This window comes from Neodiprion fabricii, chromosome 5 (genome assembly GCF_021155785.1).
Source record: "Neodiprion fabricii isolate iyNeoFabr1 chromosome 5, iyNeoFabr1.1, whole genome shotgun sequence".
NCBI lineage: Eukaryota > Metazoa > Arthropoda > Insecta > Hymenoptera > Diprionidae > Neodiprion > Neodiprion fabricii.
In genome coordinates this window covers 15,678,958-15,823,136 of record NC_060243.1, presented here as the reverse complement: position 1 = coordinate 15,823,136, position 144,179 = coordinate 15,678,958, and the positions used below count along the sequence as shown (strand labels likewise).

Here is a 144,179-nt window from a genome sequence, read left to right as displayed (position 1 = left end):
CAAGTTTCCGAGTTGAAAGCAAATGCTTTTGCAAAGCTGTATATGTTTTTCGCGATGCCAAATACAATGGGCACTCTACCTTACGATCCTGCCTGATGATGAATTTTTGTGGCAGAAGCTAATCCCTTCGTGAAACAAATCTACTCATCCTTGTCGCACAAAATTCCAATTACACTGTACATTCAGCAAATAAGTATAAGATGAAATTGCGACGACAGTTGGACATGTGCAAAACCCTTGGGGCGTTAACAATGACTAGTTGCGATTGAAAAGTGATCGATCATTCATCGTGGTTGCAACCATGCTTAGTGATATTGTAAAATTGCAATGGAAGATTGATCGAGCGCGCCCCACCGAAAATGCGCTTCCAAAAGTAGCAGTACAAACGTGGCTCAATAAATTCAGTACGTAGTTCGCTCAATGTAGTATACTTACGAAAGAAACTTCAGAGAAAATGTTGCCGAGTATTTCGCTGTAAGTTTCATGTGGCTGTAATAAAAAAGAAGTTCTACGGAACAAACATTTCCATTTGCTGGATTTAATTTAAAAATAATTTGTTCGGATATTATACGATCATCACGAATCTAAGAAATTCATTTTAACCACTGCTATTGTAGTTTGATATTCAAACTCAAGTTGTAGGTACGGCAATGAAAGAACGTAACAAGAGTTTCGTTTGAAACTTCTATCTAGACCAGGGCCCTTCGGCTCTGGCTTGCTAGGGACTACCTTTGGGGACGTAAACTGCCAGGGGGCGCTAGTAGACCCACTCACGATTAACAAAATGGCGCCGACTGTCAGTGGATGAGATATGGAGACTAGAGTAAACGAGCCCGATCTTCGTACATTTGATCCGGCATCAAAAATCCGTACAATAAGGGTTGCGCTGGACGGCGCTGATATCGCAAAGATCCGTCAAGTGGTGGGGAGACTAGACCCAAGGATATTCCCTTTCAGATGAGGTGCAATTTCATTTCGGTCACGATCGATTTTCATATACATTTTTACCAACTTCACTTAGGAACTTTACAATGACAAATTTTCGAGGACGGTTTTTTCGTATGCTCGCCAATAGAGATCGGACTCCTGTACTCTAGTCTCCATGGGATGAGATCCCCCAGTATCCCCTAGCGCCCGAGGAATCAGCTTGTTCCCAGCGCTCCTAGCGGATTCATGTTTCGCTGCGTCACTTTAGGTGCCACTTTATTCACAGGTATTCAGCAGATAGGAGTCGGAGGAGGCTGATCTAGATGAAAAATTGAGAGGTTATGTGCATCTCGAAAAACAAACTCATTTGAACTCTTGGTGTGTTGCAATAAAGTACTTTATGAGGCACCCATAAGGAAAGTACCCCAGGTGCATCCACCTACAGAAAAAAAATCTAGTCGAATTTACGAAATATGACGATGAAATACGGCGAAAGAAATGTTTTCTTGACCCAGATAAATGTGGTACACTTGATAACACAAATTACTGTTCCAGCCACTTTTTTGTTGAATAAAATAAAATTATTTTTTTTGTCATATTTTATGGCCATACTTAGTAAATTCGACAAATCCCCTTTCTGTGTAATAAAAACAAACTAACCGAGACGTAAAAGTAGTATTTTTTACGATACTTTTTGTCACTTTACAAACCAATTCATTTCCGGTCGAACCATCAAGTATGATCAAGTTTTGTTATTAAAATTCACTTTTTTTCATAAAAAGGCTACTATATTTTCTACGAAATACTCTTTTACTGCATTATTTTATTCGTTTCGTAGCAATTTGTAAAAACCTTCCACGAACGTTGTATGGACCGTGTTGGAGTTCTTTGGTTGTTACGAATTTTTTTCAGCAGAAACTGATGGTCAAAGACAAAATGACGGGTCAATTTTGAATACCTATCATTTGACTGTAAAGTCGTGTTCATTTAAGATTTTTTCATCAAAACTTTTGAGGTCATCGCAGTAGTTTATCAGGACAAACTAACAAACAGATCGACATTTTTCGAAAAACCAATTTTTCAAAAATATCAAGGTACGAAAACGTAAAGATTTGTTGAAATCAGAAAACGTAATTTTCTACCGAAACCGATACTTTTCTTATATCACCGTAGGCAACGAAAAGTTCAGACACTCATTTTTTTTACCAGTGCTAGTTCAACCATTTAAGAGGTGAATCGACATCTCAAGTTTACCCCTGAAAATCGATTTCTTAGGATTACTCACAATCAGTGATGATCGAAAATTTCATAACAAAACCAGTTTGACAGTATTCACTATCAACAAACGACATAATGAGTTTTTGGGAGTAAGTTTAAGGGATAGCTTTTTCGCCTTAAACGGCCAAATCAACGTGTAGAAAAAAAAATACCTGTCTAATATTTTTAATACACTACAACACAGAATGAAAAAAATAAGTGAAGTCCACCTTGGATACTTTTCTTGTCAATTTCATGTTTGAAACCTATTGTCAGGAAATTAGATAAAGTTTGAGATTCCGGTAACTTGGAAATTTGTAACCGAAGTTTTTCAATAGTGTAAATATTCGACGACTGTGTAATAATTAAGGTACATACCAATTATTGAACTCATGTTATTTTTTATACAGTGACCACGGGCTGTGAAGGGAATACATTTCTCAGAATCTCGGTTCCCTACTCTGACTGTAAACGCTCGTTCTCAAGAATTAGTTCTCAAACCTCTCAATAGTACCGCGCAAAAATGTGTACCTTTCGTGCCTTTGCATTCCATTTACGTACACACTACTGAATTATGGAAGTATGTATGTATTTCACCAGCGGCATTGTCGAAAGAGAATGTGAAAAACTGTGGAGTGGGGATTAAGGGAAGAACGGGTTAGGAGAAGTGGCATTATTGAGAGGTTCTACTGTAATCCTAAAATAAATAAATTTATTTAAACTAATTTTATGGTCTGTTTTTCATGGTATACTTAAAATTCCGTGTGAACATGTCAGTTGTAATTTTCTGGTTTTTGAATTATTGATCACCGCAAATGTGCAGCTGTACTTCGTAGGTAATCTAACTATTGAAAGCAGTTCACGTTGCAAATGGGCATAATGCGATCTGGTACGTAAAAAAAAGAAATATGTATCATTAGTATCCTTAAGTTTCACGATTTGCCGAGTGTCATTTTCGCACTCGAGAAATGTACGAATATTAACAGTATCGAGCTATCGATTTTTTTTATAAATAAAAAAATGGGTGCGTGTACTTATGTACGCGCGTGAGAAGTTATACATCTTTGGCATCATTAAAAAATACACAACATGTCAAAATCTTCTGTCACACAATGATAAAGAAAAGAAGTATGTAATAAAAAACAATAAAACAAATAACGGATGTCTTACATTATATTTAAGTAATCTATTAAATTTTTGTCACGAACTTTTTATTAAATGTTCTATTAAATTTATTTCTTTATTTTGTAAATATTAAAAAACCAATAATAAATATTCAACATTGATAATTTAATAATATTTAGTATTAATTATATTAAATAATGATATTTTAATTTATATCAATAAATAATACATACGGATAACTAACCTCAATTATATTGGAGCACTTGAAAAAGTATTTTAGCACAATTTTTTCACTAATATTCACAAATTTTTCGAGACTTAATGAATTCGGTTGAGTGGGCAACTTCATGCTGTTAATTTTGTGTTACAATTTTGTGTTACAGTGATGCGCGCGCATCTTGAAATTTCACTCTCATCAGTTTTTCATAACGCGCTTAAAGAAGTATAACTTCAAAAATTGAAACAGCTCCAGCTGATCATCATTTCGGTCTCTTACACCTATAGAGATTACCTATCAGCGATTTAAAAAACATTAGCTGCATGAGACAACAGTTGTGACATTCGAGTAGATTACGATTTCTTAGGAGAGTAATGGTTTTTTGAACAGATCTGTACAATTTTTTTGAATTTTACATTTTTTTCATAGAGCTCGTAAGGATTTATGTAAATAATGTTCTACGTACAAATTTAGTTCGTTAGTCACCAGTTTGCGAGATAAGACATGCAAATGATGCAAAAGAAATGTGACGTTTCGGATTTCTTATAACAAGCATAAAAGCAGGTATTGAGAATAATTCTGTTCAGTGTTTTTCAACGCTATACTACGCCTTCATATTATTCAATTTCTCATAAATCGATGGAGTTTTAATAACTACCCCATGTAAAGTTATGTGTACAGAATTTGTGTTATGAAAATCGATGATTTTTGCCGAATTTCATGAACATTTAATCTCCTCAGCTTTTCTTTAGAATATCTACACTTTTTTTAAAATAATATTTTCGGCATGAAATTGTTATAGTAGGTAATACAATTCAATTGAAACCACACCGAAGGGTTGGCCATTCTTGAAACCTGATGTAGACTACTTATGAAATTTTGTAAAATGCTGTGAAATCCCTGAAATATTTTAAAATCGTACAAGATCTCTTAAATTTTGTGAAAATATCTTGTGTGGTTTGTTGAAAATCCGTTGAAGTCTTTTGAAATCCTTAGAAATCTTATAAAATTATTTGGATTCTGTGAAATAATTGAGATAACGTGAATCTGTGGAATCGTGGAATCTTGAAATCTAATGTAAATGCAAACTGATGTGCGGTCAACCCCTTCAAAATACCCTTTTCTCCGTTAAATCATAATAGACCATAACTCGTGCTTCAAGAATCTTTGTGAAACGTAGGTACAGCGCATTGCATACGGTATGCAATTTTGAGGTTTTATTATATCGCAGTAAAAAATATATCACGCCAGGGTAAGTTTGGGAGGGTTCGGAGGCGCGGGAACAAAATTAATGAATCTTGATTAGAGTGAAACGAGTTCTAAAGCATGTCGACTCACAGAATCGTCGAAACGAACGTATGTCCTGGTTTCGGTCTGTCAAGCACCGTTGACATCTGTCAGTTTAAAATCACGAGCCTAAAAAATTGCATAATAAGCGACTCTGGGGTTGCGTAACAAATGTATCGCCGTACCGCAACACTTGTCTTAATTCCAATTTCAAATGCTGACCGTGCCGAATCCCAGTTCACACGATTGGGGTGTGCCGTTCGAACCAGCATCTAATCCCGAGGGTGAAATGGCTAGGGGATTTCCCCAAACTGAAGCTATAGGCAAGGAAAGTATTTCGGCCTTCTGGGATTCTCTCGCCGAGATAATTGTAATTCAACAAATCGAGAGATCAGAAAATAAGTGGATTTTCTGTGTCTTTTCATCATGAGAATACAAGACGATACTTTACAAAATCCAATGTAGTTTTCACCATACAAAGTAAAGGATTGAGTCAGGGAGCTGAAATCAGCTGTAATTTATCACGACGAAAGACGAGGGCTTACCCATTCATCAATTGGTGTGTACACTAGGTTTCATGATTCCACAATTTGGAGACTTCACATTTCAAACTTTAAAATATTTTACATGATCTATATGATTTACGTAGGATTTCTATGGCTTTAAATGTATTTATTAGCATTTCATAAGATAACGTGAGCAGGGTGGACCAAATTTGAAGGGTGGTCAATTCTTCCGCTAACAATAATAAGTTGTTTGTTTAACTTTAAAGCGTGTGGTGACATTTCGCATGGAATAGGGAAACGATTGCTCGATAATTTCAAAAAAGAACCACGAGGCACAGTTCAATGATTAAACAAATTTGCCGGCCCCCAACTTCATGCCAAATGGAGCCACAAGCTGCAAAGTTAGACAAATGAACCGATAGATTTTTTTCTGTTACAATTAATTATATCTGTCATGCGCTCCTTGATTAGTGTATTATTTCTTCAAAGTCTTGCCATAACCATGCTGCAGGTATACAGGTGAGTTCGTTTCAGAGAGTACAGACGAGTAGACTGTTGAAAAATAAGGTGAATTTTGGGAAGTTATAACGCGACGACCAATTATTATTTAACTCCATTGGGGATCGATTCACTCAAAATTACGTGCATCAAGCTTCATTGGCCTAATTTTTTTCAAATTGGAATTAATCAATAGGAAGCTTATTTTGTTAATAATAATGTCAACCATTTGAAAATTTAACGATGAAATTCAAATTTAGAGAAAGTATTCTTGGATAGTTAACTCTCTTTGCAACCATCCCACTTTTTCCCATTACCATGTTTTACTGAGGTAAATTCGAATATTTGTATATTTTGGATGAAGAGTCGAGTTTTAACTTCAAATGCTCAGCATTTAAAAATAACAATCGAAAATAAAAAATTCACATCTTGGCAAAAGTGATGGAGTATCTAAGAATACTGTTTTCAGATTTCTGTTCATTGATTCCATTTAAACAAAACGTAAAAGGAGTTTATCTACATACTTTTTAAGAAACAAAATTCCAGTAGAATTGAATAATTGGTTGGCGACTTATGAATTCCCAAATTTCACCCACCTTTACAGGCGTCCGCTGGTATACATACACTCCCTTAAAATAAATGAAATAGTGCATTTTTTTAGGATTTGGTAAAGTTTTGCCTAAATCGTTTTAATTCTGAAAGACTCGGACAGTTTTCGAAAAATTTTGGGATCCTCACAGTCCAAAATCAGTGGTAACCCTAATTAAGAAAAAAAAAGTAAGCTGAAGATGAAAAATCTCCAGTGTGAAAATTTAGGGATCAAATGCCGATAACGGACTTTTTCCTACTAATCTTTTTTGCTCTTTTTCCTATTTTAGTAGAATTTCTTATTTGTAATTGATATGCCTCTATGTCGTAAACTAAATGCACAACCATCTTCACTGTACCATCACGGGATAAAAACCTCAACTTGAGTGTAAATTCGTGCCCCCAAGTCATAGACAATGCTAAATTCCCGTAAGAAAAAAGTTGAGGGTGCGAATTTACACCCAAGTTGAGGTTTTTTTTTGCGTGAGGATAGACTCAAAATGTTTGAAGCTACTATTTCAATACAATTTACTTCTAAAATTTTGCAGATCACGTTTTTCCTCGTACTAATTGTAAGAGTATCATGAAATTGAAAATGGTGAATCATGGTCAAATTGAGATGGTCTGGAATACCCCATATATTTATGGTATTTTGAATACATATTTTAACCCTAATTTGGCGACAGTTGCATCTACAGCAGCAGTACCTACCCATAATTTTATCTGATGCAATATACGTTTATTTTAATACACGAGTGCGCTAGATTTAGGTACAAGGTAGTACAGAAAGAATTAGCGTTGACTGAAGATATATCTATAAAGACTCACGGCCTTGTAGGGCATTTCGGAGTCAAAAATGGATGAGATCAGGAAAGAAGAGGGAAGGAGAATTAACTCCGTACTCTTTCCGGTGGCAAAAGTGGGACACATTCTGGTCGGAACTTTGTAGTGCCGATAGCGTCCCTCGTAGCGCTGGTTTCGTCTGTTGCATCGGAAATTTAAACGACTATACGTGTGCCTGACGCGCGCGCAATTTTTAAATGATACCCAAATTCAGCAATATTAATCTAACTGCATCTCACAATCAGTCACATAGACAAAAATTTTATTTGAATACGTGCTTGATACGAATAATAGGAAAATGGCTGAAGGAATTACAATGAAGGGATGAAATTATATAGCGGTACTTATATGTAACTTATGTACTTATAACCCTAAGATACATGACTTATATTTTCATCGGCAGCAAAAAAGGGGGTGATACAAAAAGTTAATTTTGCACGCTTTGATTTATATTGAATTTTCGAGGCTTATTTAAAACCACTGCATTTTTATCGGCAAACTGAGACTTTTTCACATAAAATTAGTATGTGGACATATTTATTTGAAATTAAAAAATGCACGATTGTTATTAATACTTGAATCCATGCTGCAACAAAATCCCTTTAACTTTAGGAAATCATTATCACAAAAATAATGGTTTCGAAAGTTCCGGCGATGTTACATTCCACTTGAAATATTCCTGACATATATTTCTTATATCGAAAATATTATATTGCACTTGCAATATGAATTTCTGAACCGTTTCAGAAATTACGAAGAAAATCTTTCGTTTTTGGTTCAAAACGTTTCTCTCGCAAAATAACATCGACTAGTGCGTTACAGAACTAATTCCAGCATCGTAGAAAATTGTTAACAAGTTCACTAAAAATCCAAAGGGGTTAGCCTTAATTTTCTGAGCAAAAAAATTTTAGTCTAATTCTCTATGCAGGGAATGGACGGTCAAAAAATGAATTAGTTGCAAAGATAAAAGCTAGTTTAAATTAAATCAATAATTTATCTTTAACATTCAAGAATGTTATAAAAAAATTTACACTGTTGAGTGTGAAATTGTTATTAGTAGAAAGTATGATTAATCTTGGAAACGAAACTTCCTGAGTAATTAGCAAATAAGAGGAGTTGAAGCTGATGAAGATTGAGTTATAAATTGGCTTGTTGGAATATGGAATAAAAGTATATTTGTGAGAGGTGGAATCGACCTACATACTTGTAGAAAATGTTAAAAAAAATATATGTCTTCAGTCAGCGATTAATATCCATCGTGGAAATAAATACCTTGTATGTCAAGACAGTGTGATGCGAAGTGATGCGCCCGCCCGTCTTTAATAGATTGATAGAGCAAATTGAGCCTGCTGCAACGGCTGCCGATGATCTCACAAGGACCTCCGTAAAAGTGGCCCACCGCTTGCTCAAAAAAATTGGAAAAAATCACAGACTAAAGAGTTATTTATGAGCTCTGCAGTGCCGCAAACCGCGATTTTTGAGCTCGCTTCTGTTACAAGAAAAACAATTTCGAAAAGTGGGGGGAGGGGGGCAACTTACCGGAAAGCTGACCCGCCGAAGTGAAAAATAAAATTTTTATTTATTTTGACTACCTGAGAATTAGGAGTGAAATAGGAGCTCCTGATAAACTACAGACAATGTCGTGAAAGCAACCCCTATGGATATATCCACGCCCAATCACGATATAAGAAAAAAAAAATTCAAAATGGTAACTTCTGGCATGTTAAGTGATTTAAGAGCTTTTAAATACCGACAATGGCAATTTTTGATGTTCAACCCTTAGCGAAAAAAGACGACCCTTCAAATTCATCGCAGCGAATTATTTCTTACGGCAAAATGTTCAGCGATTTAAGAGCTGACAGGATATGCTAAATTCGATTTTTGAGCCACATTCACTTCAGCTGCCTTACCGATTAAAGAGTCCTTAGAGTACGTTAGGTCTGATGTCTTCTACGCCTTACTTAATCTTTTACCTCCAGCTCACATTCGTTGCCAATGAATATGGAAACCAGATTTTCCTCTGGATTTGCATAAATCATCTACCTCGTGAGCGTATGTAGAAATTGATTGAATGTTCGTTCGTATTGTGTTCAAATACCAATGAAATGCTCGTTTTATTTTCAAGGACTACACATACGCGTATATTCACTCGTCATTATACTAACCTTACGTTTTAAATAATTGACAGTTTAATTTCAACTGAGCATCGGATACGGTGTGCTTAATATTTTCGCGGTTCCGCGGTAAAACTTTTACCGAGTTTGTTCACTTATCTTTAAACATACGTAAACCAATATTCAGATATTTTTATTCCTTCAAGAGTATATACAAGTCGACTGGTGAACAAATGGGCGAACAAATTTTCAATCATTTAATTCGAGTGGAGTTTGTGCCATTCTGAATAATTATTTTAAATTATTAGGAGGTTTACATCAAAATAATATACAACAATTTGCTGCAGTGGTTTTACAATTTCGTTATTAACATTTTTAAAGTGATGGAAAATACAGTTTTTGAGCTCCATAAAGGAAATTTACGATGTGATAGAATGTTGTTGTTATATTGTCATCGTTCGTGCTTCTAGTTGCTATTCTGATTGTTGTTTCGTTTTTCGTTATGTTTATTCTTGTTATAGTTATCACTGTTTCTTGACGCTGTTCCTTATTATTGTTACAAGTTCTTATTCGTAATCTCTTTCTTTACTACCGTTTCGTTCACTATCATTAGTTTTGGTTAGTGTTTAAGGTGGTATATACGAGTTAACGGCTAAAAAAGTCGGTGAATTTCAGGATCTTACATCTCGACAACGAATTATTCAATTCGATTGGGTTTTTTTTAATTTAAAAGTGAGTAGGTCGAGCGTCATTTATACATTTTTATATTCTAATCAATTGGTAGGAAGGATTGTTATAGACAATAAAGTCATCCATTTCGCACGGTGACATGTTTTGCGTTGCCCATAATTCCAAGTTGTCAGTCGAACTAAACCAAAAAATCCAAATGGATTCTTCAAATCCAATACATAATGCTCGTTGCAACGATCCGACTTTTTAGAAAATTATTTCCGAAGCCACAAGTCTGTGCTTCATGGGTTGACACGGTATTCACTCAAGAATAATAATATCTATCAGACGCAGTTGTAACACAAATATTACGAAATAGTACATTATGTAACAAGGGAATAAAGATGACTTTTATTCCTGTGTTGCATATAAGACTTTATTTCCGACTCAATTGTGGCCACATTATTGACTTGAAAACAGGGACTCGACATATCTTGCGCAATATTGGGTGTAAAATTGAGAACGTAGATTAATAATGAAAAAATAAGTTCTCAAAAATGCATATAATTAGTGTATGAGCGTGAGTCGGCGGGAGGTGGGGCGAGGGAGTGGGTCGACGGCTGCAGGCCCCGGTGGGGGTGTAGGGGGCAAGGCCTTCACCGGGGGATCAGGGAGGCAGAGCTCTACTTCGTAAAAAAATGCATATATCTGATATCTTATTAAACAGAGAGAATGTGCCAATGAATACTGCACAATCACGTAATATAAATATTTATTCTCATAAGTAAATCCATTTTAACTTTATTCCCGGAAATGTTACGAGTTTGTTGAGTACTTTCAAAATTTCGGATTAAAAAGCATGATAATTTATTTATTCGTGCGTAAGTGTGATCATTTTACCTGTTTGAAAGCTATAGTGTTATTGAAAGTCTATAACAATTCGTGTGACCGGTTTTGCCAAATTTTAGAATTTTCATCACTGACCCTCCCCCCTAAATGCGGAAGAAAACTTAAGAGGGAATAATATGCTACTTTCATCCCGCTTTTCAGGTCAAAAAAGTTAACATTATGGTTGAGTCGGGAATAAAAGATAAATTCATACGGTAAGAATGATTATAGTTTGTAATAAAGAGATCTCTACGTTCAATTACAGCCCCGCAGGATTTCTATCCATTAGAGCGGTCCTTATTTAGAGTGTTGACGATTTTTTTTCGTGCCACTCCGCAAATAAACTTTAAATAATTCAAAAACAATTCCCTGATTCTTTCACAGTTTTATTTCAACTGTAACCCATGCCCCTGTAAGAGGGTGAATTTCCCCATTTAAACAACTCATGTTTTGGACACATTCTTGGCATGTATTTTATTGTAAGAGTAATAGGGTTTTAAAAAAAATTGTATCTGCGAGGTTTTAGTGGGCATCAGTGCTATTAACTGAGAAAAAAGTCACACCGTCATACCATGCTATCTCAACTAATCGCAGGTCCTGGAAATATAACTTTTTTTCCATTTAAAGGAAGTGCAATTTCTCTAGTATACCTAGCGTGATGATGTAAATTTTATCTCACAAGTAGTATTAATGCCCACTAAAACCTCACAGTTATAAATTTTTCAGAACATTATTACTCTTACAGTAAAATGTCTGAGGATGTACCCAACACACGTGTATATTAAATGGGGAAATCCTCCATCTTACAGGGGCACGGGTTAAAGTTGAAATAAAATTGTGAAAAAATTTGCGGATTGTTTCTGAATTATTTGACGTTGACATGGGAGGTGATCTGGAAAAAATTAGTCACCACCCTAAATAAGGACCACCCTACTATCCATAAAAGGCAAGCAATACGTTTACTGCAATTAGGCAAACCTTTATAGATTAAGAGATTATACAAACTAAAAGGATATTCAATTTTGTGGATATGGATCGAATCAACCGACGTCTAATTTTTCCTTTAATAAAATAAATGAATAATATCTTCTCGGTCTCGTCTCACGTGCGTTGTTAATTGTTGGCTCTTTCCCTTAAATTCCGGGGACTCTCGAGTGGTGAGTTGGCGGAGAATTAAATTTTTGGACTCGTCACGTGGTCGAATCGATCGGGATATGCCGAAGGTATACAGTCCACGTTCCCCTCCCTTCATCTCCTCTCATATGACATTTTAGTGGCCTAATAAGGCCGCGAATATTCAAATTCCGTATCGCCACTTACAAGATACGTGCAAAGAAATTCTCGGTATCTTCCTGCTCTACTACTTTCGATTGCCGTTTTCGGTACTCTTTTTATTGCAGGTGGCTACAAACCAGATACCTCTTTTTGATCAGCCTGTTCAACTCGTTCAGCTCCAGTTTTCGAATACGTAACAATATAGTCAATTCTTACTTTTTGAAGTTGAATAAATGCGCAACAGTGCAAGGTGTAACTATACTTGCTTCATCTTCCTTTGATGCTCAATCTCGATTCACTCACTCCCTGTCCTCTATTCGCGGATCCCACGCCATTGATCTAGTATCTATCGCTTCTCTCAAAACATTATGAGTATCTTTTATTAACGGTAGTACGTACAGCCGACAGAATAAAAATTGACTTCACAGATAATGTTGCATTCGAAACAGAAATTAATGAATGATTTGAAAGTCAACGGATTATTCCCCTTGAAAATCAGTTATTGAAAAACAACTGTTGATTTATCAATAATGTTATTTATGTAATTCTGAACGTTTCAAAATTTGACCTGTGACAATAATCAATGTTTACGATTTCAATAATTGAGAAAAAAAATATGGTTTGATGAATACGTCAATATTATACAGAATTGTTATTTATTTTTGTATTCATTCAAGCACTTGCGTAATATTTCTCAATTAAAACCCAACTACCGCTTCCAAATCTTTGGAAAAACTCAGAAAATAGTTTCAGCCTTCTACATATCTTCAACGTGCTTCTAGGAAAGAGAAAAGTGTGCCAGAATTTTTCAGATATGTTCAAAACTTGAGACACTGAATTTTTTCCATTCATGATACTGAAAGTGTCCAACAAATCAAAGCAAAATTCTGCTTACGAACATTCTAGAAACGATTGAAACCAAAATTGAAGTTGACAATTTTTCCAAAATATTTACAACTCCAGGTTGACTTTGTAAAAAACTTGGAAAAAAATTAATTGAGCATCTTAGAGATGCTACTGTCACCTATACAAGATTTTATATATTCATGTAAATATAAGCGATACACGCTTATGCATTTGATTGACATTTATTTTTCGCGTAATTTCGGCGTACATATTCCAAGTGCGAGATTTTCTCAACTTTTTAATTTCACAATACCGATGGTATGTTACCAACGCCGGTGACTAAGGTTTATATATCTTCAGTCAACGCCATCGCATTGCACACGATAGTTGTTGGTTATGAACAACTTCTTTTACCGACGTGGTCACTTACTCGGTTGGTAGTACGTGAAACTGTTAATATCCTAAAACCCACCCAGACCCGCCGAACTGTTACGAAAAATAACACAGGGCTGTAAGTCTTTACATATTTTCGATCAACATTATAGCTCTTTATAAGAGGTTAATAATGTGTATATTATTACGTTTCTTTTCCAAAACTGGTGTTGGTGCCATTGGCCTAAAGGGTTTAATGCTATAACAATGACCTATTATTATACTGTTTATATTGATGTTCAGCTGTTTTACCCTACAGAGTCATCTTGTATGTAGGCTTACCTTCGGTGATTTCGTTATCAAGTTCCTAATATACTCTTCAGGTGGTGCTATATATGGTTCTGCAAGTCCCAAACGTTTATGTGTGTTGCCTATAATACGGCCCTTCAGAAAAAATTACACGATTCATACTGGATAATTTGTGTTCACGGTTTGGAGGTTCCGCAGTCACTAGTTTTGTAGTTTATTGCAGCAATTCATCGAACTATGTTGTATTGATTAAACATCTATTATATTTCAGTCTTGTTCATCTCCAAGGCTATGTAGTGTAATGTAGATTGCCTATAATACGGCTATGAACTCCTTGGTCGAAAGTAGCGTTATTAAGTATTTCATGTAATGTTTGGATATACGGACTGAGTCACTTGAAACTCCGAGAATGAGAAGAGCTTAATTGATGAATTAAGCCATACATCTCACAATCAGCTAATCTACTAGGAGTTCCGGCAGCTGTGCCACCGCCATTTTGAAATATTTTGATCTAAAAAAATTTATCAATGTACTTTACATCATATATTTTGAGATATGCTTTATGTTACTTCAATAAACAATTCGATTTCTTGGCAAAGGAATCTTCAAAAACGTGCTTTCATATGAGTAGCCCCCTTAAGGGATGATACACATAGTTTGGACTACAATTTTATCTGATTTGTATACTTATAGTGATGAAATGTCCGTTACCAGTATAATTTTCGGCTTTTATGCCGCAATAACAGCCGTTCGTAACCATTTTCATGGCATTTGAACTCTTCTTCTTATCGTCTTATTCCTCGCTGGCTATCATTCAAACTCTTACGCACGTCGTAACAACGGTTGTCTAACCTATATTGTAGTCAGTATCCAGCGTATAGTAGAGATCACGGTCTTCTACACAGGTCTGGGCATTCCTATCCCTTTGCCATAGACCGCGGCGTAACCGTGTCACGTGCGGGGCGGTCTCGCACGCGACGACTTAACCCTCTAGGTAACCGTAGAGGTTTATTCTTATTTTTTTGGTGGGTTGGGAGGTGATCGTCTGCTACAGGACGATCCTTGTGAAATGGTTTGGAGGATTTCAATATTAAATTTAGGAATGTTTTGTATGGAATCAAAATGTTTAATGAAAAAGATAGCAAGAGAAATGGGAGACGGGGAAGCTTACAATGTTCTTTATCTTAATGTTTACTCTCTCTCTCTCGCACTTACTCTTCGGTGGTTCAGCTCCGAATTCGCAGAACGGCTCACGCTTTCACACTCACATTCAATTAAGACTACACAACTTGATTAAGTTCGTGGCACAGCTTCCTACACTTAAAGTCAAACTTCGAAGGCTAACGTCGCGACGCGAGACGCTTGGATCACCGCGTGTAGATTTAAAGGACTGCTTTCTCTAATCGTCGGAGACCCAAGACTTATAACTCTATACTCGACAGCTTTGAAGGAGCCTGTTTCCGTTGACGTTGGTTTGATCCTGTCTCTAACGGGACTGACTTCGCTCGCTCGTCCGACACACCTTGGAGCGTCGGGCAGCGAGCGAGGTTTTTGCTGAATTTACAATTTTGGAACAAAGGCTCGCCTCGCGACGGTCATCCTCGAAGCGCGTGATCTCGCGCTCGCCTCATCCCGGTGTTGATTACACCCGGGATCTGGCGGGCGCGGAGACGCTGACGTTGCTGACGGTCAACTACGCCGTTGCGCTTTGGTCGTGCCACGAACTGTTTTATAATTGAATAATTATGAATTTACTAATGAATTTAAAGCTATGCTTCCTCGTCTTTAAAGCGATATTAATAATTATTGACATGGTTATGATGATATATTCGGGTGTGAATATGCGGCGTTCGTGACATCTCTCCCCCCTTGGGTGTCGATGCCCCCCTCGACTCGGTGCGCCGGGCCGACGGTGACACCGGCACTCGAGGGTTGGCTCACCCCTGACCGCATATTTTGATTAATTGGTATTTACATGGTTTATACATCGCACATGCGCTCTTTCATAACCCACTCACACATACGACACTTTTTGGTTTTGGTCACTTCACTCACTTCGTTGTCACTTCGCCGCTGGCTCGTCGCTCGGTTGTCCTTGCGCCTCGCCAGCTGCGTCGTCCTCGTGAGCCTGGTCCTTTTTGGGTTGCCGTGGCGTCCTCGGTGTCCTCAGATGGCCTCGGCGTCCTCGTCTTCATTAGGCTCGGCTAACGGGGGGGTCGCGGGTGGAGTTCCGCCCGGCGATTCCTCCCACCGGATCAGGTCTTCCACGACCTCCGGTTCACCTTGCAGAGCATCTGCGAAGTTCACCGGAGAGTCTGGTGTCGCGGGCGGTGTTTCGCCCAGCGACTCTTCCCAGGCGATCAAATCGCCTTCCTCCGTTGCGTTCTCCTCCGCGGGTCCGAGGAGCTGGTCCATTTCTCGCTGGAGCGAGAGCCAGCGCCCCAGGATGCGTGATCGCACCGCGGGAATCATGATCTTGCTCAGCCTACGGAAGTCTATCAAGAAGGGAGCTTCCTCTCCCTCCTGGATCATGATCAGGTCGGTCTGGGTCCCCTTTTCCTTGGTGTCCCGCTTGGTCCGGACACCCCTCTCCTTGGTACTGACAGTTAGACTGTGTCGGGACGTCGTCGTCTGCATCGCGCCGTCCCGTGGGATTGTCTGCATGGGCGCATCGTTCTACCGGGTCGTTGGGCCAGCCTCGCGGATGGTTCTCGAAGCTGCAGGGGCGACGGGGGCTTCCTTTGCGCCGAGGAGGCGCTCGAAAGCCTCCACACAGTGGCCCGCGTGGAGTCCCGGTCGGTCGCCCACGCTCTGGCCGCAGAGGGTGCAGTTACTGCTCCCCGGCCTCCGGTGTGAGAGGTAGCGCTCCAGGTAGCACTTCTCCCAGTGCTGGTCGCTCACCTTCTTCCCGCAGGTTGGGCAGACCCCGCACCTCACCTTTTCCACCGCGAGTGTCATCGTCGCTGATGTCATCCTCGCCGGCGGAGGCACCTTCATCAACTTCGGCAAGGCGGTTGAGGTCGCCGCCTCAGCTGGTGCTGGTGCTGGTGCTGGTGCTGGTGGTTCGTCTTTGGCGTCTTTTGCCACTCTATCGTATTCCCGCGCCATTCTCCGAACATATGGAGAACACGCGCTTAATTTATATATGCTCTCACACTCATACTTGCGCACTCTCATACACATATTTGCTATTGCTCACGGCAATTACCGCGTAGCTCAGCTGTGCATTACGATATATTTTTATGGAACAATTTCAGTAAACTGGCTAGCGGCTTATACCACCGCCAGTTTTACCTTGTCAACATGCTTCCTTATCCTTTTCCCATTTTTTGCTTCCAGTATTACATTGCTATGGTCAGTTACCTGGACAATTTTATAGGGACCATGATATTGGGAGTCGAACTTACCCTCACGAGGTTCCTTAAGGACATAGGCAAGGTCGCTCACTTTACCTGGGAAAGGACGGATTTTCTTGTCATAATATTTTTTGGTTGTTTCTTTCGCGCGATTCTGATTTTCACCGGCCATTTCGCGTATCTCGGAGAGACGTTTTATTAACTCGATAGTATACGAATTGTACGTTGATAGTTTATCGTCCACGGGGAACTGACTCGGGAGCCGAGACAGCCTCCCGTACACGATTTCGTAAGGGGTGAAATTTGTCGCCTCGTGCACGCTAGTGTTGCATGATAATTCCGCGTAAGGCAACAAGAGATCCCAATCATCGTACGTATCTGCACACTGCTTTATGTATTCCGCTAACAGTATGTGACTTCGTTCGAGCGCTCCGTTCGTCTGTGGTCGATAGCCGGAAGTCGTTACTTGTTTTATATGAAAGATTTTAGATATTTCGCGTAATAGATTTCCGGTAAAGGCTGCTCCGCGATCAGTAAGGATCGCACGGGGAGCACCAAATTGCGCAATTAATCGCCTCGCCATAGCTTCGGCGATCGTAGTCGCTTTTAAATCGGGTATCGATTCTGCTAAACAATACTTCGATAGGTGGTCTTGCATGGTTAGTATGTGTTTATTGCCATGTGGTGTTGTAGGCAACGGACCCACCATATCGAGCGATACCTTATCAAAGACGTCAGCCGGCGTATCAGTAATGAGCATCGGCTCGCGCGTCTTTGCTCGAACCAATTTACGTTCCTGACAGCCTTTGCAACGACGGATGTAATTTCCCACTTCGTTTCTCAGCGAAGGCCAATAAAAACGTTCTCGGATTTTGCGATAGGTCTGGGTTACCCCTCGATGGCCTCCGACAAGACTCGCGTGAAATTCTTCAATTATTTGCGAGTGTTGTTTATCCGGTGGCCGTCGAATTGTACCGTAGCATATTGTGGTGACTATGTTAGACTTACCGAGTAACCTGTTCAACCAGTCGAGGAATTTCGTGTGCGGTAATTCGTCCGTATAATCTCCCGAGCGTGAAATACGAACCGACTTCACGGCCGCTCGTTGAAGGGCGAATTTAAGATTCTCGAGTCCCTTGAATATGTGCTCGGCTTTGGTTTCGTTGTAGTACCGCTTTTTAATAACAATACTATAAATTTTATTGGACCCATATGAAGTCACCGCTATTTATCCGATTTTTAATTTCCGGTCTATAATTGTTTGTCCATCTACCCTTCCTAGGTCGGCGAATACTTTTCCTACTGAAGTTGATAGTTCTCCATCCGCAGAGATGAAATGGACTAGATTATCCGGTTTATACGTTAGGCATTCTCGCGAGCCTATTATCGTACTTGTTTTTCCTATAGATTTTTCCCGCTCAGGTTCCTCTTCACTGGATAAGTTCAGTGAGGACGACGTGATCGAGGACGAAGTCGTGTCCTTTGATCCTATTATGATGGGATCATCGGGAAAAGTTATGAGTTTGCTTTTATTCCCGCTAGAATTATAGGGAAGTGAAGCACGTGGTAACGCACGTGGTCGGTACGGTGTAGATCTTGCAGCCGGGGCCGCATCGTTGCTGGGTAATGACCATCTCACTGTGTGGCGGGGTGCGGGCAGTAGAGAGGTCCGAGCGGGCTGTGTCGGGTTCGCGCTCGAGTCCCGCGGCCATACTTATCTTGGGCCTCTCTCTCGCACTCACTCGCGGCATACTCTCTCTATCAGCTGGTGGCTCATCGCTCTCGTCGTCCGCCTCCGTTCCTTCTTCTACCGTGAGTGATGATGTCTTCTCTTCCGCACTCAGCTGCCGTACTAATTCCTGGTCCGATGGTGACTTGAACCTATTTTCTAACGCTTTTGAGCGGCTGGCGAGCTCGGCATCTCCGGCGATGTCATCGATGTCATCGATTTGGTGTGATATCGCTCTTCCAAACGCCTTAATGATTCGTTAAATTTGTTAATTGAGTCTTCAAGGGTTGCGTTACCGTCTTCGTGCTATCTGCTTCCGATTCCCCCGTGCTTCCATCAGAATCGTTGCTAGGGGTGGTGAGCGTGACCGTGATTGCAGCAGACCTCTGGTCAGACGTCGCGCTTGCGGACTCCGATGTAGACGCTGGTTCTTGGCGACCTCCGAGGGGCTTGACCTCTACGGGGGGGTGGAGGCTTCAGCCTTTTCGGAGGGAGTAACGGTGAGGGTAACATACTGCGATGCAAGCGCTGTATGGGTGGCCCTGAGCTCTCCGATTCGGATCCGGAAGGTTTCGCGACGGTGGGAGGTGGGCGCCTCGCGGGTCTTGTAACGACCTTCCCGCGTGTACGTCTCGCCACCGCTGCACCGGGCCGAAGCTCTCCGAGCCCCCTCTCCTCTTTCAGGTACCGTTGGCACTGTAGGCACGCTGCGTAGACGCGATCGTGTGCGCGCTGCTACGATTGATGCATCGGCCTTGGACGGGCCAGCTGATGTCTCAGATGTCGACACTTCTGTGCTAGACGTCAGGCCTTTACGAGTACCGAAAGGTTTTGAAGATAAAGACAAAACTTGAGCTTCCTGAGTGACGTTCGGCTCTACGTCCGAATCACTTGAAGACGAGATTATCATCGTGTTTACGGGATTACGGGAGAGTGCATCGGCATTTACATTTTCGCGCCCTGGCTTATATTGGAATTCATAATCGTATTTACACAATCTAATTTTCCATCGATTGAGCTTCTTGTCTGGATCGAGCGTAGAACGCATCCATTTGAGAGGCTCGTGATCGCTTACGAGCTTAAATTTCCTTCCATACAGATATGTGGAGAAATGTTCTATTGAATCGATTATAGCCAGACACTCTTGTTCCGTAGTTCCGTAATTCTTTTCAGCATTAGAGAAAATTCTAGAATGATAAGCGACTGGTAGATCATGGCCATCGTGAATTTGCGACAACACTGCTCCGAGTGCAAATTCCGAGGCATCGGCCGTCAAGATGAACTGTTTGGACAAATCGGGATACTGTAAAATCGGTTCTTGACGCAGTGCTTTGCGAAGCTTGCGAAAGCTGTTTTTTTGCTCCCGCTCCCATACGAAAGTTTTTCCCTTTTTGAGCAAGTCTGACAAGGGCTTCGATCTGGCAGCGAAATCCGGAATAAATCGACGGTAATAACCGGCAAGTCCCAGAAATTGGCGCACGTTTTTCTGCGTTCTCGGGCGCGGAAATTTACGCACTGCCTCTAGTTTCTTCGGGTCCATTCGCAACCCATCGCGGCTAACGATATGCCCGAGATACGCGACTTCGCTACGCAAGAACTCGCATTTGTCCGGTTCGAGGACGAGGTTAGCATCCTCGAGACGTTGCATAAGACGACGGATTTTAATCTTATGTTCCTCGAGAGTTTCCGCAAACACAACAATATCGTCGAGATACACAAACAGCTGTGTCCCCTGCAACCCGATCAGCACCCGATCCATCAGGCATTGAAAGGTCGCGGGCGCGTTTTTGAGACCTTCAGGCATGCGAGCGTACTCGTAATGCCCGTTTATCGTGGAAAACGCTGTCTTTGGAGCGTCGCTCCGATCCATCGGGATCTGCTGGAAACCGCTCGCTAAATCGAAGTCGAAATGCTCGAAGACTTTGCCCTCTTCGAGTTCCTGAGGCTCGATTTCTAATTCGATGTCGTCGAATAGCGTGTTTATTGCTAAGACGTAGCACGATCCTCCCGCAGGAGCAACGATACTTTCTCCGATAAAAACACCCGGTTGAGTCTCGACTTGTGGTAAGTATCCCTCCTTTAAATTCGCGTTTTTCAAAGGGATGCTTATTTGTTCACTCGTACGCGCGCGCAATTTATAACTTCGTTTATCCGAGGTGATTTTTGCTGCTAACACGCGCCTTGTTGGTTCCGCGTCGGAAGGAGGTAAGCCTACGAAAGACTTGCGTCGGATAGGATCACTTGAGGTGACTGTGGTGTTGTGATGAAACGAAATTTCGGCTTTCTCCGCGAAAAAATACGGTTTACCGATTAACGCGTCGCTTTTCAGTGGCAGGTTTCATAACACATAAAATTTAGCCGGTTTTTCGGAAATGTGAAGGACAACTGAGTCGAGTGTCGGAATATCCGATTCCTCTAAGCCTGTTACCCATATTTTATCGTCAGTATTTACAATTAAGTCTTGATTGAGGGCACTAAGTTTGATTGAGCTAGTTGAGGAACCCGTGTCAAGAAAGAATTTTCCCTTCTTGTTACGAAGTTCGGGGGCAGTCAGTTCGACTACTGGGCTCTCCTCGTCGCTGAGGGTCCAGAGGACGAGGCATCGTTCTCCAGGAACCTCACTGACTGTTGGTGTTCTCGGGGTCGACTCGACTCGCTTGCTCCAGTCGGGCCCGCAGGGGGATTTGCCCGGCGAGCCCCAGGGCAGTTTAAAGGCTCCCTTTGCGGGGAACGCCCCGGAGACGACCGACGCTTTAACGGGCAGCACGGGCAACCCCTGTTTTCTTTATAGTAGGGGAGCCCACGATGCTAAATGGGGATTTACTCGAGCGTCGTAAAGATCTATTGGGTTGCAAAGCTCAGATGATAAGAAGAAAAAAATGTTATATGATATATACCTTTACATCGGTGGGGGAAGCGGATATAGATTTTTAAATATGTAAAAAAAAACTGTTGCATGGACATCCTCGAGCGCGTCAGATATTGATAGCATCAATGCCCTACGTATTTTTAATAATGTACGTATGTTGATCTGATCGTTTGCATGATGCGGGTGGTTGTATGTAAGGGTTGAAAATGAAAAAAAAAAAAATTTAATCGAGCGCGTCAGATTTTCTAAGGGAGTGTTAAGTGCACCAAAAAAAAGCTCTCATTCACTAATTTGACGATTTCGATGGGACGCAAACTCGCGGCCATTTTCATAATGTGCAAAAAAAACTCGCCATTTTGAAATACTCAAGTGCGTCAGATTAAGATATATATGGTTCATCTTTATGTTCTAAACGTACTGTCTCATAATCTGACGATTATCTAGAGGGATTCGACTGATCTGACAAAAAAAAATTAGAAAAACGGTTCACCTTAAAGGCCATCCCTGCAACTTCCCGCTAGTTCCATTCTTGGGCGCTTAAAATTGTACTTATGACATTTTTGAGCTCAAAATATAATTTATGTGATATTTTGAGCTCGCTGAGTTCAAAGAAATAATATTTCTATACATTTGAGCTCTCTCAGCTCGAAAGTCTGATAGAAGTTTCATAGAACACTATTTTTGGAATTTTCAAACCGCAATAACTTTTGAATGGATCAACCAATTTTCACGCGGTTGGCACCATTCGACGCAGTTTTATCATCCTCATAAATGATTTTCAGGTTTTCATTGATCGAACCGAATATAAATCATTTAATGATGATTCCATCGACAATTCGAGGTCATCATATGTTCCTCGAGACTGTCGGAAAACCGGCTTGCTCCGACGATATTCCAAAATATTTACACATTTTTTTAATGTTTTTACCGTAAATTTTATTGTTTTTTGTAAGGTACTTTCACCACAAAATACACATTTCAAATTAATATTACTCATATTAAATATTTATAAACTTTAATTCACACAAATAATATTAAAATAGCCAAAAAAGCCAAAACGTTGGAAACACGTTGTAAACAGTATGCCACGAACGAGTCTTTATGATCAGCTGTGATGGCGTCATGGCAGCAGAAACCAGAGTGGGGACGGAGTGAGAGAGTAATAGATAGAGAAAGAGTGAGAGAGGAATAGAAACGCGGAGAAGGAAATGTAGGCATCACGCAGCTGCATGCATTTAACTTTATCGACGAATTTTTGTTATTTCGGCTTGCGGAAATCGTCAGATTATATATTTTTCATTATTCTTGAATTATTTCCTTCAAAATAAAAAAAAATTTAGCTACGCTCAAGAATGTCGAGATAACGTTTTTTTTTTACAACTTTGTTGCCCTCCCCTTTCTTTACGTCACTCTCAAATTGTCAGATTAGTGGAATATATACTTTTTAGGATGTAATTAACTCACCCTACCTCAATCTGACGCGCTCGAGAATTTCTGATGGTCAATTTTTTTTTACTAATCTGATCCTGTATCCTTCACGGGCGGCCTTATAGGTATATGGGCCTCATGTTTCGTGAAGGTACTTAACCGGGTACAAGGTATCCCCCTGTATATTAATCTGCCGCGCTTTAGTAAATCCCGAAATCCCCCCTTGGGCTCCCCTACTATTACAGCAATATTTATATCCGCAAGCTGTTGACGGACGAGAATATGACATTCCCGCGGCACCCTCGCGGTTATCAGGCATTTGCGCGGGTTTCAAAGTTCCGGGAGCCGGTTGTGGTGACTGGCTTCGATAAGTAGATGACTGTCTATTTTCTCAAGCCGTCGGCGACGGAGTTCGAGAGTCATAGCGAGCGTAAATTACACGCGCCGATTCGTCCTGACTCAAGTCATTTGCTTTCCGTCGGCTACCTCGAAGCGCGAGTTTTTCAGCGATTTTAAAGGCTGCTTCGAGTGTTTCCGGCTCGCGCAAATCTACCGCGGTTTTGATATAGGTAGGCAACCCGTTTATGAATGAATCTAACGCGATGTGATGTAGCGGGTCCCGCTTCAACTCTGGCGGATCGACGCCAAAATATGATTTGAACGCGCTTCTTCCCCCGCTTAGCAAAATTCGTACTTTGTCGTAGAATTGCCCGACGGATTCATCGCGTTTCATACGGATCGTTGAAAGCGCTTCCGTGTAGTAGTCGTAGGTCTTTCCGCGGGCGAGTCGATTCTTCAGCAGTTTCACCAGCCCGGCCACGGTCTCGACTTTCTCGCCGTAGACGCAGTTTCGCGCGTCGCCGCGTAATCGCGATATTACTGCGCCGAGGTACTGCGCTTCTGCCGCGGCCGGCACGAACGTGGACGCGTTTTGGATGTCTTGCAAAAAATTCCTCAACGGCATATTTTTTCCGTCGAATTCGGGAATATTCGCGAAATTGTTTTGGATGGCTAAGTTTTCCACCATAGTGGTAACACTGGCGACCAGTTCGGCCGTCATATCGGCGGCCTCTCTGGCTGAAGCGTGATTAGACATTTTGACGAGTCCGGGGGTTGGGAAGGGAGAACGAAAAGGATAAGTGGTTCTTTCACGTATAGTTCAACTCCCTCGTTCGGCGCAATGAGCAAGATTCAGAAAAATTATATGATTTAAATTCCAAAAATGAAATTCGAGATTCCAATTTGCAAGGAAAAATCACCTCGGTATCCCACTTCTGACACCAGTTTTTGACTGTCACCTGCGGAGCGGTCTCGCACGCGACGACTTAACCCTCTAGGTAACCGTAGAAGTTTATTCTTATTTTTTTGGTGGGTTGGGAGGTGATCGTCTGCTACAGGACGATCCTTGTGAAATGGTTTGGAGGATTTCAATATTAAATTTAGGAATGTTTTGTATGGAATCAAAATGTTTAATGAAAAAGATAGCAAGAGAAATGGGAGACGGGGAAGCTTACAATGTTCTTTATCTTAATGTTTACTCTCTCTCTCTCGCACTTACTCTTCGGTGGTTCAGCTCCGAATTCGCAGAACGGCTCACGCTTTCACACTCACATTCAATTAAGACTACACAACTTGATTAAGTTCGTGGCACAGCTTCCTACACTTAAAGTCAAACTTCGAAGGCTAACGTTGCGACGCGAGACGCTTGGATCACGGCGTGTAGATTTAAAGGAATGCTATCTCTAATCGTCGGAGACCCAAGACTTATAACTCTATACTCGACAGCTTTGAAGGAGCCTGTTTCCGTTGACGTTGGTTTGATTCTGTCTCTAACGGGACTGACTTCGCTCGCTCGTCCGACACCCCTTGGAGCGTCGGGCAGCGAGAGAGGTTTTTGCTGAATTTACAATTTTGGAACAAAGGCTCGCCTCGCGACGGTCATCCTCGAAGCGCGTGATCTCGCGCTCGCCTCATCCCGGTGTTGATTACACCCGGGATCTGGCGGGCGCGGAGACGCTGACGTTGCTGACGGTCAACTACGCTGTTGCGCTTTGGTCGTGCCACGAACTGTTTTATAATTGAATAATTATGAATTTACTAATGAATTTAAAACTATGCTTCCTCGTCTCTAAAGCGATATTAATAATTATTCACATGGTTATGATGATATATTCGGGTGTGAATATGCGGCGTTCGTGACAACCGTATTGAAAGCGCTACAATCTCAGAGCTCTTTGTGGAGGCTGTGTGCAACAAAGAACTACAATCTCGGAGGCCGGGGTATGCAGAGTGTGCAGCAAAGAGGAATATACCGGGACAATCTCTAGAAACTATACAGTCAATGCGCATGCGCGAGTTTTATCGGCTGCTCGGGCAGGCTTGCCACTCCGAGTTTCAGCTGTCAAACTCTGTTTCTGGCAATTCTTTATTGCGTCGGTTGAATATTTTCCGATATCGACCACGGTATTGCTGAACGATACTATTCTTCTTAGCAATTCACGCTACGTAAAAATAAACCGCAACATAACCTCAATCCGCGGTTTTATGCGCGAGAGATTTACAGGTCTTGAGTCTTGCCTCATTTTGTGTACGTTAGCCCCCTGCTCAGCAGACAAAAGATCGCCACGGGGCGATTTGACCGACCAATGAGATTGAATTATTTGGCGCAAGCGCATTGATTGTATAGTTTCTAGAGATTGTCCCGGTATAAAAGCTTTCCCCTCACTAGTGCCACTTTCCACATTTTCAGGTCACGGTTTTAGAGACGATGCGCCCAGACCTGTGGTAGAGATCAGTGGATGCCACCAGCGGGCTAACACAAGTTTTCCCTTCCATTTTTTTATTTCAGAACTTACCACATTCTATTAGCAAGAATAAACTCTATATCATATAGTCCAGTTATTACTTTGGCAACAAAAATAAATTTTGCCAAGGAAATTAAATAGTAAGAGGGATAGCATTGATTATAATAATAACAAACAATGGAAATTTGTTTTCTCTTCTATCTCGAGAGTGCGCTGCGATAAAATAGTGTTACCAATAAACGTGCGGGGAAACTCAAAGTTCTACTAACCTTTGGTTACTTCATCAACGAGCTCGAGTCAGGTGGTATTATGACGATGTTTTGCAATAGGTTGTCGAATAAGGGTGCGTTTCAAAAGTAGGTGACAGTACTAAAACTCTCTAGGACAGAGGCCGAGCTACTCACGATTTCGGCAACGCAAAAGAAATAAAAGATTACTGACAGTACTGGGAGCTAATTGCGAAACGCACGGAGCGGATATGTAGAATTGGATATAAATACTACTATCCATAGTGAGGCATGCGCACTAATCAATTACCTGTTACCTATATTACTATTTAAAAAATAGGTACAGATGTATTGTAAGTTTTCTGATATTACCTTAAGATTATTCGATTTTGGGTTGAATAAGCTGTAAAATCAAAATTGGTAAATTTTGGACTCGTTTTTGGTATTTTCCCAATTTTGTGTAAAGAATGGTAATGAAATCTCAAAGTTTAATTGTATTTTAGAAGGAAATTTCAAATTCACCTTTCTACTCTCTACTTGTTTTCAGATTCTCCATAGCAATCATTACGTCTTGTTCGTTGGGTTCCGCTACTCTGTTGTTATCGATATCATGCGGATTGCGCTACTCTGGGCGCTCTACATTCTGGTTACCCTTGATTTATAAATGAATTTTTAATGAAGTGTGGTTACAATATAAACTGTGATTACATTTATAACTAAGGTTATGTATTTAGTATCGTCTAATACTATCTAGTGTTTTGTTAATTATATTTAATTGCTCCATCGACCAATGGTGATTTGGATCTTGTGCACGTATACTAGTCGTTGTTTCAATTAGAATATAGAACTTATCAAATTTGAATTTATGAGTATATTTGAGTTACATTTGAACCTATGAGTTATGTATTATTTGGTTGATTAGAGTTATTACGAGGAAGATTTTCTTAGTCGTTAAGAGATTGGTATTCATTTATCCGTTTTAAAGGGGTAGCTTTCGCTGTTCATAAAGATTGAACAGCTCTGTATTTTAAAGTAGCCGAGTTTGTGACTAGCTCTGCCTCTGCTTAGGGAGGTCTCCGCACTGCGAGCTAGTTTTGGCACATACCCTATATACTCATCATTACTTATCCCATGGTCAAATGAAAATAATTTTTCCATTTTTTCTATGGTGCATGTATACCAGCTGTCGCTTTGCATTACCGACGAAGAAATGTTATTGTACCACCTGCTGAGGGGCACTGCTGATGCGTCAGACAGGTTATCTTGCACCCGTCGTTTAGAGGCATGTTGTCTATCTACGGGCGTCTACACTTGTAACTATCCTGGACTCACAATAAGTAAATGTTACTATACAATATTACATTACAAGTTTTATTAGTTCTTTTTCTGATTTGGGTAATCAGTCTGAATGAAAGAGCGGAACAATGTTAACTACCCTCTAATTATCGTTTATGTAATCTTCAGGGTTCAATGAAGGTAACGTCGCGGAACGTTGTATCCAACATTCTAATATTCTAAATTCATTCCATTCGAGCTACTATTCTCTAACATAATTTCAAGTATTATTTTGAATAATATTAATACTTAACTAAGAATTTGGTTCTTTACACCGAAGTTAATCTTTACCATTCCATTTATACCGTTATATTATTTTGATGTTTGAATAAACTAAGAGCATCAAGTTCAAGTCTAAATCTTTCAAGGAGCTTTTTCTCATTTCAGTATTTAATTTTTTTTTTCTTTTTATTTATTAAATAATTCGACGTCTTCACCTTCAGTTCCTCGCCGCTCCACAAGACTCGCTTGTCTTCGGATTGCTGATTTTACAACCCAACGTCCAGATAGAAAGTCGTATATCGAATTATTATATTTTGATTCATCAAATTCCTTCTGTGTAAAATCCGCGTATTACATAGATTATCATTCCTGTAATAGAAAACCATTTATTGTGCACCCGTGAAGCGGTTGTTTTCTGTTTGTCAGTTGTATATAATACATCAGTACTGTCTACTAATTTGTCAAGACAAAACACCGTAACCCGCCATGCCTATCCATAGACATACCTATAAGAATAGACCGCAAGAGTGAGCAAAAAATGTGACAGTCGCGTAGAAACAAAGAGCCGCAATGGAGCCACTGAAATTATATTATAGAGTTCAGTGATTGGAGCCATTGGGAGCTTTCCAACAACGACACAGAACAACACAGTCAGACACAGCTGCGGAGCATGGTTGGACACTGTGTCGGATTCATTGCTGCGAATTTTTTAGTTAGAGATTGTATTTTCGACGCATGGTATTGTTTATATTTATTTATTAAATGCAATGATAATCTACACGCGTTTCACAAATGTTTTTTTTTCCTGGAGCGCTCAATGATCCTAGATTTTTCATATAATGCATGAGCGGGCTCTAGTGACTGAATTAAGAACTTCAAAGCGTTCCACAAGCACCAAGGCACAGTGTTCAACCGTGTAACACAGAGTGAACACAGTGTCACACCGTGTCTCCTTGCTGGAAAGCTCCCATATGCATCCTTGTCCGGCACGCGGGATTAGACAAGGATGCCTATGGCTTCAATGTAGCTCTCTTTCTACGCGACTATCGCAGCCGCTTACTAGCCACTGATATATATATACACTGGATTGGATTTAAGCGTGGTGCCGTCACGCCAATTGAACGGTAGCCATTTTGTACAGATTCTTGTCACTTCAGATATATATAAATATATACGTGATATATGCATGTGTATATAATCGATTGTGTTGGAAAATTACAGTAACAATTATTGAGGTAACAATGAGTACCTGCGTTTTTTGCAAAACAAAGCAATCAAAATATTGTGGGCGATCATTTCACAAGTGAGTATACAACGCTGAAGCGTTCTGCAAATGATAACTTGCAGAGGTTATGTCAGCATACGAAGTATTTACTAATTATATTTAACGAGTATTATAACGTACGAATCGTGTCAGTAAAAATTCACAATATTTGAATTATGAACCGATCTTATTATAATTGAAATTGAAAACTCGGATATTATTGACTCAGGGATTAAATTATAATTCGATGTGTAGATTTCCCGTGAAAGATGTGTTCCGCCTTGCCGTACCGAGCGAATCAGTGATCAACATTGCTTCTGTTGCTGAAAAAATGTTCAGGCATGCTGTAAATTGCAATCAAGGTCTCCCTCCAGTAGAGCCTCAGTTTCCAGGTATTTTGTGTTTGCAGATTTTAAAAAGTCTTTTACAGAATCCGTTGGAAAATTTAATATTCAGTGAGCTAGATGCTCATATTTTCGACGATGCGCCAGATGAGCTTTCTAATCACGTATATCAACTCACAAAATCTGTCATCAAAGAGTATATCGAATTACGAATGTTTGCTTTAACCAAGATTGCTACTTTGCGACAAACAGGATTGAATATACGGCATTACACAAATCGGCAACTCGTATGGGCCAATCAGTAACCATTTATATCCCCTGACGAGATCCAATATGTCACCTACACATTTGTACCTGATTTGCATGCTCAGATATGTATATCTTTTTTATTTTCTTTTGATTGTGCTTGTAACTTTTTCTTCGTGTGAATGGATTGTGGATTGATACTACTAATTATATTACGGTTGTGGTTTATCGCACGCTACTCTATAAAAATCCCTTAACATTTGCAAGGAATGTTTTATTCTCCATATTTTTGAACAAAGTTTTTACTCACCCAATTCGATATAATTTAATTCAAAACTTTTTTTTACATGTCTTAAGCTCCACTTTGATGCCAATGGATGGTAAATGGATTCCCTAACGGTTGAATTAGTGTTATACAAATTTTTGAATAATCCGTATGGAATTCAGCCCACCATCGGATAAAGGATAATGGACGGAAACTTCTTAGAATTGAGGACTTCTTTTGAACATAAAGAAAAATCACGCTTAAATACAAGTTTTTCGTCATATTATTTAATGATCTTTTACATCATATAATTGTAAATAATAATATACTTTCGAAAAAATGATTTGTTCTCCATTTAATGTATCAAACATTATTTTACTCGTCAAAAACTTTTTTGTGTGACGAATATATCGTTAGATTTAAATAGCATATTTTACGCAGTTCAAATCTAGCGCGCATTCTGTGACAACTTTCTGTACAAGATGGCGGAAATTCAAGTGTTCAATTGGACACGCGAGCTTACACGTAGAGTATACGGTAATATCCAATCCAGTGTATATATATATCAGTGTTACTAGCTCGCATATGACTCACGCGGTCTATTCTTATATTCCTATGTGGCTATCCCTAACTTCAACGGTTAGCTGTCGAATTTTGGTAATTTTGACAGCTAATAATTGAGGTTTGAGTTGAGTGTGGCGGGATATTTCAGTGAGTAGAATAGGATGCTCAACTTCAACATCAGCTGTAACATTGGTTGCTTGAATAAGGCGAACGCATCGTTCCGCGTCTAGACCGTAGAGCAAAAGGAGGAAATCAGTAGTTTTCAGATGACTGTACTGTGTGTTCTGACGATGATAACTATATTTATTATAGAGGTTTGGAAAGTTTGAAGAATCAGCTTCTAGAATCTATGCGTGGATTTAAAGAATATTGAATAGCTTACGATTAATTCAACTTTTAACGAAATGGGAAATAAAAATTAAAATAACGACTTGTTAGACTTGAGCTAGAGAGCTCATCTTTTGGAAGGATCTTTTTTCTATCAAAAACTAACATTTGGGGGGGGGGGTGGAAATGAAAAAAATTATTTTTGAAGCATCCTAATACAGGTATGCTTTTTCGTGCACGTAAAGTGATCGAAAGTGCCTTTTTCCGGCTCGGAAATAAAAAGGCGGGCCCAAAATATCGTAAGCAAGCGCATAAACGTACTTTGCGCCCTTGGACTACTGAGAATCACACTCGCGTCGAACTTTCGCATTTCGTTCTTGATACACGATGTATTATTCACGGTTTGGACTGGGCCGAGATTCGAACTTGGGTCCGTTCGCTTTCCAAGCGACTACTCCGACCACTGAGCTGCTCAGGCCGTTGCTGAATACTGTAATAAAAAAACATGTGTGCAGTTTACACGTGATAGAAGTGAAACCTTCATAAACTAAACTGTGAAAGAATGAGGAGAATGCAGTGTCAGGAGTGGAATAATTATTCGTTTCATTTCGTCACATCGATAGTCGCTTCAAATCACTACCATGCTGAAGAAGTTAAGTTTACGTTACATCGATAGTCGTTTTATTTCGTTTCATCGAGTTTCAAATCACTCCCATACTGAAGAAGTTTTCACCAACGGCGCTAAAGAAGTTTTCATTTCAAAAGGAAAGAAACTTGAAATATAAAGGAAAAGGAGATATGGAAATGAAAGAGTATTGCACAGTCGGATTTGTTCCACCTGTTCACCTATGCCTCTGTATCGTAATAGGGTAGAACCTCGATTAACCGAATTAATAGGGACAGAGCCTAGTTCAGATAATCAAAACTTTGGATAACCGCAATGCAATTTTTATCATAAGGTATAATAACACCGGCACACAAAAAAAAGAAGTTGTTTGTACATTTGACTTGACCCACCTACGAACATGTAATTCGACCCGCTGAATCCGAATTTGAAGTTCGTTTGGCCCGGTCACCCTCCAGATTTGAGTAAAATGCAAAAAACCCCCCCCCAAAAAAGGCAAAAAATTGCGAAAAACTGCAATCACAGCGATGAAAAAATTTTTGTGGACTCGGATCAGGTATGATTTTCATGTATTTCAATTCGCTGAATCTAAATCTGAACGTTAATTAGCCCGTTGAGCCGTCAAAGTTTGAAAGAATTGCGAAATACCGAAAAAAATTGCAAACTCAAGTGGACAACAAATCTTTTTCAGGATTCGTATCGATAACAAAGGATAAAGAAATTATTGATCTGGCAGGTGTGACATTCGAAAATTTTGAATTTTTAATGAAAAGAATGTCAATGCCTCAAAAGTACATAGTATCTAAGAAAGATAGACTGTTGATATTTTTAATGAAAATGAAAACAGGGTTAACGTTTGCAGCACTAGGTGTATTATTCAGTGTTCACAGAACAACAATTTCAAGGATTTTTTTTTAAATTTTACAATATTTGGCTGGTGCAACAAGAAATTTGGTATTTTGGCCAGATATTGACGCCGTGCAGGAAACAATGCCTGATTGTTTCCGTCCTGAATACAGTAACACCAGAGTGATTATTGATTGCACAGAATTCAGGATAGAAATTCCTTCAAGTGTCGACAATCGTGTATTTTCATACTCACAATATAAAAAAAACTTCACCGCCAAAGTTCTTGTGGGCATTACTCCTGGAGGCTTCATTTGTTTAAAATCAAAAGTAGCTGGAGGGCGAAAATCAGATTCTCAACTAACAATAGAGTCAGGATTGGTGGATTTATTAGAAGATGGTGATATTGTTTTGGCCGACAAAGGTTTTCCAGAAATTAAAACAGTTATAGATACAAGTGGCAAAAAAGTGCAAATGGTAATGCCACCGTTTTTAGAAAAAAAAAAATGAATTTTCAAGAGAAGAAACACAACAAACATACAGTGTAGCAAGAGTTAGAATCCATGTAGAAAAAATTATGCAGCGATTAAGGACTTATCAAATACATATTATTAATATCGTTCCCTGTAATACATCTTTCAGCGAGGATTGTTTCATTTTCGTTGTTACTATCAATAGATAGATAAGAAAATTTATTTGATTCTAGAGCCAAGGCTCCCTCAGAACCATCATAAAAAAAATACAATGTAATAAGTGTAATGTGTACAGAGGTCGTAATACATTATATGTAGTAACGATAATAATAACAGTGATGCAATTAATAATAATAAAAAAAAATGGGTGCGTGTACTTGTGTACGCGCGTGAGAAGTTATACTTCTTTGGCATCATTAAAAATACACAACATGTCAAAATCTTCTGTCACACAATGATAAAGAAAAGAAGTATGTAATAAAAAACAATAAAACAAATAACGGATGTCTTACATTATATTTAAATAATCTATTAAATTTTTGTCACGAACTTTTTATTAAATGTTCTATTAAATTTATTTCTTTATTTTGTAAATATTAAAAAACCAATAATAAATATTCAACATTGATAATTTAATAATATTTAGTATTAATTATATTAAATAATGATATGATCATTTATATCAATAAATAATACATACGGATAACTAACCTCAATTATATTGGAGCACTTGAAAAAGTATTTTAGCACAATTTTTTCACTAATATTCACAAATAGTAAATAATATTAATCCAAATATTCAATTTGAATCACTACTGAATATATTTTATTGCCACATATATAATTCGCACTTGTATGAAAATGAAACACGTGTTGTGACTGTAAAAACTAAAACCATGTGGATAAATATTTAGCTTTTTTTCGAGACTTAATGAATTCGGTTGAGTGGGCAACTTCGTCCTGTTAATTTTGTGTTACAGTGATGCGCGCGCATGAATTCGGTTGAGTGGGCAACTTCATCCTGTTAATTTTGTGTTACAGTGATGCGCGCGCATCTTGAAATTTCAATCTCATCAGTTTTTCATAACGCGCCTAAAGAAGTATAACTTCAAAAAATAAAGATCAAAAGGAATAATAAAGCAGTAAAATAGTTTCACAGTGTTAGCATCATATGAGGCACAGCAACATTTGATAACAGTAATCAAAGATTCGCATGGCAAATTAGCAATTCTGCAAGTAATAATTATAGCACGCGCTACGGAACAGTTCAAGATTTTCGGCTGCAGTAACTTCAGCAGGAAACGCATTCCAAATGCGTATGCCACGAAAAAAAAAAAGAGTTTTCATAGATACAACAATTCGATCTAGGCAGACGTAAATAATCTTGTCTTAAATCGCCCCTACGCAACGCAACAGGCAAAAATTCTAAGTTACATCCGAACAGCTGATGATAATTTAATCGTATTTCTTTATAAGAGGCATGCTATGGAATAATTTCTTCTGTCACTCAATTTTAACCATCCTAATCTCTCAAAATACGGCGTAACGTGCTCAGCCCTTGCAATTTTAAAAATATAGCGAACACAGGAGTTCATTTTGCGCTGAAGTCGCATCTGCAAACTATTGGTAATATTTCAGTAAGCCGCACAACAATAATCAAATACTGGGCATATCAACGTGGTGACTAGCTTTATACGTAAATTCTCGTTAAAGATTTCATTATTAATCTTTAACTGTGCGAGAACTCTCATTGCACGACTAAACACACTCATAACCTGGCTGTCCCAAGAAAGAATATTGTCAATTAAAACACCAAGATACTTAACAATTTTGTCATAGTGAATGATACAATCATTTCCGAGAATGCAATCAGTGTACTTACAGCTATTACAATTAACCTTAACCCTCCTACCGAAAATAGCAGCTTTTGTCTTCGATGCGTTTAGCTTAAGGTAATTAATATTGCACCACTCAATGATCTTAACTATTTCTGCATTCAGCGCAGCAACACAATCATTCACTAGGTACGAACAGCAGGATAAATATATCACTAAATCATCTGCATAAAACAAATATTGACAACTCAGCCGCTGAGATAAATCGGAAATATAAAACGAGAACAACAAAGGGCCAAGTACGCTGCCTTGAGGCAGACCGTTCACTACATCCCTCCAAGAAATATCAACATCATTCAATTCATTTGCAATATTATCTTCAGTATTTTTAGTATTCTCAGTTATTAATGTTGAATATAAAGCAGGTACATAGTGATGAAAATAAAAATTTTCACTTTTTAAAATAACTGTTTTTAAAAAATTTTCATCTCGGTGAACTTGAATTAAGCAGCTACCATTTTCCACTAACGAGTACACAAATAAGTCACATACAGTCATTCCAGTAACATACATTTGAACTTGATTTTGCGTATAATAGGATTCTTTTTTTTCCAATATTAATTCATCGCCAATAAACTGTAAATACTTTACGTTGCATGAATTATCAGCGAAATTTACTATTGCTTTTTTTTCACATGAACTGGAACATTCCAATTCGACAATGTTTGTAATAGAGCCATCTTCTGTAACAACACCATCAAGACTAGCACACAGCCAAGGCTGGAATTTACTAATAATTACACCCACACATTTCACCATACAATTTTGCAGTTCCTCATATTTTTCTTTGGCGTGTCGTTCTTGTCTTAATCCGTATCTTGTTGAAGCACAATCTATCTTACTAGGGTATAACATTTCTGATACTAGTTTTTCCACTGGCTTCCGAGATAATGTTTTAATGTTGTGCACATTAGTACTAGTCGCAATTCGAAGACGTCTTGCTTTGAACCACTCACCACATGACGATTGCTGTAAAGTTTCACAGCACAATTCAATAATCTTCTCTTCTGATAGTTATACATTCTTAATAAAAAAGTCTTCAATATTAAATTCTAGTTTAAATTTATTTTCATAAATAGGATGTTCTTCGGCAAAAATTAAAAAGTTATTAACACACTCTGTGCAGACTTCTTTTTCAAGATTGATTTCTACTTGTGTCAGTAAAGAATTCATGACATTTTTAATGGTGTGAATATTATTTTTAGTTGATTGCGCTATTAAAATCTTTTTCAATGGAGAGTCAGACAGCAATTCAGAGACTTGAACTTCCTGAGCATTATGTAATTGAGTATATTTATGGGGAACCATAGTTTCAAAGTATGTCTCTTTAGCATATTTTCTTTTTGCAAACTGTCGAGCACTTGGTTTCCCCCATAGCTGTTCTTTACTTGTTTTTGAGACACTCCCCTCATGATTTACAAAATAAATTAAAGCTGCTATGTGTTTACATTTCTTGCTTTGGTTGTAAACGCAATTACAGATAACATCAGTAACAAATCGAGCAGCATTAATCTAAGAAACCTAAAAAATACACTTTTGTTAATCTACTATCACTCATTAATAGCACATACATCCAATAAAGTTTTACTTACATTTAACGAAGTTATGTAAGGTGTTGCATGAACAGATGCCTGTCTAATTACTCGGGATTTTATTAAATAACTCTCGTTACTTCGTCGGTGTTCCTCGACATCTCTTACATGTTCTGCAGTAAATAAGTTTTTACCTTTGATTATAGTTTGTGGTTGGAACTCAATTTGATGAGTTACTGCTTGAAACCCTGTTTTTATTATTACATCCATGTTTTCTTTTAAACTTAAATTAAAAAAGAAAGGCAAGTTAATAAAATAAATATTTTACGGTATGTTCACGATACAGCTATCAAATTATCTTGTCATTTTTATTCCTTGATTTAAATTCATTTTTTGTTTCTGTTATAAGCATATACGAGTATGCTTTAAAATTGACTTGACCTATTATGTACTGAGTATTAAATAATTTGTTTATTGATTATACTTACGTTTTTTGCGATGTTTAGGTTAATATAAAATAGCAACTAATTATGTCACTGACATTTTTTTTTACATCAGATTTATTTTTTTTTTAACAATTAAAAATTTGTTATTGTTAAGTCCCCTAAATGTATTGCGATCAAGGCCGTGTTCGTAAATTGACTGACGGTACTAGAAATTCCCTACGACAGAGTCAGAGCTATTCATGAACTTGAGTGCGCAAAAGAGATGAAAGATTGCTGACAGTACTGTCAGTCAATTTCCGAACACGGCCGAAATAGCGTCCTTTAGTTCATACCTCTGATGGCGCTACCGTCACGCACCTAGCGATATTGTGGCCCAGGACCCGCTCCCGCCGACCGACATCCATATACTCCTTGTAAAGATATGGAGTCCCACTTTTCAAGTCAATAATGGGGTCAGAGTTGAATGGGAAACAAACGCCTATATGCGTCACATGAATGAAAGACAATTATTCCCTTGTTACATGAGGACTCACATAATGTACTATATCTGATACAAACTAGCTGCGAAAAACCGTTGTACAGTAAGTATGATCTTGCTTCAGCTTCGTTTGAAAACCGATGTAAGAGCGCCTGGCAAGTGGCACCCCGCTGTTTTGTGCTCTTTTATTCTGGATAAGAAAATTGGAAGTTTGCACTGTAGGATAAGGAATTGTCAGCTTTATTGTAGAAAGAAAGAAATTTTTTATCATTTTCATAATTATATATTTATATACTGTAACGTGGCGTTTCAGAGTCGCCCGTCACAAGGGCACACAACCGTTATTATTTCTAGTTTACGCGTCCTCAGCAGGGTACTCCAACCGAACTCGATACAAAATAGGCAATAAATACCTTTAACTAATTCTTTCTTTGTAAATTCTTTATTTCGCGCTTCGGCGCAAGCTAATAAGGTACTTGAACGACAACGATCCCGACCACCGAGGGACCGATATCTACCGTTTCCAGCTCTCGACGACTTCGCCTACCGACGGTCTATTCGGACTATACTGGCTACCTTGGTGCACTTCTATACACCTGGGGTAGCATCCACCCGAACCTTCCGTATCGCCTCGACTGCCGGTGAACAGGGAGATAAAAATCCTCCCGACGGCCGGGGGGACCGCTCCTCAAGGAGGAACCAGCCGCCCGCTCTATCGGATGCCGCAAGGATGGCGTGAAGGGCAGACCGTAGCCTGCCATCTTCCGACTTACCGGCCTGGTGCCGGACCGACCCCAAACCACTACGTCCAGATTGATAAAGCCATCGTTCCGAGGATCGGCGCAGTCTTCCTGTCGGCACGGACTAATTGTGTGGGTCGTGGTCCACGGTTTCGGCCAACCGTCTGACGGCACGACCTCGGGTACAGGCAGCCGGCTACTGCCTGTACAAAAGCCGGTGGAAGTGAACAGTGAGTCGTCACTCTCCACTCGGTAACTTTGACCGAAAGGCATCTTGTGTATGCCTTTGTCAAAGAAGTCCCCGATGATAGGCAACCTGGACAGTAAACTGAAGCAGCTACTAAATCGTACGAGTTGGTGTCAATGACGAAATCACGAGCAGCACATTACGCCACATCTAGCGGTAATTTTCGAAAACGCATGACCACGCCGTAACCAATATTCGCCACAGGGGGATGGCCTATTTGCGGTGGGGGTCAACCAACCAATGAAAGGGAAGAAGAATCACCTCACGACACCGCGAGATCGGCGAGCCGAACTTCGACCTTCTACTATTCTACGCTTGACCTGCTGAGCGACAGTTGTGTCTATTCGTATTCTCCCGATTATTCTCTCGATTTGAGCTACCGATCCTTTTTCCTCTCGTTCTATCGTTACTTTATCTACCGTTTCTCCACACCCTCTATCGTTGCACTATCGTTAACTTCTACCTATAAATTCAAGTCCTTTCCTTCCTTCTTATTTTCTTTTGACTATTCTAAGTTTTATTTGAAATAAATTCAGTGTTGTGTGCCTGAAGTCACCAACTAAGGTAAGGCTTCTGCCTCTGTATTGTATCGTTACGAAGTTGCTCATAATTTCTATTCTTTCTTATGGTACCCATCGACTTTGTGTTAATCATGGTCCACGGCTTAGAGTTGCAGTAAGCCGCCGTGCGACTGCATGATTTCAGTAATTAATTATTTTCGTGTCTGAGCGACCTCGTAACTGCAGAATAATTATTTCTTTTGTATTTATGCTTCTGTATTTTCTATCGTATTTTGAGCCCTATTGGCCTTACGTTTCATTCCCTACTTTTTTGTAATAGTAGTGTGCCTTATATTATATTTCTGTTACTGCTTATTATATTTTAATTTATTTTTGTGCCTATTGTATCGTATATCGAGTTCCTTGGAGTACAACCGAGCGTAGAATCAGCGCCTCTAAATATTACCGCACCTTTTTTTTTCTATTGCTATTGGCAATTTTATATTATTTTTGCCTGTTATTCTTTTCTCTGTATCTCGTTAAGTTAAGTTCTGCGAATTATTCTTGATTCTTTTGTACTGCGGTGTATTTAGTGTATTTCTTTATTTTGTAAACTCTCCGAAATTCTCACTCTCTCATAATTTTGTATTTCGTATTCTCTCAAAAGTTATGTTCAGGAATTCATTGTTTAATTCCTCAGGTCCGTAATCATTATAAATTATCGATTCCATCGTTTATGAATAATTCTACCGAAAGTTATCTAGTCGAACATTTGCGCTACCGATTTTGTAAATCGTTAATGAATATCAATCTCTCGTACTGGTCACAGTCTATGGTGAACTTGTCGTATTATCTACCGTGCTATCGTTACCTTGTTTTCTACCGATTGCAGTAAAGTTCTCTCGTTTCTAATTGACAGAATAATAACTTTCTATATTGTAGAAATAATAAGAACCTGGTTAATTTTTCACCTTAATGTACATGAATCTGCTGTTCGTTTTCATCGTTTTTCATATATACACAGATAAGCTGAAATGCTTGTCAGTCAATGCTATAATGTGATTTAACTGTCATGTTTATTAATATACCAAGGACTTTCTACATTACAAAATGGTATAATATAATATCGTTATCTTTCTCAGCGCCTTGTTGAGATTATTCAGAACTAGAAATCACATTCAGATTCAAACGAAATACAATTGACATGAATATGCCTATATGCTAAAAAATACATAACTGATGGTGCTAATATTTTTACCATACAGTAGCCTTAATACTCGTATATTTCTCATAGTTACAGATTTTTTTCAAATATCAAATCCTGCTATGGAATATATAGCCAGTGCAGATACCGTAAAAACATGTACTTTTAAACAACGCGATTCACCCTTCACTAGCGCAGTAGTTTACGGTTAATTGTAAGACAAAGAATTGTGCTTGGATAGAGATTGTGCATTTAGTTCTTGAGAGCTAATTTGGAGAACAGCTCAGTTCAAATTTTTACAGGCCTATTTTAAGGACCTTTCTCGTGTACATTACGTCAATTGTGAGTGGAGTTAAATGTGCTTGGTCAATGAACCAGCATTCTCTGCGTCCTACACGCATCACATGAACTAGTTTTATCATAAAATTAGAATACACTGAAGTAAATTGTACGAAGTCTGTCACCATACCTTTATGCGTATGTATTATTATTATTAGAGGAACTGTACAAAAAAGTATAAAACGTACTTTCGCCCACCGAAAATTGAAAACTTATGCGATTTATAGCAATATTCTCAGCATTAATCCATACGGATTATACAATATTTAATTTGATTTTATTAGATTATACAATATAAGCAGTTTGGTACAACTAAGTACGAAAAGTAATCTGGGTTACTTTGATCGTGTAATTTCAGCAACCAACCGCAATACAACAGTATTCAAAGGGCCTGAGTCGACAATATATTCTATAATAGTTTAATAGGAAGACCAACTTTTTGTTCAGTGTGTGTACACATACACGTACAATTTCAGTTAATAATTCAGTTAAAAACTTGAGAGAGAATAAGAGAGAGAGAGAGAGAGAAAGAAAGAAATTATTATTAACAAAAGAAACCTCTTCCCGCTTTTACTCAGTCAGTTACTAACACAAAGATTCAAGTAGATCTTGAAAAACAGTTGATATTGAGTGACCAATCGACCCAAAATATTTAAATATTCAGCGGACTGAACATCCCGGATTACAGATATTATTATGACGACACTATAATCCCTCGCGAGTCTTACTTCTAGCCGACGCATTGTTCGCGGAGAGCAGAGCGCGGCCCAAAACAATTTTTTTCTATCGCCCGCTATAGTTGTTGACAACTCACGAGTGAGACCGTATTTCTTGCTCGTGACCGCTTATTGACACACAGGATCAGCCGTGTGTATGCGCCCGCCCATCCGTGTTCATTACAAGCAGTATTGTAAATCGCAAACAATAATACATGCCTTCGTTGCCGTCTGTCAAAGACTCGTGGATATATTTCTTAACTGCAGCGGAATTACGTTACGAGCTAAGACAGCGTGCATTATCAGCAGAAGGAACTCTACCGACTTTACGAGATCGTTTAATCCGATTCTACCGAATTTCTCGCGGAGAAATGACTGATCCCGCTACTCCCGATAAAACGACGCTTGATGCCGAAGCCGGCACATCGGTTTTACAAATACCGACGAACGAAAGACAAAGCCCACAATCGACGCGTGAAATCGGAATAAGCGCGGAAAATAATATGTCGTTAAATAATACTTCTCCCGATAATACGCCTGATTTATCGTCAAACCAAAACAACGCTCCGGCTATCGACATCAGAGGTCCTCTGGAAAACCGGATGCAAAATGTAAACACTGCGCGAGAACACCTCCCGATACCGCCTAGCTTTACCCCGCGTCGCGAAGCTCCCCCGTTCCGTCATAGCACGCCGCGACAACCTTTCGACTCATTCCCGACAGCTCAACCGCCGCGTTTCAATAACAATACCTCAAATACACTCGCCGCATACGAGGTTATGCGAAAACTGAATTTAAAATTTGCAGGAACGCGTAATGAAGATTCGGAAGCCTTCTTAACGCGGATAGAGGAGGTTAGAACCTTATTTAATCTACGCGATAATGACACCCTGAACAGTCTCCCGTTTTTTCTTTCTGGAGTAGCTTTGTACTGGTTCCGAAACAAACGACCCCAATGGCACAGTTTCTCCGATTTCGAACACGCTTGGCGTTATAGGTTCGGTGATCCAAATTTACAGTTTACATTGCGTGAAAAGATCCGTAAACGTACGCAGGGCGAAAACGAACCAGTCGCCGATTACCTCAAATATATGCGTGCGTATTTTGATCGATTAAGTCCCGGATTCTCCCACGACGAGGAGATGGACTATGCCTATCGAAACCTGCTACCGCGTTTTCAAGTGTTAATAAGACGGAGAGATCTCGAAGATCTTGATGATTTAGAGGATACCGCCCGACAATTGGAGATGAGTTTTGGGGCAAGTAATAAATACCAAGCACGACCGACTCCCGAAAACTCACTGCTACCGGATCTAGCATATCGCGGAACACGCGCTAACTCCCGTCAATCGCGATCCGCGTTAGCCAACCTAAATCTAGAGGATGAACCAAAGGATAACGTTAATGCTGCGTATCAAACGTCTATTCAAGAAAACCGATCAAACTCGAACGTTAATAGAAAACCCTCGGATGCTAGACCTGACACCCGTAATAACCAACGACCACCTAGGAATAATACCAGCAACCGGAATAAGTACCGTCAGAATAAAAACCCGAGTAACGTTAACTCGCCTGTAACTTCTACCGCTCCGCCTACCGACTCCAATTCATTTCTACCGAATACAGAACAAACAACTGCACGCACACGTCCTAGATTTGCATGTTACAATTGCCAGCAACCCGGACATCATCAGCGACAGTGCACCGCGCCGCGCACGAAATTTTGCTTCACGTGCGGGTTGACAGGATACACCCGAGCCACATGTATCCGGTGTGCGGAAAACTATCAGAGGAACCGCGCGCAAAGGCAACCTCGGAACCCAGACCGACAATAGAGCCCGAAACCTCGCTCGAACAAATTGTCAGACCTTGTTCTTTACCTACCGAAATTAATAATACTACCGAAATTATTAATACTACCGAAATTATTAATACTACCGAACTTATTGGTATTTCCGAAATTAATACTACTACCGGTCCACCTACTGAACAAACTGACTTCTACAGTCCAGTCTACCCGCTTCACGGGAAACCACTGTTATTTTTGATTCTCAAAATATGCGACTTACGGGTAACGGCTTTATTTGACTGCGGTTCATCACGAACCTTTGTAAATTTAAAAACTTCGGTATTGATCGAATCGAGAGGTTTCCTAGTTCAAAAATCTGATATCGGAGCAGTCGTAACGGCCGTCGGCCGAAAGGCTGACGTCACGGGTGAAGTAATCGTGCCGATAGAATTAGAAGGGACTATCTGCGATATTCAAGTTCGCGTTATACCTTCCCTTAGCTTCGATTGTATTATAGGTTTAGATTTCATCCACACATTTGATATAATAGTAGATTTTACAGAACCTAACTGATCATTCAAATATAACTCTCCCGTAACTTACAAGTTTCAAACACACTCCCGATTTACTCCCGAAACACAATGTAACGGAATTGTAGCTCTGAACGACGAGCAAACCGTCGAATTATGGAACTTACTAAAAACAGAGGTAGCCCCAGCGTCCGACAAAATAGGTACAACTAATTTGGCCACCCACCACATAGACGTAGGTGATCATCCCGCGATTAGACAACGAGCGTATCGAGTATCGCCAAAAATACAAGAAGCTATCGACGAGGAAGTTGAGAAAATGCTTGCTAACGGAATTATCGAACCCTCACATAGCGAATGGGCAAGTCCGATCGTAATGGTTAAAAAACCAATTGGCTCCTACCGTTTTTGTATCGACTTCCGGCAAGTAAATCAGGCATCCAAAAAGGACGCGTATTCGCTACCGCGAATGGACAGCATTCTGGACAAACTCCGATCCGCCCGATATATTTCAACTATCGACCTAAGTCAGGCGTATTTCCAGATTCCTTTAACTCAGGCGATTCGCGAAGTAACCGCCTTCATTGTTCCCGGTAAAGGACTTTTTCATTTTACGCGGATGCCGTACGGATTAACTGGAGCACCGGCTACGTTTCAAAGGTTGTTAGATCGCCTAATTGGACCAGACATGGATCCATACGCTTTCGCCTATTTGGATGATATTATCATCGCCACAAAAACATTTGACGAACACCTCGAGTGGCTACGACGCGTTCTACGAACTATCCGACACGCAAACCTCACGTTCAACCCCGATAAATGCGAATTTTGTTGCTCTGAAGTTAAATATCTCGGCTTTCTAGTTAACGAATATGGATTACAAATAGATCCAGATAAAATAGCTCCCGTTGTAAATTATCCGGTCCCACGTACAGTAAAACAACTACGTCGATTTTTAGGAATGGCTTCCTGGTACCGAAGGTTTATTCCAAATCTTGCCTCGATAACCGAACCACTGACGCGGCTCTTGCGAAGAACCCAATCATGGACTTGGGCTGAATCGCAATCTCTCGCTTTCGAAAAAAATTAAAAATCGACTAACTACCGCTCCAACGCTATCCTGCCCTGATTTTAATAATCCTTTCGTAGTACAAACTGACGCTAGTAATTGCGGACTAGGCTCTGTCCTAACTCAAGCTGACCAAGACGGAGAACACGTAATCGCATACGCAAGTAGAACCCTATCGGATGCCGAAAGGAAGTACTCCGCTACCGAACTAGAATGCCTCGCCGTTATCTGGGCAATCGGAAAATTCCGCCCCTACATCGAAGGGTACCATTTCACGGTCGTGACAGACCATAGCAGCCTCCAATGGCTTCACAAGCGAAAGAATCCTACCGGTCGATTAGCTAGATGGTCACTTGAATTTCTTGGCTATGATTTCACTACCGTTTTTAGCTATCGTTTATCTACCGTTCGTTTAAATTCCCTACCGTTTTCAGCTACCGTCAACCTACCGTAATGATCTAACTTCATTTCCGCAACGCTAAGTTATCGGAAAACTTAACTCTACCTTCACCGTTCGAGTCATTGTCTAAATTCTACCTTGTTTCTACCGTCTGATTTATCCTCAAACACGTAACTTCATTTCTACCGTTTCAAGCTATCGTCAAAACTTTACTTCAGTTCTACCGTTCCGAGCTGTCGTGGAAATTTAACGTCCTTTCCTACCGATTTAAGCTACCGTGAAAAAAACTCCGATTCTTACTTATTCCGTTAACGTTAACTGTCTCGTAATCACTCCAAACCACCCTCTGTATCAACTGATTTTTCGCAAAAACCGTCACTGACTGAGGTAAGGGCAAAAACTCCTGAACCAAAAACAAAAACTAACAATCAACGCTCGGATATACAAGCCTAAATTACCTGACTCGCCTTTTGTGTGATCTTTTACCATACTTTTCTTATTTTATTAACTAGCGCACACTATCATACGACAAAAACTACCGAGGCTTACGCGTTTTCCGTCTCTACCGTCTCTTACGTAATTTCCGTTAATTCTTTTGGCTAGTGTTGTCAATGGACAACGAAACCACTTATTCGTCAGTTTACGGGTCAGCCTCCATAATTTCTAATAAGAGCCTTCGTGACATTACCTAGGTAGAAGACCTGCCCGGTCTCCCCCTGGGGGGAGGGAGTTGTAACGTGGCGTTTCAGAGACGCCCGTCAAAAGGGCACACGACCGTTATTATTTCTAGTTTACGCGTCCTCAGCAGGGTACTCCAACCGAACTCGATACAGAATAGGCAGTAACTACCTTTAACTAATTCTTTCTTTGTAAATTCTTTATTTCGCGCTTCGGCGCAAGCTAATAAGGTACTTGGACGACAACGATCCCGACCACCGAGGGACCGATATCTACCGTTTCCAGCTCTCGACGACTTCGCCTACCGACGGTCTAATCGGACTATTACCTTGGTGCACTTCTATACACCTGGGGTAGCATCCACCCGAACCTTCCGTATCGCCTCGACTGCCGGTGAACAGGGAGATAAAAATCCTCCCGATGGCCGAGGGCACCGCTCCTCAAGGAGGAACCAGCCGCCCGCTCTATCGGATGCCGTGAGGATGGCGTGAAGGGCAGACCGTAGCCTGCCATCTTCCGACTTACCGGCCTGGTGCCGGACCGACCCCAAACCACTACGTCCAGATTGATGAAGCCATCGTTCCGAGGATCGACGCAGCCTTCTTGTCGGCAAGGACTAATTGTGTGGGTCGTGGTCCACGGTTTAGCCAACCGTCTGACGGCACGACCTCGGGTACAGGAAGCCGGCTACTGCCTGTACAAAAGCCGGTGGAAGGGAACAGTGAGACGTCACTCTCCACTCGGTAACTTTGACCGAGAGGCATCCTGTGTATGCCTTTGTCAAAGAAGTCCCCGATGATAGGCAACCTGGACAGTAAACTGAAGCAGCTACTAAATCGTACGAGTTGGTGTCAATGACGAAATCACGAGCAGCACATTACGCCACATCTAGCGGTAATTTTCGAAAACGCATGACCACGCCGTAACCAATATTCGCCACAGGGGGATGGCCTATTTGCGGTGGGGGTCAACCAACCAATGAAAGGGAAGAAGAATCACCTCACAACAACCGCGAGATCGGCGAGCCGAGCTTCGACCTCCTACTATTCGACGCTTGACCTGCTGAGCGATAGTTGTGTCTATTCGTATTCTCCCGATTATTCTCTCGATTTGAGCTACCGATCCTTTTTCCTCTCGTTCTATCGTTACTTTATCTACCGTTTCTCCACACCCTCTATCGTTGCACTATTGTTAACTTCTACCTATAAATTCAAGTCCTTTCCTTCCTTCTTATTTTCTTTTGACTATTCTAAGTTTCATTTGAAATAAATTCAGTGTTGTGTGCCTGAAGTCACCAACTAAGGTAAGGCTTCTGCCTCTGTATTGTATCGTTACGAAGTTGCTCATAATTTCTATTCTTTCTTATGGTACCCATCGACTTTGTGTTAATCATGGTCCACGGCTTAGAGTTGCAGTAAGCCGCCGTGTGACTGCATGATATCGGTCATTAATATTGTAATTATCGTTTCTTGGTTGCATCGTGTGATGCCAGTTTTGTGTGGATCATGGTCCACGGCTTAGAGTTGCAGTAAGCCGCCGTGCGACTGCATGATTTCAGTAATTAATTATTTTCGTGTCTGAGCGACCTCGTAACTGCCGAATAATTATTTCTTTTGTATTTATGACTTTTCTGACTATTTGTGAATCTCTATTAGCCTGCTTCTGTATTTTCTATCGTATTTTGAGCCCTATTGGCCTTACGTTTCATTCCCTACTTTTTTGTAATAGTGGTGTGCCTTATATTTTATTTCTATTACTGCTTATTATATTTTTATTTATTTTTGTGCCTATTGTATCGTATATCGAGTTCCTTGGAGTACAACCGAGCGTAGAATCAGCGCCTCTAAATATTACCGCACCTTTTTTTTTCTATTGCTATTGGCAATTTTATATTATTTTTGCCTGTTATTCTTTTCTCTGTATCTCGTTGAGTTAAGTTCTGCGAATTATTCTTGATTCTTTTGTACTGCGGTGTATTTAGTGTATTTCTTTATTTTGTAAACTCTCCGAAATTCTCACTCTCTCATAATTTTGTATTTCGTATTCTCTCAAAAGTTATGTTCAGGAATTCATTGTTTAATTCCTCAGGTCCGTAATCATTATAAATTATCGATTCTATCGTTTATGAATAATTCTACCGAAAGTTATCTAGTCGATCGTTTGCGCTACCGATTTTGTAAATCGTTAATGAATATCAATCTCTCGTACTGGTTATAGTTTATGGTAAACTTGTCGTATATCTACCGAGCTATCGTTACCTTGTTTTCTACCGATTGCAGTAAAGTTCTCTCGTTTCTAATTGACAGAATAATAATTTTCTACATTGTAGAAATAATAAGAACCTGGTTAATTTTTCACCTTAATGTACATGAATCTGCTGTTCGTTTTCATCATTTTTCATATATACAGATAAGCTGAAATGCTTGTCAGTCAAAGCTATAATGTGATTTAACTGTTATGTTTATTAATATACCAAGGACTTTCCAGATTACAAAATGGTATAATATAATATCGTTATCTTTCTCAGCGCCTTGTTGAGATTATTCAGAACTAGAAATCACATTCTTATACATTACGTCGGAAGTTTTTAATCAATAAACAATTATAAAAGTTACTATTCCGTCAAAAGACTGCTGTAATTCTTCGATTATAAGTGTTTTAATAAATGTATGATTTTCTGATAAACATTCGGAGTATATTTTTAAAAAATCTCTTATTTGTATGGCTTACATGTTTTTTTTATCATCTACATGAGAATAACAAGATTTTTATAGAGATGACCGTATAGAAATCTATCTGTCATTCTATCTAGATAAATATGGAGAGAAATAATCTGACCTCTGAATACTTATTATCTTGTCCAACACTGCCGAGGACATGCAAGCACTGGGATTTTCCAGCATAACTACACAAAAATGAGATTTCTGTTCTATTCACCTTAAATAAAGAAGAAAAATTGGTATTACGAGTCTGTAAATTACTACTTAAAAAAGGTAAGAAACTGGAGCTACCTGTATACCTGTTTTACGTTTACGTAAATACGTTTATGGTATTTAATATCACTTGAACTTGTGTTTCATGTTTTTGGTAGACATATCACACTCGTGCGCATAAAATATCCAATGGTAGACTCGCAATTATACAGCTAGTTATATTCAGGTATAATATGTATTATATATGGGTGTGCATTAGGATGACCCTTGAAATAAATAATTAAAAATTTCTCCTAAAGCACATATCTCAACCTCAATCCTAAGCCCTCGTGCAAAGGGGGAATAGATTTTGCCACTTGAAAAAACTCGGTTTTACCGTGTTTTCAGTTCATATTTTATCGCATAATCATTTACAAAAACATTTGTATCTGAAACAAGAAATTAATGCGCATCGATTTTATTACTTAGTAAAAATATGAGCATTGTCTATGGAGTATTCTATGCTAATTGTACATTATTTGAATCTAATTTTTTTCTTAACCTGACAAAATATTCCATGGATCAAAATATTGTAAAAAAATTTGTAAACTTTGCGCGAGTGATTTTAACACGTCCCATATCATACCGAGAAATTCATATGAATCGATGATTGATTTTGAATTGAGTATCAAATGAAAATACACGTTGGTTCTTGATTTTTAACTACGTTATTGTTACATAGGGCTGTAACACAGGATATATTCCATCTTAATTTTGAGTTATTTGAAAGAACGTCAGATTCAAACGAAATACAATTGACATGAACATGCCTATATGCTAAAGAATACATCATTGATGATGCTAATATTTTCACCATACAGTAGCCTTAATACTCGTATATTTCTCATAGTTACAGATTTTTTTCAAATATCAAATCCTGCTATGGAATATATAGCCAGTGCAGAAAGCGTAAAAACATGTACTTTTAAACAACGCCATTCACCCTTCATTAGCGCAATAGTTTACGGTTAATTGTAAGACAAAGAATTGTGCTTGGATAGAGATTGTGCATTTAGTTCTTGAGAGCTAATTTGGAGAACAGCTCAGTTCAAATTTTTACAGGCCTATTTTAAGGACCTTCCTCGTGTACATTACGTCAATTGTGAATGGAGTTAAATGTGCTTGGTCAATGAACCAGCATTCTCTGCGTCCTACACGCATCACATGAACTGGTTTTATCATAAAATTAGAGTACACTGAAGTAAATTGTACGAAGTCTGTCACCATACCTTCATGCGTATTACATGTATTATTATTATTAGAGGAACTGTACAAAAAAGTATAAAACGTACTTTCGCCCACCGAAAATTGAAAACTTATGCGATTGTTTCAATCATGTGATAATACCGTAAGAAAATACAGTTATTTATAGCAACATTCTCAACATTAATCCATACGGATTATACAATATTTTGTTTTATTTTATTAGATTATACAATATAAGCAGTTTGGTACAACTAGGTACGAAAAGTAATCTGGGTTACTTCGATCGTGTAATTTCAGCAACCAATCGTAATACAACAGTATTCAAAGGGCCTGAGTCGACAATATATTCTATAATTGTTTAATAGGAAGACTGACTTTTTGTTCAGTGTGTGTACACGGTAAAAGTTGCAGTGGTAGACAGCGAATATAATAATTTTCAGATCCAAGTTTCTTCACCATTTCTTTTTCTGCTTGAATTATCGTAGAAGTAATTCGCAACTTCTAGCCCAATTCACCAGCCTTACTCTGACCTTCGAAGTACATGAAATCCTGTGAAAGCAATGATCACTTGTTAGTTCATAATATATCAAACGAAATATTTATTACAAAATAGCGTTGATAAAAAATTTCACTCCCAAGTTCCTCATGTTTTCCACTTATGCATAATCCAAAGAATTCTGACAAAATTGAATTGCACATTCTTATCCTTTGGAGACTATGATAACAAGAGTTTTTCGTCGCTTGCACTCAATGTTTTTACTTACGGCACACCGTACAGTCAGTACGCCAAATTTTTAGCTCCTATATAGCAGCACTGGATAGCTTTATTGAGGCACGCAATAGATGGTAAAAATTGATATGAAAAGAATGTTTCTTTTACCTAGAAATTTCTCTTTAATAGAGAATTCAATCTTCAACAAATCCATGTAATGCAATTGAAATCTCCAAATACAAATATGATGTATACATATATATATATTTTTGGTGGAGATTGAATTTTCTATTAATTAATAATGTATATATAGTCACGTACCAAAACTCCGAGATGGGACATTCTACAGGTTAGCGAACAAGATATTTCAGGATTTTTGTTTATGTTGTTTCGAGTATATTGACACCAGGCATGCAATCGGCGGCAAATTCGAAAGCATTTTGTGACAACGGTAGCGGAGAATTTCGACGAGGGAACACAATAGCGAGGCTACACCGCGAGCGGAGAGCCTCACGCGAGGCTACGAAGAGAGCGCCAACGTATACATATACACTTGTGGACAATGAATCTGAGACGGCTAATTTTTCACACTAGACAGTTAAGTTGGCCACTTAAGTTGGCAGCACAGGAAACGTACAGCGCCATAGTTGGCCGAGCGCGAAACAAACTTAATCTCAATAAACGTAACATAACCCATGACCGTGGAAATTAACCATAGAATATGTGTCAATCCAATAAGTCATTATCCCCGCGATATTCTAAGGTTAGATTCGACGGTCATGAGTTATGTTATGTTTATTGAGATTGAGTTTGTTTCGCGCTCGACCGACTGTGGCGCTGTATGTTTCCTGTGCTGCCAACTTAAGTGGCCAACTTAACTGTCTAGTGTGAAAAATTAGCCGTCTCAGATTCATTGTCCACAAGTGTACATGGTATAAGGATTAAGGTGTGCTCGATAAAGGACTAGATTTCGTACAAGGTCGCACGTTCGGCCAGTTGACGTCACAGTAAGTCATAGTAAGCCTACAGCGCATGCGCACGTTCAAATTACAACATAACCTCAACTATAACTTCAATAAACGTATAAACAAACATGGTGGGTCACACATCGCGTTGACGCGCATCGTTTCACGAATTCAATCAAATGTTCAGCTGTTCGGTTAAGGGCTGTAAGAATCGAGGTAGGACCTGCAGAGGTAATGGTACATTACGTGACAAGTGCGGGAAGTAGGCGATATCTGCCCAAACGAGTTATGTATACTATTGTTGTACACAAGTTGTGGTAAGTTCGCGATAAGATCTGATAAAAATGGCATTGGTATACAAAGAAAAGCTAATATGACCTTTTGTAATCAATGTTAGTAATCCGAGCATCGCCTTCGCTCCTTAGCGCCGCGTTTGTTTACATCGATTATATTCTGGTAAATACACAGTGCGCAGGAGTATGTTATTACAATCCTAGAGATCGCTGTAAAGGTAATATTCACTCACCGCACGTTCCGCAGGCACGGTAAAACGAATTTACCGCACGCTGTGTAAAAAAAAGTATTCACATTTCCACTATGCGTGAACTGAAGAATTCTTTTTGAATTGACCGCTTGTTGCGATGTCAACTGGCGGAACGTTTCTATTGGTTCGTCCGAAAAGCTGCTCTGTAGTACATCCACGGTCGTGTATACAGGTCTGGGTACTCGGTCTAAAAACCTGTGCCTCTAACTGCGGCCGATATTTCCAAATTTCGCCACGTCGCTAGTGACGGAGGGGCATGCGCGCAGTTATTGCGTAGTTGCATTACCCGAGTACACCGGAGCAAAACTTAATTTGGCCTATCCATCTCAAGGACGGTTAGTATAATTAATTACTGGCTCATCGCTCATATGTTCGACTTACGGTTTTAATTTTTGTGTTCGACGAATTATTCAAGATATGGATTAACTTTTCATTACAGCCCTGCTAATACATGCGCGCGTATATCGCTCTGTCTCTGTCACACATGTGCCCCCGAGATTGCAGCGCTCCGCGCTTTTGCGGCCAATGTGGGACACATGTGCCTCAGATAGAGGCACACTGTGGGGTATACGAAATATATGGGAGTGCCCAGAACAGACCCCTGACACCCACCACTGCTCGTATACTGAAAAATTGTACGCGTTTTGTCCCCGTTTTTTAGTTCCTCTACGTGGCGCTAGTAGACTTCTGACACGCACACTGCCCTCGCTGAGTTCCGTATAGTTAGCAGATAAATATAACAATTATTATTTTTTATTGTTACCCGAGTAACTATACGGAACTCCCTCGCTGACCGCGCGCAAGCTTGACAGACAACTACTAGCGCCACTAGTGGTCGAAATTGGCGGCAAAATCGAGGGACATTTTGCGAACCACTTTTAGCAGCGTGTGTCAGGGGGCTGCCCCAGACCTGTATACACGACCGTGAATACACCTTACTCCATACACCATGGCCAACGTAGACCTCTGCCACGAGGGAAACCGAGGCGGACGAGATTTCCGTTGTTGGCCAGCGAGCCGTAACCTCTCCTTAAAGCGCCAACATCGTACAGCCTCGCGAAGCCGTCTCCACGCCACTGCCGAACGATGGAGTACCGTCGATCGCGACAGCCAATCAGCGTTCCGTGACAGGAGAAATCGACGTTAGCGATAAGCTAGCCTTTAAAAATGTTGTAATCCGAGAAGCAAAAATTCTGGGGAATCTTTCGCGGGTAATTACGCCTATGTTCGAAGCATGTGGAATTTCGGCTCCGCGTAGCGAAGCTGAACATACAGAGTCCTGGCGATGCTGGGAAACGTGCGAAACAGTTGCAAAGTATCGTTAGAGAGACGTGTAGCGAGCGGTAGCTTAGAGGTGTTCTTTGTACTGTTTGTTTTCTTCGCGAAGAAGAGACTTGGGTTGTCCGACTACGGGGTTGGGAGCTTTTTGATGTGGTTTCGTCGCGGTACGCGCTATTAATTCCCTAGCGAACCAATTTCGAGATTGATTTAGATCGGCGGACCGGTTGACGGTTGGCCATTTTGTAATTGCGTTACGACGATACTCCAAATTCGTTTGCTGATCTCCTTGTTTGATGGCCGTAGCTTGAGTTTTCGCAATAACTCGTAGAGTCCACTTTGTTGAAAATCTAGAGTTATTAAATTGCGTGCAGTCAAATGTCGCTGCACGGGGTCTAGTCGCACTAGCGGTCACGTCTCGTGTAGATCGCGTATCGCCGCGTGTGAGCGCTCAGTTTAGCGGTACGATTATTTAATTTTGGGTTTTGCTCGAGTACTAATCGGAGTTCGGATGCATCGCGATTAGTCGTCTTAAGTTATAGTTATTAAATTGAAACTTATTTTTGATTTCCGATACTAAATAATTTTGCGATTAGCGCCTTATTTTAGTAAAGGACGATCGCAGTTAGTGCGTTCGAATAATCCCTAGTTTTTGGGTTTCGGCAATTTTATTTATTATTGAGAGTACGACTAGCGCAATTAGGATTAACATTTCTTTGATATTTGTTTGGTCTTAACTTTGTTTCGTTTATTTATTTTTTTGTTATTTTCGATATCACGGGAGCGAATTTTAAATTATTAGACTTTTTTTTTATATCGCCAATATCACCGAATATATTATTTTATTTTATTTGTGTTAAATAGTGTGTTGTTGTCGAGTGTCGCTCTCTCTCTCCAAAATCACCCCTCCGTTCTCCGTGGTACTGAACTACCACCAAGTATGTCAGCCGAGGTTTAGCGGAACTAAGGATTTCGAGACGTGTGCACGCCAGGCGCCTAACAGAATCTCGCGATATCTTTTATAAGATCAATTTTTCCAGCTTACATCGCGGTTCACCAAATTATTGCGTACATGGTAGTTCTCGGTTACTTCTCCAGGTGGCAGTGTTCCAGCAAAAATCCGCATCACACATATATAAATTTTTAACATCTACAGTGTACCTCAATAAAGCTCTCCAGTACTACTATGCGCAGTTTCATGAAGCTTTATACCTATATATATAGTTTTTTCTCTTCTCCTGTAGTTTTAAGTAGAATCTACTTTTTTATTCTCTTCTTACACGTCGCGCACCGTTTACCACGCTATAGCTCTTAAAGTATCAATTTTACGGGGAAAAAATGTGAAATAAAGTTTATTAGAAATTTTATATTCTACTAAATTGGGCGTAACCATTTTTACTGTTCCATCAACAGTTGACGATATATTTAGCAATACCCATGATTGGAAACCTTGAAGCGCTATAAGTAAAAAACTACACTACACAGAAAAAAGTCCCGTTTTTTATCACCTACAGAAAAATTTTCGCTGTTTTTTTTTGTGCGATGCACGGTTCAAGAGGTATTTGATTAAACGTGTTTTCCGAGATGACGGATCAGTAATTCGAAATTTTTATTAACGGTAATTCAAAGTATGGAAAGGCATTGTCAACAAAGAACTATGAAAAAGACATAAAAGAATTGAAAATGTACAATTGCGAAAATAAATTTTAATCGAAAATAAAAGTTGAAATATGCATCATAGCGAGGGGCGAAATGTTGAATCCAAGGAATATCAAACGTCCAATAATACGCGCACTTCCGACCGACCAACCGACCGACCCCCCTCCCCCGAATCTAACTTGAATAATTTACACTCAGGGGACACCCACAAACATTGTGCAAGAAGAATATAAATTCTGAAGAAAATTGCAGAAAAGAAGTACCTGGCTAACCTGGTTAGCGCGCTGTACTTTCACCTCTTTGGAAGACAGTTTTCGTTATAAATAATAATTGGAAGACGATTATTATTCATTCGTACGTGACCAGAACTGAATTAGATCAAAACTTCAGCTTTGAAAAAATGATTTCATTATGGTAACTTTGTGCGGGCTTCATGCGAGTGGAAGACACACTACGTTGTACACGCGAGTTGGTAGACTGGTTTAATTTCAATCTTGACCTTGTCAATAGCTCATAAACAAAGTTTGTTTGGGAAAATGATTTGAAAATCTTTGTTTTTTGCGACTTTCGAGATCGCCCTCAGACTTGCCATTGTGGTGATGCGTTGGAAGACTATGACTACAATGGTGCGTATGGGGTATTCCACTAGGTATGGATCAAGATCGGAAATTGATTTCTCTGATTTACTTCAAACTTTTTTCTGTGAAAGTAATGATCGAAAAACAAAGCCATGATTTTTTAAAGATTTTTTCGTTCATGCATATCTGAGATATTACCATTTCAGAAGCGACCATTTATAAAATCTGAAAAAATTCAGGAAATCCTAGAAAAGTATTATATGACAAAATTTTCTGGCCCTATTCGAAGCTGGAGATTTGATCACAGCAAAAGATCGATTTCGAAAATAGTGAAAATTTCAAAAATCATTTTTGGAATGCCTTTTTCATATGAAAATAAACAAAAAAGTTTCCTATAACATGGGTCGAAAAAAATATATTAACAGGTTTACGGTATGAAATATTTATGTTCCAGATACATATTACAATGTTTTATATATCATAGTTATTTGATTATCTTATGAGTAATATGAATACTTGATGCAGAATAGCGACGAGCAATAATTTTATTTTCGGTTAGTAATGGAATGACGCAATGCATTTGTTGCGTGTGTGGAATTCTACGCGCGTTATTATACTTTGGTGTTACGTACTAGACTGTGTTTGCGTTCTAGTCTCTCTATCTAATAAAAAAGTTTAAAACAAATGAACAGGTAGAAAAAGATTATAATAACAATAGTAAAAAAAAAGACTAGAATAACAATAGTATAAAAAATATTATAATAACAATAGTATACGCATGAAGTTGGCGGTGGGGTGAGATCCCGAAAACAAAACAAAAAGCATCTAGCAAACCCTTTGACAGCTGTCATCGGCTGTTTATGGCAGTCTTTGACAAATATCTTTATGAGCATCTTTTTCTGACGCGCAAAAAATGACCATGCAAACGAAAATTATCAAGATGATTCCCGACGGGAATTGTCTTTTTCGCGCGTTGGCGTATCGTGTATACGGCACTCAAGATCGACACGCAGAGGTGAGACTGAGTGTCGTTTCAAATATAGTGGATAATTGGTCTACATTTGCGGGTTTTATTACAGGTAATGAGTCAAACGGTGCTGTGATTAGGTCACCTGGTGATTACAAATCACATATGAATGAAAATGGAATATACGGGGGAGAAGCAGAATTAGCTGCAGCTGCGGACATTTTTAATATATGTTTAATCGTGTATCGCGAAGAACAAATTCATCCACACCGGATCGGATTACAAAATGAAACACAATTCTCGCTACTCTTCACCGGCGACGGAGACAGTGGACACTTTGATGTCTTGCAGAACCAAAATAAAATTCAGATAGTGAGTAATAAGTACGAAAAGTAACAACCAAATAATAGTAAATCTAAATATATCACCAAACAATCAAAAGGACAGCCAGGATTTACGATGACGGTGGAGAAAGGAGGAGTTTCAAGCAGCAGACAAGGCGATAAAGATAGTGGATGGTCGGAAGTATCACAAAAGAAAGAGGAAAATAAAATTGTAAGTGCGAAGAACCAAAGAAGCCATAGAATAATATCCATCAAATATTCGTATAACCAGGTAAGAGGACGACCAGGATCGATGTTGACCACAAGAGAAAGAGGTGTTTTGCGGGATGAACAGCAACGCAAATATAGAGTAAAAAATAATATAAAGAAGGTGATTTTGGAGAATAACCGGCAGAGCGGTAGTAAAAATAATTCAACGAAGGGTGTCGAAGAATTAGAAGAATCGATTGTGATTATTGATTTGGAAAATAAATCAAGAGGACGACCAACCAATGTGATGGACATAGAAGAGCGAAAAATTAGGGAAGCGAAGAAAAAATATCATACTGGCTTTTCAACCAACGAATAGAAAGGAGGAGTTTCAACCAGCAGACAAGGCGATGGAGACGGTGGATGGTCGGACGTATCACAAAAGAAAAAGGAAAATAAAATTGTAAGTGCGAATAACCAAATAAGCCAGAGAATAATAATAAACAAATATTCCTATAACCAGGCAAGAGGACGACCAGGATCTATGTTAACCACAAGAGAAAGAGGTGTTTTGCGGAGTGAACAGCAACACAAATATAGAGAAAAAAATAAAACAAAGAAGGTGATTTTGGAGAATAACGGACAGAGCGGTAGCAAAAATAATTCAGCAAGTCAAGGAGATAAATCGATATCAATAGAGAAGGAACAACAATTTTTAACCAACGAATGGAAGCTTAGATTGATGAAAAAAAGAAAAGTAAGCACAGAAGGAATTGAAGTGGACAGCAAGTGCAGACCTGTCATCAAATCAACATGAAGGAATTCGCCTGTCTACTAGACAATGCGTAAGGAAATAGTGAGGCGCGAAGCCCCTAGTGTTGTATAAAAAAATTCTACATTGCGAATGTTCACCTTGCACTATTCGTATAATGTTGTTGCGCTACCTAGCTAAGACTTAGGTAGTTACTATTTTTCGAGTTTAACTCTGTAAATATATATTTTTTTCGACCCATGTTGTAGGAAACTTTTTTGTTAATTTTCATATAAAAACGAATTTCATGAATAATTTTCGAAATTTTCATTATTTTCGAAATCCAACTTTTGCTGTGATGAAATCTCCATCTTCGAATAGGGCTACAAAATTTTGTCATGTTTTTCTAGGATTTCTTGAATTTTTTCAGGTTTTAGAAAATAGTCGCTTTTGAGATGGTAAAATCTCAAATACGCATGATTGAAAAAATGAAAAAAAAAACTTAGCTTTGCTTTTCGACCAGTACTTTCACAGAAAAAAGTTTGAAATAAATCGGAGAGATCAATTTCCGATCTTGATCCACACTTCGCAGAATATCCCATATGTATAGCACATACAAAAAAAAATATCAAGCTTACGGATATTAGTCACAAAAATCAGTCCCCAGCTCTCGGACTATTACATCGTTTCATAAATCTTTTCGGCGTTACGTCCGTCAACAACCCGACTATTTTATAATTTTTAACAGGAGGTCGTACAGAAAGTAGGATATGTGGCATGTGCGCGCATAGGCGTACACGCCTTTGGCTCTTGCAGCACTTTACACACGACAAGAAATCCCCATTTTATGCAAACTTGCCACAAAAATAACTTGTGCAACTCACAGACAAAAAGCAGTGAAATAGAATTTCTTTCGGGGCAACACTTTAATACGATCTTGGAATGTATTTGATGGGGATTTTTCATCAATGCAACTTCAAAACGAACGAAGTAAAGCATAAGTAATATTGAACAAAATTTTTCTTACAATCAGGAAACATGCACCAAGGAGAACTGCCTTTATTTTGACATCCAGATCGGCAGGGAAACTGATCCCAAACATATCCGAGTCCGTGAATAATTCTCGTGCAAATCCAGACCACTTTTTGGAAATTCGACCAACTTTGTGCTCGCCGTCAACTGAAAGTACCTGCAAATAACGATTAAAGATGACGTTTTAGAGATGCCGTCAGTGAGTCACTAAAACCACCTTTAGTTCATTTCTATAAGATCACTTATAGTATTTTATTGGGATTTTGTCATTTTTGCTACTCTTTTGCCCTTTAAGTTCAGAAAATCTCATCAGAGCTTCGAATTATTTTTAGCGAATATTGGCAATCACAGAAACTTCTTTTCTTCTGAATCTCAGTTTTGTCGCTGTAACATCAAGTTGGACCGAAATAGTTTCTTCAAATAAAATAAACCCCTCTAAAGTTGAACGTGATGGGAGAATTTTTCAAGGTCGCTTAAGAGTTCGATTCTTATCCGAAAAACTTTTTCAACTTATCCATTTTACAGCTCACACCACAAATTTTTTTTTTTACAGTTCAAACTTATAAAGAGCGTCCAAATTTCACTGGAATAATGAATATTCAGCGGTCGCTCAATATCGACAAACAAAATTATATTAATAATACATAATTATACTCATCCCGACAGTCACCGTTTATATTTGTGTCTACTCAATATGGTTGAACAAAACCCCTAAAAATATGAATAGATTCCACTCAAATCTCGTGCGGATTCAGAGATATCGAGTAAGAGGAAATATAGGGGGTGAGAGTCGGAAGTAGTAGACATATTTTTGCATTTGAACGAAATGATTCCCTTTAAACAATATTTTATAATGGAATTTGAACCGCTTTCACGAATTTGGAAGATGGAAAACTCAGAGGTTGAGAGTCGCGAAATTTACAAAAGTTAGAATATAGTTTTTTTGGTAAAGGTTCTATTTTCCAGCGTCTTGGAAAATATTTCTTCAATAAAATTAATTCCAGAGGTCTTTTTAACCCCAAAAAATATAATTCTCACTCCAAATCGAAATATTGCTAACCTAAAATTGCATAACGTTTCAGTTCGCTGTCGTGCGGTGCTGAGCTGCACCGTGTAGGGCGTTATATTAACTCTTTCTCACGGTCCAATTTTATTTTTTTCAATAAAATATCGGCCGTTTGAAGTAGAACTTGGGGTTTTCGTTTAAAAAATTTTTTTTCGTGGCAAAATTTAAACTATCCAAGAATATTGTCCCTAGGTTTGAAGTAAATCGGTTGAACCGTTTTTGAGGTAGGTATTGTGGACACGGCAAAACATGTTAACGAATGAAATGGCTGACATTATGGTCATTAAAAGTGATTTCTATTAATTCATTTTCTATTTTATTCATAAAAATATATGTAACCGAAAACTTCGGCAGATTCACCAATTCCGTATAAATTCTTTGGAATACGTTTTAGATCGTTTTCATTTGCTAGGTCTATACTCTGTCCAGCGAGAGATCGACCCACTTACAAAGCTAAACGCGTCCACTTCGGTCAGATCCCGCCCAATGCGCCGCCCATTTTACCCACTCCAGGTTACCGAACGGGTCTCGCAGCTGGCCAGACCCAGCTACAGCCGACACAGGTACCCAGCTACTCAACCTAACAGTTAATTTCAAACTTAGCGGTTGATTTCAAACCGTCGAGGGTCAGTTGTTACAAAATAGCGAGTGAGTTCACAGACTTGTGAAATTTCAAGTAATAGTCCAAGAGCTGATGACAAATTTAGAGAGGTTGTTTTGCCCACGTTAAAATAATAAAAAACAACACTATTACTATGGGTGCATCTGGAATGGTGGGTCTGGTAGAGGTATTGCAGTTATTTTGCTACTGCGCAACCTATTAAGTTTGAAAAAAGAATAAACTCAAAAAATATCTATTGGGCAAGTTGAAATTTTTTTACCTATTGTTTTAGTAGCTGTATAATATATAAATAATAATCCCAGACTAGTTTTTGAGTTTTGAAGTATGACCTGACCCCCCCGAATTTATTTAATTAATATAGCCAAAAAATATACTTTAGGCATCCTATAATTTTTACGGCATATTCAATAAACAATTTAAAAAATACATGTCAATTGCCAGACGATTTGAACGGTTTTTAACAATCCCCTAACGTGAATAAAGATTAAAATTTAAATAAGTGCGACAAAAAAGTCTCACTTCTAGTTACTAGTGCGAGAAAGGTATTTTATTCACGCCTGCTGGTAGCTGACGGGGCTCCTGGCTCCTCGGCCTGTGATTGGTCGCCTCAAGACCACGTGACCATGTGACCACTGCTTACCGTGAAACTTGTACTCAGCACACACAGCAGAGTATTTTAGAGTATTTTTCATAACGAGTTTATACAACCACGTGGAAGATTAGTTTGATATTGTTAAGCTTCTATCATAGTTTTTACTGCAGTTTTTGTCGTTCTGGGTACCAAGATTTATCAATATGTATATATATATATGGACCAAATATCTGTGGATATAGTTAAAATAATTTAGTATTTTTGTAGTGATGTCAATTATTTTAATAATCTTCAAAAAGTTAATAAATTATTCAAGGTAATACCACACATACCTCACATAATACTCCGTTTAGCAACTCTACGAGTGCAAGGAATTTAATGACACGTTGGTATCAAAGAAAAAAAACTTGTGAGCTTATATATTTGTTATTTATTATTGAAAAATTAATAACTCTAAAATACTCTGCGGTGTGTGTGAGAGCGAGTTTCATAGTAAATAGTGGTCACGTGGTCTTGAGGCGACCAATCACAGGCCGAAGAGCCAGGGGCCCCGTCAGCTGCCAGAAGGCGTGGATAAACTATCTCTCTCGCACTTGTAACTACAAGTGAAACTTTTTTGTCGCACTTATTTAAAATCTTTATTCACGTCAGGGGGTTGTTAAAAATCGTTCAAATCGTCTGGCAATTGACATGTATTTTTTAAATTGTTTATTGAATATGCCATAAAAATTTTAGGATGCCTAAAGTATATTTTTTGTGATTATATTTTTTCAAATCTATTAGGTTGCGCAGTAGCAAAATAACCGCAAGACCTCTACCAGACCCACCATTCCAGATGCACTCATAGCAATAGTGTTGTAATGAATTTTAGTTTATTGATTACAAGTCAAATATAAAAGAAAGGGAAATAAATAGACAATTACGGGCAATAGTTGTTGACGATCACAGAGCAAATTATGCATGTATTTGGGTCATTTTGGTTTAAAAGTCAACTGTAATTTAATAGTACAACATCCCTAATTTCTAGTCCCTGCACGTCGCAACCCAACAAACTTGGTTTGATAGTTTAAAAGAAAAAAATATAAGTGGACGGCACAGGTGTATAAGCTAAAGGATATATGAGACAATAGTCGAGTAAGAATAAAACAAAATAGTAACAATAACATTAAAACAGACGGTAAAAGTGTATATAGATAAAATCGAGCGGAACAATTATTCGAAATATTTGAAGGGAGAGTGTGTGATGTGTCGTATCTATAATTTGAGAATGGTGTGACTTTCTTTCTTGTTTCCGTTCGTCGTTACTTATTGAATTCGTTACCTGATCAGGATTTGAGCTAATTTCACACTTTATGATTTCCTGACACCTCCATACGCAACTCTCTCCTTCTAAAGTCGTAGGCCTACTAATTTGCCGATCGGCTGATCCGCTGATCCGCTGATTCGTCCGAACTTCGGTTCTTACTTTCGTCGATCAAAATATATACATCGTCACAGTGTTGTTTTTTTATTATTTTAACGTGGGCAAAACACCTTCTCTAAATTTGTCATGAACTCTTGGACTATACGATATAATGAGCCCGCGATGTTCATATTATGTCACCTATTAGTTCTGTTACACAGCGTAGACTATTGGTGCAGGACACAAATGTAGGAAATTATAGGTACAATACTTGAATAGCGAGCTCCGCTATCCCCACCCGATTCCCACTCTATTACGCGACGTTGTGTCGATCTCTCGCCGGACAGAGTATAGAATTAAATTGAGGAGTATTATTCGATATTTTTCAATTTTTAAAAATTAACTATTCCAAATAACATTTGGTTTAGCCAAGGCACGTACAAATTTCACTCCTGGATGACTACTTTGTGTCAGAACATACACAGAGCGAGAAAACGCTCGGTTGCAAACCTTAGTCGTTTTATCAAAAGATTCGAGATTATTTTAAGTCCACTTTTAATAATCGTAGTTCTCTCAATAGGGGCGTGTGTTAATGATATTTTTAATATGATGATATTTTTAACATTTTGATATTTTTAACATTCTGATACAATAGCCATTTTTCATCTGATCGTGAACAAAATATCCTTGCGCGTGCTTATTAATCATGATTGATATACGTAGACTGCCAGCTAGCATCTATGAATAACCTTGGCAAAAAATTTTTTGCCCTCTTTTCTCTACCCTCAATTGTCACGGAAAAACCCGAATTGACGAATGGGGCATGTAAGATAATTTTTCGGTAGATACAATCCTGCGAAATTTTCTAATAGAACTGATTTCGGAGAAGTAAGCCCACTCCCTTTCAGGCCAGTCGACTTTTCCCTTACAGTTTTATTTATTTATTTTTTTTCCTAGCGAACATACAAAGATGCGGTTGACGAGATATTATTTTACAAGAAGTAAACTGTTTAAAACAATGAAAAATAACAGTTAATAAATTTCTTTATTCCCGAACGGACAATATTATCTCTATGTACGAATTATTCAAACTAACTGTTAAACTATTATTTATACCTAGATATAATATACTTACGTCGAAGTCAATATCAAAACATGAGCACATGCATATGGGGCCTTTGATACTTAGAACGCTGTCTCCACTGGCATCGCAGATCGAGAAAGAAGGGCGGATGGGATTCCAGTTCTGTACAATGGAGCCGATTTGAACACCGTTAGAAGATACCTCCAGTTCCTGATAAACAACAAGAGACCCCATGAATAATGAATATATGAAACGTTTAGAAACAAGCAACTTTAGGCTGGCCATGACTCGGCCCTCGAACTTTCCATTCTCACACTGCAAGCCCGAAGTACACAAAAGAAATTAAAAAAAAAACGATAATATTGAATTCGAATTTTGAACTACAAATTCAGATTCATGATTAACGATTTGAAAAACCTCATATGCCATATTACATAAGACATGACGATTTTTTTTATTTTATTTTAAACCACCATTACAAATTTTGGAAGTCTGATCTTGGATTCGCTATCGGTGACCCAAAGGATTTCCGCCCACTGATTCCAACGAAAATCCGAATTTATTCAGATTTTTCCCATCAAACTTGATTCGCTATTTTGGTTTTCGAAAATCTCACCTCAGATTCGTGATCAGCCACCCAGCAAACCCGTGGGGACCAATTTTCATAAAGATCCAAATGTTATTAGTTTTTTTTTCAGCATATTGCATACGCCAAATTTAAATTTTGTAATTCTGACTTAAATTAGACTTGTCATTAGCGACCCAAAAAACCTTGCGGTACCAATTTTCATTAGAATCCATTTATGTATTCTCAAGATATCATTGTTTTTATTTTATTCTTTGGAATTTAGTTATTTAAATAATTCAAAAAGTCCTGAATCTATCAAAGCCAGAATCTAATCAGTTCTAAGTTTGGAAAACCCGCGTCGATAGAGAAGAAAATCATTGAAATTCGGTAACTCGTTCTCGAGGTATCGTCGGACGAAAAAGTTGATCACACACACACACATACATACATACATACATACATGCGTACATACACACAGCCGTCCATCCGAAAATGGTTGGAGGTGATTCTCTATATCTCGAAACGTCGAGATCTAGTGAAAAGTCAACTTTTCATTTTCGAGGTGATTACAGTAATTTCCTTTTTTCTCTGAAAACAGAGAAAAAAGAGAAGTTAAAAATGTGTACACATTTTAATATATGTAATATTAATTAAGACAGAGGGTATAGATAACTAGTAAGGCCATAGGGAGATAAGCAGGGTAAAATGGCTTTTGCGAATATCTCAATACCATTTTATGGATAAGTAGCTATTCAAATACTGAAATCCTGAAAATATCAGACCTCAATGTCAATTTGTTTTTGGAGACAAAAAGAAGCAAAAAAAAACTAAAAAACATAAAATCATTTTTTCCTCAGGACTTTACCGACTTTATTGAAAATTTAATATGTTATTCAGGAAGTCAAGGCACAATGGACAGATTTTTAGACGAATAAATTCATGATAAAAAAATGATTATCTCTTAAATTTTTGTTTTTTATTGTGATCCTGTTCGAGCAAAATTATGGAACTAATATTTTTACATTCATTATAGATTCTTCAATCACTTGTATTTATTATCAACATTTTCTTAAAGGTACGGCGTAGTTAAAAAAAAAAAATAGAAAACATTTTTTTTCTAGAACAACTGAGTCATTAAATAAATTTTAGCTGTGTTATTCCAAATTGTACTAGTTTTTGATATAGGTAATATACTGAAATAATTCACTTCTATTAGGTGTGAAAAAAAATTCTTCAATAAATTAATGATATAAATAGTTGCAAAAAAATTTCGTAAACTTACTTATCCATAAAATATCATTAAGATATTCGAGAAAATCATTTTTACCCTACTTATCCCCATATAGCTTTTTCCCTAAGATATAACGTATATAATATGATGCCAAGTACAATCGCTGCACAAATTCTGAATCGTAAAATACATTGACATTTCTTATCACCGAGAAAAATTATCCCTGAGTTTTTCATACTACCAATTTTTCAAGTTCAACAAACCTTCATCATGTACTTTCCAAAAAAATTTCAGAAAAACATTCAAAACCCTTGAGAATGTCATGAAAAATGCACCAAATTAACTAAAGATTTCACTGGACTCAGTATTTTTTATTGCTATTGTTCTTGTTCGTCAGAGAGAATTTTTCTAACTTACTAATTAGGGAAGGCTGGCGTGGAAGGTAACAGTGCCGATTACAGCCTTTCAATTTTTTTTATGATATAAATCGTTCAACTGTGGATTGTATATTGTTTTGACATCAAATAATACGACTAACCAAAATTTAATTTATAATTTGGGGGAACTTGTTATTTTATTACTATTCGTTAATTTGCTCAATCTGTTCGCCTGTACAAATAAGGTTCGATATCGTCAGCTTATAACTATACATCGGGATATCTTAGATCTTCATATATTTAGTGCTACCCTTAATATGTACGTCGTTTAGCCTTTCCGACTCTTGTTGCAGATTTCGCATACGCTTATCATAAATGTACACAGTAGCTTGACTTCTTGTGTCGTTTCTGCACTTAATATTTCAATAGTTTGTTTATTAAATGTTGCTTGAATATTCGTCAAAGACGTTGCCGAATATTTTTATTCGGGCATCGTGATAGGCAGAATATTCAAGCAGTAAGTGGGGCAGGTTTTCTTTCTGGGAATCCACATGCTTTAGAGTAATCACTATTCAGGTTTAATTCAATGCGCGCATTATTTATTAAGATTCTTACCATTTTTGATATCAGGCGACATTGAGTTACAAGTAATGTCATAGGAAGCGGAGTTTTTCTCTTTAGGTAAAAGTTGTCGTTGACGCCCTGTACTATACATAGTCAGGGGTACACTTGGGGACAATGCATATGAGATGGCTAATTTTTCACACTAAACAGTTATGTTGGCAACACAGAGAAATCTACAGCGTCATAGTCGGCCGAGCGCGAAACAAACTCAATCTCAATAAACGTAACATAACCCATGACAGTCGAACAAGTCAGCAACCCCGCGATATTCTAAGGATAGATTCGACGGTCATGGGTTATGTTATGTTTATTGAGATTGAGTTTGTTTCACACTCGGCCCACTATGGCGCTGTAGGTTTCTCTATGTTGCCAACACAACTGTGTAGTTTAAAAAATTAGCCGTCTCAGATTCATTGTCCTCAAGTGTACAAATCGAGGCTTGACGACTTACTGATTCTCGTTATCATCAATGATCAGCAAGACTGATTTCTTTAGGTATATCTTTCAAGGAATTCTATTTTATAATTTGTTATTTCGTTTGTACGGGCGATGTTTTTTTCTATTATTCAAGCCTTGATTTATTATTATGTGTTTTAGTTGCAGAAACGTGTTGTATTCAACGATAACTTGATTGTTATGTTCAAGCGATACTAATCTGGAGAGCAAAATTTTTGGAAGCTTGGTAGATACAATGCGATTTATTTTTTCACGCCAATTCATCCTTATTTTTAATGCATGAGCGGAAATTAGACATATCCGCACTTCGTTTCGAACTATGTAGCGAGCAATATTTTTTTCTAGTATGATGTCTGAATTTTGTCTATCCGAGGGTTTATTCACTCACGAGTATACTCGCTTCTTAATTACCTTATTTAACTTATCTTGTTTATCTATCCAAATATTCTTCGGAAAACTATTCAGAGTGTGAATAGCGTAAATAGTAGAGGGTTTAAGATTTCACCCTGTAACACTCCTGCTGTAACGTCTACTTTTAGGCCGATGGGGCTACGCACGGTAATGGTAACGTTATCGTATATGTTTTTACAAACTCGTATAAATTTGGACCTTGTGACTATCAAAAATAATTTTTTCCACAGCAATGAGTGTTTTATTGAGTCAAACGCCCGGACAAAGTCGTAAAAAAGGCGTACCTTTCTTTTTAGTCCAAGAGCTAGTAACACGTGTTTCATGAAGTGTTTGATGCACCTTGAAATTTTGTGCCATAGCATCTACCGGATAGGTGAGCAGGTAAACAAGTGTTGGCTAGCCTTATCTGGGGACACCAGGTACTGCGCATGGGAGAAAGGTGTAAAAAAATTTTGCCCAAAAAAAGTGTTTGTTTCAGAGGCCAACAAACAGAAATCAAAATTTATAATCACATAAAACACAAAAATTAATAAGGCAGACACTTTTGCGGGGGTTAATATTTTATAAAAACACCCTCAAGTTGTTTTTTTTTAAATACAAAATAAAATGTTTGATTCACGCTGATATTTTAACAGCGTCTTAATTCATGTAATAAAAAATAATTACAAAAAGGCAGACACTTTTTTTGGGGTTTAATTATCGGAAAATATAAAAATAAATATTAATTTTAATAGAAAGAGATAGGCAGCGCGTAGTCGTGGATGTGAGTGAGAGCACTGATTACAGGCGTAGCTACGGTGTTTCTCTGCGCTCTCATTGGCTGTTGATCACGTGTTCTTGTACAGCTGTACTGACTACACATTTTCAGTAAACATTCTATCCGTTGTTGTGAGCACATGTTTTTGTGATTTCTTTTATGCGTGTGTAAATTTATTAATTATTAATAACAAAATATGTGAATTGGATATCTTTTAATGTACACTAAATTTTCGAGTGAACTATTCTTTTAGAAAAATGGAAGAGGAGTGTGAGGAACGTGTGTCTGTGTCATGTGTTATATGTAAACAGAAAGATGCTGAAAAGGTTATTGTTTTCTCTGAGACATCTTTAAATAAATGTCGAATAACATTGAAAATCCGTCAAGAATGTAATTTGAAATACAGTGGTGTAATTCTACCATCGGTAGTGTCTACTAAGGAGGGTTATCATCGGCTGTGTTACGCTAATTTTACAAGTATTAAACAATAATAGAAGAAGAATTTGTCAACAATTTCTCCAGAGACTCCTGCTTCGTCAGGTATTGTACAAAATTCAATTATGATAAAGTTATACTTAATGTACAGTTAAAATTTTAATATTAAAATATATGTATACTAACACATCAGCTTTTTTTTTTGTAATTCTATCAAAATTTTTAAATGAAATGCACTTCATAATTTTTGCGTAACATAATATATATAATAAGGCAGCTGCACGCATTTATCTATTACTAATGATATTTACCTAGATATTGCTAGAATAATCATAACAACTTCTTATTAAGGTTTTATTTTTTTTAGGTATTTCCCCATCAAGTGACAGAGTTGTCGAAAATGTTGGAACTGAACAGACGGAACCTCAGCTTCTGGAGTGTGTTGGTCACAAAAATAATGACGATTGCCAGTCTGCTGAAACCAATGAAGATCGTCAGTCTGAAGTTCAAGAAAGTTCAGGTCAGAGTTCTAAACATATTACGGCAGATCTTGATGTAACATCAAAAAACACCGATGTTAGTATTTTTTGTAAGAAAGTTCGCAGAAAAGTTAAAGGCCGGCACGAGCAATTATATTCTATGGAAAAAGAAGCTCTGTTTAAAACTCTTCAACCATACAAAGAATTCCTAGAAGAAACGGAAGTATATCGACAATTACAAAACTCAGTAAATGTAAAAGCTCACCGTATTTGCCGAACTGAATACGTAAATTCTTTACGTCAATATCAAGATAAAGCTAAAACCGACTATCATAAAAAACTAAAATATCGCGAAGAAGCTTTTAATGAAGTTTGCTCTTTCATTGATGAAAATATAGTTAAAAACAAAAAATGCATCTTTTTTTTTTTTCTCTGTAACTACTATATCGATACTTTAAAGAAATTAAGTGCTGACAATGGAGAGGGGTTTGATGGTGACTTGGGTAAGAGTTTCTTCGAGAAAAAATGAATGAAAAAATACGTGGATTTACTGCAAGTTACAATTATGCATCACAAAAAAATAATTGGGCCTAAGGGTCGTGAAATTGACGAATATTTATTTTCATTCTTCAAATGAAGAATCAGAGGACAGTGATGAAGAAGACGAAAATTAAAATTATACTTTAATTTTCAATTAAGTCTACGCGTATCACCTATATTTTTTATAACTACAATGAATGAATAAAATTTCTCATTAACACTAATCATAGGATTTTTAATAGTAACCCCAAGCGTCATTATTTTTTTCTTAAATGTGATAAACTATAAATGCTATTTCTTTCATTATTATTATTATTATTATTATTATTATTATTATTATTATTGTACTATCTTGAAAGATTAAAAGTTTAAAAATAAGTTATTAATCAGGATAAACATATATTTGTTTTGATGTTACTCCAGAATTTAATTTAAAAATGTGTAGTCAGTACAGTTGTACAAGAATACGTGACCAACAGCCAATGAGAGCGCAGAGAAACACCGTAGCTACGCCTATAATCGGTGCTCTCACTCACATCCACGACTACGCGCTGCCTATCTCATTCTATTAAAATTAATATTTATTTTTATATTTTCCGATAATTAAACCCCAAAAATGTGTCTGCCTTTTTGTAATTATTTTTTATTATATGAAATTAAGACGCTGTTAAAATATCAGCGTGAATCAAACACTTTATTTTGTATTTAAAATAAAACAACTTGAGGGTGTTTTTATTAAATATTAACCCCCTCAAAAGTGTCTGCCTTATTAATTTTTGTGTCTTATGTGATTATAAATTTTGATTTCTATTTGTTGGGCTTTGAAACAGATATTTTTTTTGGGCAAAATTTTTTTACACCTTTCTCCCGTGCGCAGTACCTGGTGTCCCCAGGTAAGGCTAGCCAACACTTGTTTACCTGCTCACCTATCCGGTAGATGCTATGGCACAAAATTTCAAGGTGCATCAAACACTTCATGAAACACGTGTTACTAGCTCTCCGACTATTAGGGTTGACAGAGATATATCTGGGAAATAGCGTTTAAGACAAATGTGCAGTCGACCAATGATCATTCAAGTTCACACAGCGGAATATCTTTTTTTATATCTATATTTTAGAGACAAGCGTTTGCAATAAATGTTTCATGGTTTGTAGGGGGATTTGACGCATTTTCCGCTTGTTCACATATGATGAAAGTAATATCTTGCCGGATCATGACTTTTTCGTTGCGGTCAACTTGTTGCTTTTTAAGGTTGCATCTTCCCCCCTCTGTCTCAACAGATATCACGCTCTCATTGGTTGTTTTATTATAACTCTTTCTTGTGGAATATTGTTTGACAGTGCCAGTTCGAGTTGTTTGAAGATGGCTGCTTTACCAAAGAGTGGTTTTTTTCCAGCGTGGAGCAACGAATTTAATTTGAATAGGTTTAATCTTGCATGGAGAGCATTTACCCAACCTGTATGCCGTACCAATATAGTGTTCAGGCATGTTTATTCCAATTTGCTTGAAGAGATTCATGACAAACGTCATGAGGACGTTGTTTGTCTTTTCACTTTCCAGTACTTTGATGATTGTCAAGTCGTTTGCTCTTTCTGTTTTACCCAGGTTCGTTAATATCAGGTGTATTTGCTCGATTTGTTTTTATAGTTCCTGGTTGTTCCTGTCTTGTGTTAATTCGGGAATTTTAGTAAACCCAATGTCTTTATGCACTGTTTCACTTGTAAGCTTAACAGTTGTTATATCGTCCCAGATTTCCTCCAATATTTTTTGAAGTTCCTCGGAATTCGTTTTGTGGGGGCTCCTTCCGCTTGGTTGAGTGGTGCAACGACCGCAGTTTAAATCGTAGAGTCACTGTTAGATTCTGTGGATCGATTCGGTAAATAAATACTCTCTTTTATTTATTATTAATAAAGAACAATTTAATTAGTCAATAACTTTGACGGTAAACTCATTTAATAAAGACTACATTGCGTCATGAGAGTCGACGACGAACAAGAAGGAGCAGTAGCAGTACAGACTCTCTCATCGATTCTCGATCTCACTAATACTAATACGCGCCGTATGCGCCTTACCTCTACTGCGCATACTGGGCTCTATAGTAATACATGGTACATAGTATGCATATATATAGTATTCTGAAATTACATTCTCAACAGTCACGTTTGTGTATAAGTCCTGTTTGGTGACAAATTATGTTTTTCGAGTGAGAGCGATCGTAAACACGTCCGCGTCGCTAAGCTGCGAACTCGAGACCACCCGGTTTGGCGGAATAAGAGTTGATTATTTTTTTCACTGTTATTTAAATTATGGATTTAAAAGCTTAGCAGCTACAATTTTACACAATTTATTGATTATGGAATATTATTGCAATGCATGGGAGATCATAAAACTAAAATATCGTAAAAAACGCTTATTCCAATACACTATAACTACATCGCCTACACAATATGTCAACGTTAATTGTGATTTAGACGTATTTACCTAATGAAAACACACTTATCAAAAAGACTTCAAACCAACGTCAAACTTACCATCTACGAGTTACACTGTAAAGTGACCTCAATTTACATGATATTCGACTTCTACAATAATTTACTAGAATTAATTTAGTATAGATTGTAAACCAACGTTCGATTGCGATTCACATTTGTTTCAATAGCTCTTCATTATTTTATTTCATTAAAAATACTTTCTACACAAGCCATTTTTATGTTCAGTAATATCCCGTGAATATTCGAATTTTTGAAACATCATGTTACGTCCGACGTACCGCCACACGTCTTCCCCATCTATTGTTCCTACTTGCTAACTCTCCCACATTTCTTATATTAACGCTACAGTCTCTATCCTGTCCTCCTGTCTCCATCCAGCCTCACGCTACTCGCTATCGCCCTTACTCATTGTCATCCAATTCCATTCCCCTCACTCTGGATTCTCACACCTTTTCTGCACGCATACACTTCGTGTCTAAACTCACTGGTATTCCAACTTTCAACAACCACACAGCTCACTCAAAACCCTACTCTCTGCAAACACACATCTCTACTCTACATACAATTGCATTTGCCATATATTTTCAAATGAGCCATCTTTCGACCAACAAGGAACCATTATTCAATATCTTATCCAATACTTTCAGCTGCGGTTGCTTTGAGCAGGAGGCAACCTATTTAATAATCCGTAACGGACATAACACTCATAACAAATTTTTTTCGATTAATCACTAAATTACGTTATATTGCACCCCGGGGACAAAGGTGACACAACTCAAAAATCGGCGATTTTCAGTATGGGCAAAAAAAGAAAAATCAAACCTTCAAAAGTTTGGAGTTTAATCCATTGATCTTTGAATGAGACTATATTAATATTAAAGAGTTCATTTTCACCCAATAGAATGACGCGAATGAAAGTTGGAAGAACTCTGAAGGGACACTGTTTATGATAAATGCGGTCCACAACCGGTTCGCTGCGATTACACCATTTTTGCTCTCTAGTGGCAAGTGTCACTTCGCATGGTTATAGATTCGAATATCGGCAATCGAAATGTAGTATTAACTCAAAAACGCCGATTTTTGACTTGTATCACCTTTGTCGCCGGGGTGCGGTATTAAATAGAAAATTTGCGTACACATACACTAAATGCCCATACAACTAATGACTTACAGAAATTTCAGAATTGACGCTATTTTTTGCCTACTTTTTTGCATAAAATATTAAGCTGTGATGGAATATTTGCTAAGTATTTATCAGCCAGGTATACTAACAGCACGCCAACTCTCACAAACGTTTCAGAAACATAGAAGCTACAACAATGGTAAATTTGGATGGCTTACAGTGGCGGACATTCGATGAATAGTGAAATCGAAATTTGAAAATTGTATAGAAAAGTGCTTGAAGACAAGAAGCCATTATGAAACCTAACAGTTTTATTTGGCATGAAAATTGGGAGAATTTTTTTAATATAATAAAAACTATATTTTAATCAAATAGGAAATGTATTCGTGTAAAATTTGTTATTCCAAGCGAGTGCAAATTGTTGGGATTCACAACCAGAAAACTAGTTAAGATCGGTAAAAAAATTGGGCATATGTAGGTTGCATTGTGTACTTTTATTAGATTTTGAACGTATAAGTACCGAACCTGCAAACAGCACGGGAAAAAGCAACTAGCACACTTCAAGGAGCGGGAAAGGTGGATAACTTCCTTCATCGTGACGTCGACAATCCTAATATCGAAGGCCCGATATTTGCCACAGCACATTCTACCACAACAGTCTGATTCTTCTGCTACGTAGTACACAACTTGTCCTCTAGGATCTTTCACCACGTACTTATTCTCCGATTCCCATCCGGTGAAAGCTACGGTTCGAAAAAATGAAACAATGCTGCAGAGCCAACCATAACCGTTTCTTTTTTGCAGTACATGTATATTATATATACGTGTACAAGTGATTTCCGCGTACTGACAAGGCAAGTAGCGGAAGCGAACCTCACCAATTTTTTTTAATTATTATACAATATATTGTATTACGTGGAAAAACATTAGACATTTATTTTTCGCGTGCTCATTCAGTACATAAAAAAATAAGTAGTCAATGTTTTTGACGTACTAACAATAAGTCAAACGTATCACAGAATGAATAAAATCGGTGAAGTATACTTCAAGTACTTTTCATTTCATATCAGAGATGATTACGTACTTGTCGGAATTTGGAGAGACATCTTCTAACAATTTTAGGTTCACAGTATCGAAGAGTATATTGCTTTTCATAATATTTTTACTGTGGATTCAAACTTTGGCGCAAAACCAAAATGGCCACTGTGAGACACACTTGCAATTTCATTCCTGCTCTTTGCTAATTTTTAGCGATCGTTAGATATCACATCTCACGCCAAACTAAATGACATCTATAAAGCAACTAAACGTGGTTTTGTTCACCTCGGTAGGTGCTATTATGTCATCTGTGTGATCCCAGTTGTGACCATATTCATAATTCGTTACGTGTAATCTAACAATAAGTTTATGACCAAAAATAGTACAGATGTGATCTTATGCTTAATTCTGTATTTATCAATCTGACTTTTAATCTCTTCGACTATTCGATTCATGACTAAAATCCAAATTTTAATCAGTTTTGGCCAAATTTTTTCATACTTGGTAGGTTCTATTGTTTGAAAATTATGAATGTCATGAACCGAGTAGTCGAAGAGATTAAAAGTCAGATTATTAAATACAGAATTTGACAAAGATGCTCACAAATGGTGCAACTATACTCTACTGGTATACATGCGTTGCAAAAAGAAACAGGTGTGCTTGGCTTTTAAATAACTGATTTCACGATCACCACTTGTAATTATATTAATATAATGTAAAAATTAAAAGGTGTGGAAAGAAGGTGTGCATGCATTACGTACCCTCGAGTAACTCAACCTGTTGATCCACCATCAGTCGATCAAGGGCCATAAGGTACTCCAAGCCAGGTGGACAGTTGCTGTTTGGTATCGGCCAACCACCTGTAAATGCGTGATGAATTAATTTATGGATGCGATATGAAATGTCGATATTAACCCTGAAAATGATGTCTATTCTCACATTTATAGAACGAAAATTGCAACCGACATGGTTGTCCAAAATTCTTTCGTGCAGACTTAAAACTAATGTTGAGAGCGAATAGTTAAACTTGACCTATAGGAAGCTCTGAACAATATTTTCAAGCTGAATTTAGAGTTAAATCGCGACTTCAAATTATTTATGGCTCATAAGCACTTGATGGAATCAAAACGATTATGTATTCTCACTCCTGATACAGTTCATTACCTAGTACAGTAGAACCCCGATTAACCGAGCTGCTCGGGACCGGAGAATCCACGGATAAGTGAAATCACGGCATGAGATGCAATATGCGAACTACGTGTATCTTAACAAGTCTAAGCCCGTTTCAAGACAACCGCTAACGTGATGTGCGTATAGCGAGTTCGGACAAGTTTCGCGCCTGCGCGTGTAACCATCTCCAGTTGCTCGCGCGAAGCGCGCAGGCGTTCGAGAGGACCACGGTTAATCCGCTCCCTGGTTAAACGGGGTTCTACTGTGGCTACACAGCAGACCGGTGTTACGTCCGTTATGGACAATGATATGGGTTCTTCCCGTTCAGAGTGATAGCACCTAAAGAGTTATAGATGGATATTAATTGCTGAATGATGTTGGTCGAAATGTTGTTTATTTATGAACGTAAATTTAAAGACTACTTGGTATATGCAATTGAATGTAATTGAATTTAGGGCCTGGAGAAGTATTTTTAGAAAGAGTTGACTTTTGAGTGAGAGAAGGTATCAAAACGGAAGATGTTCAGCGGACCTCTGGGAGAAGTAGGGAGTCGCACATAGCTGAGTAGGGCGCCATTCTAATCTTACGTATCGTTCAAAACGAGGGGGGAAGGGGGAGGCGGTAGAACCAAACGCTGCTGTTCGTTACAGGGGGGGGGGGGGGGGGTGAGCCGGGCGTTACGTTACATTAAAGTTTAAAGTACGATTTGCCGCGAAAGCAAGAAAACTTCACACGCGCCATTGCATGCACTGTCTGCCACCTAACGGGTTGCGGAGGAACTAAGTCACGGAATATTACAGTAGTTCTCCGCAAGGGGGTTATAACCAAAAATGTGTCTCTAATAGCCATCAGCTGTGTAGTATAGCAGTCTAACAAGCACGTGTCGCATTGTAAACATTAGCAGCACGTGGTTTACACAATGACGTCAAATGCGGGTGACATATACCAGAAATTGTTTAGCTGTCACAAGATGTGGTTCTTTAACAAAACTGGCGAAGCAATGCCAAAAAGGAACTAATGAGATATGGCAAACAGAAAAAAAAAAGCGTGTGTGTCAGCTCCGACGCACGACTGGAGTTTACTCCTCACGAACGATAATTATGATATATATCGGATAGAAAAAGAGGGTAAATGAGCGCATCTTCCAAAATAATAAGAGAAACAAACATATATCTAATTATTCGGATTATTTATATTACTTCAAAAATTTCCAAATTTTGAGTGCATATTCGTAATAAGTGACTACGACTTTTTACATTTTCGGTCCACCATATTGGATCCGCCATCTTGAATTTCTAACTTTTGAGTGCGGATTCGTAATTAGCGACTCCGAAAACTTTCGAGTGCCAACTTTCGCTTTCGTCAAGCGACTTTTTGCGTTTTGGTCTGCCATATTGGATCCGCCATCTCGAATTTCTAACTTTTGAGTGCAGATTCGTCATTAGCGACCCCGAAAACCCCCGGGTACCAAGTTTCGCTCTCGTCAAACGAGTTTTTGCACGTTTGGTCCGCTATATTGAATCCGTCATTTTGAATTTTCAAATTTTGAGTACAGATTCGTAATCAGCGACCCCAAAAACCCTCGAGTACAAAATTCAAGTTGATAGTAAGGAAAAATGTGTGCCGCTAAGAATTAATATAAGTAATATAAAATATTATATCAATATACAATATGTATATTAAATCAATTAATCAAAAATAATAAAAACACTAAATAAAAGATCTAGTTGTTCGTATTTGAAATGTATATTATTCATAAATGTAAACGATAAGCTTACCAATTAACCGCATCCATGTGTTTTTCGGATTCTTCTTCATTATCATCTAACTCAATTTCTTCCATATTTTCAAATATTTTGACGTGATAACGTCACGTCTTATAAATTCATACGCAGGCACACAACACACACGTACAAACATACGCACACATTCAACTCTCAGACCAGAGGTAGTGAACTATACAGTGAGACTACGAAGCACCGCACAAAGAGGAGACCCCGAGTATAGGATACGCTGTGTAATGTATTCCATCTCATTCTTTTGCACGTTCAATATATATGTTTGTCTCTTTCTATAACGCCTCAAGTTTTCGTGTTACACTTGATTTTACTCCTCATATAATTTCCGTACCGGGCCCTATAACTCAAATCGTTTCTTAAGGAGTAAACTCCAAAAAACACAAATTTAGCAGCAAAGAGTTTCATGAACCTATCACGACTCGGATCAAAACTCTTGAAGTTGATGCCACAAAAAAGAAAAGTTCAAATATTTTGTATTTTTTCTTCAAGGTAGGCTGAAATCTTCTTTCGCATGATTTGCATACATTTTATACTCTTATACACACGCAGAATTAGCAATAAATCAGCCATAATAAAATGCATACTTTGATTCTATTTTATTCCATCAAACGTAATCTACATTTTCCAGGGCTCTACTAAAACTACTGGTGATATTTCAGCGACGTCTGCTTCACCATTTATTAACAGCATTACGCCAATATTATGAGAGGCACGTGCGTAAGAATATCTGTGGAAAATTAACGTACAGTACGAAATATAGAGTTCCAACAGTAATAATATCTCCGCGAGTCTCTGATAATTTTTTCTTCGAACTCCTCAACGATATTTTGATGATCAAGTTCAACTTAAAAGAATAGAATGATTCTGGCAGTAAATAGCAGTAATTAAATATAGTACATTATGAACTGACGGCCATAATTTTGTTATTTACAAAGAGTTAGCCAAACTTCAGAATCTTATTCGCTGCAAAACACCTCTATAACCGGACAAGAAAATATATCTCCAGAGGATGAATCACAAACGAGAAAAGACCCGAACGAGGACTCGGAAGCTGAGGATAATCCACCAGGAGTAGAATAACCTAAGCCCAGCCGGCAAGCAACATCGTGAAAGATCAAAATTTTTCAAGATCAAATTGAGTATCTTCGTGATGTTCGAGATTCTGGGCTTGTGGTGGACAATTTAAAAAAAATCAGAGACACGACCAAAAAATTTGAAAAGGAATGAGCCAAGTTAAAGACACAAGTTCAAAATGCCCACAGACAAAAAGAATATAGAAAAACAGTCAAAACAAAAATGAATAAATTTTGCGAAGAAAATCCACAAGCTTCGAAGGCGCTGGCTCCTTGTGACCAGCCTGGTCGGCCTCGACTTGTCGACAAGCAGTCTGCTCTCCTGGATACAATAATCAACATTGCGATTCACGGCAGCTCAACTGATGAAAGTCGGAGAACCAATATGTTAAAGAGTTGCCGAAACTTATAACAATTACATGAAGAACTTCTAAAAATAGGGTGCACGCTATCTAAAAGTGGCAGATTCCCCCACCTCCTGCCACGAAGAGTCCATTCAATCGAAGGAAAGCGCCATATTAATACTGTTCCGGTGCAGCTACGCCGGGCGAAGAATGACTTGCATCATCAACACCCAGATACGGAATTCGCTACTTGCGGAATTTGGAAAGCTTGGCATCGGTTTTGGGTCCACAGCAGGTCACTTTCATATCACAAGACGATAATGCGCGGGTACCTTTAGGAATCCCAGACCATGATTGGGTCCTGACTGAACGGCATAAATTAATTATTTCTGTTCACGCCGGGATTCTGATACAGGAACAAGGTATGGGGCGCCCACATACTCTGGTCCGACCTATATTGCTATCAAGAGCGGAAAACATTCCTCTTCTACTGCGGCCACGCATACAGCAGATGTTGATAGACTATTGAGCCTAGAAGCCTTTTAATAACTTACAAGAACCGTAAATAGTAAGTCTGCAGACGAGGCCATTAATGATGTGATGGTGGACTGTACTGGTACTGATACTACTCACGATGAGACAGGCGGACAAACTGGTGGATCAGAATTGAATGGTGAAATTGAACGTATCATGATCATTACTGTAGACGGTAGGCCAGATGAAAACCCCAAGTATACAAATGTGATCAACTATGCAACAAGCATTTTATCGACTATGATTTTGATGCTCTTTACATTGCGACAAACGCACTAGGAAGGAGTGCCTATAATCGAGTAGAATGACTTATGGCACCTCCGAGCAGACAGTTAGCCGGAATGATGCTGTCTCATGATCATTTTAAAACTCGTTTAAATTCAAGAGGGATAACAGTTGATGAAGCCTTGGAAATAGAAAATTTTAAGCATACTAGCAACGTACGATCTCAAATATGGAATAACATAGTCATTGAAGAACACGAAGTGTTGGCTGAGTACTGAAAAATCTTCTAAGTGGTACGTTGGCATGTTCGAGAGCTCCAATATTTTTTACAAATCATCAAATGTGATGAGATTGGGACCTATTGCAAATAAAAGGAAGAAGCGAACTGAAATCTGTCTTGCATAACGGCTTTTTACCCGCACCTTTTTCATCATGGCATACAGAATCTCGACTTGTAGTACCAGATCTAGTCCAGTCTGCAAAATGGCAAAGTTCGTACCTCTTTTTATAAGACTTTCAATTGATTAGAAACCTGAGAATCTCATAGGCAGATTCAAAATCATAACCTATGATTTGTATTGTCCTTCCGTGCAAGCTCAACTCTATAATTGGGTTTACAAATCATGTGGACTATATTTTGCGTCTCAAAAGTCAATGAAGATACACGTAAAACTTCTGCATTCTTAGTCAATCGAGAGACTAGTACGCATAGCAACGCATAGGTCGCGAGAATTAATGTGTATTATATCTGATTTTTCGATACAATTCGAAGATGTGGAATGGCTTGCAGAAGACGTTAAGAACGACCTAGTGACTATTCCATAAGATACAACAGAAAACACACCATTGCCATGCCATGAAATACGAAATATTATGTGGGAAACTTGAACATTTTGAAAATTCACAGCTCGTTAACAACATCGACTCATAGCTGGAAATTTTCAGCGTTGTTTGGGGAAAGAATGAAGTATTTTCCCTGAAAATTTCAAGCGATTTCGAGTCGACAGAAAAAAGTTACAGCTATCTGAAAACAGCGATTTTCCAGAAATCAGTTAGTTTTGCGAGGCCGTATATAAAAAGGAACGTGGTAATTAATAATAATTCGTGTCGGTAGTGATAAAGTATACCTAGACAAAAAATTTGAGCCGTCGATTGGCCGTCTACTTGGAAAATTCTTGACTTGGCAGCGTTTCAAAGTTATGCGAAATTTTGCTAAAATAGTAGTTCATGAACAGGGTCCTAATTAAACTGGATTTTGCTTTGGAGTACAAAACTATTTTTTTTTCTCAAAATACAAGGTCAGAGAAGGGGAATGCCGTTTGATTCGAATCTTTAAGTCCCATAGAGCTCCCATGAAAAAATCTTGAACATAACTAAAAAATTGAATTATTAAAACTTTAAAAATTTCTACGTCCACCAGATTTTCTTACATTAAGCTCAAATTTGGAGAATCGTCTTTTTTATAACCTACTGTCTTGAAAAAAATCAGCAGCCGAATCGCTAACCCAAGCCCGCAGGCTCCGGTCCAAAAAGTATTGGACGTACCCATATACATCTACATATATGTGATATTCGGAAAATTCTGGATTATATTTCATATACTTAATATGTATATGTATATACACACACACACTCAACACCGTGTAGTCCGAGCATGCACAGTTCGAATTCAATTACGCATATCGATAAAATTGCGGAATTCTGTCCAGAAGAAACATTTAGTGACTGAAATGAAATGACGAGGTAGCAATATGGACAAGTTTTTAATTTGCATGCTTTTGTTTCGCACAAATCGTTATGCGAGTACGGCAATTTTTCCTTTTGTAATGAAATACTCTCCGTTACGAATTACTTTTTTTTCATTTGTAATTTGTAATGGTTCATTCATCAATTTTACGTTATTTTTTTTAATATTTTATGGAACACTCATCCATTACATATTACTTTTGTAATTTATAATCGAGAACTTATCCAATGCACATTTTTTAAAGTAATGAGTAATGCATTACTTTCACATTACTATTTTCACAACTCTGCATACAATAACAGGTCTCTCTATCTATCTGTGTGCCGATCGTTGATCAAATGATAGCAAATATTGAAAATCGACAATTCAAAAATTTGGTGATTTCGAAAAAGTAACGACGGAGCCAGGAACCTGGCGTCTAGAGATGCTTAACCGGAGCCTTACTCCACTAGACCACCTAGCCGCCCTGACTCTGTTGTTAATTTCTCTCATCACCAGTGAGTTCGAATTTGTTTTTTCGTATACCTGGTATGAATGTATAAGAATTTTCGTCTCTTCAAGCACAGTGTATATATAGGAATGTAATGTGTAGATGATGTGTTTACCCTTTTGAATCCTTATTACATTCCTATATATACACTAAATTCTTGAAAAGTTAGCACGCGATCCGCTTTTTTTTTGAAAATTGAGTGCGACAAATAAAAAAGCTGCGCGACTAATTTACGGATAATTAACGGCAAATTATGCAATAGTCCGAATTCACATTTTCGACAATTGGCGAGCCAAGTTCATGTACGTGTAAGTAATGTATGGTTTATCAGACGTATAATGACTGTTTTATTTTTTTTTGCAAGTAGTAAAGTCGCGAATTACTTAGTTCTCATGTATACATTGTTTATGTTCTTGTCGAATCAAGTGCAATTAAAGTATGAATATGTTTTAGTTAGCTAATGAAACTGTAATCGAAAATGTACCACATAAAATTAATAAAAATAACTACAGTATAAAGAAATTGAGTTTAGTACAGAAGACCTATTAATTACAAAATTTATATCGAAGCTGAAACGGAATATTCTCATATCCATACCGTCTTTTGCGTTGTACACAATGGATAAAAGTTATTTTCAATGTAATTTTCGAAAAATGCCTTTTTTCCTAATGTTACGGAACGAAAAGAAGAGGAGGGGGGGGGGGGGGGGGGTCTTCCTGGACGTAACGGAGCGTTAATGCGGGGAGGGGGGGTCAGAAATAGCTAAAATCAGCGTTAGGTAATATTTCAACGACACCTCAGATACTTTTCAGCTATGTACAAGTCCGACGAGACGTGAGAGATAGAGGGACAAGATGAGAAGTATGAGATTACAGTGACGAGATAAAAGTAGCAATCCAGGACTCTACCACTCGTAACACTCTGATAAAAAAAAAAACCAAAAGGGAATCAAAGACAAACTAATGGTGCATTTGGAATTCAGAAGAAAATTTATAATTTTTATGAAATCGGAATCGAAGTTGGAAGATTCGTTCATAAATAAGTTTTAATTTAATCCAAATCAAAATGGACTACTCAAAACTTCAATGATAACACACCGCGGAATTTTTAATACTTATTCGCATCTCTCGTGTCGCTGAAAATCTTAACAAAAAAACTGAGATCGTTTTCATATCGCTAAGATGTTAGGAGCTGTAGTATTAATTGAATACTACAAACGTAAGTCATATTCAAAACTAGAAGTCTTATTTAACCGAATTGAAAATCAAACAAGTTCGGAACATCGTGATATATTTAATAAAATCAAGGGACTTCGCAATTCAGAATGGTCTCAAATAAATAAAGAAATCACCAATTCCATAAATTATTTTAACACTGCAATATATTTTGAATAATTCGTCCTCGTGTAGCAGAAAATGTAATTCAAATTCAATTATGCAGATAAAGATAAATTAAAAAATGCATGAACCTTTGTTCCTCTTCAGTGAGGAATCGTGTGTACTCCTTCTTCTTTTTATACCGACGCACGGTTTTTCTTATAATGTAGCGAAAGTGTCTGCGTACTTGTTTGATCTTTAACTTCCAGGATGTTTCAAAATATTCAGATTCCATATTACAAAAAAAAAGTGGTCGTCAACAGTTGTAGTTTTTCTATTATACGATCTTCAAGTCACAGTCACAGACAATAACATTTTATAAGGAGAATCGACACCGCTACCAGGCTTGACTGTTTTCATACAACTAATGGCTTATAAGGCGCAGAGAAGTTTCTTGGGCATTCATTTTACCCAATCAAAGTCGTGAGTATTTTCACACAAAGTTTATCTCATTTCCAGCAATCGCCGCACTCGACACACAACGAAGGAGAAAATAACGGGTAATCTTTGTTTGCTTGAATTTAGAACAACGGCGCGTTATCTTCCATGTTTAAATTCCATCATTGGAGGTTCACTATTATATACACAGATAACGTACTCAGAATTTGTTAAACGTCATAGAAGAGCAAAATCACTTCTAAACGCCAATACTCAAAATTCAACCATTTATCAATTTATGCTACAGATACTGCCACGGTTCATTTCAAGTATTTAAAGTTTCCTGATTGTTTAAAATCCCGATGGCATTAGTAGTATCGTAACCTCACCTGGGGGAACTTGCATTAGAGGTCCGGGTTGTACCGGAAGCCCAGGTTGCATTGGAAGACCAGGTTGTACCGGAAGTCCGGGTTGCACGAGAGGTATTCCGGGTTGCGGGGGCGCCATGAGGGGTACCGTAGCCGGAGTATTCATCGCTTGTGCGCCAGAATGCCATCCCGCTTGATGAGGATTTTGCCAATCACCCATGATTAGGTGTCAGTAATAACTGTAAAGAAAACATTGTTGATAACTTTTCACATTTACTACGACTTTTTCGAAAGTAATGACATTTATCTGGAATATACGGTCTTGGGAAACTAGCTTTATTTCTATACTCCCACACCTAAAATTTTTGTTCTTTGTAATATGAAAGTAAACCTCCCAAACCTTTTTAGAAAGGTAGCTAAAGTGGACATCAGAGTGCCAACGACATGAGCAAATCGTAATTTTCACCTCTTTGCCTTTCTACAGTAATGAAACCGATATGAATTTCGAAAAATGATAGTATTTTCTGTTATGCTTGAGTGGTGATTGGAAAAACTTTGGAGAATTGATATAAAAATACGGAAAACACGGGATTCAGATATCAGCAGCATACCATAACCTCAAAGTCAGTGAGAATCTGTTGCTGTAAGTTCAGTGTTTTCATTGATTTTTCGAAGTTTTTCGAACTATGACACAAACACAATTGCAAAAAATATATCTTTTCTCAAAGTTTGAAACAATTTCTTTTCTCTAAAAAGAAGTAAATTGTAAAAAAATACGATTGGCTCATTTCATCGGCACTCCGACTACCCGTTAATCAAGTTGTTATTTCCCCGTTTAAGAAGTACGGAGAAGTAAAGTAAACACAAGATATCAATAAGTGAGAAAATAAAGAGATTGACATTAAACATACACTGATATAAAATGACGCTATTATACAAAACAACATGGCATCATTGAAAGCAAGCTGATTAATGCAAAGTTATAAATTTATAGCCGGAACTGCAAATTGAACACAATTGAAAATTTCCACCGTTTTACAATACTACATATGCCGTTAGTAACTACTCGCTTAAAGGGTCCGAGATCAACGCTTATATCTATAATACGACTGGAATCGTCTTCGTATTTCAATCAAGACAATTTCTGGTGATTGTTAAATTTTATTTCGCGAAAGTGGTCGTAAAATTTAAAACTAAAAGTAAAACGCGAAATGCGGAATGGCCTTTTGGTAAACAGGCGCTGATAAGTTCAGAGATACAAAACATTTGTCTGTTTAAAATGTTTTACCCTTGTAACGTGACGTCAGTTCATGAAACAAACGGTTAAGGAGCTTCAATTCAACGAAATAAAGCAGCAAATGGTTGTGATAATATTGCATAGGTAATTAGTTCGACGCGCAAACTGATAAACCTAATAAATATGTATTACACAAACACTGCTAGAAATTGACGAAGCTCACTTACCAACAAACCAGAGCAAATACCAACCGAGTTTTAGAAGAGGACTTCACGTGGTGATGGGACTTGTACTTTGTAGCCTATAAACCTAACATACAGTGGACTCTCGATACTGCCGCAACAGTACAAGAGGGGAAGCGATTTTCCAGGAATTATTGGTCCCCCAATAGATACCTTCGCGCGATCGTGATGTCACGGAAAAGTACACGGAAAAAAAAATTCAGCTCGTGGAACTAAATATTAGATAGTTACTTGTAAACAGTTCGTCGAACTAAACGTTCTGTTATTGGAAGAGCACTGCATGGTTCGTATAACTGACTGTTAGTCAGCTGTCATAGCTGTACGTTGTTCAGCTCTCTCAGCTAAACAGCTTCGTTCGAAGAGCTAGACCAGAATTTTTCGGCTCCGCTCACAGCGCTTATTATTAAATAGTACAATTATATTGCTATTAGTATTATTTTTCATCATTATTATCATTATTCATTCAGTGTCATTTACATATTTGAATGGACTATTTAAACAATTATCTATCAACTGTATTTAAATCATACTCATGAAATTTGAAGGTTATGAAATATGTCAACGCACCAGAGCACAGCGCAACTTACAGCTCTTAGAGCAAAACCATTCAGCTGTGAGAGCTGAACAACTTGCAGCTATCAGAGCTGACTAATATATAGTTGCTGTAACTACAAGATAGACCGTAGAGTGCGTATAGTTACTGGAGCTGTAGAATACAGCTCGCCGAACAGAATTTTTTTTTCCGTGTAGTAAACTTTCTCATTACGGCTAACCTCTCATGCACTCGCGGATACATTGTTATCATCGGTTAAACTCCCATTTTATTTTATTTTGACTGGAAAAATACTTAAGTGTCAATATTTTATTAACACATCAGGTTTTTTTTTTTTTTTTAAACATAATTATTCATTTTATACATAATTATGAACTAAAATAAACACCGAGGCAATAAAAATACTTATACATGGGACATTCCACACCAACTCTGTAAATGACCATAGCTGACCATAACATTTTTTAATTTCGAGGTGGATTTTTCCCACGTTAGTATGACCCTTGAAAACCTTTCGAAAAAATATTCGAACATTTTTAATGACTCGTATTTACACTATGAATTTTTAAGCCCATCTCAAAAACAGTCAAATTGACTTCTGTGATCCAAAAAAAAAACAGATGTTTTCGAAAACAACATTTTGCAGGCAAGTTTCAGAGTGGAGAATTGTTGATTCAGGCTTTACGACTTTTTATTTTATATTGTTACTTTCGGCGGAAAAGATGAGTTAATGGAAATGATGGGAAACAGTTAACGTAATGTGTAAAGTGTATAATTTTTCACCGGTAAAATACGTCAAACCAGAACAATATTTGCACGCGAACTGATTTCTTATCGCTCCAAGTTCATTGAAAACATGAACTTGCGCGAGCCGACGGACTATCTTTTATTGTATGCTTATAGATTTTAAAAGCTGCCAAGCCTTCTGCGGTAGCATGGATGTTTTCCATACAATTGAAAAAGTTGTACGCCTACATATGTATCTCGACTTGGCTTACTGATTGGCAAGCAACTATTACATCTAACCGTATTATTTCTACAATTTCTGTTGATTGATTTATCATCATATGGGTTCGAAATGTTTGTGCTACACAATGCAAGCTGTGAAGTTTGTACCTATTACAGCGCTACTCGGGATATCTCCAACTATAAAACAATCCAATGAAAGAGAAAGCCTGAAAATTTCTCCGAACCTTACAGTTACACATGAATACAGTACCGTATTATATATTTAATTATTTTCATATCACATTCGATTAGTTATGCATGTAAGAATAATTATTAGTGATAAAGCAGAACATCTTCCTCACTTGTTTTTTTGTTTTTCATGTTTTACAGTCACTTTGACCATTCCTATTCCATTACCGATAGATTAGAACAAACAAATGTTAGACTTTGGCAAGATATAACAAAACAAAAGATGGCTTATATGGGCCCCTAAAAGTTGACACTCTGTCTCCGTGGTTCATTGAAATGAATCAACTTCCACCAGACTACCAACCACTAACTTAGCCTGCCTATACTTGGGCATCACTACGGTTGGGAGATAAACATTTTTTATATAGGGGGTTATATTTTTTACTTTTGTTATTAATGATTATTATTCATTTGAATTCACAATTATTTACTTGATACGTATCACTCCACCACGACCGCGGTCCAGGTTCGCCATTGTTAGTCTACTTTTGATTTTCAATTTCCAAGTTAACATCAGTAAATTTCTTAAAAATAGTAACTGTATAATTCACTTCTTTTATCGGTTTTTGATGTCCAGTTACCACACATACTCTTTTCCTATACACAATTGCTGTAATAGCGATTAACGTTTTATTCACGGAATCAATCACCCTCATAGAAGTGCTTCTGAAATCGCATAGTAATATTAGCAACCACTATAGTGAAAAGATTTTTCGTAGACGATAACTTTTCATGTATAATAACGCAAAATACTTACTAAATATAGCAATTAAATAGAATAATACTACAATTAAATGCATCATTATGTGATACTGGTGTTTTTTTTTAAATTGCAGCATTTTTAAATATCTGACAACAGTTTCATCAACATCAGGCCAGAGCAGTCATATTCTGTGAGTTAGTAAACTTTTTTTCTTTGAAGTATGGTTTATCTACAAGATTAAATACTCAGCCAAAACCATGTTGCAAGGAAATTCCGGGATTCCTGCATTAATTACACTTAAGTCTGGAGAAGAAGATATTAGATCAGTGAATGTAATTTAAATACATTGTCAATGCTAGGTTCAATACTACAAAAATATTTTTTAAACGAAATGGGAAAAACGAATTCTGCTGCAGGTACTTTTGCTTGTAACTTTCATCTTAAGGTAGTACGAGCGGAGTAGCTAGTCAATTAAAAGTCTATGGTTACGAAAATTGGAAAAAGCGATATAATAATAAATTTAGGTGTGATAACAATAAAAGTACGTAACGAGATATTTTTGGAAATATGTATCATGCCCATGTGTTGAATTATACGAAACAGAATATTTATTTATTTATTTATTTATTTAACTGGTTTACAGGCATAAGATCGGTCTTTAAAGCGTATAAAAGAATTAACGCAAGTAGAGCTACAAATAAGTTGGCGTTAGGCATACCTACATGAAGAAATGTAGGTATACACAAAACAAATACAAAATACAAAATACATATTACATGGGAATATCTTATATCAACAGTCAGATTGACTCGCATTGTCTAACCAGCTATATCATTTTACAATTCCACCGATATAAACGGCAACACTGTACTCAGGTGCTAGAATTTCGGTCGCGTGCTACGTGTATACAATTTTATATACCAGGTGTATACCAGTGATCGGAGCACACCTGGCGCCATACAGCATTGCCAAGTCCATATCGTTGTTACCACGTTAGCAGTAGCAGCCGACGCAAGCGATAATTAGACAATACAATCGACGATTTCCAATCGGAATATCCCGTAACCCGTATTTTTTATGAGAAGTACGTAATGGTGACATCTTTTTCAACATTTAACAACATTTTTTATTTATCGTGTCTGACCGCGAAAGGTCTATATTTCCGAGGGGCTGCTCACTTGAGAAATCATTGAAACATTTCATCCAAAATCACACAGGCAATCGCTAAAAGTCGCTGGAAATCACTCTTAATCGTTGGAAAAGGTAATCTCATTGATTCGGAAATCACGGGAATCACAGTCTAAATCACAAGAAATCGATTCCCTTCGGAAATCGTCGTGTCACCGAATCCTCGAGTGAGCAGCCTCTCGTATATGTCTATCTCAACCTTGTGTCAACACAGATTTCCGATATTGTGTGGGGTAATTATCTTCATTTCACACATTAATTAATATTATAATTAGTCGGTAAGTCGCTTAGAAATTTTGCAGGTGTTTCCGTACATGTTTTTGCTATAGCATATAAAAAAAACGTATATTTGGGTGCCGCTGACCTGGATCTAAAAGTTGTAATCGATCGAAGCGCCCTCTGCGTAAGATTCCTCGGTTCCAAACCATTCGAAGGTGGCACTCTCCACCGGGGAGTAGCGCAACACAATATTAGACAAAACGCGGTCGGTAAAAGACCTGAATCTGAGTCGGTAACCATACCAACAGGATTGACCCGAATTTTGCATGCAAATGATGACGTCATGTGTATAGCGATTGCATCACGACCGAACTGATTATTTTGATAGTTTTACGGTGAATATAGCAAATTCAATTTATTGTTCCGTGAAACACCCTTGAATATGGGACATTCTTTGACGAATCGGACAGATGTAGATAAAAATCGACCGACACAATTTTGATGTAGCTTAAAATTGTTTCACGGGTTCTATATCGAAAAAAAATAGATACGTATTCGAGGATTTTTTTATTTTACATATTTCGTAACATAGAGGGAATCGAAAATTTGATAATTTGGTGTTTTCTGGCACGGAGAACTCATTTTCAAAAATTCATAACGCCGGTTCTGATTAAGCTGAAAAGTTGGTTTTTTAAACCCAAAGCTAATAAAGTGAATTTCAATGCAACAATTGTTTCATTTACGATTATTCCGAAATTTATATTGTTGTAAATAATTAATATGTTTAAATCGATTTTTAGCAATTGCCTTCACCTCGTAGTGAGTTCTCAGCACGACCATCGTATTCTACGTCAAATTATCTATCAATAACGCATTTTTATTTGATGGAGAAATTATTATTACTGTAGGATAAAATTAATTTATCCAGCGCGGCACGTCACATCGGCGCGCGGGTTCCATTGCACGCCTCATTATCTTGCCTCGTATCGTTTTCTTCTGTAATATAAATGATTACTGTATATTCTCAATTGAATAATAATATTCAATAGCAAGTAAGACTTTATAAAAAATGTAACAAAAAAATTATCAAATACAAAATATTATTATGTCAAATAAAAAATCAATTTATTAAGATTTCAATACATTATTTTTAGTTAATAAGTACCTCGACCTACAGTACGTCGTATCATATTTACATTTATTCTTGAAAATTTGTGTGATTCCAACCTCTCTTGAAGAATTGGAAACAAAGCAATTCTCATTGTGTCAACAAAAAACGGTTGTACAAATTTTTAAACGAAAAATACTAAACATATTAAAAGTGGATGTAAATATTGTGAGACGTAATACAGAACGAGGTATTTATTAAATAATAATAATGTATTAAAATCTTGGTAAATTAATTTTTTATTTGCCACAATGATATTTTTTATTTTATTATTTTTTTATTAAATTTTTTATTAAGTCTTATATGCTAATAAAAAATATTATTCAATTAAAAATATAGAGTAATTTATATTACAGAGGAAAACGATACGAGGCAAGATTATCAGGCGTGCAATGGAACTCGCGCGCCGATGTGACGTGCCGCGCTAGATAAATTAATTCTTTTCCTCCAGTAATAATAATTCTCCATCAATTTAAAATACGTTATGGATAAAAATTTGACGTAGAATGCGATGGTTGTGCTAAGAACTCGCTACGAGGTTGGGGAAATTGTTAAAGATCGATTAAAACATATTAATTGTTTATAACAGAATAAATTTCGGAATAATCGTTAATGAAAGAATTGTTGTAATAAAATGCATTTTATTAGCTTTGAGATGAATAAAACGAACTTTCCAGCTCAAATAGAACCGGCGTTATGAATTTTTGAAAGTGAGTCTTCCAAGCCAAAAAATACCAAATTATCAAATTTTCGATCCCCTCTAATTTACGAAATATGTGAAATAAAAAATCCTCGAATACGTATCCCTAATTTTTCGGTATAGAACCCGTCAAAAAAAATTTCAGCTGCATCAAAAATGTGTCGGACACAAAGGTGTTCGGTTGTAAAAGAATGTCCCATATGGGCTATTCCGCGTCAACCGGATCAGTCATCTCTCAGATATTTTTTTAATTTGGCATGTGGATTGTGTAGGGGGAGTTAGATTTTTGTGCCAAAGCGCGAATCTCGTAATGCAAAATTCGATTTTTTATTAACAATAACAAATTAGACTCCCATTTTTTTCAAAAATTCATAACTTCGGCAAAAAATTAGATACAATATATTTTTTTTTTCAAATTACGCGGAAAGCTCCATAGAATTTAAAAAACAATACGAAATGTTAAAAAAAAGTTGTTATCAATTGTTTATTTAACAATTAATTTTTCAAAGATTTTTAAAACAGTGACTGACACGATCAAAAAATTTTTTTAAAATTCTGACATGTTCCTTGAACTGTACTACAACCTGTGAATTAATTCCAGAGGGGTGTTTTTCTTCGTTTTCGAGTAAAAAATCATTAAAGGTGTCGATGCGCGTGAAATTGCGGCGCGCCGAGTCTCTACGTAATGGCGGGCGGCCGGTTGCCGTCCACCGCTACCCCGCGGTGGCGTCGCAGCGTTATTTTAGAGTCATTTTCACGATGTAGGACATGATTGAAGAATCTGAAAAAAATACTGTACCTTCACAAGGCCTGCTCAAAGCGATAAGTGAAGTTTCAGGAATGTGTTTTTATTTTAAAATAAGTAGCAAGTTATGTAATTATTATCATTTATGTGCACTCTCGTGATGTGTAACCGTTATTTTGAATTTCTGTAATCAAAAAACGGTGAAAAACACATTCCTGAAACTTCACTTATCGCTTTGAGCAGGCCTTGTGAAGGTACAGTATTTTTTTCAGATTCTTCAATCATGTCCTACATCGTGAAAATGACTCTAAAATAACGCTGCGACGCCACCGCGGGGTAGCGGTGGACGGCAACCGGCCGCCCGCCATTACGTAGAGACTCGGCGCGCCGCAATTTCACGCGCATCGACACCTTTAATGATTTTTTACTCGAAAACGAAGAAAAACACCCCTCTGGAATTAATTCACAGGTTGTAGTACAGTTCAAGGAACATGTCAGAATTTTAAAAAAATTTTTTGATCGTGTCAGTCACTGTTTTAAAAATCTTTGAAAAATTAATTGTTAAATAAACAATTGATAACAACTTTTTTTTAACATTTCGTATTGTTTTTTAAATTCTATGGAGCTTTCCGCGTAATTTGAAAAAAAAAATATATTGTATCTAATTTTTTGCCGAAGTTATGAATTTTTGAAAAAAATGGGAGTCTAATTTGTTATTGTTAATAAAAAATCGAATTTTGCATTACGAGATTCGCGCTTTGGCACAAAAATCTAACTCCCCCTACACAATCCACATGCCAAATTAAAAAAATATCTGAGAGATGACTGATCCGGTTGACGCGGAATAGCCCATAAGTATACATTAAAACATATCGCGCAATATTAGTTTTACACAGCACGAAGTATTTTCAAAATGATTTCATAAATATCACCATTCACCATTTGTAGATATTTGGAAATATGTGCTACGCCATTGGCCGCCCCCCCCCCCCCCCCGCCCAACTCAGCTTCTCCTTGTCGCAAACTTGAATGGACATGTTTATTTTCCGTCCGTGCATTACATTGAATTCGATTATTCGCTCAGTCTACGGATAGTGAATGTGCGCGAGAAAAAAAAAATCTTTGTGTCGTGAGACGACTGTGCTCGAACATTTTGTATTTCGAAAATAAAGAGTATTTCTCATTCTTCTTCAGATGTTTTCTATGAGGTACATACATGATTATCTCTGGTGAGTATTTATACATATATATATATGTACATTATACAGTTGTATAAAACGTGCACCCCGACTTACGTTTCTTTCGACTTACGCCGTCAATGCCGGATCGACCCATAGCGTAACTTCGGGGTATTACTGTATCGGAATCATTCTGAAATTGTACATCGCTTGTTACACACAACTCTACTGACAATAATGAAATAATTTTATGTTCGAAGCTATTTTACTAGTGAAAAGGGTTTCAAAAAATGATTATATATAATATTGGAACACTTTATTCATGTGACTATGGATATATGAAACAATTGTTGACATCGACGTTGAGGATTATTTTTATACCCTCTGAAATATTAAATGCAAGGAAATAGTATCTGAGATTGGAGGTAACTATGAAGCTGCGGGTTGTGCGAAACAGTTCCTTCTCCCGGTTGATGGGAGTTTCTAACATCCTTTGCTAAGTAATGTAATTTGAACATAGTTCACCACTCCATGAAGATATCCTCGCGGCATGTGACATTGCGTCCGTCCAACGGTTACGACGGATTATCCTGTAAAATATAAGCGTGTTCATTTGGTTGTTTCGCTTTTTCAATGCAGAATCCATAACATGATTAGTACTTGTCGATAAAAATATACTTTGGCAGAGAATTCGTGCCCTCCCCTCCTTATCATATAAAGACACATACAAATACATGGGTCCTCTTCTGTTCTCTTACAACCATGTGTCGGCGCCATCTCACTATACACAAAAATGTTAAAAGTGAATGGTCGAATCTGATGAAATGGAATAGTGTGATTAAAAATTTTGATCATCTTGAATAATCCGAAAAGTTGAGATAATTCTTTTGAAATTAAGATATTCATTTTTTACGAATCACTCTAAATTTCACTGTGTTCAATAGTTAGTTTATTGTATTATTCTTTTCGAGATTTTACAATATATATATATATATAAAACATAGTTCCAATTTATTTTTTAATACTAAAACTCGCTTATTGGCTACAGTACACTGAATAATGAGCAAGCGCAAAACATATAAGAGCACAAAACTTTCTCAGTATTTTACCATCTATTGGGAGAGAGAAAATCGTATGTATATCAAGCGATCCGTTTTTTAAGAGAGGTAGTTTTAGTCCGACTCTTTTATAGTATAGCTCTCTACATGAAACAGTCAGGTGACCTAAGTCTATAACTTCGCTGCAATAGTTACAGTATCTTTCTTCAGATATTTTGTAATGCCTAGAGTCGACTATTATTCTTGTGTAGTAGGAGTTCGCTAGCCTGTATTGACAGATGACTTTTAATATTTTCAGAGATATTGACGCTTTCAGATATTCCTGAACTTTATTCTCAGCCTGCAACCAATTGTACATGATAAGTGAGGAGGACTGTGCTACTTTTTTTCCATCCATATCGCTCAAGTATTCCTTACACTTCTCTAATAGTTCAGGTTCTTGCAGCGTTATTTCACCTGGCGTCGTTTCATTCCACAGGTCTAGCCTGTCAATTGGTTCAAAGAACATTTTCTTCACTAATACCACCCAATTATAGTTCACATTATCCTGGGCACCTTTGTACCGACTTAAATGTAGTTGTCTAAGGAAACAAATTTTCGGGTATCGATCATCTTCCATTCTCAAAATTTTATTAATCCATCTTATGACTTGCTTAAAGACTAAGAGCGAATACTGACCAAGTCCCAATTCTCTTCTTACCGCATAACTCGGTGTGCACTGAGGTAAATTCATGAGTTTTTTGAAGAAACCTAATTGTATCTTTTCCACGGTATCTAGATGCCTCAGTGAATACACCTCTGTACCGTATAATAATATTGATTGTACAAGTGCCCCAAATAGGTCGTCGTAAACTTTCCAAGAATTCGCATGTATTCTATGTATTAACGCTAATGTGGAAGAGCACGCTGCTTTGGCTTTGGAAACTATTTTTTTTGTATGTGATTCATGTGACCCCGTTTGAGAAAAGGTCACCCCCAGATAAATGTATTCCTTGACTATTTCAACAGAGCTATTCCCGAACATGAATTTTTTTTCTTCCTGTTTATGTCTGCGACCGCCTTTTCGAAAAATAATTACTTTAGTTTTTTTTTGGTATTTACAGATAACTTATTTATTACACAGTACTCATATAAGGCTTCAATTATTCTCTTCATATGAATATAGCTTTCGGTCAAAATGACAATGTCGTCGGCATATGCTAGTAACAAAATTTCTACTAAATGATTAATTGATACACCTCTAATATACTTTTTTTTAGCAGAAAATCTTCTAAATCAGCAATAAAAATTGAAAAGAGGGTTGGAGAAAGTATCTCACCCTGCAATACACCTTTTGTAATATAAATAGGGTCTGAAATCCCGTCTGAATTCCCAATTCTGATATTTGCCGACGAGTACAAGCTTTGAAGAATTTTTATAACTTTTGAGCTAAGCCCTTTTCTTTGCAGTTTACCCCAGAGCATGGAGTGATCTACAGACGGGAATGCGCTTTTAAGATCAACGAAAACCGCATATAATTTGCCTCTTGTCTTCTGTATATGCAATTGGATTATTGAATTGAGTGTGAATATATTATCTAAGCAACTTCTTTTTTTCCGGAATCCTGCCTGCCATTCGGGGAGAATATTATTGATGTCGCACCACGCATCAACCCTTTTATTCAGAATAAACGTAAAGCATTTGACAGTTGTATTTACAAGCGCAATTGGCCTGTAATTATTTGGATCTCTAATTGCTCCTTTGTTTTTATACAGCATTTTAGTTAGTATACAGGACCAGTTGTTTGGAGTCTTTTCTGTATCCATAATCCTATTGAACATTACATTCATATATAAACCCAATTCGGAGTAAGATTTTTCAGAAACTCGTTTGTAATCGAGTTTATTCCAGGGGCCTTGTTTGATTTACTATGAGCAATACTACTGTAAATTTCATCTAGACCTATTGGAGAATCCAACATCTCATCCCCATTGGTGAGCTCAGGAGTCGGAGCTGTTACCGGGTTGTTAACCTCGTGGAACTCTCGAAAAAAGCTACACCATTCATTCAAACTAATACTCTCAGCCCCCTTTATCGGTTTTTTTCTGTACCTGTTCACCGCTTTCCAAAATTCTTGTGGATTTTTTGCGTCCACTACTCCGTTAATATTTTTTTCTCTATATTCTTTTTCACTGCGCTTGTATACCTCCTCGTATTGCTTTTTGAGAACTAGATAGTCGGAAACCTGTGGCTTTTCAAATTTTGATTTTTTACAGATCTTTAGAGATTTTTTGAGCAGGCTCTTTATCCTAGTGCATTCTTTATTTTTTCGGCACTTTTCTAACGAGATTCCCCCTTGTCGTGAGATCATTCCCAGTTCGCTGGCCGCTGTGATTATATTTCTAGAAAGAAGGCTGTCCATATCGTCTAAGTGCGTGTTAAGGTTGTTAAGGTATAATGAGTAATACGATTGATTCGTTGGCAGAGTTGCTGAAGAAAGTCAGCGAGACGGTTAACGAAACTAAAAGTGAAGTGAATAAAATTGGAAAAACAACTGAAGATCTCTCAACGTCGGTGAAGGAGGTCGGAAACGAACTAAAAGAATGGACGGGGAGATGCAGAGCTCTGGAGCAAAAGTATGAAGACCATAAGGAGAGGATTGACAATATTGAGATGAAAATACATTTTTTGCTGAAGCAGGAAAGAGAGAAAAACTTGATGATGTTCAAGGTGCCTGACACTTTGGAAGTGAATGGTGATTTAAATAAATCGGTGATGGAAATCTTCAGGACAACGGGCATAGGCATTGCCGAGAGGGATGTAGAAGCAATTTTTAGAGTTGGAAAAAAGGTGAGAACAGACCAGTGAAAATCTCGATGGTTAATAAAAGAGCAAAGTACTCGGTTCTCAAGCAGAATATGAAATTGAAAAATACCGGAGTTATCCTAGAAAAAGACTTGTCAAAAATAGAGAGGGAAAAAAAAGAAAAATTGCGTTTGCTGAAGATGGACCTGGAAAAGCATGGCAAAACCGTAAAAGTAAAAGGTTTTAAATTGTTAGTGGATCAGCAATTTATGACTTATCAAGAGGCGGAAAAAAAATTAAACTCTTTTGAAAAGCAGATACAACAGAACGTTGAAAGTGTGCCCTTTACTCCAAAAAAGACAAAAAAACAGGAGCTCCGAAAGATTAGCAGCGCTAACGGGACCGAAAAGCATCAGTAATAAAGACCTACAGCTAAAATCAGATAGATATAAACACTCGAGAATAATCTTTTGGAATAGCACGGGTATTTCAAACGTAAACGAACTTGGGAGTGTTGTTAAATCGGGCGACGTATTAGCTGTGGCCGTGTATACAGATTCAACAACTACGAAGAAAACAGTCCTCTTCAAATCTAAGTATTATATAATACTAAGGATAATGAAAAACAACTTTAGTTTTATTTTCACAAATGTATATATCAGCCCCAATGCGGATATTGGTATAGTTCTGAGCGATCTGTATGATAAAATTAATTATTTACGCAGCGAATTTCCTACAGAGGCGTTTATAATTGCAGGGGATTTCAATGCCAGAATCGGATCAGAGAACCCCATCTTTGATGAAGTCTTGGTCAATTCAACACTATCAAGGACGAGACTCTCTCTAGATAAGGAATTAAATAAAAGAGGGAGGCTTTTACTGGATTTCATGGAGGAATTTAGTTTTTTCGTAATTAACGGTAGGACAGCAAGTGATAATCCGGTAAGATTCACATTTGCAAGTGAAGTTGGTCGGTCGGTAAATGATTTGATCTGGGGAAATGTTATTGCTCTAGAGTACATTCTCGACCTTGAAGTCTTGCTTTTACCAACTTTATCAGATCATCTCCCTTTGGTTTCAACGCTAAGTCAGCTATACTCGGAGCAAACAAAAAAGGAGTTAATTAGATGGAAGCCACAACTCTGTAAAGAGTTTCAGTCTAAAATGCACGAATTCGAAGTCCCGTGTTCAATATTTTACTACCGATAGCAGATATCTAATGTATGGTCATTTGGAATGAATATGAATGGGAAATTCCTCGTCAAACCCGATGGATTATTTGTAATCGGAAAGATTTTTTACAGAATGTATAAAATGGTAGAAGCCTCGCCAAAAAATGTTGCCAATAAACAATTCGTTCGTTAATAACAATTACAATGTTCAATGTTTCCGGATAAACCAAAGTTTTCTACGAAAGCTTATCCTCTCTACTCGCGAATGTCCTGTGAATAATTTTTCTACGTCAAATAGAACCGGAGATGAGATATTGATTCTTCAAGTTTACTGCGCGCTCATTTTGCAACAAAATTGAATGACTCGGCGCTTCCGGAAAAAAAATCGTAGAAATAGGTTTTGATTTTTTATGCTCACATATCACTTCGAAAATGCTTTCATTGTTCTGGAAAATACGCGGTCATTTTTTGTCAGAATGATATTTCTGACTCAAGAACCTAAATTTCGTCCCAACTGACTTTTTATGGTTTATATGATGAAATAATAACAGTCGTAATATTTATTTTCCTTAAGATTTGAAATTTCTCGCATATTTGTATCGTGCTCAGGATATATGTCAACACGTGTAAATTTCTCCAATTATCGGAGAAGAAAATTACCGTACGATTATAATAATTGAACTCTCCGAGCATTCGAATCTAGGCTCCGATAAAATTGTGGTATTCGCAACGGAGCATTCAGCAATTCTTATGTTCTGCACACTCCTAACGAAAAATCAAAATGATTATATATGAAGAGAACAGAAAAAAGAAAATTTGAAACACGTATACAATTTGATTACTCAATATTTTGAAAAATGATAACAAAACGACGATTGAAACAAATGTCAACAAAACGACGATCTTTCGAACACCACTCTTTCGAAGCAAACGTAAACAGACGATTTGTTTTCTACATTTTTTTTCTATACTATGAAAATGTTGGAAGTCCCTCCCCACTCCTCAACGGTATACATTTTCGTAGAAATACAATGAGCATCATGAGTACAGTGAGAACACTCTGGGGCGAGTGTTTCCATGCTTATGAACGGTAATGTATATTCATTTGAAAAAAAAACGGCAATTTCTCAAATAATGAATTGAAAAATCTGAAAAAATTCACACAGAGTACCTTTTAGTAGTACTTTGATGTAACCAATTATGGAGCAGATCTGAGATGGTCGAAAAAAAAATGGCGGAGTTGACGGAGAATCCTTCCTTTTCGGGTTAAATTCCGAAAATATCGATTTTTGGAAAAAAAGGTGGGAACCGAAGTTGTTCAGAATTTGATTCTCAACAAGTTTGATGCTATTCATTTATGCCATTAAGTTGAAAATAAACGAGATAATGGAAATATTTCGAATTTGTCGCTTTTTTCAGGTTCAATTCCAAAAATCTTGATCCTAGAAGAAAAACTGTATGAACTAAACTTGTAGAGAATCAAAATTTATACAACTTTTGTTCCTACGGTTTTTCTGTAAAATCAAAACCGGCCGAGTTAATCAAGAAAAACCATTTTAACCTAAAAAACCATTTTTCGAATATACGCATAAGCATGATTTGGTCGCCATTTTGAATTTACACTCCCAGTGACCCCTGCGAGACAGCTGTGAAAATAAAATTTTCGTACAAATTATTTACAAATTAACCGGGGAATTTCAATACCAATTCTGACGAAGTCCCAAGAAATTAAAAGGTTGATCGAAACGGAAATTCGAAAAAATTAAATTTCCATTTCATTGAATGAAAAAAAGCGTTTTCCCGAAAAATTTCTCAGGAACTTTCGACTCCAATTTTGACAAAGATTCGCCCTGCCAAGTATTTGCTGTGAATTACGAATCACCCTGCATAGCAAGTGCAGATTTGGCAGGATTCTTGTAAATGATATCTATAATTGCATAACAGAAATTTGCAGTATAAAACACTTACCATTGCAACAAACGATTCGTTCGTCGGCGCGTCAAATTTAACCTTTTTGCGGTTCAGCCGTGCGACGTAACTTATCCATTGTTGCACTCACAAGATTATTGTTGTTTGTAACAAATATATGTATACACACTGGCCGCGTGAAAATTTGCACGTGATTAGAACTTGTGACACGGCAAATTACCAAAACACTCGCGTTTGCTTCGTTCGATAGCCGGATAGTGGGGACAGTGGCGCGTGAGGGATAGTACTTGGAATCCGAAGAAGTTGATTCCTTCGAGAATTCCAAATTTCTGTGCAATATCATAGGATTGTGCTGGACTTTGATGTACAGCAGTAACACATACCCTGACTTTTCGTAGGTCGTATACGATGCAGAAACCAACCCAAAACTCGCTGACGTATCCGTAGCGTATACTATCTACGATAAGTCACGGTATGTAGTTTTATAATGATTTCCACCTAATGAGTAAATTTCAGGTAGTTCGTCTGATGTAAAAAAAAATTTTGGTAGCATCATTCAGAACTAGGCGTAATTGACAAATGAAACGAAGCAAATAAAGTATGAAATCCTTATTTGTTGAGAATTAAAAACAGAAAAAATTGGCAAGCAAATCTTCATCAGAGTTTTAACAAGGATCGGCCCTGTAAAATGTTTGCCACGAATCTTGAACCATTGTATGCAGTAATTGTATGTAGGTACAGTGACATAGATTTTTTGCGGGATGTATTTCTAGTATTGTTAAACACATCCGGTTCAGAAACAATTACGCGTATATATTAGGGTAATCTTTAAAACAGGCTCGGACGATTGTCAACCGGCCCACCCCCTCCCCCCCTCTCTCAAATTTGCTACTAATAAATAAATAATAGTCTGTTCAAGAACACAATTTTTTATCTCAACCCTAAACCCTCACGCCTATACTTGCGTGTTTCCTGCAATTTCGGTATTTATTTTACTGCCGCATCTAATCTTTCGGTCAATAATCTGTAAGTATGACAATTTTGCGGACATCGATGCTACTATTAGATGAGGATATCCGGAGCGTATATGGGGCATTCTATGTCAATTATTCGCCATTTATATCTGCCTTTTCGACGAACAGGAATTAATGGACAGGTATTTTCGTTTTTGTTAATGATTTTCTATCAAATCGATGAAAAAAGTCAGATTTAAGTGGTACGTACTCGATGTAGAATGCCCCAAAACCCTTGAATAAAATAAAAAAGAATAATTTTCTTTGCGGAACTACGATTCAAAACGAGAAAAGAAACAGTATGTTATTTTAATATCGGGTTTTGGAAAAGCCATGAACATTTAAAAAAAAATTGTGTGATATTTTGATAAATTTATGGTGTTTGGACGGGTTGAGACAAACATCTAAAATATTTCAGAAAGACTGCTTTTGGCAGGTACAAGAAAGTATAAAATTTTCAATAGAATCAAAATTGGTCGGGGTCACGGGTTGGTCGGTTTCGCATGGAATGCCCCGTTCACGTACAGTCGGGCTACGTGCGATTACGAATAGTTACGGCGATTGTAAACTGATGTTACCATTTCCAAGCGATGCCTTATAATATGCACGAATTTCAAAATCTAACGGTTATTCTGAGTGAGTTCCACCTGAAAGCCTATGCTCTCGTCGGCACTGCAGATTGTTGCTTTAACAGAAACATAGGACGTGTGCGTATTACCATGTCGTTTTACCACCTGGTACCGCTTCGGTCGACTACAGCGCTTCTGGAGATGCAACGTTGAACTAAATTACAGACTTCTCGTGCATCAGAACGGGCTCCTGTCACCTGAAAATCGCCCGCATAAATCGTGCCATATTTACAGAAAACTGACTGGTGCTATAGGTTTTCCCGGATTACTTGTGTGTTTTTGTACGTCGGTATCTCCCTGGCAAAAGTGAAACAAATTCTGATATCGTACAAGCGGTGAATATTCAACAAGTCGCTAGCCCGATCGGCCATGTTTGACGCGACGTGATTTTATTGAGTTCATCATCATTTTTATTAGACGTTATCAGTGATCTGCGATAGAAGCGATTGAGATACAGACGTACAATTTTATTCAAGCTATCTTTTGAAAATTTTCCCAGTCAGATTCGTACCCCCGTTTTATTAGGATTTGTGCGGGCGATTTCCCCGCTTCTGACGTCACGAAATATATATAGGACATGCCAGGTCAGCGGCACCTTAAGCGTAATCCCCAACATTCGCGGATTAGAACTATGACAGTGGAACCATAAATTTTGAAAAATTCGATGCTTCGCTCTCGTTTTACGACACAATATTGCAGTTCTAAATAGTCTACACAGTCAAACCTATTCTCCAACATTCTACGTTTACGACTACGACAATGTAACTAACCATTGTATCCACGCCTTAAGCCCGAAAAGCTAGCGGTAGTGTCGTCTAGACACGGATAGCGGTAGGCAAGAGCGGTCGGCAAGTTACCCAGCAAAAAAGCAGATGAAAAGGCGAAGACCTCCCCTATCCACCCAACTGGCCACGCAGAGCGAACAGCGTAGGCTCGCTAAAAGATTTTTGCAAAAGAAAAATAGGGCGTCGGATAGAAGAAGAGCGGAAGAAGAATTCGTAAGGAATGTGGAGAAGCAAAGGAATGTCTACAGATTGCCTCCAAAGTCGGACAGCAAAGGGGAACAGGAACAAGAAGATATGAAAGAAAAGAAAGATATGGCAACGAAGAAGCAACTGGACAAGATAAAGGTAATGCTTACCGTGCAACAAGACGTAAAAGACTTAAGAATAGACAATGCAACAACAAGAGATGAAATAAGGTAGATGGAGGCTGATAGAGGACGTGAACAATACAAAAAAGTTAGAAAAGAATCAGAACTGATGACCAAGGAAAAGCTGGCCGACCTAGAGTCGGAGGCAATCGGCAGGGACGATAAGCTCGAGAGACTGGTGAAGAAAGAAGAAGCCAGAGAGAGGAGAGAAAACAAGAAGAACATCGTAGTCAAGGGATAGAACGCCCCACAAGGGGCAGAACTAAAGGCAGCCGTGGAGACGCTTCTAAAAGAAGGGTTTCATGTGGTATGCAGGGTAAATGAAGCGCACCTAAGCAGAACAGGCGACGAGAGAGAAGAATTGAAAATAGCCGACCTGTAGAACTTCGAAGCGAAACTGGGGGTAATGAAAAGAACGAAATACTCGAGAATAGCAACAGATACATACATAGAGAGCGACCTCACCTACAACGAGAGAGACAACAAAGAGAAATCGCCAAAATCGCTGGGAAGAGGGAAAAAGAAAAAGACAACGACAAGCGGATAACAATTGGCTACAGAAAGCTGACAACAGACGAACGAACGCACCAGTGGGAAGACAGAGTAGGCTTTAGCAAAGGAAAATTTGCCTTAAGGTAGTACCGTGATAAATCACTTTTCTTACAATATCTTTCAATTTTTGAATACACATAATTTGAAGTGTCCTTTATACGTAGGAATTTTTTTTAATAGTCCTTGCGGTACTAAATTTTGCAATATTAGCGATCAAAAGTCGTACAATTTACATGTATTCCCTATCCCAACCGTAGTTAGAGTGAGCATTTTATTTAATAACAGCCATACTTTTCTTAGAATTTTTTTTAAAAACTGAGAATTATTAATTGAGGATATAACAAGTAATTTTTTTCAAAAAAACATAAACAAGCAGTATTCATTTTTTTGTAAATAATTCTTAAAGTTTGTTGCTTTTAATGATTTTCAAACTTTCTGTCATAACCTGACCCGTGAGAAATAGTGACTTGGCAACGTTGCCCTACGCGGGAAGTTTAAAATGCCACAAAGGCCCAACGAATTGAAATAAATGTCAGAACTTTGTGGATATAGGTTACGGTACGGTTCAGTCTGCAATTATAACTAACCTCAAATTGATTTCATAACAATACATTTCTCTACAACACATGCTTGAGGGGCAAGAGATACTGAGTTAGAATGCAACGTTGCCAAGTCAGACAAAAGACGCAATGGGAAAATTTTTATACTTCTGCGCATGTGAGAGGAGGCGCAAAGGTGTACTGTATCTCAACTCCTTTTACTTTAGTTATAATGTTTTATACGGGGGATATTTCTCTGGAAGTTGAGGACTGCTGCTATCACGGTACTACCTTAAGCGCTCGCCAGTTCGCGCCGGGAAACTCAGGAGCAAGAGACAGAGGACGTAGGCCGATGGAGGGGCGGGTGAGGGGGGGGGGGGGGGGGCGAACCGCACCAGCCCCAATTCGTCGTCACCCACCCTCGAATTCAGGCAACAGAGAACAGCCCACGCAGGAAAGGCAAGACTGAGCAGATCGCACAGGAAGAAACAGGTAAAAACGGGAGAAATTTCAGAATAGGCTTCTAAAACGTGGCAGGAATCTAGGACAAGGATCGGTAATTCTGGGAATATTTAGAAGAGTACGACGTGACGGTCTTACCGAAACATGGATTGAGGAAAAACAGTGGTCAAAACGCAAGAACAACCTGCCGGAGGCCTCCGCGTGGAAATGCATGCCAGCGACTCACAAAAAGCGCAAAGGAAGAGCGAAAGGGGGAATCCTGACGTGAATTAACACCCAAGTCTGCGAGCTAGAAGCGCAGAGAAACATGGAAGGAATACAAGAAAGAAGGATCAAGCTTGACACAGAAATATGAAGAATTTTCTCAGTCTGTAGGAAGGACATCAAAAAGATGGCTAAAGACCTGAGAGAAAAACTCGAACAAGGCGCGGAAACCAACACACTAATTGGGGGGGGGGGGGCATCATCGCCAGAATCGGCACAAAAGGCAAGTGGGCCCGGGATAACGAGGATAAGGAATGCTGAGGATAAGACAATAAATACTGAGGGGAAAATCCTACTAGAGCCAGCATCCTAGATGGTTACCTGGAAGGCGATGAATACACCTACATCGAAACCAGAGGTAACTCGGTAATCGGCTACGGGCTGGCAAACGTGAACGCCCTAGAATATATGGCAGACTTCTCAGTCAAAGAAAGAGCGGATTCAGACCACCTGCCCCTGAGAATCGACATAAGAGTCGTGGAAAGAGGCGAGGAACAAGAGGAACAGAGAAGGAACAGAAGGAAAGAAGATCCTGGACAAAAGACATTACCCTGACTTTCAAGTCCATGGCTAGAAGCATCATCTTTAATGAAGGAAGCACACATGAAATGATGGAAGAGATTATCGAAAAACTGAGCAAAATAGGGCGGAAAGTAAAAGTGAAAACGAACAGATGGACGATCGGGCAGTTGAACTGGCGGAACGGTAAATGTACGGAGAAGAAACGGAAAACCAGCAAGGCACTGAGGAACTACAGAAGAAGATCCAGGGATAAGGGACTCTACGAGGCTAAGAAAGAACAGTTAAGAGACCTGTGCAGCAAGAGGAAAAACAAGCGACAAGAGATCGAAGACAAGGAAATAGAATAGATTAAAAACGGGAGCCAGGCATGGAAATACTTCAGCAAGGGAAGAAAAAGAAGCACGAGACTCACAAAAAAGGTCAAGATGGATGAATGGAAAAACCACTTCACTCAGTTCCTGGACAGGCCCGACGGAAAGACAGACAGAATAGGAGAGGCAGAGAGAAACACCTAAGACATAAAAGAAGAAGGTGAGATCACGGGCCTGTAAATAAGAAAACAAATCGCCAAACTGAAAAATAGAAAAGCACCGGGCAAAAAAGTGCTGGAAAACGAGATATGGATAAATAGCAACGAGAAAATAATACAGAACTTGAAAGGACTAATAAACAGAGTATGGAACGGGGAGGGCCTCTCGAATAGATGGAAAGAGGAAAGAGGACCATAGTAATCCCAATCTACAAAAAAGGTAACAAAGACGTGGTCAAAAACTACAAGAGAATTACCTTATTAAACATGACATATAAGATCTATCCAATGGTTTTCAAGGAAATACAGGAGAAGCATCTGGAGGAGAGGTAGACGATTCCCGAAACACAAGCAGGATTCAGGAAAAACAGAAGCACGATTGACAACATATTAATACTGAATTATGTGATGAACAGGGAGCTGCCGAATAATGGCGGGAAAATCTACGCTATCTTCAGAGATTTCAGCACCACCTTCGAGAAAGTCAACAGCCACAAGTTAAACGCATGCATCAGGAAAGCAAATACAGCAGGCTAAGAGAGAGAGTAAAAGAAATTTATGAAGAAACAAGAAACGCAGTTAAAGTCCACAGAGAAACATTAAAAAAAAATTTGGACGCAAAAGAGCGTGAGTTAGGGTTGCCCTCTCAGCCCGACACTTTTCAGCGTATACGCCGCAGACTTGGAGGAAACGATGCCAAGGGCATAGGCAGGAGGAATAATAATAGCAAAGGAAAAATCTGGACCCTAACCTACGCCGACGAGACAGTCCTGCTGGCCAGAAAGACTGAGGAACCAAAGGAGATAATCAAGACATACCAAAGATATGTGGAGAAGAAAAACCTAACGTTAAGCGTAAAGAAATCCAATGTGATGATCTTCAAAAAAGGCAGATGCTTCAAGAAGACCGAATGAAAATAAAAGAACGAGGAGATGGAGATGGTGGGAGATTTCAAGTACTGGACGTTCCGCTACCAAAAAAACCAACGATTTAAAAAACACATGGAGGAAACAGCACGAATACCGAACATGGCAACGAGGGAAGTCAGGGGCACAGAGCAGTGGAAGTTCAGGGATAACTTCGACAGAAGGAGGAAAATGTACAAAAGCCTGGTGGAGAGCATCATGCTGTACGCGGCCGAGATTGAGGATTGGAAAGAAGAGAAACTGCTAGAAAAAGTACAGGAAAGATATCTGAGATGGACTCTAGGACTAGATCCAAACACACCCACGTACATAGTAAGAGAAGAAACCAACGAAGAAAGCAAAATGGAAGAAGAGAGATTGGTACTACCAGAGAGGCGGAGGAAGGAGCCGGGGAATCGGTGAGGCAATGGAAGCAGGAACCAGCAATGAAGAAGAACTCCTACAGGCCGACACACGGGTACAACAAAAGGAACTCAGGAACAGATAAGGCTAGGGAGATACTGCCCAAGGTACCAGGAAATACTGACTGAAGTGGTCCCGGAACACATCGAAAAAGGATATAAAAGGAAGGACCAAAAGTTAATAGCCAGATTCAGGTGCGGCAACGAGGAATAAGGATACGAGCATTGGAGGATGAATGACGAAAGACTGCATAGTCTCATATAGGTATGCAAACGAGAGGACACTCTCGAACATCTACTGTACGAATGTGACGACGGTCCAAGAGACAAAAGGAAACTGGCAGAAATACTGAGCACAAAAGGAGAGGGAACGGACTGGATGAGAGAAGTGAGAAGCCGCCAAAGAAAAAGAGAAAGAAAAAATAAAAATAAAAATAAGAAATGCAAATTACAAAAGAAAAAGTTAAATGAAATGTAGCAAAGTAAAGCAGTAGCGCGAACCAAATGTAACCTCTTTTTGAGCCGAAAGGCAAAAAAAAAAACATATTCTGTAAAATAACATATTCTGTAAAATAACATATACTGCAACGTACCGGTTACCCGAGCATACACGCATGATAGAGCAACATAGAAGAACCAACCTAACATGAGCGGGAGTACCTCACGCACGACGAGGCGACAACACCGAAAGATTAAACCAACTATATAAAGGACCACGCTGAGCAGCAATAATCAGCAGTGTTCGAGCAAAGGGATGACCTGTCTCACCAGATAGTTTCGACGCAGTAGACGAGGCAAAACGCCCGCCTGACTCGAGGGAGGAGAGTAAATTTCAATAGATTCAATTTAACATTGACTATTAGATTTAAAAATTCGAGTCGAAGCGGCCAATTTAATCAAATTAAAAAGAAATGTGATTTCGAAAGCGAAACTCAATCGATAATGAATCAAATCAGAGAGAAGTAGGAAACCAGATCCAAACGATGAAATTAAAAGCAACGAAATAGAAAGCGATGTTCAAACTGATCATAACCAACTAAATTCAATGAATTAAGAAGGGAAAAGGAGACGATAGCATAGATATAAATAGAGCTTCACGATTAAGATTAAACTTCAGATTACTGTGAAACTCAATTTATTATTGTATTATTTTTCTTTTATGTCAATTTTGTTATTCATATCATCGAACTATTATTTTGTAAAATGTATTATTATTCGTGCACTCGGCACTTTATAAGCTATACGCGGTTGTTTCCTTATTCGATAAGTTAGGGAGTAATCTCGTATAATTTAGGGGTTCACCGACGGTGACACAACCTTACACTTGGCATGGTTATAAACCATGACTCAGTCGTGTAATTGTGGATCCCGAGCCTGATTGACAGCCACGGCAATCCACGCTGGACTGTAGAAACAAACTATCGATAAAGTAAACAGGCACGGCCGGCACGGGAATTTCAAACGCTGCATCGCTGGAGGGATCACGGCGATGACATTAGCGCTCGAGACCGTGGAGTAGGTTAAAACACGAACGACGGATGTAGTCCAGCCCTAGGTTGTGAAAAAAAGCGGTGAAGGTAATTCCTTAGCACGTCAAGGATAAATTAAAGCAGCGCAGGGTTTTTTTTTGAACTGGCAATAGCTATCTTTCTTGTCCCTGTTCCCTTGAGATAGCCCGAATTTGACGAATATACTCACTATTAACATCTTTCTGCAATGAACTCACAATCGATGCACTTTCCATGAGCGAAACAGCCCTCGAGAAAATCAGCAAACGTTAGAATACATACTATACGATGATATTAACTTCGCCGTCCGTGACCGCCACATTCAGTTGATCGAAACAATTATGCCTCTCCGTGTATCAAAGGAATAATTTTTGTATCAATTATTCGATAAATACCTTTTATATTCGGAAACTTCGGGTACGCGAACACATATTGCAAAAGGGACGGAGGTAAAAGATAATTGCACTGAGAAAAAGCATCGTTTGAGCCAAACAAATATTTCTTTGCGCGGAGTGGCGGAATAAGTATTTTGTTGCTCAACCTAAAATTTTACTTGATCTTACCAATTTTTACACTGTTTCGAAAACGCCAATATTTTTTTTTGTTTTAGTTTGACGAAGAACAAATGATAAAAATGGTGCATGGTCAGTAGAGTGTCCCAAAAAAAACCGACTATTTTTTTTTTTCAAAGAACATTGAAAAATCGTCAGAGTATCTCTAGAAAATGACCCTGTGAAAATATAAGCTCTTAATATTAATATTTAGAGGTGGCGATTTGTAATTTTCTATTTCCCATTTAAATAACATGGGAAAATTTTTTTTTGAACTTTGGAATTTTGTGATGGGATAACGAGCTACTTCACAAGTATGACAAAATCAGGTCTTATAGGAAATTTGATGCTCTACAAAAAAGGTCTGATTGACATTTTGCGTATATCCAGCCGTTTCAAAAATATCGAGCCTCAAACTTCGGACTATTTAAAATTATGCTTTTTTTTTTCGTAAATACAACAAAAATTAATTTATATGTATTATAAATCCAGAATTATCAACTGAACCATAAATATATGCATATATTTGACGGAATGCAGATCCGAAATTATTAATAAAAATATTAATAATTCGTAAACACAACAAAAATTAATTTATATGTATTATATGTAATTAATATTTTTATTAATAATTTCGGATCTGCATTCCGTCAAATATATGCATATATTTATTGTTCAGTTGATAATTCTGGGTTTATAATACATATAAATTAATTTTTGTTGTATTTACGAAAAAAAAAGCATAATTTTAAACAGTCCGAAGTTTGAGGCTCGATATTTTTGAAACGACTGGATTTACGCAAAATGTCAATCAGACCTTTTTTGTAGAGCATCAAATTTCCTATAAGACCTGATTTTGTCATACTTGTGAAGTAGCTCGTTATCCCATCACAAAATTCCAAAGTTCAAAAAAAAATTTTCCCATGTTATTTAAATGGGAAATAGAAAATTACAAATCGCCACCTCTAAATATTAATATTAAGAGCTTATATTTTCACAGGGTCATTTTCTAGAGATACTCTGACGATTTTTCAATGTTCTTTGAAAAAAAAAAAATAGTCGGTTTTTTTGGGACACTCTATTGGTCAGCTAATTTCTTATCTTCCTCAACAGTCTTATCAAACGGCAGGAAATTCGACTTTCAGAATTTACTGATACGTGTAGACATGTATTCCTACCGCATGATTCAAGAGTTGAAGCGGTCAACAGGAAATGTGGACTTTGGGTGAGTATTTATGTCCCGTGTGTGTCAGCATACACGTTGCCTATATCAACGGTATCAAAACTTGTCATCGTTACACCAGCCTGCGTTCATTCTTTGTAATTTCTGAATAGATCGACAAATATTCGTCTCTGTCGAGGTCTCCGTGAATATTATTGCTAACCCTGCATTAAAGTTTTGGGGAACCATAAATCATATTCTGACCTTATTGCACTATAATACTATAGTAGGGTGCTGATTTTATATTGATTCATTCTTTCGATATGCATATAATTCTGAGAACAAAATGATTTTCCGCGTCAAGAGAATTTCGTTATCTATTTTCCATAATTTTCTAAATTATTATTTTCGAACTAGAAGATTGACTTATGAGAAAATCAAAAATTGGAGCCTCGCTTTTCAGACTATAATACAGACAGTATGGAATACCGCTGATTTTCATGATCTAATCGGATACATACAAATTATTTACACTTTGTAGTTTTCCAGAAATCAATTGTTGATTATAATTTGGTCTTATATAGTTAGACAATTTTGTATTACCTCCTCTTTACAATTGTAATTTGCAACGATTTTTTAAATTTCTAACGATAAAATATAATTGTGTAAATTGACATCAAGATATTTTTCTAATTTCGACTTAAAACTGTGATTAGGAACTGCTTTTTTCTACTCACTATACAAAACTATAATTTACCATTCTTATACAAATTCGGTAACTATTTACAGGGTGTGCATTTTTTTATAGCATATAACACAGTGTATTCTGAACAACTGCACGAAGGGGTTAGTTTAATCCGAAAATACTAATTTTAAAAGCGACGAAAAAACAAGGTAATATTGCTGATCTCATATCCAAAATATCATATATAATTAAAGTTAACACCCTTCTATGATTGTAACATAAATAACTTAGCAAGCTGTATGTCTGTAATCCGTACTCTGTTTCTCTAACTTATCACTTATATTGCTATTGGTTTAGCCAAATGTTTAACGCCAAGGAACATTATAACTCGAACTGGAAACAGAATTTTCGGATCGTAGGCGACGTACCGCGTTACAAACATACATTACTAATGTAAGTGCTAGTTCATTCCTACTACGGCATACCCGATTTTATCAATACAGCTCCCGCCGACCACATGCAGGTTAATTTCACTGTCGAAAAACGTTGAAAACGGCGGTCACGGCAACTGATCGAAAAGAAAGTAAGTCTTTCTTTGGAGGGTGACAATCTCGTATACAGTCAGCCTTCTGGCGAACCAGCTAATTTTAAGAAGACCAAAACGTGATTTCAAGCTATAATATAAATGTAAAAGTAATTGGGCCCAGTAGGTAAATTCGTGGATTTTAAAGTCAGAATAAAGTGATGGCTGCAAAACTAAAGAAAGTTAGAATTTATCGTTTTTTCACATTACCTTTAGAGTAGGATGAATAGCAAATAAATTCTTTAAAAATGTAGCCGACCCGAGTTCCAGTTTTATATTTCAGCTTAAACTGGCGTTTGGTTATTTTTAAGACCGGTTGTATTGCCCAAGAGCTGGATGCCATTTATATACTTATAAATAATAGTATACTGTGTTACAAGTGCGAAAAATGGGCGATTTCTTACGAATGTAAAGTTTGTAGCGTGAGCCGGAAAGGTTAGTGCCGCGTTCACACGAGTGCTGCAATCGCACGAATGCTAGCGTAAACGTAGCATAAGCCAATGAGAGTGCTGTAAACACAAGAATCAGATATCCCTGGTAAGAATAATTTCTACGATAAACTAAGAAATATAGTAATATATGGAAAATCATAGTATTTCCGAGTTTTTGTCGTAAAAAACTACGAATTTCAACAAACAATTATGAAAATCTATTATTTACTAAGAATAATTGAGAAGAAGTAAAATTAAACAAACTTATTAAATTTTCGTAAACTATTGTAGAAATGTACGTATTTATTTCAGTTGGGTGATCATTTTTCGTACATCGTCATAAACTACTAGAAACTTCTACCGCCAAGTTACAAAAGTTCTGTACTTACTCAATGCTCAAATAGTTCTTCGTAATCCATTGTACAAAACGATACATTTTCACGAATAATCACGCAACTCTATTACGGGTGAAAAAAATAATAGTCTTTGTAAGTTTTCCTAATCCGAACGAAGGTGCGAGGTCGACAGTAAAGCGTTAGATATAATATAATCTTATGAAAATAGCATATTATTATGAATTATTAGAGTACAAAGCTCATGTTCCACAATCACCAATTATTTTCAAGTTTCGGGGTCAGTGCTGAATGTGATTCTAAATTTACACACCGAATTTCGTATGCAATAACCTTTCCAAACATCAGATAGGTCTTGGCACGCGAATTAGCAATCAGCAATTTTTAACAATTTTACAACGGCCATCCCCCGAATTTGGAAGTGAGTTCTGAATTCCTTCCCAAATCTACAAATCAAAATTTGCATACATCGATTATTCAGAGCAATCATAGTGCATCTCCGCGGATACCTTTTGCTCCTGGCCCCTGAGGGTATCAGCGTCAGCGATGCTGTCAGGTGCTGCGCGTGGCAGCTAGCTCTGGCCGTTAGTTTCAGCTTCATAAATGGGCCAAATATGCTATTGAATAGTAGTTTTGGTCGCAGATAATCATAGAAATTATTTTCACCGGGGATTGCCCATTCGCACCGTTGCTGTATAAGTATGCGTGATGAGTAACATGTGTCTGTATGTCTTTATGATCTTGGTTTCTTTATGAAGCACATTTTATATAAAAAAATGTAAAACACAAATGAACTATTGTATATTTAATGTAATCATTCGAACATGTTCACATTAAGGGAGTGTGTTGCTGAATAAGTATGCGTGATGAGTAACATGTGTCTGTATGCAAGAATCTGCTCAACAACAAGTTAGTCCCGAATTAAACCTCGTGTTGTTCACACGTACTGTACTTGTCCCCTGCTCCAAAATAAAATGTTATTCCTCTATTACGGTATTAGTACAGGTTATGGCCTGCTCGCGAAAAAGTGCTGGCAATATCTTGCCACGTGTGTGCAGCGTGTGTGCAAGTGAGCATTTTGTGCTGCACCAAAAAAGACAAAAAAATAACGAAAAAAAAAAAGAAAACGGTTTCTTATGTGAAAAAAACCTCGTGATATCTCTATTGAGAAGCGTATTGGCTTTGAAAACTATCAAGACTGGGCGATGTGGGGCGGTGTCAAAGTTCCGAATTCGAAAAGTTCCGAAGGCGCAGAATTCCGAACTTTTTCGTGATGAAACTTAAAGTAAAGAAACAAAACTTCGAGGAATCATCAATGTTTCGAATGGTCAAAAAACCGACGGCTCAAAGGCCCAAAATGCAAGATTCCGAAAAGTAAAGTTACGATAGAGCAAAATTCCGAAAAGCAAAAATTCCAATAGAACAAAAAACTTAAAACAAAGTTTATTGAAAATTTTATGTACTACAAATTTGGTTCACACCATTTTTACTTTCATTAACCATTAACTATATATTTAGCAATAACTATGTTAAAGAAAGTTTGACACGCTATAAATAAAAACATATGCATTATACAGAAAAAAGTTTCTAATAAAAGTTATAGGAAATATTATCATCCACAAAATCTATTGTTACTACATTTTTGTCGGGTGCGGGTAAAAAAGCAGAAAAACCAAAAATCAGAATGGTCTGCATGAAAACAGTCTCACAATGGCTCATTTTACTCCTTATTCTTTTCGCACTTTCGGAATTTTGTCTGTTCGGTATTTTGTCCTGCCGGAATTCCGCATTTTCCGAACTTTGGCCGTCGGATTTTCGACCATTCGAAAGTTTGATATTTCGTCGCAGTTTTGTTTCTTTACTTTAAGTTTCGCCACGAAAACATTCGGGATTCTGCGCTTTCGGAACTTTTCGAATTTGCAACTTTGGCACCGCTCCGGCGATGTCTATGGAAGCATATTTGCAAATGGAAAGACTTTGGAAATTTATTGAGGCATCCATTCCAGATGAACTTGGTCCCAATAATCAAAATAATATCGAAGTGCGTTCCAGAATCATAGTGACCGTTAGCTCCGACGTTCGAACTCATTTCGACAAAACGGATACGGCGAAAGTCATTTAGGAAAAATAAAAGCTGTTTATGATGACAACGCGGTGTGTAATGCATGTACCCTATGGACCTATGTGTCACCTTCTTAAATCAGTGTAACTCTGCCGAAGAATACATAACAAAAAACCCAACGCTGCCAAACGTCTGAAGGCTCATGGTATTGCCATATCCGATCAGCTGGTTGGTATACTTGCTTATGGGCCTACCGGACGATTATTATCGTCCGATGAAAATGGCACTTCGAAACTCAGTTACAACGATGACAACCGAACTCGCCAAGAAAAGTTTCCTTGAAGAAGCAAAACAAAAAGAAGGCACGGAGTTACGTGACGGTCGCGGCTTATATTCGCGCGCATCACATCAAGATTTTCGGCGAGCAAACAATCATGCTCGTTTCAAGTCCGCCTTCAAACATGCTTCAAACCCAAATGTCATGGATATGTGGCAGACCTGGCCACTACTCGATAGACTGCAGATTTGTCGCTTCAAATGGGCATGTAAAAAAACTGCTTTTACAAACTTTCGCCCTGGCAAAGTAAGAAGTATTTCTATGGCAAATGTAAAGAAAGTCTTAGTTGAAGGTGAAGCTGAAGTAACTATAAAATGCAAAACACCCGGCGAATATTGGAAGGTACATCTCACAAATGTCTTATGTGTACCACAGATAGTGTATAACCTAGTCTCAATCAGCTGTGTGACGAACAATAATGCGTATGTCTCATTTAAAAAAAGCAGCTGCCTTGTTAAAAATGCTGAAAATCGAATTGTGATGTCAGCAAAACAAATATTTAATAGAATTTACAAAATTAACTTGTCATACAATTTTAGCCCAAATGCGACACCGTGTTAACCAGTTCTTTTATCTGCTACCACCAACGAGGCAAAGATGTTTGCCTGGCACCGAAGGCTAACACATTTGAATTACCAGTCTCTCTCTCAACTGGTAAACCATGCAGACGAAATCCAAATATCTGACAAAGAAAAACCATTCCATCAAGCTTGCACCTATGGTAAAAATGTCAAAAATTCTTTCCAACCATCAAGAAGAAAAGCTAATTCCGACCTGGAACTTCTACACACAGCCCTGTGTAAAATCAGACCTGCATAATAGAGGGTCACAATTATTTTATGGTCATGTGTGACGACTATTTAAGAATGATTTTTGCGTTTCCGTTGAAAAGAAAGTGTGAAGCTGCCGAATCTCTGGAAATATTAATAATTTTTGCTCAGAATCAGACCGGATAAACTGTGAAAGTACGAAGTGACAATGGGCGCGAAAACGTCAACATTGACCTTGTAAACTTCAGGAAAAGATTGGGCATAGATCATCAACTAAATGTTTCCGGTAACTCTTAATCAAATGGTTGAGCTGAACGGGTAAACAGAATTCGACTAGAAAAAGCTCGATGTATGCTGGCTGATTCAAACTTGAAGAACATTTTTTGGTCAGAAACCTTTGCGACTGCAGCTTATCTGGCTAATCAATCTCCAAGAGCTGCTCTTGCTACAAAACCACCTTACGAATTATGTTTTGAAAGAAAACCCAATATTTCTAACCTAAAAATCTGTGGATATAAAGCCTATTCACTCATTCCATCCAAGAATCATCAAAAATTCGACAAAAAATCATCGGCCTGCATATTTGTAGGTTATTGCAAGGATCCAAATACCTATAAGTTGTGGAACATCAGTAACAAAAAATTCATAAGAAGCAGAGATGTAATCTTCGATGAAGACTTGAAAAGGAAAGACTCAAAATCGACTGTCATGTTACCACTAGGCCAGAACGATGCTCAACCACTGGACCTGGAAGAAATAACAGACCCTGATGATAGCAATGCTTTTGAAGATCCTAGCTCGAAGCCTATCGATGAACCTATCCCAACCGAAACTTAAATTAGGGAAGAGCAAGAAACTAATTCCTCCGATGAGACGGACTCGCACGATTTCTCCTCAGACCAGCTAAAAACTACAGCCAAAGAAACAATCAATGAACCCAAACAGTCTATGGGATCGATTAGAAAACTGCAAAAAAATACCTCAAAAACTCAAGGACTACGAGTGCGATATGACGTCACTTCTATCAACTCTAACTGAACCAAGGACTTATTAAGAAGCAATATCCAGCGCTAATGTTCAAGACTGGAAGGAAGCCTAGGACTGCGAATACAATTCAATAATGTCTCATAACACATGGGAACTAATAGATCGTCCCACTGAAGCGAACGTTATTTGGACAAAATGGATTAATAAACTGAAACAATCAGATGACGGAGTCAAATTCAAGGCCAAACTGGTGGCTCAAGGTTTCAAGCAAGTTGAAGGCATAGATTATCAAGATATTTTTTCTCCAGTTGCTCGATATTCAACAATACGTATGCTCTTTGTGCATGCTGCTCAATATAACCTAAAAATAATATATTTGGATGTTGTAACAACCTCCCTTCATAGCGATGTCACTGAAGATATCTATTTAACTGAACCGGTTGGCTATATCGGTCCAGGCAATCAAAACAAGGTATGCAAACTAAAAAAGGCTATTTATGGCCTCAAACAGGCAAATAGGTCTTGGTACATTAAACTCGAATTAACTCTTACTTCTATAGGTCTATCTAAGTCAAGAAATGATCCATGGCTTTGTTGACGATATTGTTCTGTTCTACAAGCATGCCAAAGTCATTGATTGGTCTAAGTCAAAATTGAAACATATTTTGGAAATAAAAGATCTTGGTCCTGTAAAAAAATTGCTAAGTATTAATATTATCCGAGATGAACAAAAAGGAACTATTACGCTTCATCAACATCATGTTCAAAAAATGTTAGAAGATTACAACCTTGAAGTCTGCTCATGTGCTTCGAAACCTATTGATCCGGGATTAGATCTTAAATCTGATTTGACAGAAAAAACTCGAAAACAAATTGACAAGCTGAAAAAGATTCTATACCAAAATACCATTGGTTCGCTAATGTATTGACTGCAATCTACAAGGCCTGATATCGCCTACGCCATCAGCTTATTAAGCAAATTTAACACTTCCTACAATCAATCTCACTGGGAAGCAGTAAAATATCTTTTCCATTACCTAAAAGCAACGTCTCAACTTGATCTAACTTTTTCAAAAAATAGTTGCGCAAAAGCATTTGGCTATTGTGACGCTAATTATGCCTCAGATAAGACAGACTTTAAGTTGATAACAGAATGTCTTCCTGATGCAGGGAAGTGCAATAAGCTGGCGCTTAAAAAAACAATCAACTATAGCCAAATCCAGTACTGAAGCAGAACTTCAATCCCTATCGGATGCGGTAGATGAAACCTTATAGCTCAGAAAAATCATCAAGGAACTTACACTTGAAGACGAAGGGCCAACAATGATTATGTACGACAACAGAAGTACAATCGAATTTGCCAATAATGCAAAGTTTAGTCACAACCTAAAACACATCAACGTCTGATACCACTCAATCATAGAAAAAATCGATAAACGAGAAATTAAACTGAACCCAGTATCAGCCGATGAAATGATTGCTGACATGCTCACTAAACCCGTGGGCCCAAGAAAAATACAATAGTTTATAGAAAACACAAGATTATCGGATAAATTTCTCAATTAATAAATATGCATATAACCCTGTGAGGTCACGAAAATAACATTCATCATAAACTGGAGTGATCTAAATGCATTATACGATTGTAATTAATAATAATATCTGTACAAATAGGAATCCTCATAATATTAAGGCAGTCAGCTTCATAAATGGGCCAAATATGTTATTGAATAGTAGGTTTGATCGTAGATAATCATAGAAATTATTTTCACCAGGGATTGCCCATTCGCACCGTTGCTGTATAAGTATGCATGATGAGTAACATGTGTCTGTATGTCTTTATGATTTTGATTTCTTTATGAAGCACATTTTATATAAAAAAATGTAAAACACAAATGAACTATTGTATATTTAATGTAATCATTCGAACATGTTCACATTAAGGGAATGTGTTGCTGTATAAGTATGCGTGATGAGTAACATGTATCTGTATGGAAGAATATGCTTAACAACAAGTTAGGCCCGAGCTAAGTCTCATATTATTCACACGTACTGTACTTGTCCCCTGCTCCAAAATAAAATGTTATTCCTGGTATTACTACACGCGCATATGGCACCTGCTATTTCCTCAAACAGCTGTGAAGGAAACTTGGATTTGAAAAGCAAACGAATGTCATATAATAATATGAAAGAAGTAAAGAAGTAGTATAAATATCAAGGGCAATCAAGAGGTTCAGAGGCACACTCCTGGCTTCATGAAACCTAAGCTAGGTGCACAAACATGTTAAACTCAGCCCAATGACGTCACTGGTGGTGCATAAAGTCCATGCGTAAAATTAAGTTATCGGAAAGTGAGCATGCGCCAAAAAGCCTGTATGTGTGAAATTAAGAATTTCAGCTAAGCGTTTGCGCCAAAGTCATTTTACCGCACTGTGAATGTGTAGGAAAAAAATTATCCTGCATCGTAGAATGTGTATACATGCTATAAAAAATACAGTCGTATAGATATAAAAGATATGCAAAAAAAATAACATCAACCTTTTTTGGTTTCTAACGTGACCAATCAGGTTAAAGAGGTGTACTATATACCGCAAAACCCTTAGCAGCCCCAATGTTGTCAAACATGAGATTCATTGTGCGGCCGAAATCAAGGTTCCAGTATAATTATTCTTATATAAAAAATAATCGCAATAAGCCCCACATTATGTAAATGATATTGTTCGTAAATTTTGAAACTACGCAGGCTGTGGGGAAAGTGGTGATCATAAGACATAAGATCATCGATATTTATTGAGATATTGGTCTTTTAAGGTGAGGAAGTATGGAATTTTCATGAATTATTGAGTTAAATTGTCGAATTATTGATTTTTTATTTTGAATTGTAAACTTTTTTGCGTGAAAATGAATGACTGTTAAAAAAATATTTATGCCTGAGTACAATTTTCATCTTAAAAGAATAACAATTTATTTAATGGTGGTTTTAATAAATTATAAAGATGTAAGGAATAACAAAAGATTGAATCACAGTAAATACATTTTCTAAAAATACAAATAAAGCAGTTCAGGAAATTTTTTTCTTGGAGTAAGTTGATTTTGTACACAATAGATATTGCGAACGATGATGTTGTACTGTTTGAAAAATTTTCTGCCTTTCATCTTCATTATGAGTTAAAGCTTCATTAAATTTCTGAGTAAGAGCGACTCCTCGTTCAGCAATATCATTCACAACTTTTAACTTTTTAAATGTGCCAAGACATCTTTGGTAATCAGGATTTGTTTCCCATGTGTGTAGTTCTGTATTTAAAAATTCATAAAGAAAAAAAAAAATTTTTTAAAAACATCCCTTTTCAAATGTTTTTTCGAATTTCAGTCTCAAAATTTTCAGTTATTCAACTTTTTAATCATTTGCAACTTAGCAAATAAATAATTGATAATTTGTGTGACATTAGAAAATAGAAAATCAATAATTCGACAATTTAACTCAATAATTCATGAAAATTCCATACTTCCTCACCTTAAAAGCCCAATATCTCAATAAATATCGATGTTAGCAATTTGGTTTTCTGGAACTTTTTTGTAGGTAATTCAATTTCCTACAAATATGTTGTTTTTTTTTTGTAGCTTTTGTCATTTACGAGATAGGGGCAAAAAAACAAGAATTTCATGAAAAAATTGGGTTTGGGTGGCCTGTATGACTTCGCCGGTGTGAGTTACGACTTCACCACAATGAGCACTTTTGTAGAGCATTTCATTCTGAAGAAAACCTACTGATGTCCTAGACTATACCATAAAATGCCTCTGAACTGTAGATGTTTTAAAGAAAAAAATTAAAGTTTACGTGTATTTTAAGTGGGAAATCTTTACATGCCTTGGGCGAGCACTTAATATTAATATTAAGGGCTCAATCTTTCAAGGAATTTTTTGTTGTTGTATTTCCAACAAAATTTTACGATAGGACCGAAAAAAAATAGTCCAAAAAAAAGCACCCTAATATAATATGATAATAGTAACACGTAATTTCATGAAGTGAAATCTTCTAACTGTCGTGACATATAAATTTTAATCGAATTGCTATTTCTTAGATACGCAGTTATAGGTTTTGTGACAAGAATTAGAACCATCTGCTAACCTCTGGTTAAAACCTTCTTCATTAACTATTTCTTCAACCCATGTTAAAACTCAAAGACGAAACCTGTAGAGGAAGAAAATCACGTTGAAGGTTTTACTACATAGTAGAAATATGAGTAAAACAAAAAAAATGTATGTACATTAGACTGTATCAAATAAAATGGATTATTTTCTTTTAAAAATTCAAGTCAAAAATATTGTTTGAAACGGTAAAACAAAGATGCTGTCCAAGTTTCAGCTCTTAATGTTAATATTGAGAGGTGCCTCGTCGCGATTTTCTAATTCCCATTCAAATAACATGGAAAAAATTTGTTTTAATCTTTGGAATTTTATAACTTGTCAACGCATTAGTACATTGATAAGACTAAAAAGATAATTGTACTCTTTCGAAAGTTATTTAAGGTCAAAGGTCAACAAAGGACGTTAAATAACTGTTGGAAGAGTAGATTTATCACAAAATTACAAGATGCCTTTTTTGTAGAGTGTTCGATTCCCTACAAAAATATGTTCTAGTCTTATCAGTATGCTAATGCGTTGACGAGTTATAAAATTTCAAAGTTCAAAACAAATTTTCGCATGTTATTTAAATGCGAATTTAAAGAGAAAAAAAATAGAGGGGCAATAAACATGTGAACGACACTCGTTAGAATAAGCATTCATTTAAATTGTAATCCGAACAACGGCATGAACACTGTCATCACGTTTGCAATTTGACGTTCGGACAGCATCATTCAATACTTGGGCTTTTACACTGAATTGTAAATCATCAACCGATGATAAGTGAGAAATGGATACGCAATTGGAAACGCTTTGTTACCAACCGTAGGTGGAGCAAATTCTGATCGGAACAACGGTGCGGTAAAGCACTGAAAGGTCGACGCCCATCTGAAGCGAGCGGCCAGACTATGAAGATTTATTTTTAAGGTCGTTAATCTAATGTTAAAAAGGGTAGAGAGGTTCCCGCTAAATGTACGCATAGTATCTGCGTTGGAGCTTGTCGACTAGATTCCGAAAAACGCTTACACATATAGACCGTTAACGTATTATACTAATCGCCAGACGAGCCTGCCCTCAGCTCTCCGTGTTGAAATAACTTTCCAATACTTCGCGGCTGCATTTTTCCGAAAACAAGGCTTTGTCCTTCAGTCACGCGATTGCAGTCATTTTGCAATGGAACACGGCTCGATGATCTATGACTATCACCATAGATATCCTGGGAGTAGCTAGTCTGTTCGGCAGCCATACCACTCGAATTTTTTCCGTGCCTGTTTTGAAAATGAAAATGGGAAAGCTCAGCTGAGGCCAGTAAAAATGTTAGGGCCTCAATTCCTGCGACACTTTGTGAACTTCGTCTGATCCGTCATGATTATCGTGCATATGACTGTACCGCAATATTTCTTAGAGCTACTTTTATTATTCATCCAATACGTGGATGTTATAATGCGAATGATGCATCACTCCGATATGTGTACTTTCATGCGGTGACATCATCGTGCTGGATTGCCACCACTTTACGAATGAGCAGGAGCGTAATCACCCATCGCGCATTGGCGCGTCTATACTTCGTCTGATCGTGAAACAGACAGTCGAAATTACCGCATTGAAAGGAATTGAAACGGATTTCTTCAGTGATCTCGTGTCGTTCGTATTTGTTCCGGAACAGGTGAAAATCAATGTGAAATTCACCTGTACGCCTGATTGGCTGTCCAAAAGTTTTTGGCGAATCAGCAGCTTGTAAGGTGGTATTCACATTGATATATACCAGGTATCTATATTAAATTTTCGAGACGACTAAAAACATTTCGGTTTTCTGACTAGCCGTCGGTGCTCGTAGTTACGAATTGGCTCACTCAACGTCCTCGAATTCTCGTAAGAAAGTAGATATGGCGTTTGTAGTATTTGTAATTCTAAACGCAAGCCTGGCAAAATAATGTTCAGTATAATCGAAATGAATATATGATGTATAATGCACTTCGTGGGCGTGTATATTGTTTACGCGTATAGCTTAATTGCAATTCTTGACGGGTCGTGTCGAAATTATTCACTCGAACACGTATCAGCTTTCACATGCACGAATATCACCCGAAAGTGTTAACCTACACACGCAATAAAAAGCATGCACTTGACAGAGGCGTGACTCACGTGCGTCTCTCGAGTTTCGACCCTAGAGCTGCTCGAGGTTCGTTTCTGCTCTATTGTCTTTGAGGCCTTCGACCACTGACCGCCCGTCAACCGGCTCAAATAAACAGTTTCCACTGTACGTTATAACTACGTCAAGATAAGTTCCTCTTGCGTCCTGCTTCCTTCTACAATTCCAAGAATTTATTTTTAGTACACGGACTCACTCACTCACGCGCGCACGCATACGACTACACACACGCTCGAGAGAGAACCCTTTGAGAGAACCGAGAACGCCTCCTCCGCGATTTCCGGTCGATGAGCGGCGGCTTTGGATGCGATTTCGATTAAAAATCGACTTCAAACTGTTGTTTGGATACCGCGTTACGTCACTCCAGCGACGTTTTTACCGTTGGCTTCAAATTTCAAGTTCCAAACGGAGTGTCGGATACGTGAAGCTGGCGCAGATACAATAGGGTATTAGCTCGATCGAATCTGTGACAAAATAATCGACTAAGTAGAAGTCGAAATACACACACACACACACGGATGCGTGCGCATACCCTATTCATATACATATGTTTTTCCGCAGAACGAACAGATGGCGTCACCGTTCCGAATCTCCTGTTCCCTGGGCACCCGTGTTGAGAGAGAAAATGGCGGCGCGCAGAGCCGAAGCAGTAGCAGCAGCGAGAGTGACGAGTAGCGATATCGGTAGGGAATAGAAGTGAAGTTTAGTGAAGTGAAGTGAGCGACGGATCAGGGCCGCGGCCGATCGGGCGGACACTCGGACAGACGGACAGGCAGACAGGCGAGGAAGTGAGTGCGCGTATTATTATGTCTCCCGTGTCCGAGTCCTCGGAACGGTTCCCTTTGTGTGAATCAGTGTAAAACAAGGCGCGAGACCCCGAAGAGAGGCTCGATGCACGAGACACGTACAAAATCGTGTGCGGGTTTAAGCAGCGTCGAAGCAGCGAGGACTTGCTAGCCCTTGTCGGAGGGTGTTAACCGGGGCACGGGTGCGGTGTTAAGCGGAGCGAAGAAGGCCGCAAGCAGCAGTGTTTTGTTTCAAATATGCGGGAATTCAAGGTAGTCGTCCTCGGCTCGGGCGGGGTGGGAAAAAGCGCGTTGACGGTGCAATTCGTCTCGGGCCTCTTCATGGAGAAGTACGACCCGACTATCGAGGACTTTTACAGAAAGGAGATCGAGGTTGACAACTCACCCTGTGTCCTCGAGATCCTTGACACCGCTGGCACCGAGCAGTTCGCCAGCATGCGCGACCTCTACATAAAGAACGGCCAGGGTTTCGTCGTCGTCTACAGCCTAACCAACCACCAGACCTTCCAGGACATCAAAGCGATGAAGGAGCTCATCACTCGCGTCAAGGGCACAGAACGAGTGCCGGTCCTCCTGGTCGCCAACAAACTCGACCTTGAACATCAGCGCGAAGTCCCAACGACTGAGGGCAACGGCTTGGCCCAGTTGTGGGAATGTCCCTTTGTCGAGGCCTCCGCCAAGAATCGGACCAATGTCAACGAGATGTTCGCAGAGATCGTCCGGCAGATGAACTTCAGCCCTGAGAAGGAGCAGAAGAGATACTGTTGCTGTGCGATCCTCTAATACTTAATCAAAACCTTGGCCAAGCAGACTGAACGACGATAGGTAGATAGTTTTAGGTAATACACACACATATATATGTTTAAGGTATAACTACCGAGACTCGGCCGAGTAGTTTCGAGCTGTGAATTAATATGATGAAAATTAATATGGATCAAGTGATGATGTTGTCTATTAACAATTTATAACAGTAATAATAATAATAATAATAATAATAATTACAATAATTATTCCCATTTATATAAACTCAGTGACGCCGATGGTTGCATATTTCTATCCGCAGTTGCAAGAAGAAGAGATCGAAGTCGACAATGAAGGAAGGCATTTCATATAGTGAAACTAATTGTAAACAGATATTTTAATACACCTATGATAATAGTATTATTATATGGGCATGTGAACAGAGCACGGCAAACTGTTACCGAATGCGTATTTTCGATAAGAAAATATAGAGATTGTGTCTAGAATTTTATTCAACGGGCAAATCGATAAAATTTGAAATATGTGATCAAGTGATGCAAAGGTGCTAAGTTTTGTGGGTCTAATGGGGAAATTTTTCAAAACAGATAAAACCTAATTGGAGAAGAAATACCAAACCAAAAACGGTATTGAACCCATTCTTCAATTGATAATACGTATTTTGTAGTGGTTTTCAACTATGTGCAGCAGCAGCAATAGCAATAGCAACAGCAGCAGCCTTTCAACCAGTCGATAACTAACGTTAAAGAAAATACAGTGCATCAATTTTTTTGGTAATTTTAAACATGGATTACAAAACTATGTTTCTAATTGTAACTCGTTTTCAATATTTGTGTTTAGAAGACTTACCTATGTGGAGAATTCCATCTGTGCAAATTCTGATATTAAAAAATTTTTTTACCTATGTCTTTTGGCCGGTGAGTTGCAGATACGTGTTCGTGTTCCACGAACCCATATTTTCAATACCGAACCTATTTTTCTACCATGTTGAAAGTAACTTGAAAATTTTTGCTAAACTAGACTGTCAAGTATCGCAATGAAACATTGTTTCACCAAAGTAATTTCATCATCTTGCAATTGACAAAGTAAGTACGTATCTGCTACCAACACACTCTGTCGTTTTATATGTATATGTAATATTCTTGTAATATATAGCAGAAATATAGGGAGGCAAACGAAAGACGAATAAACCCGTTGTAGTTGTAACAGCTTCGATGCTACATTTTGCCATATTAATCATGCCGTCAAGAATGAGGCCAATAATATGCGACAAGGACATATTTATTAGAAAAAGGGTAGACGAAAATCTTGACTGCCCAATGTTTATCATTACGTACCAACAGAACCCTGAGATCCAGTAGACATTGCACGCTTTCTGCTCAATTAAAAGAAGTAACATATGTAAAGGAAACAAAGTTCGACACCGCTCTGTATTCGTACATGTTGCAAATTAGGTGCTGAATTACCTGGGGAAAGGTTGGGGGGGGGGGGGGGGGGGGCGAAAACCAAGAGAGAAATGAGAAAATAGCATTGCTGCATCAAGTAAATGATAAAAAAAAAAATTATAAATATACTAAGTAATGATAACAATAATAGTAGTAATTATATTAATAGTGATAATAATAACAAGATCAATAATTATTATAATGATAATATAGGTACACGAACAACAATATGGTACATAATAATATGTGGAATGTCGTTGCTTTACATATGCGAATGCAGGTCTCTTTTTTTTAAATACCATTTGTTACGAGTTTGTCGAGGAAAACAATTTTAAAAAAAAATGTAAAAATGAAAATATTGCTCCCGTATAGTTATTAGTAATAGGGTTGTGTGTAATTTTCTTGTGTGACCAAACTCATCTTGTACAATGGTTTAATATCGCTTGGATACTATAGCAAGTCATTATATTAGCTCAACATAATATTTAATAATTCATTAAATTCAATTAACAAAGTCGCCATTGTTACACCCTACCCTTATTATAAATTCTAAATTGTATTTTCTTTCTTTTTCATAATGCTCGCCAATGATATTTTAGACTATCCTTTCTTCCTTTCACATTTCATAGTTATCCTCTTTAGGTGTCGTGTATATTTTCCTAGAATATACCACCTTCCAACGACATTTTCACCTAATCAATTCCTGGCTGTCAATGAATCTAGATTCATCGTTTCATTCCTGAACACTTTTACTTTATTTTACTTCCGACTTTTTTTTTGATTAAGAGTTCTTTGATTTCGATTTACCTTATGAACACTTCTTGTTTGATCAAGTTTTAAATCTCTGAGTAACCGACATTGCTGTAATCTTGTAGCAACACCATAGAATTCTATCTTTCCTTTTTGTTTTTTTCTCACTAGCAAAAGTTTCTCATCTTCTTTGAAAGAACCAGTGCAAAGGCCTGTTCACTGATTATTGAAAAACTCCATCACTTAATAGTTATGGCTTTATTGAAGAAAAAGTTAGCTCGTTGATGTTTGTTCATTTGTTAGTTTTATTTTTAATTTTTTTAATTTCTCTTCCGCCAAATTTATAAATTAAATATGGCTCACTTCACTGATTCAAAACAGAAGTCATACAGATAGATCTCCAAGTAATCAATACTCAAAATACCTATTTATATATTTGTACATGAAACTGTTTAGTGCTAAGTAGCTTTACCCAAGGCGAAAGAAATTGCATAATATTTTTCTAAACATACTTACTGTGGTCACAAATCAAGAAATCGTTTTAGGAAAATTATTTAATCGTACTTGGGGAGCTATCGACGTTGTTCTATGTCTAAAGTGTTCTAAATCAAATTAAAAAACAACGCGCGTGCGTCAGCCAGCATATCACCTGGGAAGGACCAGAATTTCTTTTGTGATCCCATTTTTTCTTAATCATAAATTCATACGTATATCAACAAATATATGATGAATGATTGAAAATGACAACAAAACGTTCGTAATTATTACACAATTTGGTACGTGAAAGCAAGTTTGTTGTTGTGCAACTAATCGTAAATAACACTGATGAATTAGTAAATTAGCTAATTAAACGAAAGAAGAAGAGATTTGAAAACAAATGGAGAAAAAGAAACAACACCACAATTTAGATATATATCGGCCTTTCAGTACTACCTGCGTATAATATTGAGTACGAAATATGTTATATTTTTTACAATGTGAAGAATCTGTAAATATTATAGTGTCAAATTATATACATATATACGTATTACACAAATACGTATATATCTATATATATATTATATAATAAAAATAGTTATCTCGGATGTGGGAAGAAGAACAGTGAATAATACGCGGTGTAAAATTGTGCACAACTTTTTTACTCAAGTTGTTGATTTCAATGCATCTCACTTCACATTTCATCTTTTTTTAATGCACCAACTTCTTTCTGATTATTAACTGTGATTAAGCCTTTGGAAATTGTTTCACAGTTGCGCAAGAGGAGTAATCTTACTTCAACTGCTAATATTCCTAATGTATTGGAAAAAATTTCAATCCTTTTTAGCATTTCATAATTTATAAGGTATTTCGCATTTCGGTTGCATTGTCTGCTTTGTCAATTAATTATTTCCACGTCTTCCTACTCGTTATTTAATTCTAGACCAATGATATAATTTTGAATATTATGCTGCTTTCTGATTGTACATAATAATATATTTGAGCGCTGGTTTATTCTGATTAAAATTATGTTTGAGTTAAGTGCAGCATTAAGGATTGATTTCAAACAAAATTTTGCCCAAAATGGACGAACATCTATTTGGAACACTGTGTAATTTGCTAATTATAGTTTACGGTTCAGTGCACAATTTTCTACCGTGCATACATTTTTTCACATTTTTTATCATTAACCATTGTAATGGCATTTTGGCAATATCGCACAAATATAATATAGAATGAAACAAACCAAGTTTTACAGTAGTTGTACATTTTTTTTTCAATTTTCAGTAATACCTTACACCACTTTTATCTGTTTGTAAAAATTTCGTCAATCTGTCATTTTTTCATACCAGTAATTTCGTGTTACATAAATTTCAATGATGAAATAGCTAGACAATCCTTTCTTAATTGTACATGGATCCACATACATCTAGTTCACTAAATGAGGAAGAAAAAATGAATTTTCAATGTTGAAACTCAGCTCTGATCAATGTATTTATTTAAAATAGGTTTATTTTTAGGAACACATATTCGATTTCACTATCATTGGCAATGTGGCTTATTTCAGAATAACAAACTATGCCACAGCTGTGCAATGCACGTATTCCTACGCACACTATGGGAAATGCAATAATACTTTCGTTACAATGGGTCGTTTTTATTTAGATACGTGTATATATTTATTTGGTTGTCGCAGAGTTCGACTAACTTTTGGTTACATTCTACATCCTGAGCTACGTTATTTTTTAAATGGTTTACATTCATCAAGCAAACAGCAACATTCAGATTCTTTTTCTTGTTCAAACATTTGCACGCAGAATAATTATTTATTTTTGTAAATTATTTTTTTCCTATCTTCTATGTTCTTGAACACAATTCACATGTTAGAAAAATTCTTCACTTACAGTATCAAATCTCGTATCCTCTGAATTCATACAACCGGAAATTTCATACAAAATTCAAACAACAGGTGATTCACATTTCTTGTAACCGCCCGAATTTCTTATTACTGCACGCAGTGTATAAATGTCAATACTTTACAAATAATACAGGTAAAAAAATTATACATCATATGGTCAAGTTATGGTTTTATTTTTACCGATCTGTCAAATCTGACTAGAAATTTGACGGATAGCAAAAAAAAATACCATATTTAACATAGAACAGAATTTTCCTGGCAGCATTAATTATTTCATCATTATTTACCACCTGTACTTGTTCCATGAATGTTTTATATGAAACAATTAATGGTCTACACAAGCTCTGCTACAAATACTACTGGCTGTCTGTATGAATTGAAAATCTTTTGTTCGTTTGACGTATGTTACATATAAGTACATTCAAGGTCAAGAAGTGAGCTAAATTTAGCAACGATCGAACTTTGGACCATATTCACTTTTAAAATTATCTGCATTTCATTGGCCCTTCCCATCAGACTACAGCTGTAATGGGGCAATTATCCTACCTCGAAGTATGCATAAGACGAAGCATTCCTCTGATGTTAGTTTTCAACCAATAGCTCAGAGTGTCAGGCAAAGGAAAGCGAGATAATGGGGTGAGATAAAAAGGAAAGCTGATAGTGGTTTCCCATGCAATGACGAGATGAGTTACCGACGGTAAGTATATAGTTTTTCTTTTTCCTGTATGAAATCTAACAATTTTTACAACCTTCAGGCACTTTAGCATAGCTTTTTTTTTTCTCTCTTTCCCAATCACAGAGACAACAATACTGAACTGTATGTGAAAATGGATGTGATGACAAATGCGGGAGTTGACGGTATTTTAGTTCATTCATCAGGAGGCAACATTTCTACTAACAACATGCCTGTGTGACATCGAGTATAATTTTTTTTTCAACCTTTGATATAAACAAACTTTGGTCAGCTTTGGGCAAGTTTGTACAAATCGAAATAAGCTTCCAATTGACGTAAAATCGTAAAGTAGATAATGATGTAGCATTAGTGTTCGATATATAGTGCTCATAACTGCACAGACATTCATCTCCAAATTCGCAAATAGCTTTAATCAGTTTCCTAATCATTCCATATGAATACAGTTGACTATGGGCAAATACATTCATTTTCGTTTTAAGCGATTCAGATAAATGTGATGGAAGAGTTAGATTCAAAACGCTTATAGCAGTGACTAGGCTCTTCTGCACTGATTTGTAATCATTCATTTGATCAATACTAATAAACCATAAGGTAAGTTTTCCCAAGCTTTTGATGAGCGATGTTATCTTCTGACCTACACATTTCCAAGCTTCTAATAGATCATGTGAGATCAAGTAATGACTGCACGCATTTGTTGTAGATAGAGAAAGATTAGCATAAGCATCTAGTTCATTCTTCCATCCAAAGTCATTCCAATTCATTATTATCGCATCTTTTGCAAACCTTAGGTACTCAAATTCTGTACACTCCAATATTACATGTTGCAAAAAATCTCGACATTGAATACCATATGTAATAAAGACCTCATCCATGATTGTGTTGCAACTCTCGATAGTTTTTAACCTGTTCATGATACAATAATATCGCCTTTTATATTCCTGCAGTACCTGAGCTGAGATTATGTTATTTTGTATCCAGTTCCATTGCGAAATGAAGTAAATTGTGTCAACAGGTTGTAATACAGCTTCCAAATTCTGTATGGAAGAATCCCTGCAATCGACACCAAGAGAATTCAGTGGGCCTTTAGTGAAGAGCCTAATTGTCCTTATTAGGCAGTTTAGTGCTTCTTCTTTGCCGCTTATTGGGAGACTAGTATTTCTACGCAACGAACCTATCTGTACAGCTAAAACATAAAGCAATTCTTCATTCCTCAGTTTTGGAGTCAGTTGATCCTTCACATTTCGTATGCTAGCGAGCATTGAATTCATGTTTGGAAAAATGATTTCTCTTTTCAAACATGGGATAAATATGTCGTTCAGAAGATCATCAGCCAAAATGATACTTCTTTCTGTTAAGATCTGTACAAATTCTATGAATTTCTTACAATTCCAAGCTGTATTTTCACTGCAAATTGACACTAGGGCATTCGATAACATCAAGCAATGATTAGCATCGCGAATTTTCATTATTGATGATAACTTACAGAGATCTTCTGGCAATACAACGCAATTCCTGTATTGAGGGTAACCAATAGCAGCTTTTATCAAAACCTTTAAAACTTTTCTAGGATTCTGAAGAATAAAAAATAAGATAATCCGCAGTGAGTTATTGTTTGAACACAATGCCCCACCATTGTTAACATAATTTTGTAAGTCAGACGCAAAGTTTACTGACTCTAGTACTATACACGCGTCATGAACCAGAATAAATTCCACAACAATTTCTACCATGTCTACCATCTTCTGACTGAGCAATATTTTCATTGCTACTGTATATATTTGAGTACAGAGTTCCTTGTCCGCAGGAGTCACATCGAAAAATTCTACAGTATTATTGAGTATGCCTAAACATTCATTTTTATCAATTAATGCACTATTTTTATCCAGGCATGAAATTGCTACAGTATCCCATTCTGTAAATCTCTTGATTAAGTTTCTCAAGCATTCTCTATTGCCTTGCTCCACCTTCCTAACAAGCTCCTGCAGGCTCATTGATGACGGCGTGTCCGGCTGGCTAGACAATTGCTGCAGGCAATCTATAACATTGCTATGTTTCTCCGCCTCATCGCTAGTCTGAAAATATTCTATAAAATAGTAACAAGCTAGACCGACTGCACGCTGCATTGTTATTGATCTATTGTCCTCGTAGTCAATGTCTGCCCATCCTAGGTAAACGTGCATGTCAATTTTTTTAACATGTTCAAGTAGCACATGAATAAATTCTTGAGTAAGATCATCTATAGCCAATGCTACAACATCCGGATCAAGTCTGACTGTAAAACGTCGCCCGAACATCACTCCATATAACTTTTCTGAATCCTGTTTCATTTGTGAAGAGACATTCTCCATTGTTCTGCATGTAAGGCATTCCTTTAGTGCATCCAGGAGGCGGATTAGCACCCAGCCGCACCATTTATATTTTACAGGCTGTGTCGATTCTTTACTTTTTTTCTTCTGGATTCCAAGAAGCAGTGAAAGAAGCTCTTGAACACTTCCAACAAATGTTTTCAAGCTTGTCTCTGGCTCGAGTACTTGAGTATGTCGATGGCTCACTAAGAGAAGCTTTTTGTAGCAATTGACAATCACTTTCAAGATGAAGTCGAATGCTCGCTGTAAATCTATTTCCACGCATCTGTGCAATATGTTAAGTATTTCGGTGCACAAATCTATTGGAATGTGAGCAAAGGAGTAGCATAATATTTCATTGTAGTTAAGGGCCCACAGTATTTCAATGAACAAATAAGGAGACAATGGGGGGCACATATTTACCAAATGTCCATTGACTTCGTCATCGCAAAAATGTTCTTGGACTTTGAATTTGGTGTTGAGTAGTAGAAATTTGAAGTACTGGACGGATCTCTCATCAATTATGATAGTCGAATCTGTATCATGTTTTTTCCTAGCGCAGTCTAGTATGGCTTTTATTGAAGTACAAATATCTGTTATCTGCGCCACATTTGTTGCTGTCGTTCGAGAAGTGAGAAACCTCAGTGTCTCACATTCTCTATCCTTCTTTATCAGATAGGCTTGTATTTTTGTGTAGACTTCTTCCATAGCGAATTACCTGAAACATCTTCAAATTATTGTGTGCTCAATTAATGAGCTTTCACTTTAATATACTGTATCAGCATAGCTTATGAAATCGTTGCAATTTAATATAAGAAAACGAGCTTAATTTCAGAAAAAAATTTAGAAGTTATCAATGAATCTACGGTCTACTCTGCAATTCCAAACCTTCAAGCGGTTAACCGGCTGATTGTAAGTTGTGAGCGATCTGTGGAGTATGGCGGGTAGAGGTAAGGAGAGCGGTCTTATGTGGGGGACAAGTTGAAAAAGTGTTCAGCGTAAGCTGCGAATAACAGTTCAAGAACCCACCAGAATAGCGCTACCGCTGCGAAAGGGTGTGATGTGAATATAGCAGTTGTCGTCGGAGTGAAGTGTGCTGAGTTGAACAATTCAATATTTCTAGTGGCTAGTGTACTTAATGAAATCGCGGTATACAGAATCTCAACTATTTACGCAGTCCAAAATAAATTAGTAAATATAACCTATCAAACTGCCGTGAGTTTACGTGGAGTGATTTAATTTTTGTGAACTTTTGATAATACTTTTTAGTGACTTTATAATGTATACTGTTATAAAACTTTTAAAATTCATTGCACGATAATGAGAAAAATTTGTATAGTAAAAAGTTGTCCAAGTGGGCGAAAAATGAAAAATAACAAAAATGATGCGCCTCAGTCTTTGTCTTTTTTCAACCAACGTTATGTATAACAATTTTTTAAGAAAGATTTGTTTATAATTTCGTCACCTTAATTTGACGCCTTTCGACGGACACTTTTTCGTACACAGAGGCGGTTCTCCTTACTGCTCCTTACCTCTACTCGCCATACTATGGAGCCATGAAGGTGTAACATCCGACCGGAACGTCCGTATGTTTTATCGACTATTATTACTGCATGTTACTTTTATCAACTATCCAAACTCGAAGTACGAGAACCTTAGAACCATAGGGAATTAAAACAACTGTCTAACTATTTGGAATATCCCTAGATGGAAATAACTATGACATTCACTAACCAAAGCTTAAAAACCATGTTACGAGATCTTCGCACTACAAAGAACTATAATATTATTATACGTTATTATATATCACTATCATATTAACACCATAATTAACTAACACGATTATATCCAATTATTATATAACACTCGACAATGCCATTTGTGCATTCGGAGCTGAGAGCTATACTATAAGCAACTTACGCTATACCATATGGCCTGGAGTATAGAAGACTGTAAAACCATAGATCACGGTATTACATACAGGTCTGGTAACTCTGGCACTTTTGAGTGTGAGGGGGTGTCACCGTTAGTGAGGCACACGGTCCTGTTTCCTATCTATCCGCTAGAGGCGCCATTGGCCCGGGGTATGATAGATATAGATATATACCGATAAGATAACCTGCTCATCGAAGTTTTTGATAGTTCATAACTCAGTGTAAGTGTGTAAACGGTAAATCATCTACACAAAATCTCAAGCTGTCTCAAAGGTTGTGAGCCCTCGCTTGATGTTTATGGATTTTATTGACTTAAACATTTGAGGATTCCGTTAAAATAAAACAATTATCACGCCCGCCATGGAATGCTAGTAAACATCTCAATCATTTTTTATTCGCATCTTTCTTCACTTTTGAGTGTTATTCAGGATTGTTGATTCCGAAAAATCAGCTGTTCGGATCTGATTTATGATTGGCTCACCCCGAGGGGGCAGCGCTGCAGACGGTGAAGATGAGAACCACGGTTTTGCCTCATTATCTGAGTCATTCTCCACCCTACTAGTTTCCGGACTTGTATGTAAGACCGTGCCATAGATAAATGTATAACCAATATAATGTAAAGATAGCACTGCTGCAATAATCCATAAAACCAGAAAGTGCAAAACCTTCAAAACCGTGAATACTAATTATCCAGCATGAATTATACTCTCCTCCGTAACGCCGTATTGTAGGCAACACGCGCAACTTTTGGAAGGCAATGCAGATCTCCAATGTGAAGCTATACAGAGCTTCATCTAGAGAACACATTAGGAAACTTACCAACTAAACGATTGAAGGTAAATCAACTCGCAATAAACTCGAAGATGCATACGTGGCAACGCCCAATAACAGGCAACCAACAAACATAAGAAAAACGTTCTAGAAGCTTTCAAGCCGATTTATATCGATATAAGAATTACTAATTACAGGAGAGAATTATATACGAAAGCACACATGTAAACCTGCTCTAAAACTACGAATTATCAAATTGTTAAATACCCTAAATCTGTTAAGATAGTTGTAACACAAACACCTAAGAATATTCGCAGCAGCGCGATTCTAATAATGTAAAGCAAATAGCAACTATGTCTCATAAACGATCGCTATTGTACTCTAGGTGAAGAACGACAGTAATCAATTATAATATATATGCAATTTTACATATTTACACGCTATAAAAGTAACAAACGACGAGTAACCAATATGACAATCTTAATGTATAGACTTTGTAACGAACAGGATAGTAAGAATATTTAAGAAGTAAACAGGAACTAGAATTCAGCGCATCGTGACCCCGAAAATGCACACGGCACTAACATACACCACGAAACATGGGTCACCTCTAGCGCATACGCACTGCGATTACCATATTAGGAAATAACTGCTAAAATCGGCTCGAGTCCTAACGCCCACTGGGGGGAAGAAGCACGGTCGCCGAGGGGCCAAGGGGGGCTTGCTGCCCCAATAACAAAGCCCACGCAGAATGGAAAATTACAGAGCAACGACCCCGCACCTACACCACCGCACCAGTGCAGCGTTATACCATATGTAAAAGCTTGCAATACAGTCATAGCTAAAGAACTAAGATCACAGGCGTGCATGCCGCGAAGATGTCGTGCCCTAATTATAATTCCTAGAAAAAGGGGAAGGTGCGCAAAAGTTGACAAAATCTAAAGAAGGGGATCGTTCTGCGCAACGATCAACACCTATAAAAACGGCGACCGATCATCGGATTGTCCTCTTGGTTTCTACCACCAGATTCGTCATCTCGTTCCGGTACAGTCTCGCGTTAAAATTCTTTTGCCTTTTGCATTTAAACTTTTCATACAACGTTACTCTGCCCAAAAGTCCAGCGAGCTTTCAGCTCCATTTTGTCATATTAATTTAAGATCTTACACTAAGTAACTCCGTTTTTGTGACTTGAAATATTGAACTTATAAAATAAACCCAAGTTAATCAAAGTATCCAAATATATTGAAATCAGTCATTCCGTTAAATCCTCTCACCAATTTACGCTGCAAGTCATCATATCCAGATTATTCTCAATAGTTAAGCCAATTAACTAAATCTTTCATCCAATAATTACTCCTTCCTCGGTTCGTTCGATTAGAGCGACAGAATGCCCGTTGTCCGGTGTATTTCAATACTTTATCGGTAATTGGTGACCCAAGCTACTGATGTGAGTCTAGCTGTAGCTGAGTGAACGATTCCGGTGTCTAGCATCTGGAAATTTCCACCAGGTACCGTTCGACGTCACAAAGGCATGGAGACTAGAGTACAGGAGTCCGATCTTGGTACATTTTATCTGGCATCAAAAATCTGTACAATAAGGCTTGCGCTAGCTGACGCTGAACGGCGTTGATATCTCAAAAATCCGACGAGTGGTGGGGAGACTAGACCAAGACGGACAAAAAACACACACGAGAGCAAGAATGAGACATTTTTAATTTTCAAGTGATCTTTCTCCCGAATACTTCAATTAAATGGAAAATTGAATATTGAGGCTGTCTACGTGTGACACTTTCGCAGAGGTTACACTGTCCATTTTTTCTTTCATGAAACCGTCTTCCCCAAAAATTTATAACTAGTTTGTGAGGTCATATTGATCCTCAACCTTTACTTATTTTTTTGATGGAGATACACAATTAAAAAGCATTATATTTTTGCTATCTTTGCTAAGTGATATGCGGTCAATTTTATATTCTACTTTAATATAATGACGATAATCAACACTTTTTCCACATAAATTAACACGGTCACGCGTGCTTTAAAATATGCTCTTTCATGTGAGGGGCAATTTCATTTCGGTCCCGATGGATGTTTATATATATATATATATATATTAGACTGGGCCAAAAAAATTGACTATTTTTTTTTTGAAAAATATATTGAGAATATCATTCAGTATGGTAAAAAAAAATTTCACGAAATTTTAAGCCCTCAATATTAACTTTAAGAGGTCTATCATCGCTATTTTTGATTTTTAGTAATAATTTGATGTTTTACGTCAGAACTGTCGAAATATTGAAGTGAAAAAATTTATGTTCACTTATCCCTTTATAAAATTAAATTCCCTACAAAAAAGGTCTAATTATAGATTTTTGTCAGACAAGCCGTTTCCGAGTAATTAAGCTTAATAAATTGATATAATTTCTCGATTTGACTTTTTTTAATTTGGAATTTTGTGACTAACGAATCAATGAATGTATAAAAAAGATCATGACAGATTCATAAAGGAAATTTAATGTTCTACAAAAAAGATCTCTTGATATTTTTGCCTCAATTTAATTTTTCAAAAGTTATTCTCAATTAAAATTGAAGAAAAAATTGAAATTTCAAGTTTTTCTTCAATTTTAATTGAGAATAACTTGTCTGATAAAAATCAAAAATAGCGATGATAGACCGCTTAAAGTTAATATTAAGGGCTTAAAATTTCATGAAATTTTTTTTTGCCATACTGAATGATATTCTCAATATATTAAAAAAAAAAAAAAAAATGGTCAATTGCCCAGTCCAATATGTATATATATATATAGTCAATTCTTACCAGCTTTACTTCGGAACCTTACGATGACAACGCTGCCGTTCGAAAATTGACTGACAGTACTGTCAGCAATCTTTTATCTCTTTTGCGCTGCTGAGTTCATGGACAACTCTGTCTCTGTCCTAGGGAATTTTTAGTACTGGCAGTCAATTTACGAACACGGTCCTAGTCTGCATACATGAAGAAATAGGGGAGAAGACATATCTCCGCGCTAAAAAAGTGGGCCACATTCTGGTTGGAAATTTGTCGTTCCAATACCGCCGCTCGCAGTGCTGGATTCGTCTGGCGCATTGGCAATTTGAACGCACCAGCGGGTTGCCACTTTCTGCCCCCTCCACTTTCTTATTTGAGCATCCGAAAGATAGCAATACCAAAATAATAACGAAAAATTTTTAATTTTAATCGAGTGGTAAGGCTGGTAACACTTCAAATAATAACAATAATAAACCAAAACACTAGTGATTTTTATATAACCTTAAAAAAATCATAACAAAAATCTGTACCGTGCATGTGAGATGTGAGGCATTTTCAGATTGTGATTGATTGTGACTGACATTATTGTAAAATGACATAATTAAAAGTGATTTATTTATCAGGAGAGTGCGCTACTAGAAAACAGGGTTGTCACCAAATCTAGTATAAAATTTAAAGTATCTACAAATACTTGAGGATTTTATTTCTAACGTCATTTGAGTTAGTATTAAAAGTTTTCGGAATGATCAAATAAGGTCCCCATACCCTAGCATTGAGTGGCAACCCGCTGGAACGCACTATACGCGCGTAAAAGAAAATAACGCCTGCTGGTTGGCAACACAAAATAAACAGTCAAACTCTCACAGACGCCATCTTAACGCTTTGTTATCGGAAATTTATTGTGTAATATTAAATGTTACTATCTGTTAATAATTAACCCCTTCGCAACTCTGTATAAAAAAAGTTTCATCAATTTCGCAATTTTGGCATATATTTATGCTTGAAAGGCAGAGTTAATGAGAGAAATATTTATATCGGTATTTTCGGCCCATATACCGTATGTCCATGAGGAACATGCGCATCTTATGCGCATGCGTTAAGTCGTTTGAATCTTATTGGCTGACAGTTACCGTGTGATTGAGCAGCCGACGTAAGCCAATCGCGACTGTCAGGAACTCGGAAGAGGTTATGTTCTCAAGGGAAGCGCAAAGTTTTGGTAAAGTATTTTGTTACTTATGACTTTCGGATTACAGTGATAAATTGACCGTCGAAGGAATCCGATGATTTGATTAACCGATTAACGTGTGTCTGATTTATTTTACTTCGGATCAGCTCCGAAACGACGAACTGTTTTTCGTAACAACACCGACAGCAGTTGCCCACAGGTAACGGTGAGCTCCTATGGACATTTTCTGACGGTTGCGATTGGTATTGCGTCGGCTGCTCAATCAGACGGTAACTGTCAGCCAAGGAGCATTAAAGAGAAGCACAATCTCTGACTACGAATATTGGTGCCTTTTTTCATATAGCATCCAGGTAGCGTTCCGATCGCTCAAGACCCTCCACGTTCGGCATAGCGGCCATGTTGAAGACAATTTGCAAATGACGGTTTCCGCGTTGGCGTTAGAGGTACGGAGCCACGGAACATTAAAGGTATATATTAACCGTCAGTCGTCTACGTCACAGTCCAATTTTAGTAGATGATTTTCAGCAAGTTTCTCTTGCGTGGACCATTATGTTCAATTTGGTTGGTTTTATATATCAATCGCGTAGACTTCATTTCCGGGTTTGTATTTTCCGCCTACCACCGATATTAGGGGTCCAGACCGATTACAGCGCTACCCACCGGCAGATTTTTTTGGAACCACTTTTCGACTCGATATCCAACCAAGATAATGCTCCTCTTTAATGTTCCGTGGTCAGGAGCAGCTAATAGAAAACGGTCTGCGAGAGCAGGCCAAAAATGTATCCACCTAATAGAAAGAGACAGATAACAGTACGGGACTATTCGTGTCTTTGTTCAGCTATGTTTATGAGATATTCAGTCAATAGAGGTCTTATCAAGAGACAGCGATTGCGCCAATGAAGTCAACGCTAACAGTGCTCTACCTCGCTTGCACAATGGTGCACATGTTATGTGCATTGCTTAGGCGGGAATACGCGGTCCGTTCTCTATGTCGATGAGTTTGACAGTATGCGCTCGTAGAGCGTCGATTATCCCAGACGTCAATTATCCGAATGATGATTTGGTTTAAACGAAACGTCAATTATCCGAAAGATTATTTAGTCCCTGGTTTTTCGAATAACAGGCCGAGCTTTCGTTGTGAAATAGAGGAAAATTGTGGACTTTTTTACAAAGAAGTAAGCATAAACCTGCCACTTAAAAAATTTTTAATATTAGTATAGACACTTTTTTTTCAATACGTATATTTTATACACTATATGTTCTATTACATAAGCCTTCAAATTTTACACAGGTGTTACACTAGGGGTGCGTTCGTGGAGCACCCTTCAAGTGCTTTAAGCATTTTCTGCCGTTTGACTTGTCGCTCACAGCGATCGTAAGCGTTAGCATGGACACTCGGAATCACGGAACTGGAACGCTTATAAATGCTGACTCTGGCGAGGTGGGGCAGTGTGAGCGTTACGGTCAATTTACAACGCCAAATCGAACGGCGTGAGCGTTAGCGAACATAAGCGCGCTAGTCCCTAGTCGAACGGGTCCGTAAGCGTTAGCGCTCAAAGCGCGTAGGCGTGCTCCACGAACGCACCCTAGACAGTTGTGTTGGCAATGCAGAGAAACCTACAGCGCCATAGTGGGCCGTTTTTCATCTAGTTCCGGTACAGTCTCGCGGTAAAATCCTTTAGCCTTTTGCATTTAAACTTTAATACAACGTTACTCTGCCCAAAAGTTCAGCGAGCTTAAACTCCATTGTGTCATATTAAGTTTAAGATCTTACACTGTGTAACTCCGTTTTTGTGACTTTTAAATATCGAACTTATAAAATAAACCAAAGTTATTAAAGTATCCAAATATATTAGAGTCAGTTATTCCGCTAAAACCTCTCACCAATTTACGCTGCAAGTCATCATATCCAGATTATTCTCAATAGTTAAGCCAATTAATTAAATCTTTCATCCAATAATTACTCCTTCCTCGGTTCGTTCGATTAGAGCGACAGAATGCCCGTTGTCCGGTGTATTTCAATACTTAATCGGTAATTGGTGACCCAAACTACTGATGTGAGTCTAGCTGTAGCTGCGTGTGAATGTTTCCGGTGTCTAACATCTGGAGATTTCCACTAGGTACCGTTCTGACGTCACACTCGGCCCACTATAGCCCTGTAGGTTTCTCTGTGTTGCCAACATAACTGACTAGTGTAAAAAATTAGCCGTCCTAGATTCATTGTTCCCAAGTGTACATAAATACCATAGACTTATAAAGATAGACTGAGCACTTTTATGAGCCGCTTGAAGCAAACATCTGAAGGACAGAAATATGTCGGGGACTCCTTTCTCTCTCTGACGATATTTCTGGCGGGGATCGAGGCGGTAGAGGAGAATGAGGCGAAATTATTCGCCTATATCTATAGCTGTTCCACTTCCACTGCTCCGTTGTCTCCCACCATGACGCCGATTGAAAAGAGAGAGCAGTACTCCCGGTATTTCTCTGTCCTTTATATGTAATTATCAGTGCCTCTTATAGGAGCGCTCAGTCTATCTTTACAAGTCTATGATAAATACATAAACCTTCAAAGGAAGTGACACATTGTTGTTTATAGCATGCTTGTGGGCACGTGATGCCCCTGGTGGATTTCAGCCGTACTACTTCAAAACTATCTCAGTAGCGGGATTCCGTAACTCTCTAGCACTGATATATATTGTAACGATTTGGGCGTTACGTTAATAAAATATGGATCCGTGAGTTTACTTATTATCAAATCAAAGGCGTGAATAAAAATATCGTGATAAATGCTTTTAATGCAATATACGTGTTTCTTGTTTAAAGTCTGAAACAAGACTGTTTTTACAATAATATCGGTTGGCGCAGCAACCTTATTCTTTTTTAAAGACATAAGAGGTTTATAAACGTCTTTTATCTATGCTGACTACTAGATCATTAAAGAGGGGGCAAAACGGGTGATTTCACCCTTTGTAACAATATATACACTGGATTGGATTAAGCGTGGTGCCGTCACGCCAATTGAACGGTAGCCATTTTGTACAGATTCTTGTCACTTCAGATATATATATATATATATACGTGATATATGTATGTGTATATAATCGATTGCGATGGAAAATTACAGTAACAATTATTGAGGTAACAATGAGTACCTGCGTTTTTTGCAAAACAAAGCAATCAAAATATTGTGGGCGATCATTTCACAAGTGAGTATACAACGCTGAAGCGTTCTGCAAATGATAACTTGCAGAGGTTATGTCAGCATACGAAGTATTTACTAATTATATTTAACGAGTATTATAACGTACGAATCGTGTCAGTAAAAATTCACAATATTTGAATTATGAACCGATCTTATTATAATTGAAATTGAAAACTCGGGTATTATTGACTCAGGGATTAAATTATAATTCGATATGTAGATTTCCCGTGAAAGATGTGTTGCGCCTTCAGCAGTGGTTAAAAAAAATGAAGAGGAAGGACTGGAAGCCAAACCGAAATAGCACATTGTGTTCAGCTCATTTTACAAATGACTGCTTTGATAGGACAGGATTCCTAATTACAATGAAAAAGAACAGTGTACCAACTATATTTGACAACCCAAAATCAGAGTGTTCATGTTGTCACCGATTAAGGGTATATGGACGTGGCTATTCATTCTTCAAGTAAGTACCGTTACTCAATGCAACATAACGTGTGAATTAATAAATTTAAACTTTGCTAGTTATGTAGGTTCCCATTGGATGAACCTGATATTATGAAGCAGTGGATCGCAAATATAAACATTGGACCGCGGTCTCCATCAGGTGATAGCTTTCTGTGTTCCGACCATTTTGAACCCTCTTGCTTTCAGAAGAAAAGTAAAAATTATATAACTTTACGAAAAGGCAGTATCGCAACGTTATTTGGTAAGATCTGACACTATTAATCCCTTTTAGGTCAGAGAAAACTCAGTGTGCATAAAGACACGTTGATGTGATGCACTATTGCGTCAATGCCGTCGAAGCGGTCAATTACCTACAGATTATAAAGTGCTCTGTTACAGAAAAATCGTGTGTGACACATTTCTGTGTATTTCCATTGTCGTTATTTATTAGTAACTTATCTGTAGGTGAAAACTTGCAGCAGACCGAATCACAGGATGAATCCGATCGGCCCACCACAGTGAATGTAACCAAATTACATGAGCACCTACACATTTGTACCTGATTTGCATGCTCAGATATGTACATCTTTTTTATTTTCTTTTGATTGTGCTTGTAACTTTTTCTCCATGTGAATGGATTGTGGATTGATACTACTAATTATATTACGGTTGTGGTTTATCGCACGCAACTCTATAAAAATTCCTTAACGTTTGCAAGGAATGTTTTATTCTCCATATTTTTGAATAAAGTTTTTACTCACCCGATTCGATATAATTTAATTCAAAACTTTTTTTACATGTCTTAAGCTCCACTTTGATGATCAATGGATGGTAAATGGATTCTCTAACGGTTGAATTAGTGTTTTACAAATTTTGAATAATCCATATGGAATTCAGCCCACCATAGGATAAAAGATAATGGACGGAAACTTCTCAGAATTGAGGACTTCTTTTGAAAATAAAGAAAAATCATGCTTAAATACAAGTTTTTCGTCATATTATTTAATGATCTTTTACATCATATAATTGTAAATAATAATATACCTTCGAAAAAATGATTCGTTCTTCATTTAATGTATCAAACATTATTTTACTCGTCAAAAACTTTTTTGTGTGACGAATATATCGTTAGATCTAAATAGCATATATTACGCAGTTCAAATCTAGCGCGCATTTTGTGACAACTTTCTGTACAAGATGGCGGAAATTAAATTGTTCAATTGGACGCACGAGCTTACACGTAGAGTATACGGTAATATCCAATCCAGTGTATATATATATCAGTGCTCTCTAGCGACGATTATCGCTATCGTTAACGCTGCCTATCGACAATTGTCGCTAGTGGTGATTCTGTACGACGCGGTTAACGATATTTGTCGCTGGTTCGAATCGTTAGGTTACGATGATTGTCGGTATGCTAGCGATGGATATGGAAGTCTCGCTAAGGCGTAACGATAATCAGTGACACAGTGGACGATAGTTTGGTGCAACAACGTATCAATGTGTTGCGCGTGAATTTTTCTCTAGCCTTCAAAATAGTATTTAGATTTAAAAAAGATTGAAAACTTCATCATGCAAGTGAATATGAAGATCCACTTTAACAAGCAATTATTTTTTTCAGCACAATAATATGATCGTTTTAACGTTCTATATAAAACGGTGTTCATTATCCAAGTAATTGTATAAAATTCAGAAACATACTTTTAAGGTTAAGTTAACTCAATCCTCAATATCTTTCCAAATATATAAGTCCATTTATAAGATATCGTAAGGGTTGATTAAATAATAGTATTTAATAAACTCTTTCGATGCTGAGAAATAGACTTATAAAGAGGGCTCAGTCAAAGTAACCTAAAAAAATATTTCTGAATTTTATACAATTACTTGGACAGAATGATTCTAATCATTAATAGATGACCAACAGAGGACATAAGGCCTTTTCTCCAAATCAGTTTAGTTGAGCATTGCAACATTTATATAGTTAATAGTACTCAAAGTAGCTAAAACCATTGGAACTGTTTGGGCTCAGTATACTTGCACCGTTTCATTTTTTACCATGTTTGATTAATCGGAGAAAAGTTTTTTATACAACTCGAGGAAAGATCACGGCAAAGATACAGATTTTGTTTGCGTTCACAAATAATCTGTCCGAAGTTACTAGATTTTTAGTGATAATATCTGCGATGTTGACAAATTTGCTGAAAATCTATCGACATCACGGTCTTATATACAGGTCTTGCGACTCTGAGTTTCGACGTGGGCCTCTTAACGTGTCAAGCCGCTAGCGTCGCTGCGATCGAGGGATGCCCGGTGCGACAAGGATGACGATAGTCGCGCTCGCGCGTCACATGGGCGTGGATCCTAAGACCGTGGCTTATTCAAACATTGTAGGTTATGAAGATGATTTATCTTGACCTTGGAGATTTGTTGATTAAAGTTATTCTTGAATATGAAGGTCACAACTCAAAACACTTTTTATCGTGTTAACGTTTCGGCCCTGGTGGGGGCCCTCCTCAGAACAATTTTATTTAAATATCTGTCACGAACAAAAATAAAATAAAATAATGTACAAATAGGTTTTGACAAAATAAGACATATTGGTGTAAATAATATGCAAAGATGTTGAAGCAAGTATAAAAGAGGAATTACCTCATATGAGATGACACTTCCAATTACATAAATGCGTG

The 144,179-nt window shown here is 37.7% G+C and overlaps 5 protein-coding genes and 1 long non-coding RNA gene across 13 annotated transcripts; 4 read left to right on the top strand and 2 right to left on the bottom strand.

The window, feature by feature from the left end:
- Positions 1 to 47,507: 47,507 nt before the first annotated feature.
- On the bottom strand, positions 47,508 to 122,189 carry LOC124182974 (phospholipid scramblase 1). Its single transcript, XM_046570864.1, has 7 exons — positions 121,970 to 122,189; positions 83,229 to 83,446; positions 74,465 to 74,563; positions 73,191 to 73,408; positions 63,223 to 63,381; positions 58,401 to 58,562; positions 47,508 to 49,935 (listed from the first exon to the last, which is right to left on the bottom strand). The coding sequence occupies exons 2-7, from the start codon at positions 83,425 to 83,427 to the stop codon at positions 49,888 to 49,890; spliced, it is 885 nt and encodes a 294-aa protein (XP_046426820.1). The 5' UTR covers positions 83,428 to 83,446; positions 121,970 to 122,189; the 3' UTR covers positions 47,508 to 49,887.
- On the top strand, positions 95,832 to 96,598 carry LOC124181983. The gene is made up of 2 exons (XM_046568757.1): positions 95,832 to 96,224; positions 96,290 to 96,598. Exons 1-2 carry the CDS (start codon positions 95,832 to 95,834, stop codon positions 96,596 to 96,598), a joined length of 702 nt encoding a protein of 233 aa, XP_046424713.1.
- On the top strand, positions 121,380 to 125,055 carry LOC124182984 (ras-related protein Rap-2a). Of its 5 annotated transcripts, none has more exons than XR_006870898.1 (3): positions 121,380 to 121,592; positions 122,538 to 123,621; positions 123,846 to 125,055. XR_006870898.1 is itself a non-coding variant. In XM_046570879.1 (2 exons), exon 2 carries the CDS (start codon positions 123,020 to 123,022, stop codon positions 123,563 to 123,565), a length of 546 nt encoding a protein of 181 aa, XP_046426835.1. In that variant the 5' UTR covers positions 121,381 to 121,566; positions 122,538 to 123,019; the 3' UTR covers positions 123,566 to 125,055. The 5 variants fall into 5 exon arrangements, 3 of the variants coding, with proteins under 3 accessions (XP_046426835.1, XP_046426834.1, XP_046426837.1); XR_006870897.1 differs by having other exon boundaries at positions 123,814 to 125,055; XM_046570879.1 differs by having other exon boundaries at positions 121,381 to 121,566; positions 122,538 to 125,055.
- A 43-nt stretch (positions 125,056 to 125,098) lies between these two features.
- On the top strand, positions 125,099 to 129,130 carry LOC124182993. Its single transcript, XR_006870903.1, has 2 exons — positions 125,099 to 128,828; positions 128,931 to 129,130. It is a non-coding gene; the product is annotated as an uncharacterized LOC124182993 (long non-coding RNA).
- LOC124182965 lies at positions 126,928 to 132,277 on the bottom strand. 3 transcript variants are annotated; one of them, XM_046570844.1, is made up of 2 exons: positions 132,200 to 132,277; positions 126,928 to 131,888 (listed from the first exon to the last, which is right to left on the bottom strand). In XM_046570844.1, the coding sequence occupies exon 2, from the start codon at positions 131,876 to 131,878 to the stop codon at positions 129,026 to 129,028; it is 2,853 nt and encodes a 950-aa protein (XP_046426800.1). In that variant the 5' UTR covers positions 131,879 to 131,888; positions 132,200 to 132,277; the 3' UTR covers positions 126,928 to 129,025. The 3 variants fall into 3 exon arrangements, with proteins under 3 accessions (XP_046426800.1, XP_046426799.1, XP_046426801.1); XM_046570843.1 differs by lacking the exon at positions 132,200 to 132,277 and adding an exon at positions 132,059 to 132,178; XM_046570845.1 differs by lacking the exon at positions 132,200 to 132,277 and having other exon boundaries at positions 131,360 to 131,490; positions 131,594 to 131,888.
- Positions 132,278 to 140,827: 8,550 nt separating this feature from the next.
- Positions 140,828 to 142,360, top strand: LOC124182983 (THAP domain-containing protein 1-like). 2 transcript variants are annotated; one of them, XM_046570877.1, is made up of 5 exons: positions 140,828 to 140,871; positions 140,971 to 141,052; positions 141,269 to 141,511; positions 141,579 to 141,754; positions 141,958 to 142,360. In XM_046570877.1, exons 2-5 carry the CDS (start codon positions 140,991 to 140,993, stop codon positions 142,053 to 142,055), a joined length of 579 nt encoding a protein of 192 aa, XP_046426833.1. In that variant the 5' UTR covers positions 140,828 to 140,871; positions 140,971 to 140,990; the 3' UTR covers positions 142,056 to 142,360. The 2 variants fall into 2 exon arrangements, 1 of the variants encoding a protein (XP_046426833.1); XR_006870896.1 differs by lacking the exons at positions 140,828 to 140,871; positions 141,958 to 142,360 and having other exon boundaries at positions 140,878 to 141,161; positions 141,579 to 141,706.
- Positions 142,361 to 144,179: the final 1,819 nt, after the last annotated feature.

What these genes read in the sequence shown, in the direction of transcription:
- LOC124182965 (XM_046570844.1), bottom strand. Translation starts at nt 131,878, where the DNA reads ATGGAAGAAGTCTACACAAAAATACAAGCCTATCTGATAAAGAAGGAT.
- LOC124182983 (XM_046570877.1), top strand. Translation starts at nt 140,991, where the DNA reads ATGAGTACCTGCGTTTTTTGCAAAACAAAGCAATCAAAATATTGTGGG. An exon ending in CGTGGCTATTCATTCTTCAA is followed by an intron (nt 141,512 to 141,578) that starts GTAAGTACCGTT and finishes CTAGTTATGTAG; the next exon opens with GTTCCCATTGGATGAACCTG. An exon ending in CAGTATCGCAACGTTATTTG is followed by an intron (nt 141,755 to 141,957) that starts GTAAGATCTGAC and finishes ACTTATCTGTAG; the next exon opens with GTGAAAACTTGCAGCAGACC.
- LOC124182984 (XM_046570879.1), top strand. Translation starts at nt 123,020, where the DNA reads ATGCGGGAATTCAAGGTAGTCGTCCTCGGCTCGGGCGGGGTGGGAAAA.
- LOC124182974 (XM_046570864.1), bottom strand. Translation starts at nt 83,427, where the DNA reads ATGGGTGATTGGCAAAATCCTCATCAAGCGGGATGGCATTCTGGCGCA. An exon ending in TTTTCCCGTGCTGTTTGCAG is followed by an intron (nt 63,382 to 73,190) that starts GTTCGGTACTTA and finishes GTTGTTTATCAG; the next exon opens with GAACTGGAGGTATCTTCTAA. An exon ending in GTTTTGATATTGACTTCGAC is followed by an intron (nt 58,563 to 63,222) that starts GTAAGTATATTA and finishes CGTTATTTGCAG; the next exon opens with GTACTTTCAGTTGACGGCGA.
- LOC124181983 (XM_046568757.1), top strand. Translation starts at nt 95,832, where the DNA reads ATGAGTAATACGATTGATTCGTTGGCAGAGTTGCTGAAGAAAGTCAGC. An exon ending in TTTTTAGAGTTGGAAAAAAG is followed by an intron (nt 96,225 to 96,289) that starts GTGAGAACAGAC and finishes GTTCTCAAGCAG; the next exon opens with AATATGAAATTGAAAAATAC.